Source organism: Arvicanthis niloticus, chromosome 4 (genome assembly GCF_011762505.2).
Source record: "Arvicanthis niloticus isolate mArvNil1 chromosome 4, mArvNil1.pat.X, whole genome shotgun sequence".
NCBI lineage: Eukaryota > Metazoa > Chordata > Mammalia > Rodentia > Muridae > Arvicanthis > Arvicanthis niloticus.
The window spans coordinates 93,507,583-93,651,761 of NC_047661.1; positions in this window are offsets into that span (position 1 = coordinate 93,507,583).

Genomic DNA, 144,179 nt, shown 5'->3' on the forward strand with positions numbered 1-144,179 from the left:
ATAAGGTATTCACAATAATATCCCATTAACATTTCTTTTGATACTGCAAGATGCATGGTAATATCACTTTTAATTCCCAAAGAATATGTTTCACACTTGTTCTGCTCAGTTTTGGAAGCAGAGAGAGAGGGACAAAGACTAGATTGAAACACCCATAATTTAATTTTGTCAAGAATCTAATAAACACCTGCAGCACCTGATGTTTCATGGGGTTGTTACATTCCTGTTATAAGTTCCCAGATCCTCTCATGGTTCCAGTAGTGCATACACAGCATCATGGACATAAATTTTAACACATTTAAAGCCAAGACAATACCTGGCATTGCTCCCTTTCTCTTTTTCAGGGCTCACTCACAATACAATGACTCTCCAGGAAGGAGGCGGACACCCTTGACAACTCTGTATTACCCACCAGTTAATTGACCTCTGAACTATACCTGTGATACACATGAAGCCATCAGCTGCCAATCATAGCACTAGAGAACTTGTAAATTATAGGTTAGGTGTATGTGACATGTGAATGAGAAGCCCTGCTGTAGAACACAAAGTCGGTGGTCTGAATACACTTGCTGCAATGGTTTTGTCCTGTCAAGTGGTACAAATGTTTTTCATCACTTTTGTTTACAATAAACCCTGCTGGCAGCCCTTAGCTCAAAAGAATAAAACTGAACATTTAATAAAAACTTAATTATTTCATATCTGTCTCTGAGAAACTAAATGCTTGTGCAACTAGCAAAATGACGTTTATTAACACTGTGTACTATGAAGCATGAACTGATATTACCAAACACATCACAAAGGAAAAAAAATCTATGGATGAATTCCAAATTACGTAAAAAGATTAAGAGGAAGATATAAATCCAGCAGGCAGCTTCAGACAGTGTATTTACATAAGATTCGGGAATACGTTCTGTTACTTACTCTTCTTGCTATTATGACAAACACCTGAAAGAAAAACCTTAAAAGAAAGAAAGGTTGATTTAGATCTCAGTGTCAGGGGTTGAGATTCAAATGGATTGAAATTGTAACTTAGGACCGACCGTAAAGGTAAAGCTAAAAGGGGCTGATTCTCTTGTGGCAATCAGAAAGAAGTAGGCAACAACAAAGAACAGGGTAAGTGCTAGCTTTCCAGGGTGTGGTCCAGCAACCGACTTCCCTGATAAGGCCCTGCCTTATAATTTCACCCCTCCCATACTTTCAATCTATCAATGGATGAGTCCATTCACTAGCATCCTCATGATTCAATTACTTTCCTATACTGCCCATCAGCTGGCAACCAAACGTTTAGGAGCCACTCCATATCTGCTATGATTTATGCGTACAGTGTATTCCACAGCCTTGTGCACTGAACATTCAGTGATAAGCTCCTGGCACTGCTTTGAAGGCTGTGAACCCTCTAGGTGGTGGGGATTTGCTGCAGAAATTAAGCCACTGGAGGTGAACCTTTGAAAGCCATACCTACAACAGACTGGTTCTGTCTACTTTCTGGTCACATGAACAAGCTTCAGGTCTCACAAGACCAAAAGGAACAGACCAACCACGTCTTGCCTGCTATGGCAGACTGAAGTTCCTCTGGAACCAGAAACTGAAAAGGTCTTTCCCTCTCTTCAGTTGTCTCTGTCCCACTTTTCTGTTACAGTCACACAGGACTCATTACTACAACGTGAAAAACATAACATGCATTATATCACAGGAAATGTTATTCTTCTACTGAAGGTTTACTCATTCTGGTTGCAGGCTTCCTTAGGTACTTATGACATGTGAAGCAATTAGCATAAGCATGTTGGCTTCATTAGTTGCAACAGAACTCTGCAGTGCTAAATTATGTCAGTTTTAATAAGAGCACTTGTAGCTGCTCAACCGAAAGCCCATTCATCCCAGTAATGATTTGATCCCTTCCATCCATTCAAGAAACAAGAGTGAACCTCTAGGATCAGAGCTAAATTTATCACAGAAAAAATGATCTGATATTGTTATTATTATAAGTGCAAAGAAAACTTCTGCTCCATAACTTATAATGCTCAAAGTATTTTATGGTGGTAACACCCACACAAATTGTATAGCAAAGCATCACAGTAAAAACGCTTCTTAGAAAATTAAGAAATATACAGGTATTATTTGAGGGAGCTGCTCCATAGAATCAATATCTTTTGATTTTCAGCAGTGCTTTGCCAAGTGGTGTCTGGATTTGTTTTAAATGGAAGCTCAGGGGTGTTTCTGCTGCTCCAGGCGAAGGAATCTCACCCTTAACTGTCAGGATGGATGGGTAGTGTTAGTTGCATACCTGATGAGAAGCAACTTGAGGAAGGAAAGGTTTCACCTGAGCTCACAGTTGTGACGTCCAGCTCATCTTGGTGCATAAGTTGCAGTGTTGGGAACATGACACAGCCAGTCATGGTGTGCTTGCAGCCGTGAAGCAGAGAGAGATGAATTTTGATGCTCATCTCCCTCTCTCCTTTGTCTTTTTTTTATTCAGCTGAAGAGCCCAGCCCATAGAATGATGCCGGCCACATTCAGGTTGAGTCTTCCTTGCTCAGCTACACCTTCTAGGAAACAAAAATATAGACTCAAACAGAGGTGTGTTTTCATATTGACTCTAAGTTCTAGCATATTAACAATGGAGATCAATCATATACAAACACATTTAGATAGATGATACATAGAGGGGGAGATGGATGGATAGATAGATAGATGATAGAAAAGATAGATGATAGATGATTGTTAGATATGCATACATTGATGCATAGATATATAAATATACAAATAAGTATATTATTCTATCATATTCTCAGCTCTTATGTTCCTGTACCCAGTATAATGGTATATCAATATTTTGGTTTACCATTGTTGTGCTTCACTTTCTGTTACAGGGATAAAACACCATGACCAAAAGCAACTTGGGGAGCAAAGGGTTGATTTCACATCACAGCTTACAATTCATCATGAATAAATCAAGACAGGAACTCAAGAAAGGAACTTGAAGGCGAAAACAAAAAAAAAAAAAAAAAAAAAAAGGTCATGATCATAGTCTATCATGGAGGAAGGTGAGTACCAGAACAGAAGCAGGAACCTGGAGGCAGGAACTGAAGCAGACCATAAAGGAATATTCTTACTCCTTTGCCACCCATGGCTTGCTCAGTTTGCTACTGTATACAATCAAGGACCACCTACTAAGGGTAGCACTGCCAACAGAGGGCTGGGCCCTCAAATCATCAGTTATTAAGAAAATGTCTCCATATGAAGTGGAAACTTAAGGGTTCTTTGGAGAGTCAGTTCTGTAGGATGGTGTTTTGCTGGGACAAACATGTGAAGGAGTGATTCCTAAAGTGAACACAGGTGAAAGACTAAGGCAGACTCGGGAAGGAACATTTCACTGAAGCAGATACAGGAGAGTGGATGTTCTTCTAAAGTAAGCATGTGAGAGGATTCTTAACTAATAACACACATGTATTAGTCTGCCCTGCATTGCATAGTTGAGTTCCATTTCTCAGAACTCCGGGGACTCAGGCTGATGGGATACACATGCTGAGGCAAGGCACATGAAGGACATTTGATATTTGAAGGGTATAAATAGGACTCCACAAAGTAACAGAAAGAAAGCTTGGCTTGCAGGTACAATTAGCTGTCCAATGATTCTGGGTCTCGCATCTTAGCTGATATTCACTTTCCTGAAAGAGGCACAGCTGAGAACTTCTAGTGTTCCTGATGGTTTCTCCTGATGACTTGAGCTAAGGCTGAGTGAGGCCTTGCTCTCTCTACTAGGTCGTGTCACTCTGTTGCTAACCCAACTGTACTGAACTGGACTGCTGATGTATTCAGGAAGTGTTTGTGTGTGAATTGAGCTGCCACTACCTGCTAACCTGTGAACTGAACTGCTGATTTCTAGACCACACAGACAGGAGTTGCTCAAAAGAACCTTTCTAAACAGGTTCACTTCCCCCATATCCTATCTTTTCCATAACCTCTGGTGGGTGGTGGGCTACAAGGGAGGTTAAAGTGTTTAAGAACCATCATTAAAAATAGGATGTAAGCTCTTTCTCTTCTGGTCCCAGGCTCTGTGGGAGCTACGGGTTACCATGCAAACATGGCCAAATCCAAGAACCACACCACACACAACCAGTCTCAGAAATGGCACAGAAACGGCATCAAGAAACCCTGGTCACAAAGATACGAATCTCTTAAGGGGGTCGACCCCAAGTTCCTGAGGAACATGCACTTTGCCAAAAAAGTACAACAAGAAAGGCCTGAAGAAGATGCAAGCCAACAATGCAAAGGCAGTGAGTGCATGTTCAGAGGCCCTTGTAAAGCCTCAGGCCATCAAGCCCAAGATGCCAAAGGGCCCCAGCCACAAACTCAACCATCTGGCTTTCATCACTCACCCCAAGCTTGAGAAGCAGATTCAGAGCTACATGGCCAAGGGTCGTAGGCTCTGCCAACCACAGCCCAAGGTTCAAACCAAGGCAGAGGCCAAAGCTCCAGCTAAGGCCCAGGCCAAAGCTCCAGCTCAGGCTCCCAAAGGTGCCCAGGCCCCTGTGAAGGTCCCATGAAAAAGGCTCCTGCCAATGAGAAGGCAGATGGACGGCTGTGACACACCTACCCACACACTATTTGCAGATGACCAGTGTCCTATGCTGTATTACAAATAAACTTGAGGCAAGAAAAAATATAGGATGTGAAAAAAAATTAAAATTACACCCATAGACTTACCTATAGGCCAATCTAATGGAAGTATTTTCTCAATTGAAGTTGCATCTGTTCAAACGATGCTGACTTGTGTGACAAAAAATATACAGCCAGAACAATTAGTGTCTTTGAAAATATACTTTAGAATAGGTTATAATTGTAGTTTATTATGCTTAGAGTAGTAATTATAATAAATTATAATTAAAATCTTTCTCTGAATATTCCAAGCTATTTAAATTATAATGAAATTGTTTTAACTTTTATTCTATTTTCCTGCTGAATTATAGTTTTATTTCACATTTTAACCAACTACTCAGAGCCAATTTCAACTTTTTCTCATGGATATTAGCATCTGTTTTACATGAAAACATGGAGCTCTGTATTTATTTTGTTTCTAAATATCCTCCTGAGTCATTATTTATAAGTATTTTCCTATGTAAACAATCCTTCTCAGCAAACAATATTTACAATCACTGTGGTGCCTTGTTTTTCTTCCTCAATGTGTTAGATGAAATATCCAGAATAATCATGAGCAGTCCTGTGTCCCTGTTTGCTTCTCATTTTCAGGCTAATGTTTTTAGGCTGAAACCGTGGAGATTAAAATCAAAATACAGTGTAGTATATTTGACTAAGAAAACAGGACTTATGGATCATTGAAATGCAAGTGTAAACTGGAGTCACCACTGATTGTCTGTCTTCTGATTTAAAAGAACAGATGTAACTAACTGAAGTGAAAAACACAAGGTCATCAATGCTGACATGCTTTAATACCTGTGACTTGACCAAGTGAGATATCAGACTGAGATTGTGTATGTATGATGGTGAAATTCAAAGAAAACATCAGGCTCGAAGGAAAATATCATTCAGCCATTTAAAAGATGGAACTGAAGCCATAGGTATAGATTCTAACACTTATGAAAAGGAGAAAGAGTAGAAGGACTGGTATAAGCCCAAGGCACCCCAAAACCAAGTTCTTAGCACAAAGGAGATTTATTTTCCCCAGAGGGACAAAGAGCAGAGATTAAGAGACAAAGACAAGAGATAGAGGATGAGGGAGAAGGGAAAGGTAACAAGGGAGAAGGGGGAGGTGTGTTTGTCTTGGAGGGACAATGTCAGCCTCCGGATAGTTAGAAGACCAGCATGGACAATGGGCAAATGGCAGTTTGCAGAGTAAAAGGGGAAATCCAATGTTAGGATGAGTTGGTTTGTTTTGATTGGGAATGTTAATTAGGCCAGTCAAAAGGGTCTTTTGATTGCTTGACTTCAATGGTTTAACAGCTGGACCTTAATAGTCAGCCTAAGAAGGAAGAAGTGGCCAAATAAGGGAATAGACCTTGGTGGCTAGCTTTAGGAATTTATCTAATAGTTTTTGACAAAGGAAAGGAAATGAGGGAGAAGGACAAGGCCTGCCAGTGATGGGTTTGCCATACCTGGACCTAGTAGAGTCTCTTCACAGAAGTGTTCCAGCACTGAGCCCACAGAACTCTAACTTTTTTGATGGCAGGAAGTTAATGCTGATAGTGTGCAGAAGTGTGCATGTGTGCTAAGCCCCAGATCTTTGCTTATGTATTTGATATTAAAGACTCTGTTTGACTTGCCTTTTGTTTCCTGATGATTTTTGTAACAGTCTTGTGAAGGTCACCATGGACTACTGAAAAGGTTCCTTTCCTGCCCTCATTAGCTCAGTAGGATCACTTCAGGGAACCATGCCTCTTCTAAGTAAGACACGGCAATCCCATGGCCCTCTTTTCCTTTAGCCACCTGCATTAACTTACGGTTATACTAATTTCAGCACTTCTTTAACAACTTGGGGAGTTTGAGGAATATCATGTCTACAAATGTCAGAGAATTCAAGCTTTAGCTTTAGCAGGGAAGAAATGTCTATTGTGTAACCAAGAGTAGATTTCCAGTCTTAGCTCCCATCCCACAAGATGACACCCAGGCTTTAATTACATAATTACATTTTCTCTCTTTCCAATGACATTCTTAATATTGGGGATGTGCAAATCATAGACTTATCAAGGCTGGGAATTGGGACAGACTGTCAACTTGTGAGTTCCACAAACAATTCTATCTTCCAATCATGCATAAAACCTACAGTGGAAGAGCCACATGTGGGGGCTCAGGCTGTAATCCTGACATGGAGGCAAGTCTGAGGCCAGCCTGAGCCATAAAGCAAGTTCTGGATGGCCTGAACAGGGTGAGATTTTAACTAAACAAAAGTCAAAACAAAAACAAGCAAACTAACAAAACAAAACTATCGATGGAAGACCCCATGAGGTTCAAGAACATTCAACCTCATCCAGAAAACAAATATCAGTTATCTTTCCTCCAAATTTAGGTCTCCAAAGACAGATAGAGGTATCTGTGAGTCCTCACTATAGAAGTAGAGGTCAAAGAATTAAGAGTTCAAGGTCATCTTGTATTACATAATGAGCTAGGGAAAAAAGCCTGGAAGCCATAAAAACTTTGTCTCATAAAATTAAATTAAAACAAACAAACAAATAAATAGTCACCCAAGGAAGCTGAAAGACACATTAGTTCCTCCGCCAGGACCTGCCAGCAATGCCTCAGCCTTCTCTCCTGATTTGTCCTTTCTCACTATGTAGAATCTTTATCTATTTCTATCTCAGAAAATCGCCTCTGGTACACAGCATAGTTTCTCAACTCTATGTTTTAGGCCATACATTCAGAGTCTCAGGCTCCAGGTTCTCAGAATTAATAAGGCAAAAGCTTCATTCTTAATCTCAGATCCAGCCTCCAAAGATCCTCTCCCAAGCTGATGAACACTATTGAGTAAATAAAATTTGATCAAGGAAGAGTTCAAGGTAAGGTCAGGAGAGATGAAGCAATACTTAACCCATCAGTTAATATATTTATTGGACTACATTAAGCTTATAGGTATCAGATTGTGTTCTGTAGATCGTTCTCCAATAAATAACTAGATTTTTATAAATTTGTTTTGAATTGCCACGTTGGCTACCATACTCTTAGTACACAATAAACCATACTGCACTCTGCTTCTGAGTTGTTAAATGAATTGCTTGTGATTGAACTCTGGACCTCAGTAAGCAAATCAGAGGCCTGTCAACTCTCTCTCTAAGGATCTCTGGGACTGGCTTAAGAAGGAGCATTTCTAGGGCAATCATTCAGCAGAGAAGAGAAGGTAGATCATGGACAAGTCACAAGCATGGCCACCAGACAGACCTGGGCCTCCATTTCCTCACCATAAACTGCTTGTGAAAAAAGCCAGAAAGTCATAGTACAGTATTATGGTGGGAAGCCTTTATATGAAAAAAAAAAATCTATTTTCAATACAAAATGAAAAAAAAGATTATTAGAAAACCAATGATAAAGCTTGTGCAGTCAGTACACATGGCATCAATACTAAATAAATATGCAGAGTTGAATCTCTGAGCAAGAAGTTTTCCATGACAATAATATAAAGATAAGGACTGTAATCTAGGACATGGGTACAGGCTGAGGTGGTCTCCGGATGACCAAAGAATGGCAGCAAATGATGGAGCATTACTGGGAAAGAGAAAGATGTTTAAGTTGCTTGAAAGGAACTCTCACGTGGCCATGTCTTTCTAGATCTTCCCGGCTCTGTTAGTGACTGGCAACAACTGACAGCAGAACCTCCATTTAGAGTAATGGCAGCTGCATTGTTAGACACAAGGGAAACATACATATGCAAACACCTAGCTATTCTACTGTAGGCTGTCCTGATGGGACTCTGTAGTAAACTGTGGTTTGGAAAAACAAAACCTTATGTTTTTCTAGTAAGAAGCAAACCATGCATGATAACCTTCCCTCCATTTTGCCAGGGCTGGACATACGACTCCATTTTGAATCTAGCAACTTTTATAACAGAAGGGCTCTGGACAAAAACATAGTGTTATGATTTGAATCTGAACAGTCTCCAACAGCCTCATGTGCTTAACACTTACTCTGCAGTGGATGGTACTATTCTGAGAGGCTATGGAAGTTGGAGTCAGGCAGGTAGAAGTCTAGGGTCTAGAAAGAGGCATTTGAAGGTCTATCCAGCCCTGACTTTTCTCATGCTCTCTGCTTCCTGATATGCTGGGATGAAAACAGATTCCACCATTCACATGAACTAAGCTACTCTGCCATCTTTTCCTCTTCTCCATGATCTGAAGCCTCTGAAAGTTTAAGCACAAATACACCTTCCCTCCTTTAGTTTTTTTTTTTCTTTATTTCATCACAGTGATGCAAGAGTCATTAATATGCTTCATAAGTGCTAAGTTGAATAACTAAAAGGATAGTTTAAATTTTAAACTATTTTACAAAAGTAATGTGAGTATTCTCCCAATTTGTTTTTTTTTTTTTTTCAGTCTTATAGCCTTACAGTAAATGACTAGTCCAGCTCACAGTGCATCATAGCTGCCCCAGAAGGTGCTCTATGTACATCCTCTCAGGACAAGGAAGATTTGTCCTATTTGTGCCCTTAATTGCATCCCTTTCCAGACAGCATCTCATCACCTACCCACACCTTCACTTTACAGGGTTCAAGTTGGCTCTGACCCTAAAACAACTTACTCTCACTTCCGATAATGCATAACAAGAAACATTTTTATGGAATATAATGGAGAGGCTGGCAGCAGGTTGAGAATCTCGCACAAGACTTAAAATGCAGCCATTATCTGTCAGTCACATTCTGGAGCAGGTCATGCATAATAAACAGCTGATATATTAGCTTGATGGAGGACACAGCAAATATGAAATGATAGAAAGCAGCCACAGATCAGAACCCAGAGAGTCACAGGAAGATGTAGTAGCAAAGGCCAAATTATGGGTTCCATCAACAATAAGAGCAGAGATCAATTCTGGCCACACACCTGTTCTAGCTGGGAAACCTCAGGCACATAACAAAGCACAGGAACCTACCAGCTCTGGAGGGAAGACAACCTGTGTCCACAATACATTCCTTTCCAGTTGAATATCCAATTTATTTTCATCAGCCCTGGGAGGCTGCTGAAAACACATTCAATATGAATAAATATCAACCACCAAATCACATCTTTGAAGCAGGTAACATGGTTCAATGGACAAAATGCTTCCTGTGCAAGCATGAGGATCTGAATTTGGTTCCCATCACTTCCATGTAAGCCAGGACCAATGGGGTACATCTGTAATCCTAATGTTAAGGGATACAGACAGGTAGATCCTATGAGCTTCCTGGACAGACACTCTAGCCAAATTAGTAAGCTCAAGCTTCAGTGAGAGAGCCTGTCTTACAACATAAGATGTAGATCCATGGAAAGAGACACCTGACACTGACCTCTGGCTTCAATATCCATGTACCTAGGCAAGTACTCATAAATACACACACACACACACATACATACACACACACACACATGCATGCATGTATGCATACTGCAAAATAACGTTATTTTTTATGTTGGAGTAGTAAAAATATTTGATAAGGTTATGGCTTTGATGCAGATTAATATTCCATTTCTGACCTTATCAGCTGTTAATGACACACAGGAAATGGGAACTGGTAAAGAAAAAAAAAAGCCCATGACATAAAGGAGAAGTCAAAACAAAAGCAATCAGAAGACCCAAATTTCTAAATCATCACCATGCTTCCCAGAAGATATCAAAAATGTGTTACCTCTACTACACTGAAAGTAATCTCACATTCCGTATAGAGGAAAAGGCTTTAAATTCATAGAAATTTCTTATGGTCATGGTGGTGCATGCCTTTATCCAGAACACCATGAGCAGAAGCAAGTGGATCTCTATGATTTTGAGGCCAGCCTGCTCTATATGGTGAGTTCCAGAATAGGCAGGGCAACGTGACAAAAGAAAAGGAGGGAAGGAAGGAAGGAAGGAGAGGAGAGGAGAGGAGAGGAAAGGAAAAAAGGAGTGGGAGAGACAGAGAAAACAGAGAACACTCTATTAATACCTCACCTTATCTTATTTCATCTCTCTCATGCTTTTAGATTTATTTTTATTTATCTGTGTGTATGTGTGTGCTTATGTGAGTAAGTACTATGTTCATGCAGGTGCCCACAGAGGCCATAAGAGGATCTTGGATCCTCTGAGGCTGAAGTTATAAGCCTACTGCGAGGCACTTGCTGTTGGTACTGGGAGCTAGCCTGCATCCACTGGGAGACAGCAAGGACTCTGAACAACCAAACTATTTCCCAGCTCAAATTTTCTTTTTCGGAACATAATGCTTTATATAATTACATTTTGTATTATTCTGTAATAGCTTTCTGATCCATTAAGATGCCACAGAATAAAGAATAACATGCTGTTGAAATCATCAAGGCCTATGACCACATTCAGCTAAGATAAATGTGAGCTTTCATGGAGTAGGGGAAGCCGTTACTCCGTGGCCTATGTATATCCAATCTTACATTTCTTTATTGTAGTTTTTCGGGTCAGTTTCATGTGCCCTGCACAATTCAAGGAATTGCCACAATTTCCTATTTTGCTTAGCAGATACTCGCACAGCAATGGGGATAATGCTTACTAAGAATACGCCACAACTCATCTGGCTATCTCTGCAATGAGTGAACATTACATTGTTCTTGGCCGTCCTCCAGAACTTGACAGTAAGACCCTATTATTAAAGATACCATGTTCTTGAATCATAGGACATAGAGAAATCAAGTTGTTATCAACATAGAAACTTCATCTTTATTGACTGGCTTTCATAGCTCTGGGGGGGAAAAAAGCAGTCAATAATCTTGTGCAGCTGTGAACTCTGTAAACTACAATAACTGGCCTGACAAGATAGGCCCACCAATGCAATAATGGTGCAAATATTGTAAGAGTGACAAACACTATTTGATTATATTTAAGATCCACTCCACAAGATGAAACGTGTGGCAACCACTATTACCTGGCCCAAGAACCTGTAGCTGGATAGGTCATAGGCCCAAGGAGAATTACTTACTACTGTTATTCTGGTAAATGGACATAGTGTTAAACTGTCCCTAAGTATGTACCTTTATCCTTCCAGATTAAACATCACTTAACCCTCACCAGAGAAGTTTCTTTTTGTAGCAGATGACTGACACAGAGACCTGCATCTTCTCTACATGCAGAGAATAAGAGATTGGGAGTCCACGGTGCTAAATGGAACATCAGTATGATTGATACTCTTCCTCCCAAGACTCAAGGATCATCATGGAAGAGGAAGTGGGAAAAGTATAAGAACCAGGGACAGTGGAAATCTGCAACGGTACAGTATTTTTCAAACATGACAGGTCCGTTACACTCATGAACTCATAGCAGCTTTGGCTGCAGGTGCAAATCCTATAGAAGATCAAGCCAGAGAAAAATCTCAACATGGATGGTGAAGAAGTCTCGCCTTTGCTAAGGAGCTATTTGCAGTTGAAGTTGGCTGGGAAGAAAGAATCAGTCTTCAGAGATTTGGTGCAGGAGAACCAACCAGGCTCCTGAACATAATCCTATACCATAAGCACACTGGCAACACTCAACTCGATCAATAGAGATTTTTTTAAAATGTTTTTAATTGAACTGGAATTACATAACTTTTCTCCTCCACTTCTTCACTTCAGGGCTCTCTGTACAGCTGCGCTCCCTCAAATTCCTCCTATACATCCCCAATTCTCAAGTTGATAACCTCTTTTTTTTCCTTGACTACTTTTTTTTTTACATGCATATAAGTGAGTGTGTATGCTTAAACAAAAAAGTATAGCCTACTGAGTCCAATTTGTTGTTTTAGTGTGTATGGCTGACCACTCTGCGTTGGATAAACAGTAAGGGAGCCCATCTCCAGGAGAAACTAATTGTCATTCTTCCAAAAATCATTAGTTGCCTATAGTCTAGTGGGAAGAATCCACAGAAGTTTCTACCTTCCAGATTGCCATGCCCATTGATGATGCCATTGTTCTGCTCTGGTTTATCCAGGCTTTTCTAAAAAAGACTTGTTCAGAGCAGACTTCCTAATAGTCTGGCTCTTGCTATCTTTCCACCTCTCCTCCAAAATGTTTCCTGAGGCAGAAATTCAGAAGCTCTGATATAGATGTATCCAGTGGAGGTGGACTACCCACAATTTGTTGGGTTCTGCATTGTATCCACTTGTGGTTTTCTGTGGTGGTCTCCATTTGCTGTAAGGATAGGTTTCTGTGATAAAGGATAGATATGGCTAAACTTATCTGTTGGTATAAGGATGGTTGAGAATGTAGTAAGGAATTATGCTGTGACATTAAAATCAGCCATTTCACCCAGTTTACGTGGTGCTGGGGATGGAACCCAGAGTTTCAAGGATGCTACCCTTACACTATGCAAACGGATCCATGTCTTCAACCCCATAAAATAATCTCCTTCAGGAATAACTCCTGCCTGGTGGACACAGGGCTTATTTTCTTCATTCTCACTAGGTGGTTTTGCCACTTGGGGGTGCTGTTGTAACAATGGTCCAGGCATTGGCATGGGAGGGGATGATTTTTAACAATTCGTTAATTTTTTTCTATGTTTTAATAACCCTTACAAACCTTGCACGATGTATGCACAACAGTGGAAATCAAAACAGCATCCAACAACCTTGTTAATCAATAACCAGCAGCCATAAGACCAGGCCTTCAATAAAGTTGTAGAAAGGGCCATTCATTAGATTAAGACTCCACATTAGCATAGCGTGAATTGAATAGCTGTGATCCTTCTCTCTAGCAAGCTAATTACTGAGAACTATCATTCTTATTTTTGTTGGTTACTAAAACAGCTCCAGGGATGTACCTGCTGGGGAAGTGTGGGAATTTATAGAGGGCTGGTTTGAATGGGTGCTAATCCCTAAAGAGAGAGAACAAGTACTAAAACAGACTGCATTTCCCTGCCAGAGTTTTCTCTGAGTTACAATCATAAAGCGTAGGCAAATTCTTTGACCCAAATATTTGGCTGCCTATTGACAAGATCCATGGCAATGATACCCTGACACAGGACATGGACATGAGCCTCTTAACCTTAGAGCTCCAGAGATACAGAAAAAAGATCGCACCGTGCCATATTCTCTTCTGCCAACTGAGTTCAATTACACAATATGATAATATAATCCCATCTTCAGACTTGATTTAAAACAAAGAAAAAATGTAATTAGACCTTGTTTGTCATTTCCGAAATATAAAAAAGAAAGGAAAAGGAAAGAAAGAGAGAGAGAGAGAGAGAGAGAGAGAGAAGGGAAGGAAAGAGGGAAGAAAGAGAAGGAAAGGAAAGGAAAGGAAAGGAAAGGAAAGGAAAGGAAAGGAAAGGAAAGGAAAGGAAAGGAGAGGAAGAGGAAGAGGAAGAAAAAACAGCAAAAAGAACAGGTGCTTCTCATTTCTCAGTTTTGACCTCTCATATTCAAACTGTTTTGTTCTATTTTTCTTCTCTGGTTATGGTGAGTGGAAAACAAAACACAAACTTCGCTATTGAGGGTCTAGTCAACGTCCTCCAAGTCCACGAGACACTGTACCAGGCTAGGACACTCACGTGTTTGCTCCTCATCTCCACGAGTGTCAAGACCTTAGGAGAAGTGCATCTGCTGGCTTCAGGCCAGGCTTAGCAGTGTCTGAGAGCCTGAGGCTAGTTTTCTATCCACAATCTCACCTGACTCACTAGGAATTCCCCTAGCTGGCTGCTAGCTGCAGAGATGGGAACTAGAATCCTGACAGGCCTTTTGTTTTTGTTTTTGTTTTTGTTTTTGATTTTGTTGTTGTTGTTGTTACTGTTGCTGTTTTCAGAAGCACTTATATACTATAGAGATGTGTATGGTATAGAGACACCATATTTTCAGAAGGAATCACCTCAATTAACCTGGATTTTCAGAGAAGCCAAGTCGAGAGGCACCCAGAAAATATATTTTAAGGAAAAATAAAGTATTCAAGAACTTCAGCATCTGGTGAGAACTTGTCATCATCCCCAATACACATTTTTTTTCACATAAAGTATACATTCATGTGAATGTTGGTTATAATGATTACATTTGTAAAACAGAATTACATAGTGGTATGTCTTTGAAACAATAGCAAAAACATATATTCGCCTACATTGTGATTTCCAAAACGAGTAGAGAATATACTTTCAACACAACAGCCTATCACAAAATCAACCCCATCCCTTAAAGGTACATCTGGAGAAAAAACAACAAATGTGATGTCATTGTGTCCCTTTATTTTGTCTGTAGCAACTTTATAATCTTGTTGTTATGATCACTCTGCCTTAAAGCACTTAGAAGCCAATTTGGGGCTGAAATGTGATCCAAGTGACAGTTCTTCTGAAGGAACTGTTACTCGGGACAAATGTCTTGAATGTAGAGTATTTTAATAAGCTGAGTTTCTCAGAACTATAAGTATGATTAGCTTGGGGAGCAAGTCTGAGCAATTCTTTATGAGAAAGCCTTGTCCTCTGGCCCATCCTGTGTTAAAACAACGAGTAGTCACGGGAAATAGGCAGAGAAAGCTGAAGCCCAAACCCAGTCTGTTTCACTTCCTTCTCAATAAAGAAATAATTCTGCTTGCTTTTTCCTAGTGATGAGGGCTGAGATTAAACCTTGAAACAGGTGGCCAAACCCAAGATGACTTACAGCTGTCCAGATTTGGCCCAGTGCCACATGACCAGGAAAATAAAGCATCCACTATGCAGCTCAACCCACTTATCAAGTGTCTGAAGGGTCTTGCAGCCGTTCGACACGTGTGAGTCTTCTCTTTGGCGAAAGGGAAAAGCTTGCAAAGATAGATGGTATCACCTGAAAAGTGAGAAGAGTGAAGGCCGTGGCCCACGGAGGCAGTTTAATCACTCACAAGCAGTTTATCATTGCACATAATAACACAGGGCCTTAAAACGCCGGCTCTGACACTCTCATTTGTCCTGTGATAGAGTGCTCACTGCGTGGGAATTTAATATCCCCAATGCAATCAAACTTGGAGGCATAGAGAATGTGCCTATCATCTATAAGCCAGCAGTCACCTCCCCGCACTTGCTTTACTCACCAAGAAAGGAACGCTACAAAGGAGCCAGAGTTTATAGTCCATGGAAAGATTCCCACATGAAACTGGACAATACCCAGGCCCCAGCGAAGAGTGTGTGAGGCCCAAACATAGCTATCCTTTTCAAAGCTGCACAGATAAATCTGTCTCTACACTATGTTGAGACCCATCAGGATGCTATGCCGGCCATTCAGGGTGATCGCTGGTACACGGTTTTGAAATTCAGCCCAGAGGCTGAGTATGAACAGTCTTCCACAAAACAAGGCTGCCCCACTCATCTGTGGAGGCAACATAATACTTTCCCGTCGGTGTGCAGTCCCCAGGGAATTCTCTGATGCTGTGAAAAAATCTCCTTTTCTATTGAAGCAAGCAAATCTCCTGGCTTCTTTTTTTCCTCTCAAGATTAGCCTGGAAACAAATCTCTTGTTCCAGAAAAAGTAGGTGTTATTTTCGTTTTGTAAATAAAGAAATGGGAAAATCTGAGAGGCAGAACGACTTGAGGAGTTTCAAACCATTAGCATGAACACTCTTTCTTCAAACTTGAGGATTAAGAGTTATTTTTTTCAATGTCTAAAGGTTTGCTTTTTATGAATTAAAATGTGTTTTACATTATGTTCCTATATGTATAAGATTTTAGGTGTCAGAAAGTAGGTTGTCCTCTGATAAAGGAAATTAAAACAGGTTATTCTAAAACAGCGAACCCTCTAGTGTTGCCCCTGAACTGCTTGAAAATTTGTCAGAGCACAGACTGTCAACCTCACCCAAGACTAGAGCATCATAATATCAGACTGTAGGACTGGCAACCAGCTGATTTTAATGCTCCCTAAAGTATGAGAATCACTGCCATTATACAGAGGCTAAACAATACATCTGTTTCCTAATCGTTGTTGAGCTATAACCCCATAAAAATACTTTCTTAAAATAGCTAAAAGGTCCAGTCAGGGAAAAGCAGTTTTTAGAACTTGATTTGTAACACGTTGGAGTGTGTGTGTGTGTGTGTGTGTGTGTGTGTGTGTGTGTGTGTGTATTATGAACATGCACATGTGTGTACATGCATGTGTAGGCAAGAAGTCAGACAAGATCTCTCAGTGGCCTGGAATTTGCTAATTCAGCTAGCCTGGCTGGCCAGAGGGGCCCAGGGATCCTATCCACCTGTCCATCTCTCAGCAGCACTGGGATCATGAGCACACACCACTTTGCTCAACATTTTTATACAGGTTTCAGGAGGGTAAACTCAGGTCCCCATGCTTACACATTCCTCAGTGTTCTATAGCTGTGAAAACTCCATGGCCACTGCAACTCTTATGAAGTATTTACTTGGAGCTTTCTTACATTTTCAGAGGTTTAATGTACAACATGTGACATGAACTATGGCAACATGCAGGCAGACACGGTGGTGGAGAAGAAGGCTGCAGGAAGAAATTGACACACTAGACGTGGCTTAAGCATCTGAGAGCTCAAAGCTGACATGACTACTTCCTTCAACAAGGCCACAAATACTCCAACAAAGCCAAATGTGCTAATCCCTGTTACTCCCTAATGACCAAGCATTCAAATATATGAGTCTCTGGGGTAACCATTTTTAGACAAACCATCACATACAATGAGCACTTTATGAATTGAACCCAGCCTCAGAAGTTGAATATTCTTTTTTGTATATTTTAAGTGTTTGTTTGATTGTGTGGATGTTTTTTCTTTCATGTACGTGTATGTCTGGTGTATCAGATCACCTAGAACTGGAGTTGCATATGGTTGTGGGCTATCATGTGAGTTCAGGGAATCAAGCCTATGCAAAGTCAATAATAAGTGCTGTTAACTGCTGAACCAGCTCTTCGGGCCCTGGATCTTCTTAAGTAGACAATTATCATAGGATAATCATGGGAAATGACTCCAAGTCATGGTTTTGCTTTCCCCTGATGACAGTAGTAAAGAAAAGGGGCAGAGGAAACCAAAGAAAAACACTAAAGAAAGATGATGTCCTAGAAACAAAACCATCACAGCCACACTGGGACCTAAAACTAGCAGAATAATGTTCTCCTGGAGACACCACTCTTGCTCCTCTTGGGTAGATGTCCTGCCTCTTCAGTAGTAAGGGTATTCTAATCAATAGAACAAGTTAAAGTGGCGAACACTACTTCCATCCTAGAACCACTGCTCCTGTCACTCATGAAGATGTCTTTTTCCTTTTGTCCAACAGGCTGATCTGGAAGCAGAGACTACAGTAGACGTCTCCCCACATCCAAAGGTTAGTTGAGACATAGAGGGACTCAGAGGTCATAAGCCACTCTAGGGAAACCCATTGCAATGGTAATCTTGAGTGTCAACTTGGTTAGATATGGAGCCAACTAACACACATGCTTCTGCCGGTGTCTGTGATGTCATTCCAGGAGGGATTAACTGGAGGGAGGAGATACACTTGGAGAGTGAGTGGTACCTGCCAGCTATTGACCAGAGTTGAAGAAATCTGGTACCTGCCAGCTATTGGCCAGAGATAATGGCAGTGCTTCTTTTCCTGCCTGCCTTCACTTCTTGCTAGGTAATGCATCTATTCCCTTGCCAGTGCCACTGGTGCCATGCATCACTTCTCTTAGAACCCAACTGCTTCTGACTTTCAATGTGGACCAAAAAAAAGCAGCTCTCCAAGAATTCTGCAGGCTTTCAGAGCCAGAGTAGGATTACTGAGCCATCCAGCTTCATGGACAGAGAAGGTACCAGATTCTTAGCCTCCCCATCATATAGACAACCACTGTTGGACTATCTAGCCTATATTTTATAAGCCAATCTAATCCCATGTTGTGTGTATGTATAATGTCTGCATTATATAATGGATTTAATACATACATGTATAGAATATGTATCTTGTATATTGCATATATTATCATATACATTATATGTACATATAATGCATATTTCTATTGTTTGAGTTCCTTCATAAAACTCTGACTCGAAAAACCTACCACCAAACATCTGCACAGCAATCCTATAACACTGAGACTTAAATTCCACTGAGCTAAGCCAATGAAGTTTGAACATCTTACCATGTGGTATTTCAAGGCTATGCTGAAATTACAAGAATATAAGAAAGTTTGGCTAACATTTCATAGTAAGTTCTCAGGTATATACCTTGAAATAGGTTTAGCGACATGGAATGGCTATGCAAGTCTCTGCACGTCTGTTGAGGCCCACACTCTGCCTCAACATTTTTGGGCTAAATGCTCTGGTCAAGAGAGAGAGTGGGGATGGAGGGGCAAGCCACACAAAGAATGGAGACAAGACAGGGTGTGTGGTCAGGTCTTAATTCTAGTCCTGCCTCCTCCCATCTCTCTCCCATCTCTCTTCCGTCTCTCTCTCGTCTCTCTTTATTGAAAGGAAATCTGGGGTATTTATCAACACAAGCAGGAGAACACAGGTGAAAACACTTTACCACGAGCACCATACAGCTGAGGTCACTAAACAGCAAAACAAGCTATGTGGGATAAACAAGATTTTTATCAGAGTGTGCTTCAGCTGTTATAGGCTTTTGAAAACCAAGTCTTTCATCAGGGTATATGGTTCCAGATGGCTGCAAAGTTGATCTAGCTGCTTTCTACTAAAGTTGGCTCCCAACACACTTCCAAGCAGCCAAATACATCAATACATTGTTCTTCCCATGATACACTGTAGAGGCATCTCTTACCAGGTTGTTGTTGATGGACTAGCGATCATATCCAGAGTAGCCAAGAAGAAAGAAAGGTGATGATTCCTTCATGGCTCATATTTAGTTCTAATCCTACCAATGGACCACAGACATCATAATTGGTGTAGCTGGGGTAGTTCTCCCCTTTCTTCTTAGCCATTCCTTTAATCGTAAGTTCTATTTTCCCTTAATGATGTACGCCTCCTTTGAACAGTCCCTATTTGATGCTCAATATTAATTCATTGGTTTGAAAGAATTTTTTTGCAAAGCTTGCAATAAGCAAACTCTGTTGCTTAGTCTAGATATAATACTCAGCATTGGAAGTTTATAGGAGAGGAAAGAAAACAGATACGTTACTTTTTTCTATCACTGCAAGACTCTGCCATGGTTGGGATCTATTGTTTCCCTATGATCTTCTCTCTCTTTTGTATGACACAAATATGCTTCTCTAGCCAATATTTCAATGACATGAAATGGAATCATTCCCTTAAGTCTCTTTCTAAGCCTTTCTTACCTTATCAAGCACAAAAATAGTAAAGCTGAATTAATTGTATCTAGCTCCACATCCCACCCCATACCCAGTTTTCTTCAAGTGTGTTCATTTTTAATGATACAAAAATCTCCCTTTCTTATAAGCAAGCTGATATCCAGGGATCAACCTTGACACAATCTTTTCCTGATACCTGTGCTAAAAACCACAGCTTATAGAATGAATCTCCAAGTTGTCTCTTGAATCTCTCCACTGAATTTATTTTCTTCTATAAGTCCTAATTCAAACAACCCACTTCTCTAGTGTCAATTATGGCCATAGTGTGTCCAAATAAACCACAATTTATCCATTCTCTGTTATGCAATAGTCTTGATCAGAGTGAAAATCTAGCCACTTCAACTCACTGCTGCTTCAAATTCATCAGAGACTTGCCATCAAACATAAGCCAGAAGTCCCGATGTTTAGAATTATGCACAAAATCTTTCCTTGCTCCAGATCCCACCCTTCTACCTAGCCTCATCTCAAAATCATTCTTCCATTTTTTCCCTCTTCAATATGGCTATAATGAGATTTTTTTTCTTGTATGAGTAGTCCACCACTGCACACTGAGCCTCAAGATACATAACACCTGAGTCTTGAGCAATGTTCATACCCTCTTTGCTTTGCCCTTCAGATTTTGTTCCACACTGTTACCCTTCATCATAGACCCTAGTATGATCTACATTTTATAAGTCATTGACTCTTCCTCATGTCTTTGTAAAACCATAGGTCCATACTTTCATCATCAAAACTTTGTGTTAATTTTTGAAGACTCTTTGATTAATACCTACTGTCTTAACTAAGCTACAAGTAACCCAGTGAAAGAAAGATTTAATTAAACTTTTACCATACCTTTGAATCTTCTGACTTATTTAACAAATATTTCATCTCAGAAAATAGTCTAGGTACCAAGGATACACAGAGAAGATTCTATCTACCATCAAACTTTGGCTAAAGTGACAGACAACGTCAAGTATGTGTTTTAACATAAAAGAGATAATAGTTGTCTTGCAGAGAGTTTTTAAAGGACAGTGTGATAGAATGCAATTGGGAGGATACTTCAGTTGAAAATAGCTTTTTAGAAGAAGTGAAATTGGAAGTTTTATATAATACTTGAGTGAAAAATGAAACTGGGCTTATGATCTATAAGAATATTCTAGGCAGCAGGGACAACTATATCAGAGACCATAAAAAGGAACCAATACTAGGCACTCTAGGCTCATTATGAAAGTTGATTACATGTTTATCTACCTTTGTTACTGTAAACAAATACATCACCAGTGCACACTGGAGACCCATTGATCCAGTCTTCTTAGTTGTATCTGTATGATATGAATGTTTGCACATGTGCACACTCATATGTGCATGTATGGAAGCTAAAGGTCAACACTGAGTGTTTCCCTCAATTTCTCCATCTTCTTTTTTTTAAACAGGATATCTCACTGAACCTAAAATTCATGGATTTGCTATTGACTGGCCAGTGGTTCCCCCAGTACTTGTTTGTCCCTGACTCCCAGCTCTGGAATTATACAACCATACACTGCCATACTTGACTTTTTACATAGGTTCTAAGGACCTGAACTTGAGTCCATGCTTTCTTAGCAAGCACCTTACCCACTGAGTCCTTTCTCCAGATCACATATTACTTCTTTAGGCTGGGGAGTTGAAGGAAACAAAGAAGAAATGGCATGTTGTGTGGGTGGTTTCTGCTATAGCTGTCCTTGAACAATAGCCCCTTAGCACTGCCTTCTAAGGAAGTGAAATGTGACATATTGATTTTTGTAATTCCTACTGGGAGACAGGGATGACTGGTGTTATCAACAAAAGTGATTCCAGAACTTGCACACAGTAGGATATTGGACATGCTAGAAGAAATTCAGCATCTGTTCTAACTATTTCTAGCTTTGTTTGAATTATACCTGACTCAAAACATTTCTTTATACTAGGTAGAGTAAGTTAACACTGCTTCATTGATTTAATGTTGTTCTTCCAAAGTTAAGCTGTGAAAACAACTTCATAATCTCCAAAGGATGCTTTAAGCATAAAATATGAACTGCAAGTGCAGAGTCACCTCTTCTCTTTTAGAATCATCTCCTCTCTTCTTACCAGTCCCTGAGTACTCTGACATATTCATGGCTATTCTTGGTTATTTTTCTCCTCCTCTAACTCTTGAGGAACAACATTTTACACACTGAGTGATAAATTAGAAATGCTCTTCCCAGAGCATAAAATGAGATCAAAGCAAAGTGCCTTATTCAGACCTGCAGCCTGTTTTAAAAGCAAATGTTCCTTCACTGTTGAGGCCCACACTCTGCCTCAACACTTTTCCTCAACACTTTTGGGGCTAAGTGCTCTGGTCAAGAGAGAGTGTGGCTCTTGGGGCAAGAGACGCGAAGAATGGAGACAAGACAGGGTGTGATTCAGTCTCTTCTATTTTCTCATGTCTCTCTCAAGTCTCTCCTTTGAAGGGAATTCTGAGGTATTTATATACACAAGCAGGAGAACACAGGTGAAAACACTTTACCACGTGCACCATACAGCTGAGGTCACTAAACAGCAAAACAAGCTATGTGGGATAAACAATATATTTATCAGAGTGTGCTTCAGCTGTTACAGGCTTTTGACAACCAAGTCTTTCATCAGGGTATATGGTTCCAGATGGCTGCAAAGTTGATCTAGCCGCTTTCTACTAAAGTTAGCTCCCAACACTTCACAAGATGAACAAAAGTATGTAAGATTTGGGAAAAAATACACAAACACACACACACACACACACACATAGTTTAGAAAGTCCTGGGAAAGTCTGAGTATGAATTATCCAGATGCACACATGGCTTGCTAGGAATCTGTTCATCCTTCTTTCCAAATCACAGTATCAAAAAATTACCTCCCTCCCAAATCCTAATGTTTTCCTTCCTATCCACTTTGCCATGCATTGTGTGTACGGAAATATATACAACTAATATTCTACTAAAATTTAATTCTCATGTTAAAAAGTTTCTTTAATTTTCTATTGTATTTTTGGCTCTGCCACAAGTAGCAAAGCTTAGATAATACATATTTATTAGATGAATTAATGAATGCATTAAATAAATTCATAATTGTTGTGTAAAAAAAATAAGAAAGAAAGAAAGTCCTGGGAAGTTGTTGTGCAATTCCATAATAAATTCTTCCATTAAATAGAAAAAAAATCTCTCATGTCTTAGATTTTTATAAATTGTGTGTGTGTGTGTGTGTGTGTGTGTGTGTGTGTGTGTCACTGTCTTAGTCAAGGTTTTATTGATGTGAAGAGACACCATGACCACAGCAACTTTTATAAAAGAAAGCATATAATTAGGGCCTGCTTATAGTTTAAAAGATTTGGGGAATTATCATAAAAAGCATGATGGCACAAAGCAGAACTGGTACTGGAGAAGTAGCTGAGAGTTTTACATCTGGATCCACAGGCATCAGGAAGAGAGCACAACTGGGACCTACCTTGTGCTTCTGAACCCTCAAAGCCCACCCTCCCTTCTTCCAATAAGGCCATACCTACTAAACCTTTTAAATAGTGCCACTTCTTGTTGACTGAGTATTTAAATATATGAACCTTTATGGGCTGTTGGCTGTTTTTATTCAAACCACCATACCCACTGAGCAAGATTGCCTTCTTTAGCATGAGGCTCATTACTGGAGCATACTTTTCAGTAGTGAAGAAAACAATACCATTGTCATTGCCTAATATTAATTGTCCATAGTTAGCAGTGGAACCCCATGAGCCCTTCTGTCTACCTTGCATGAGGAAACGCTGGGATCTCAGTCTTGTGCAACTCATCACAGTCACAGTGAGTTCACAGGTGTGTTGGCCCTGTCATATACAGAAAACATAGATTTGCAAAAGTCCTCCTCAACCTCTGACTGTTACAGTCTTCTCTACCTACCGTGTTGTCCCTAAGCCCTAGGAAAGGTGGTAGTGATTCAGGTGTCCTGTTTGGGGCAAATCATTGCATAGTCACTTCCTTTCCACACTTTGACCAGCTGTAAGTCTCTGTATTAATGACTATATACCGTGAAAAAAAGAAAACAAAAGCTTCTCTGATGAAAACTGAGATCTACGCTAATCTATGTCTATAAAGGTAAATATCTAGAAAGGAAGTTGATACTGTGTCCATTTAGCAAAATACAAGTTTCTCCTCTAGGGTCTATGACCTCCTCTGCCACTCATTCTTTATCATATCCATAGCACAAGGTATGAGCTCCCTCCTATGGAATAGGTCTTGAATCTGCCTAAAGTTAGTTCATTACCCCCCACACACATTCATGCCACTATTCTACAGATAGATATATCTTGTTATGCAGGTCAGTATTGTAGCTTGCAGCCCTGGCATTTGAATAAAAGTATTTAGGACTTTTCTTTCCAGACCCAGCTACCCATCTGGGAAGAAATTATCAGGTCAGTAACAGCTAGATTTCTCCAGACCCTTTGACTAGTAACAACGCAGTCTTGTTGTCAAATTCAGGTAAACAACTAAGAGTAATCACAGTTGTCTGTGCTGTTCTGTGGGTCTCTGGAAACCTCTTGATCAATAACTTACAGGGAAATATTTCACTGGGATTTTTGTTTAACAACTATATCATTATTATTATTATTATTATTATTATTATTATTATTATTAATCCTGTAGGGCACTGCCCCTATTCAAACATCATCAACAACAACATCATCATCACATCATCATCATTATTATTATTACTTTAGTAAATTTAAAAGGCTAAACATCAGGAAAACAACCCAATCTAAAAATTAGTCATGGAGCTAAATAGAGTTAGGGAAAAAATACAAATGACTAATAAATGTTTTTTAAAGTATTTGATATCATTAGCCACTAGGAAAATGCAAATCAGAACTACTTTGAGATTTCATTTTTACACCAGCCAGAGTGAGCTCAAAAAAAAGAAAAAACAAGAAGTGCTACTGAGAATGTAGGATTGCAAACTGGTGCAACCACTATAGAAGTCAGTGTACCAGTTCATCTAAAGGCCGGAATGAGGACTACACTGTAACCCAGCTGCAGCACTCCTGGGCATAACCTCCGGACTGCCTCTGTCTGCTCTTATAGAGATGCCTGCACACTCATGCTCATTGCTGCACAATTCACAGTAGCTAGGAAGTGGAAGCAGCATAGACGGTCATCAAACGATGAGTAGACAGTGACTATGTGTTACATACACACAATGGAATTTCAGTCAGCCATGAAGAAAATGAAACTATGAAAGTTGCCGGTAAATTGATGGAACTGGAAAAATATGTTGAGTGTAGTAACCCAAACCCAAAAGGACAAGCATTGCACATGTGTGGGTCCTAGCACTCAATCAGTAGATTTGCATGTAAAGCCTTCATTATGAAAACCTTCCCATGTGCTTTCTATATGGCACTTCCTGTGGCTGTCCTAATAATGATCACTGTATGAAAAAGAGAATGGAGTGTAAAGAGAAAGGATTGTTCTTTTCGTTTTTATTTTGCCACTTTTTAACTATGCAAATCACCAGATTTGTGTGATTCTCTAATTTTGCAAAAATAAATAAATCAATAAATGGAAATAGATCTAGTTATGGCTATCCTGCATGCCAGCTAGGTCCTCCGTAAATGCAAGCACTCTCAAATATGGTTATAGTTATTGAAAATGAGAAATGGAGTCATTTTTAAGAGATCTTGTTTATCATGGGTGTTTTAATAAATAATAGAACAAATAAAAATGTAGGAATCTGGGTCTAGAAAGATGGCTCAGCCTTAAGAGCACTTACTGCTCTTTCAGAGGACTAAAGTTCAATTTTCAACATTTACTTGGCAATTCACAACCATCTGCTAACTCCAGTGGGAAAAAAAAAGAGATCTGAGCCCTCTTCTGGCCTCTGTGGATACTGCAAGCATGTGGCACACAGGTGTACATCCATAAAAAATAAAATCAAATAAATCTTTAAATATTAAAGTATAGTCCTTGTGAGACTGACCAGAAGGATTACGAATTTGAGTCATTGGGGTACATGGCAGATCCTTTGCCTGAGGTATATGTAGAATGGGAGAAAGGGGGGCAAGTATTTATTATAGTAGCAGAGATATATGGAAAATAAGATTTTGGGGGCCATTCCCTTGGCAGCATTTGTTTCTGTCTTTTCTAAATCTTTCAATTGACTAAATAAATTCAGCTTAAGTGTTGTAAAAAAATATCTTCATTTTAAATCTGAACTCTGGGAGGAAATTCAGTTTGCTATAGTGAAGGACAACTTCTATGGATCCATTAGGAGATTTAGGGAAACTACTGTTGTCCTCTAACTCTGTATGCTCCACAGTGATAGAGTCTCCAAGACACACATAATCAAGAGCTACTAAGAGGTATATCCTCACTCTCCTCTGTAAAAGATCTTGAATTTTTCAGTTATTTTTAGTTTAATCGTCTCCCATTTCTGTGAGTTACCATCTAAATTATACTTTAATGTAAACTGGATCACCCATAAAAGAAAGGAAAGATTTGGCAAATCATGTGGATTTTAATGCATATGCTAAAAAACAGAAATTTCTTCTTCTATGGCCCCAGCCTAAACGTTCACTTCTCAGCCTAGATTATAAGAAAAGGGCAACTCTTATGAAAAACTAGCACAGAATTTCATCTTTAATCAGTTTATGTTCTTTTTGGTCTATGTGTATGTGTGCAATATACACATACCTGTTCACATGTGTGTGAGCAAATGAGACTGGAAGGTATGCACACGTGTCCCCAACATGCAGAGGCCAGAGGTAGACACCAGGTGTCTTCATCAATCTCCCTGTCCTTTGTGTACTGAGGTAGGATTTCTTACTTGAACCCAAAGCAGTTAATGTAGCTAGTAGTCAACCTACCCAGAGGATCTATCCTCTGTCTCTGTCCTCAGAGAGCCAGGATTACCAGTGGGCCATCAATCTGCCTAGCATTTATGTGAGTTCTGGGTACTACACTACACTACACTACACTCCTCATGCTTATTCAGCAAGTTCTTTTTCCACTCACATATCTCCCCAGCCTCTTCTACATCATCTGAAATCTAAAGCAGGGAGCACATCATATGTAACTGGGCATGGGAGGAGTTTTTGTTTTATCTAAAAAGTAGACAGGGACTACTTGATATAAAGAATAAATCCCTCTCCACTATTTTCTTGCTCTGCTCATTAAAGTGAAGAGCAAGGACATGAGAAGGACACAGCCTCAGAGGCTAAAAGTAATCCACACAGAATGAGCAAGATCGACCGGCATCTAGAAAACATTCTGGGAGCAATTGAGAGACAGTCCATTGATGAGGTACGCACTGTAAAATTAGATGCTGATGTTATAACGATGTTTGGAAGATGTTTCAGTGAGGTAGAAAACTGAAATAGGGTTGAGTTTCAGGCCAGTGAAGGGACAATAGAGAGGAGAGTTAGAAAAGAATAGTTTAGCTGCATACTTTAGCCATGTCCGAGGAATGAAATAATCTGGGCTTATTTAATTCAAATTATAGCATCCAAAAATTCCAGAGAAAAGGGAACTTTATGATACTTTATACCACCATCCAAAGTTATTTCTAAAATATACCCATTCCTTTTGCTCTAACTCCAAACTTGTGTGGTATCAGTGTACGTCATTTGACTTCTTACATGAATGCAGCCACATAGGAAATCGCAGCTATGAGGAGACAAGAATATCTCCCACTGTAAATCAGAAATGCTGTTCTGAATGTCTCAGGAGTCACCTGACAATTTGGTATATATCAACAAACAAGCCAGAGGTCAATAGAGAAGGTCATAAAAGAGTGTCATGGAGGTAATTATAACAAAGCAGTGTAAAAGGAGGCTCCAGCGCAAGACAGAGGTTTCATGAGCATGCGTGCCCCATTTCTCCTTTCTCCAGTTGCTAAGAAACATAACTTATTCACCTACATACACATGTGTGTGCAAACATACACACAGACACACACACCACAACACACATACCATACCATACCATACTGCACACACACACTATACCACACCACACACATACCTCATATCACACATACCCCATACCACACACACACATGCATACAAATACACACACCACACCCTAACACACACACCATAACTATACCCCCACATACCTCATACTACACACACAACATAACACATACACATCATAACACATACACATATCAAACACACATAGAGAGAGGGAGAGAGAGAGAGAGAGAGAGAGAGAGAGAGAGAGAGAGAGAGAGAGAGAGCGCAAACTTTTTTGGTTTAGTTTGTTTTGTTTGTTTGTTTGTTTGTTTGTTTTGTTTTGTTTTTTGTTTTTGTTTTTTTTGTTTTTTGTTTTTTGTTTTTTTTGTTTGTTTGTTTTTTTCCAGACAGGGTTTCTCTGTATAGCCCTGGCTGTCCTGGAACTCACTCTGTATACCAGGCTGGCCTCGAACTCAGAAATCTGCCTGCCTCTGCCTCCCAAGTGCTTGGGATTAAAGGCGTGTGCCAACACTGCCCAGCTTGAGAGCAAACTTAAGTATAAGAAGACTTGAACCTCAGCAAGCATCCTCTCAAATTTTATGCTACATAGTTTAACAAATCAAATTTAAATTTAAATTAAATTAGCAGTTCAATTTGCATTTCTCACAAGCAGGAGAAAGAAGATAAACATAATTATCTGTTTATAATTTGTAGAACTTCTATATATCTAAAACTGATTCTTGGCTTATCTGAAATATAATTGTGACTAGGCTTTCTGCAATTTATCTGACACTCCTGCATAAAAGCCAGATACTTCATTTCAAAAACATACTCAGATGTAAAATGTCACTTCATATTCTCTACCGGTCCCAACAATCTGAATCTAATCATAAATTTTAATAATGAAATCATATAATAGTCTTCCAATAGGAAATAAATAATGTTACAGCAAGCATCTTTTTCGAATAATTTTCCCGCTTTGTGTAGACCGTCTCTTCACTATGTTGATGGATTGGTTGGTTTGATATTGTTGTGCTGCACAAAAGCTTTCTAGTTTTCAGCAATTTCATTTGTCTATTGCTGTTGGGACTTTTTGTGTTGTAGCTTGGAAAAGATTGCCACGTTCAGTGTCAACCATTTCTCCAAAGTTTACATCTATAAGATCTGGTTTATACGTAAGATTTTAAATACACTTTTTGTTGAACTGGGGGTTTACCCAGCAGAGGGAATGGTAAAACAGAGGGTAGGCTGCTTTCTTTTGCCTGTGGATATGAAGCTTTAAAAACAAAAACAGTATTGAAGAAACAATGCTTTCCCATCATGCACCCTTCATTCCCTTGTCAAGCATTAGTGGAAGCATGATAGCACATGCCTGTAATCATAGAAGTTGAGAAGCTGAAGCAGGAAAACTAGGTGTATGAGATCAGCCTAGCCGGCAAAATCATTTCCAAACTTCCTTGGGCTACATAGCAAGACTCATCTCAAAAAGAAGCAAATAAAACAAAACTGTTAGTTCGGTATATACACATAACTTTGTTTCTAGGCATTCTAGTCTACCCCATTGGTCTATGTGTCTGTTTGTGCCAGTGGCATATTAGTTTGATAACAGTTGCTTTATAATGTAATTAAAGTCAAAAAGAATAATGCAATCAGCCTTGTTCTTCTCCCTCTCACTCTGATTGCCTTGTTTACCTGAGGTGTTTTGGTATCACATGAAACCTTGAAGACTCTAATGCAGGTAGTTCTGAAACAAGCATACTGCTAACTTGAATATTGTTTCTCATACTTGGTGTAGTACTTTAGCTACAGGAGACAACTGAGACAATAACAATCCATGTCCTTCACACCTGTATCTTCAAACACAATAGCTCTCAATTGGCCATCCCACATACAATAGAATTTGATGGAACTACCATCGAGTGGCCACCGAATCTGATCCTTTCCACTTAACTAGGATCTGATCTGACCCAGCCTAGTAATGCAGTCAGGTCTAAAAATGCTAAGCCTTGTAAGCCCCAGGAGAGAACAATTCACATCATCTTTTATTTGAATCCCTATATAAACATCTTGAGTGGAAAAGGTCCTTGACCAAGACAACAAATTCAGGTTCAGTATCAAAACTTCACGATTACATCAAATTATTAAATTCAGGCAGATGTCCTCATGACCATGCCAGCCATGAATGTATCTAATCTACCTCACTTTTATGTTAATGTCATAAATTTCAAATGAAATATGTGTTTCCTACTGTTCAATTTTTACGGCTAAGGAGATGCTATGGCTGAGCTAGAAATCATTTCATTATAAAAAGTAAATATTAAATTGAATTCTCTGAATTGAAAGTCATACTTCCTGGGGAAATCTGTGTCAGGAAATGAGAATTAAAGATAAACATAGATGAATATGTAATGATGGCCATATAAAAGCTGATCGCAGAATCTTAAAATATTCCAATTATCCTTAAAAAAAATTTAATCCTCTGTATATTCTGTAGCTGCACCAAGGAAGTGATCCATCTGATGTCTTATGTTTTCTGCTGCTGCTGTTTATTCCTGCAGCAGAGGCAGATTCCATTTGGGAAAACCACAAACAATGCTAGGTGAGCACATTCATAATTCAGAGAACTAATTCCCTGTCATCTTTTAAAAGAAATCCTTCCTTCTGATGTCTTGGAGACAATTTTTCCCAAAGTAGAGGTAATTACAGTGAGCCAGATTCATGAGTTCTGGGACACTATAATCAATAGTCCCTTCTAAAGGTATTTTATTTCATTTATCCACTCAATGAAAACTTTTTATTGCCAATATTGAAGTTAGAAATATCTTCAACATCTTTAAGCGTCAAGACCTACATCAGGTCTTCATAAAATGCATTGACTAGCTAAATGACATTATTTGATGCATGGCATAGTAATTAAGGGATAATAGGTGGTAAACAATAGAATAGATGGTAGGTAGGTGGGTAGGTAGGCAGATAAGTAGGTAAGTAAATAAAATAGATGTTAGTCATGGTAGTCATTACTCTTTACCAGTTTAATATTTTCCATGTACAAAAGCTATCAGTCAGAGCCTAAGGAGATGGCTCAGGGGTTAAGCACATGAGTTGAGCAAGTAGGAGGACTTGAGTTCAAATTCCTCACAAGACTCAAAAAGCACAAAGGTATCCATGTCTGTAACCTCAGCACTGAAGAGTACAGATAGACAGATCATGGGAGCTGGCTGTCCATGTAGCCTAACCAACACAGTGAGTTTCAGGTTCAGTGAGAAACTGTGACTCAAGAGAATAAGATGACATCTGATAGAGGAAGTCACTTGGCATCTTCTTCTGGCTCCCACATACCCATGCATAGGCACAGGCAGCTTATACACATGTGCATTCAACATACATGAATACACACAGAGTTATCAATCATATTCAAAGCATTTACATTATACTACTTTATAGATTAATTACTTTTCAATATTTTAGGTAATTAATTATACAATCAAGTGCCACATGCTTATCCATCAAACAGCTCACATGACAGTGCTCACATGATCACATGATAAACTGCTCACATGACATGGTCCCCTTAGAGGATATAGCAGAACATGTACACTCACTATGCAGTCTAGGTTTCTTTAATACACCATGATGTTCACACAAGCATAAAAAAATCTAATGATTCCTTTCTTAGAGTACATTTCATTTTTAAGTGTAACTTTAACCAGATCCAGGTATGTTGACAATAAGGCATAAGTCTCATATGCCTGGATGTATGCAATTTTTAATCTAGCATATAAAAGAAAAATAAGGGAGGCCAGCCTACCATGTGGTGCAGGCAGCTGGAAGCCACCCAGAGGCCTACCAGCTGCACAGCCACCCATACCCAGAGACATGCAAGTATATAGTGGAGAAAGGGGGAAGTAGAGTGGTTTGGGCACTGTGAAGGGAGCCAGTACTGGAGAGGACAGAGTGGAGAGGAGCAGCCCCATGGGAGTACTCTGCCCTGCCACCTGAGGTCAAGGTGAAGTCCCAGTCTGTGCTGGCCTGAAGGCTGTGTCTGGGTCCATGGCCATATAACAGCAGTCTGTGTCAATGTCCATGGCTCATGTTACCACCAAAGGCCGTTATGAGTGCTCTGGTCAGGGCTGCCACCTGGGACTTTGTTGATACCTAATGGCTGTCTACAGCTGGCCCTGACCCTTACTTCCTGCAGCACTCAGAAGAGCAAGCCCTGCATCATACCTGGTAATACAGTAGAGCTAGCCCTGGTAGTGGGAGAATGAGCACAGTCAAGCTGGCCCCACCACACATCTGCTGTGAGATGGTGTGTGTGAGAGAGAGAGAGGGAAAGAGGGGGAGGGGGGAGGGGGAGGGGGAGGGAGAGAGAGAGAGAGAGAGAGAGAGAGAGAGAGAGAGAGAGAGAGAGAGAGAGACTACCTGACCCTGACCTTTGTCACCTGCAGTAAGCAGCAGGGGAGCTGGTCCCAAGGCCATAAGAGCAGGAGAGCTGTTGCTCTTCTCTCTCTTGCCTGCCGCAGCACTTAGGAGGGTGGATCCTTCACCTTGCCTGGGCAGCACAGTACAGGTGGCCCTGGTATCGAAAACTCAGGTGAGCAGGTCCCAACGATGTGAGAGTAAGAGAACTAGCCCTGCCCCTTGCCAGTTGCAGCATTGGGTGTGCTAACCTATTCAGTGATAGAGACCTTGCCCTGGCGGTGTGTGGCAGGGAAAGCTGGCAAGCTGCCCAACTCATCTACTACACAGGCCTAAATCCAGGGCTTTGAGTTGGTCCATCCCAATATCTATTCCATTAATAAACTGCTGAAATTTGTGAAGAAGCCTGCCCTGCAGATCCAAGCTACAGTATTTCCGTAATAGCAACAACAAAATATCCAACAGGAGTCCCAGTGAAAACCCAGTATGGATAGTATAACAGGAGGCAGAGATCTTTAACCAGACCAATAGCTCATTGCAATGAATATCTTCAAGTGAAGATGTGTGGAAAAAATGGGTACACAGTGTAATATACTGCCATACACTACAGCTTCCATGATGAGATGTTTAGTTTGGTTTGGTTTGGCTTGGTTTGGTTTGGTTTGGCTTGGCTTGGCTTGGCTTGGCTTGGCTTGGCTTGGCTTGGCTTGGCTTGGCTTAGGGGTTTTGGTTTTTATTTTCTTTTGGTCAGGAGGTTGCTAGGGAGGAGGGCAGATACGAAGATCAAGGGAGATGAGTGGGATTGGGATACATGATGTGGAATTCACAAAGAATCAATAAAATGTTAAAAATAAACAAACATTTTGGTAGGAGAAAATTCTCTCTGGCTATTTCACATATCTTTCACAGAAGAGAAAACTTTCTTTCTACATATTTAGGCTCTCTGGCTGGGTCTACAAAACAAACCAGCACGTAGTTTAATGAGAGAAAGGGCTTATGAATTTATATGATGCTAAAAGGAATATCGCCAAAAAAGAGAAGACTCCAAAAGATATCTAAGGATGGGAGATTTTAGATCAGTCATAAACGATTAAAAGTAATAATAACCTAAGAAAGAGGGGAGTTGATATGGTCTGATGTTTTCACCTCCAAAAATCACACTGAAACTTCTCAGGTGCAGTGACTAAGTCATGAACTCCTCCCTGTGGGTAGGAACAGAGACTCTGTGAAAGGATTTGTGAGAGGAACTAAGTCTCTTTTGTCTTGCACCGTCTATCATGTGTGATCCCAAGGTTCCTCCCCCTCAATGACACCCTATTGAAGGCGCTTCCTGGGAGCTCAGAGCTGCCCTCATTAGACCCCAGAATGGCCACTGCCTTATCTTAGACTTTCATGTTCCAGAGCTGCAAGCATAAACTTCCATTCTCCATAAATAACTCAGTCTCCAATAATGTATTACATCAGCACAAATGGACTACGGCAAGGAACTGGTGATAGACTGGGAAGAACAACATGTTTCTTCTTCAGTGCCATCTTGTCTCTCTTCTGATGTAGAAAATGTGGGGTCTAGGCATCTTCCTAATGGCATTCCATGCCCTTGTTTTTGATTGATAGGGAGAGGGCAGAGTCATTGTGATTTTCCTGAATTTCCTTCAGTTCAAAATAATACTCATGCCAGATTGCATCTTTGGGATGACACAGTCTGATCTACTCTGTATGTATGTGAGAAAAATATACTGAGAGATTTGCCCTATGCTAAACTTTTACATATGTATACACAGAAAATAGGAAAATACAACAAAACACAGCTGTGTTTACTGAGCATTATACAACTTCCAAAATTCCTAAATCCAAGGTTCTTATTTGTAGTGGTTTAAATGAGATGCTCCCCGACATTCTCAGGCATTTAAACATTTGTTCCCCAGCTAGTGATGATGTTTGTGAAATCTTATGGGTATGGTCATGCTAGAGGAAATGAAACCTAGGGGTTGACATTGACATTTAAAAGGCTCCTACTATCTGGTGTTTGCTCTCTCTGCTTCTTTCTTGTACTTTAAGATATGAGTTCTCAGCTTACTGCTCCAGCCACCATGTCTACTTGCTGCCATGCTTCCATGACATAATGATGATAGACAGGAATTGTAAGCCTCAATAACCCTTTCCTTCTATAAGTTGTCTTGGTTATGGTATTTTATTACAGCAACAGAGAGGTAACTAATATGCCTTTTTTAAATGCAGCTTACTGTTGCTATAGGTCAGCATCCATGTCCGTCTACATCATCACTGTGGTACTTTGAGGCAAGAATGAGATTTTTCTAAAACATATCATATTTAAACTAAAAGTTATAATTAAAATAAATACCTCCAATTCTTTTTTTCATTAACTTATGTATTTATTCACTTTACATCCCAATAGCAGCACCCCTTCTCTTCCCTGTACCCCCTCACACAGCTCCTTCCCCCTATTCTCCTCTGAGAGGGGAAAACCTCAAAACTATTCTAGCACTCCCCATTACTGTTGTATCGGGCAGTCTTTATGAATCACTTGTGTATGCAAGGCACTAATTATTCCAGGTGTTAAAAAAAAAGTAACATCAACAAAACATATGAGAATTATAATCTCCATGGAGCTACTACTCCAGAACAGAAATGTTAAGCAAGATAAAAGTAAAATATGTAGTATAAAGGATTGTGGGTAGGATGATAAAATAGGAAACGTTAGAAAGACACTGAATTTTGGTTTAGTTTGGTTTTCTTCTTGTTGTTTTGTCTTATGGCAAGGGGAAGATGTTGATTGTGAACCAGTCTCATTATGTAGCCCAAGATCTTACTATATAGCCCAGGCTAGCCTCAAACTTCAGTCAGTCCCCTTGTGTCTGCTTCCTAAGTATTTGAATTAAAGGCATTCACTACCACACCTAGCCTGAGCCTTTTTAAAAGAAATTAAAAAGTGTTCACTGAGAGAAATTCATAGGTAACTAAAGATACGAAGAAAACAAAAGCTATTTCTCATGGCTGTCTGGTGACTTGACATCCCAATCAGAAGAAGTCACTAGTGCAACAACATTAAGGCAGCTATTCTGGATAATCAGTGTGGCTGAGACAGAGTTATTTAGAAGCATAGTAAGGGGCGGGTGAAGGGAGATGAGAAATATGTATGTAGAGAACAGAATGGAGTGAGGCCCTGGGTTCCATCACTGAAGTCGGAGGAGACATCTTGCCTATAAAAAGACAATATTTGAGAAAGATCACCTAAGGCCCTGAGGTCATAGAAAATATTTACCTTTACAAGGTCAAAATGGGAAGCCAAGGATGGCTTTGATGCTATGCATCTGATATCTGACATGGTTCCCCAGAAAAACAGAACCACCAAGATGTATACATGGGTTCTTCTTGGTAAACAGTGGTATTGTGTTTCAGTAAACTCACCATAAAATTGAAATGATTGTAAATCAAAAAAGGGTATTAAGTGTACCAAGTCTGTATACTTCATAGCTTAGCAACACAGTGAGGTAACGATCATCAGTTTTACAACCTCATGCGTATGTGGTTGACGGAAATCTTCAGCCTGATGTTGCGTCCCAGCATTATAAGGGAACATCCCATCACATTTCACTAGACAAGAAAAAACATTCGAAATTCAAAATTCTCCAAGTTCTAGTTCTTTTTAAAAAATATATATATCATTTTATGTGCACAAGTGTCTTGTCTGCATGCATGTCTGTACACTATCTACAGGCCTGGTGCCTGTAGAGGCCAGAAGAGAGCATTGGATCTCCTGGAGTTGGAGTTGCAGACAGTTGTAAGCTGTAAGTTGTAAGTTGTGTGCTGGGATTGAACCTGGGTCCTCTAGTGCTCTTAATGGTAAATACTCTTAACTACTGAGCCACCTCTGCAGACACCTCTGGCTCATTCTTAGTGATTTCGTTCATTTCTCCCTCTTGCTTTATGCTGCAAACATTAAGGAGATCATTGCCTCTGCCAAGCATCCAGTTTTGTTGCTCACAAGCTCCATATGACATACTGGAATGAAACTCCCCAACAGTCTTTACCTTCTTAAACCAGGGACCACTCTCCTCCTGCTCCCGATGACCAGCTCTTCTTTCTGTTCTTTGTCCTCACTACTGGCTTCCATGTCTGTACTCTATCAGAGTTGTGTCAGTGATTGCTTAGGTGAAAGCTGTCTCTCCAGCTCTTCTCTTTTACTGTCTGAGCCCACACTGGAATCACCTCTATAGTATATATTCTACCAACACTTAGGTAGTACAGTCGCAGCCTTTTCTAGGATGTGCATCAAAACTCTTATTTTCTACTGAACCCCCAGTTCTAAAATGATGTCCATGGATTTACATATTGGCTGCAGCAGCATCCCCTGTCTTGGTACTTAAATCTGGTGCAGTCGTAATGCACAGCCATAAATAAAAGTATAAGGTTGGTGCCTTAAACAACAGGAGTTTGTTTTCTCACCATTCTGTGTGCTACAATTCCCTTCCATAAAAATCAGGGCACTAGCCAATTTAGATCCTAATGATAACTCTCTTCCTGCCTTGTAGAGGGGGCCTTCTTGCTTTATCTTTGCATAGTGAGTCTTAACTCTCTCTGTCTCTCTCTTTCTCTGTCTCTCTGTCTCTCTGTCTCTGTCTGTGTGTGTGTGTGTCTGTGTGTGTGTATGTGTCTGTTTGTCTGTCTGTTTATGTCTCTGTCTCTTTCTCCATCCTTTCTTTTATGGAAACAAAAGTACTATTGAAATAGGACCAACACCTGTGACCTCAATTAGCCTTCCGTGCCTCCACATAGACCAAATCTCCAAATACTGGTTCATAGGTTGACTGAGTCTTCAACATAGAAATACTAAAAAAAGCAAAACACACACTTCACAACTCCTTGTGTAGTTTTGCAAATTGTGAACTCTTTAGAACGCATATAAATGCATTATAAAATATTTTTATGGCTAACTATATGAAGTGGGTTATTATAGTAATAACACTTCTCTATTGCTGCCTTTGCCAGTAGGAGGAACTGCAGAAACAGTGGCTTAGATCATACCTAGCTTGTCATGTCCTGTCAGTTAGCTGCAGACACAGAGCACAGTGTTGAGGCTCAGCCACGTTGTCATCATTTGTGGGTACTATTACCTATGATTGTGATCGTGTATTTACTACATGCCTGCCATGGATGTAGAAATTCTAAACGAAATGTAATATACAATTAATCATACAAAATTAAAATTATTGTATTCAATAATTATACAATTACCGTAATCTTTTCACCTACTATCATTGTTATACCAGAAAGAAAAAAAAAAAATACTGTTTAACAATTGGGAGAGGGTAAGTTACATGTACTTAATGCAGCAATGTTTGATTGTTTAAATATTATCTACAAATATTTATTATACAATACAAATGCTTATGACGGACTTATATGAAGGAGTGAACTTCAAATGGTAAAGTATAACCACAACTTTCAAGTAGGTTTCTGAGAAAGGATATAGAAAAGGGTAATACTTCTATATCTAGTCTTAAAGCAGGTCAAAAGAGCTCACTCCTTCCCACTTTGTTTTCTCTTCTATCCTTTCCTACAAGGACTTTGGGGGGTTGTTGTCTTTTATATTGTTATTCTTGGTATCATAGCAATTGTCTTGATCCATTGTGCATTGTTTATGTCTGTTTTTAAGTAGAAAACAGAGACAGACAATCTATTAGCCTGGTAAGGAATTGAATTTATGCTGTAGAAAGCACCATCTTTTAAAAAAGGATTTGTTTGCTCATAAGTATTTAATTCTAAGCAAACAATTCCTTCTAAAGAAGTCTAAGACCAAATATACACATAGAACCTTTCATAGAAGGAAAAGCAACGGAACTGATAAATTTGAAAAAAAATAGAAAAGTAAACAGTTAGGCCAATCAAGATCCATCTGAGGCAAACTCAGGACTGACACGTGAGTCAGAAGAGAAGGCAAAGGTCTGTTACTGATCATTTTCCAAACATCCTGAACATTTGGCAACTAAGTTTTCTTAGTCTTGTTCCTTTGTAACCTATGCACGTGACTTTCTTAACCTTGTAATTTCAAGATCTCACTTGAGCTAAACAAAATTCATGGGAACACTCAAAAAAGTGTGAAGGTGTGAGCATATGTATGTTCATAAAAAAGGAGTCATACATACACCAATGTATACACATATGTGTGTGTTTGTATGTGTGTGTATCTTAAGGTTTTGAGTAGTTACTCAAGAACAAGCTTATACATAGATTTTATTATTTTTGCTTATCTATATTTATACATTTGAATATATCAGAAATATATAATAGTTTGAATAATATTGTTTAACTTATCATAGTTTCAAAAGTGAAAAAAAAAAGAATCTGCAAGGGAGATCCTACCAGGAGACTAATATTCTGAATCATTTTAGAATATGTTTTGCACTTCTGAGAATTGCAGAGCTTGAAAATATCTTAGAGGTAAGACAGTTTCTAATTCTCAGCTGTTAGATGATTGAATTCAGGCCTAGAGATGCCTGGAATCTTTCCATTAAAGGCCACAGCCTCATAGCAAGAAAACATTTATTGATGCTTAATCCAGTGGTCTCGCTGCACTTCCAGGGCAGCAGCATCCTAGCAGCTTAAGCTGTCCCACGGTGCCTGCAATTAGTTCCATGCAAAACTAAACATTAGATGTGCATGAAGATTTGGAGCCAACAACAAAATGAAATCAGAACAGCTTAGAAATTGAGAGCCAATATGGAGTCGTTATTTTAAATAGGTGGCCAGTCTCTGGGCTTATGTTGTGTGAGTATGTACTGTATGCCTGCCTGTCCTTAAAATGTATGCATAGCTCTGCACTGTGTTCTTGCTCTGCAGAGTGAAGCCCACGATGCTATAGAATCACCTCTTTCTTCTCTACCCATCCCAAGTACAGGAGGCATCATTATAAAGACCTTGGGTATTTTCAGTGTTATATTTCAGAATATGACTATATCCAAATGCCAGTGGGTATTTTCCTTTTCTTCTTTCTTCAATGCAAGAGTAGAGCTTTAACAAAATTTTCACAATAATGTAACCCTGTAAATTGCCTCTGGTGAAATGTGTGCTACGTCTATAGAGAACTTTGAGCTAAGAGGCCCCGGACATCAGAAGTGGGCTGTGGGCATGCTCTAGTGGAAGGTATCTGCTAAGCCTGGCAAGACTCCAAACCCAGAAAACCACTTTCCTGCCTGCCATCTGTATCTTTCAACTAGCTATAGAAATTGAAAGTAAAAACCAGTAGCTTGGAGCAAATTGATGCTAAAATACTTTTAGCAGAAAAAGGTGAAGGTGGGGAGGGGGCGGGACAACTGAAAGCGAGGACAATTAAGATAGCCTTTGGGCACTTTGGGTTCTTCTTTTTTTTCCCATGTGGGCTGTCTCAGGCCTGTTTCCCATGGGCTGCAGATGGTACCTGCAGAGCAAGATGCTGCTAATCTCTGAAGGGCAAAACTGGAAATGAAACCCACAAGCCTCAACACCTGCAGGGTCAGCTTCATTAAGGACTTTGACTTTCATCTGTTTCTGAGCACTGCCTGAAGAAACGTCCCCGTGAACCGGGTCGCCCGGAATCTGTGGTGACAGTCTTCTTAGCCATCCAAATTCAATTCTCACCGTGTTGGTCTGTAACGCTATCAGTCAGTCTTCGCATCTTAAGTCAATCCAGAAGTCTTTGTAAAACCAAGGAAGTTTATTCCTTTACATCCTGTAGGGCAGTTAACCTATTTGCCTTCTAAAAGTCAATTTGCTGCAAAATAATTGTTCTGCCCTTCTCAGACAAAGTCTGTCACTTCGATTTCCCCAAGTTTTACCCTCGCTGCAATTAAATCATGGAAATGGCACAGTGACGAGTCCGGCAAGTGAACTCATCACACGTAAAGCATCATTTCCTTCCCACTGCATACAAAGAACAGTCTGGAAAGCTGCAAACAGCAGAATTTTAGATCAAAACCATGGTGGGTGGAGGAAATACAAAGATAGAAGCAAAAAAACAATCTCAGGAATTACTGGAAAGAAAAGGTTTATAGACAGCACCCACGTTTATTACAGAAAACACAAACAAACAAATAAACAAACAAACAAACAAAAAAACCTAGATGCAGCTGCTGGAGAGATGGCTCAGTGGTTAACAGCACTGGCTGCTCTTCCAAAAATAATCAGGTTCCATTTCCAGCTCCTACATGGCAACTCACAACCACCTCTAACTCCAGTTCCAGGGGTTAAATGCCCTTTTCTGATAGGGCATTGAACAGATATAACCACCCATGTACACAAAATAATAATTTTCAATTAAAAAAATAGACATACAGAGATTACCTGCCTAATTTATGCAAGTAAACTATAATTATTCCGACAGATGTCTGATACATGCCACACCTTCTGCTATTGAAAGCAGTTAGTAGATAGTAATCTTGCAATTTAGGAGCAAGTGCTTTAAGACATGAGCAGAATCAGTCATTTTGAGCAAGGCTCTGGCCTGATGGTAAATCCCGGTGCCAGTTTTCACTCTTCCAAACAGCTGTTCTTTGCATAGAAGAAATTTCCTATGTCACAAGACAAACTTGGATGTGGGGAGGAAATGACTGTGTTAATTACAAATCCCTAGTATGTTCTAGGACTCAGGCTGTGCCAGTATGCTGCAGAAAACCATCCATCCTTGCCGCCCTCCCCCCCTTTTTTTTTCAAGGGAATAGAAAAGTATAACAGTGTGAAGAAAGACGAAGCCTCCAAGTGTGGTTCAGTGAGAATCACTGGACAGCAGAGAGGAACTGGTCACCAAGGAGAACCTTCAGCCTTTCTCCTGAAACCACTTACATAGGGCTGGCTTCCAAAGCAAACAATGAATCACAACAGAACTGAGTAGAGGGTGAAACTGGCCCTTAGGCCACACTGGCAAGGAGCAAATCCAAGGCAGCCGGTGAAGGCGTCCTGGAGAAAGGCTGGCAATAAGAAGTAATGGGACTTGGTGTCTAACCAGAAACGAGGAAATGTGTGAACATATTTAAAAAAAACAACAAGAAATTTCTTAAAAAGAAAGAAAGTAACAAACAGACAAAAATCCCCAAACTATTTCAGAGCCTTCATAGTCAGAGCCTTCATGAGATAAAGTTGAACCATCAGAAGGACCAGTACAAAAAGCCCCAGGAAACAATGGTTTTCTGGAGATTTACTATGCACTGGATCCTGGGCTTGGTGTTAAGTCACCAAGGCAAATCAAGGACAGGTTCCACTGACAGAGGAAAATTTAGTTAGAGAGTTGTACTGACAACAGAAGAAGCCCTAGAAACGCAACATCCAGTCACGGATTCCTCAGGCTGCAGGGCCAATGCCTCCCTGCTGATCTAATGGATTTATTACTGTCTGTGAAGGGACAATCATCGTCTTCAGTTGTATACTCAATTAAAACACAAAATCTTTCCTTCACAGGTACAATATACCCTTACTGAACTGTTTTCAACTACTAAGGAACATTTTACAATTTTTCCCAGACTCCAGTGACTTGTCCCAAACCCTTGGTTACAGAGCAGGCCCTAGTTAAAGCCAGTAGGTCACCAAACCAAAGGCATGAATGTGGGGAACAGTTGGGAGAGACATGGAAGAGAATGGAAAGTGACAGTGAACAGATGATATACCCACATGAGGTTGTCAGAAAACAAGCTCAAGCCAAGAAATGCTAAAGAAGAGTTATAGGAAAGTAAGTGTTGTGACTACTTGGGCTTCGTGGGAAAGGACATGAAATTGGAAGTAGGCAGATTGGAGAGGAGCTGGACAGAGCTGGAGGGAAAGTGAAGAATAAACATGATTATGTTTCATCGTATATATGTATTAAATTCTCAAAACATCTCTTTTAAATCATGTTTTGAGGCAGAGAGAAAAATTCTAATCAGAAATCTAGAGATCCGGAGGTAAGGACAAAAGTTCCAGTCAACTGGGGAAAGAATGTAGAACACTTTGTAGTAAAAGTAAATGAAACCATTTGAGAATATATTAAGTTACTGTAATGATATCTGAACCCAACGCTCACCCTCAAACAGTGCGGTGCTTGGGTTCCAAGAGATTTCAGAACATGGAAAAAATACAACCTGGTCCTTAGAAGTTGACAGCAGTTCATTAAAAGTACACTGCTCATGTTAAGAAAATATTTTCTCATTTAAATTTACCTTCACTCTGGCTGAAAGGCAGGTAGGTCCTACTTTAAGGAGGGAGAGCGATGCCTCTAGAACAAGTGAAGGCACCATTAATTAAAAGCAGTTGTTGAAGAGTGACTTCCTGAAAAATTGTATTTGTTGTTGAATTATTCAGATATGTTGTGTGTAATAACCTTCAGAGTGCTTTATACCTTGCACAGAATGAAGAAATCATGTGTTTAGAAAATGTGAACTCAATCATTTTGTTTAATATGCGCAGAGTAAAATGACTCGGCTCATTTGGGAAGCGCTTTATTTATGCAAACATGTATTGTACTTATGTAGTAAATAATTCACTTACTTTCCAAGGCAATCAGATTTAATCATCTCCCAAATATCCTACTGTCCTCTTTGAAAAACTAAGTGTAGTTCTTGCTTTCCATTCAAAGTGTAAATAAAATACCCACCAAAACCTTCAAACCACTGATTTAACATATACATGTATTTAATTTATATTTTATATTACACACACACACACACACACACACACACACACACACACACATGAAACTTTAGCTCAGCAATCAATCAGGGCAAAGGGTGAAAATAAGCACTAATAATCTGTGGAAGACAGGGTTCTGGGTCCTTAAAGGTCTACAACCTAACTTTCTAAATCTGAAGGTGCGATTAAGTCACAATTTTCAAATGGGTCCTATGCAATTGCAATGTTCTTATAGAAAAAGTCAGTAGACCAATGTAAGAGACAAATGTCATAACGGAAACTGAAGTCAGATGATGGAAAGAAAGATCCAAAACCTAAGGAATGGCAAGGAGATAGGGGCAGGCAGGTCATGAGTTCAAGATCATCCTTGATTACCCAATCAACTGAAGACCAGGCTGGACTCTGTGTGTGTGTGTGTGTGTGTGTGTGTGTGTGTGTGTGTGTGTGCATTAGCTAATGCACATGCACACACACTGCAAGTGCACATGCATACTCTATGTGCACTATTCTTATTTCTAAATTGTAGAGTCATTACTCTAAAATTCAAGGTCCAAATTTTGATGAAAAGTTCACTCATCCTACCCTAATCCCATGTCTCTATTCCAAGAGGTTGTCCACTGTTCTCCAGTCACCCCATTTAACAAATCATCTAGTGAGAATTCAAAGTGAGCTCTCCTGGCAAGGGCATTTATACCCAAACAAGGGTAAATTCCCTTAGCTTTCCCACTGTGTATATGTACATTCTTGCAGTTTCAGTTTCTCTCCATGGTATTGACCAGGAAGACACATAAAAGAATATGCAAGAACATTATGTAATAGACACTGTGAAGAGTCAGAGCCACTTGTCAATGTCAGTGCAGGGGGAAAGAAATTTCCTTAAGTTCTTGCACATTAGAATGATAGCACAGAAAGTGCGAACTTGCAAGACTGAATAGGGAAAAAGACTGGAGATTGTACCTTCACCACAAAGAAATGTTGAAAGGTTAATAGATGCCCAAGTGGTCAATTTAGATTAAAACACAACCGTGATGACAGACATTCAATATAGAAGTCGATAGACTTGAGCTGATTGAAGTGCTTAGGGACTGGAGATTGGCAAAACCCTTTCCTACCCACACAAAGTTTTATTTATACACACACACATGGAATTATCTAGGTACAGATATATCATTTAGTTCTGATAGCTCACAGTGCCATTACTAAACCTATTTTATAGGCAAAAATATCAAGGCTCAAAGAGGTAAATTATTCTACAGTTATGCACACAAAGAATGAATCTCAGGTCTGCCTGGCCTAGAATTCATTCTGCCTTGCCCCTCCCTCTGTAAAGGGTAAGAGTCTGTCTCATTCGCCAAAGATTGGAAGAAAAAAAAAAGCAGTGCTCCTGTGCTAATTCCTTGCAGGCTTTGTTATTTACATTCTCCAGCCCTAACTTTGTATTTTAATTAAATAGTTGATTTGATGGATACATACCAAGTAAATCTTATTTCTAAGGAACTTGGAGGAAATAAAAAACAAGGTCAGCATATTTTAGTAATTCCGTTTTGAGAAATGCTAGTGACATAAGAAAAAATCAATAAAACTATGCATTAAGAAAGGAACACTGGGCTTAGAGTAAATTGCAAATTTTTTACAAAAAAAAAAAAAAAAAAAAAAAAACAGACAAAATTGAATCTACATCAGATTGTTTCCCAACAGTGCCCTGTAAAGTGATGTGTAGCATGTGACATGATCCTGTGCATGGGTATTTTGCATGTGGTGTGACATGCTTGACTGTATGTTCAATGATATGTAATATTGCAACTTATAGTTGTATACATGCATAATATACTGGACTTCCAGCTTTCATTCTTCAAAACTCCTGTGACAAAATTCAATAGGAAATAATACATATCCATTGGAGGAGAGAAAACACTGACTTAAACTATATCTTATATTTGTACATTGTACCCTAAAACTTCCATTCTTCCCATTTTACAAACAGACTTGGACCTATGAGAGTGTCATATGTCCAAAGACAGGTAAGAGCACTCAGCCTACAGCAACACCAGGAGGCAGACTCCATAGAGCTGAAACAAGGCAGATCCCCTAGTGATAGACTACTGAACTGTGTGACCATAAGAGGAATCTCATTTAAAATTGCATCACAATGACACCATGTGTTATGATGTGGTATGTATATAATGCAGTCAGTCCTACATGTGATTTTGTGTTTTGTGTTTAATTTTAGTGTGCATTTTAGAACTATATATGTAGCTATAATGTGGAGTATGTCCATGTAGGTGTGTCTGTGTAAATAGAGTGACTAGACTAAGACATGTTGAGGCCCACACTGCCTGGCTTGGGGGCCACTGTGTCCCACCCAAGCTGCTGCTCAGGTCCCTGGGTCAGGGTCTAGAAAGACAGAGAGTGGGGATGGGGGTTGGGGGAAGAGATGCGAAGAATGGAGATAAGACAGAGGTTCTAATCAAGTCTCAAGTCTCCTTTGTTGTCTCCTTCATTGAAGGGAAGTCCGGGCTATTTATATGCTTTGTCACGTGTCTTATAGGCGTGGATACCAGGTATGCCTTACAGACATGTATAGGGTGGATAACATGTGCACCTTGCAGCTGGGGGCATTAAACAGCAAAACAAGATATGTGCGATAAACAAGATATTTATCGGAGTGTGCTCAGATGTTGTAGGCTGTTGAAAAACAAGTCTCTTGTCAGGGTATATGGCTCGGAATGGCTGCAAGATGATAGCCGCTTTTTGCTACAACAAGACAGACAAGTCAGGCTTCAGCAAAGACCAACAATGCCTAGCAGTTAACTCTCTGATGAGCAAGAGGGGACTATGACAGAAAGCAGGGCAAGATCACTAAGCAAAAGACACAACCATTTCCTGCAGACCACACAGCTAGATCCCAATGCAGAAAACAAAAAAATCCTCTTTGTGCAAATTAGAGCAGCCATTAGCAGTTAGAGAAATTTAAATTTTAATAACAGCCAGGGTTGGCAAATGTACAAGTGTGGCAAAATGAGCTAAATCCAATGCAAATCATAAATATACCTTGACTCACCAATCACATACATGTTTGCAATGCTTAATGTTGTCAACTCAGAATTTCAAATCAAATAGACAAGCTTCTGGGCACATCTGTAGAGAATTATCTGGACGACATTAACTGAGGTTGGAAGAACCATGCTAAGTGAATGTTGGGGTCACTGTTCTCTGGGCTTGAGCCCTGAAATAAATAAAAGAGAGAAAGCTGCCTGTGCACCAACAGCTTTCTCTGCTTTCTAAATGCAGATGCAATGTGACTATACAACCCTGCTACCATATCCTCCTCTGCCATGGCACTCTCTACCATCAAACTGTACACCAGCAAAAACCCTGCCTCACACTGTGCTTGTTGGGTACTTTAGCACAACAATGAAAATATAACTGACACAGACAGTAGAGGAATTTTTCATAGGAAATGAGAAGCTGGGTGTAGAAGTATGTAAGTGAGCACATATTCCTGGAAGCACTGTGTACAACAAAGGCCATGCCAACAAATACAGGATTGGTTAGTTTCCTATGATCCTATAGTTTAAAAGAAAATCTATTGGTTATATTAGTCACCCCCAAGTTTGCTCAAAACATAATATTGTGGTCAAAGGTAGTCTTACAAAACAAAACTACTATATAGCTTTGTTTCAGAAGGGTAAAGGTGTACTTACTTGCTGAGCTTTATAGAGAAGATTTGGATAATTGCAACACAGGTTATATCTGAGTTGCAATGACACTATGGGCAAAAAGAATTTTTCACTTTTTACTTTAAATATAATTATTTTTCTAAATAACATATATCATTTCTATACTTGGAAGAAAATAAAAATGCAGATGTCTCCATTTAGGAAAAAGAAGCTTTTGCAAGGAGCCTATGGTACAAACACAGTGCCTCCCTGTCTCTGACCTAAGCACATACATAAATTTCCAGCCTATGTAATCAACTAAAAATTCAAATTTCTGGCTGTCCAAATCTGTTTTCTTAGGGTCCACAGCCTGGAGTTTCCTGTACACCCTGCACATTAGCAGCCATTTGGATAAAGCAGATATATTATAGAAAACAAGCAAAGATACAGACTGCCAAGAGCCCAGCTTGGTAGATAGAGAGAAAAGGGAAGCTTTGATTGTCAAGGTTCTTATGGATGGTTTAATTTTGTTCTAGAATAAAAACAAAAGAAAGATCTAAATACGGTCCTACAACAGAATCATGGAAAGGCATTAAGAACACATGCAGCCCAGAGTGCAAGCATTTAGATAACCTCCTCATACACAGCGATAATGTTTAGACTTCTGAGTGCATGCAGAATAATAAAACAGGGCCTTGCTGTGAGCCGTGCTGTGGCTCTGTCTAATCACTCAGGGCTTGTTCCGTGTCTAAGACTTGCTGAAATGGAGCCCTATATCATTCCTGTTTTCACCAAGTACAGAATCATTCCTCTCTCTGTGTGCAAAAGAAAAACTTTCATTGCAAGGAGAAAGATACCTTGTATCTTACACACCATAAAGGTTTTCATTTTGTGCCCCAGTTTTCCTAAACTTATTATGAATTTAATATGTTTTATGAATCTAACAATTTCCCAACTTTTTTCATCACTTTCCTGCTCTTCATTCTCTTCTTTCCTCCATGACCTCTTTGTTTAGAATTGATAAATAGAATCCTAAGAATATTTAACCTCATCTACTTCAAAGAATTCTAGGAGAAAAGCCCTTTGGAAATCAGGGCATCCAAAGGCAATACTATAACATGCTTGTCTTTCAAATGCCTGTTTTGAAAATAAATCCTTTTTAAATTAATGTATGTATATTTTTATTACTTTTTAACTACAGAAAACAAACAAGACAAGGCAAAAGAAATAGATGGAGACTCTCTGAAAATTATGAAAGTAGCCCCGAATCCCAGTTACAAGTAATGTATGGCCTGGACTAATCTACTGATTTTTTTCCCCTTATTTTAATTCTGAAAACAGATCTTCTTAGGAAGAGAAACACCACAAACCCAATGCTGATTTCTATGAGGTCACCTGCTTGAACTGCAGGGTTTTTTTTTCTTGGAAAATAGCAAAAAAGAAAAATAAAAAAAAATTAATCATCCCAGTATCAACACTTTGTCAGAAACCTGAAGGAAGACCCAAGAAAACAATAATGCAAGCAAAAATTACTGTGCCGTCATACACAGATTGTGGAAGGAGGGGAGTAAGAAGCACAGTCCATATGGCCATCTTGCTTCAGTCTCAGATGATAAGAGCAGAATAAGCAGAGTGCACAGACGGGTAACATGAGGGCCAGGCACAACGCCTTCATTGGATTCCGAGTCTGCTTGTGACAGTGATGACTAATGTGCCTTGAATCTGATGTGTAGCAGCTCTCAACCTCGCTTCCCTTTGGTTGTTTAGAGCCTTGATGTAAAAGATTGAAACACTACAGATATTCATGAGAAACTGGGGTTTCTTTTCCCCTCTACAATATTTTTATCTTACTTCCAGGGAGGATTTGATGGGCTTCTGTTTGTTCCTTTTCCTGCCACCACATAAGTATAACTGAGAGAAAATATTCTTGTCTTGTGAGTGGAGCTATACACTTTGGGGATGGTGGTAGGCTGCATTACCATAGCCTAGTGTTGCCTCGTGTCCTTCCCTCATGTCTTCTCTCTTGCATTTGATCTCCAACTCCTCCCAAGAGCTACTTTTGAAGTAGTGGGAGTTTGCATAGACAATTGGAACGCCCCCATTTTAATCTGAGATGTGAAAAACAATGTATGAAAATTTTGGAGTTGTCATATGAATAATGATGCTATTACCTGAATTAAAACCATGGGAAAGGGCTGGTGCTCCAACTACTATACCCATGTTAGTCCCAGGATATAGGTTTTCCACCACATTCCCCATATTCCCACTGAGTATACACCATATGTATAGTGATTTTTCCACACACACCAAACAGTCCTCCAGGAGAGGGGATATAAATATAGGAAGCTGGGCATCCTATATTTAACTCAATTCTATACCTGGAGTTGGAGTCATGTCCCAAGGTTGAAGGCTTAGTCCCACATGACTTACCCCAATAAATACACCAATTGAAAATAGTACTGTGTCACCCACATTTGTGTCTGAACAACTAATAATCAAGGACTCCCAGAACTCAGGAAAATATGTTTACTGCTTTATTATATTGATACAGGATATAGCAGCAGAGGATACAGAGTAACATCCAGATAGGAGAGATAAACGGAACAAAAGATTTGGAGCTTCTGTCCCCTGCCTGGGAATAGCACCTTTTAGGTACCACCATGTGTTCAGCCACGAGCAACTCCTCAAACTCTAATTTTTTTGTGTGTATTGATGAGTGTTTAGGCTTTAGAATTTCTCTCTCAGGAACTAGAGAGAGGTATTAAACACACACGCACACATGCACATGCACATCACAATGCCATCACCTGCACAGTAAGTTATTTAAAAAAAAAAAAAAAATTCAGTGTCTTAGACTATTTGAAAAATACAGGAAATGTCCCAAGTTTCTGTCCCTTAAAAGTGGGACTTATTGATTCACATAACTGAAAGATCCAGAATCAGATTCCCTATGAACTTGTTTAACACAGAGAACACCATCAGAGTCTTTGTGACTGTGTATTCAGAACCTAGTCTCTGTTAAAGGCAGCCCAAGACACTAGGATTTGCTTTGAAACACAAAAGAGAAGAAGGGTGGGAAAGAGAGAGGGAAACAAATAATGAGGAAAGCAGAAACAAGGACAATAAACGTGGCCAAATGTTGGTAGGTTTTGAATCTAAATGATGGCGATCGCTTATTCATGATATCCTTTTTCCTAATATTTTAGGGTCTTTTGAAATGCTTTCAATGTTTTTAATTTGACTTTTAATTGATGCAGCATTGTTCTTGAAACATAAAGAGAGGAAAATACATGATCTAAGTGGCAAGAGATTATGCACAGAACAATGTAGTGTTGCTGTGATAGATATGCCTTTGGGATAGAAACAGCGCCTGATCATCCTGGATCAAGTGGTACCAGTGTGTAATTTAACTGTTCTCTGCCTGTGCTTCCTTGAGACTCACTAGAGTTTGGGAATGAAACAGAGAAGGTTGTTTGTTCCTTTTGCTTTGCTGTTATTGATTGGAATTTTAGTTCCACTGTCTCATTATTACTTGAAAATATATTTGCTCTGGGCTCAACATGAAAACATATTAGTTATGGTAGTAACCTCAATAAGACAGGCACAGACAAGCACTGAGCTTGTCAGAAAGGTCAAAGGTAGCAGGGAATCTTGTCATTTAAATTCCAAGTGCATTTTTTACAGAGGGGAGGGAGAAGGAGGAGGAGGGAGGGAGGGAGGGAAGGAGGGGGAATGAGGGAGGATATATAATGGCTCTTGAGAAAGGCTATTTAGATCACTGGAAAAAGTCCACTTGAACAGATGAGGCCAAACATTCACTTACTCACTTGACTATAGTCCATCTTCTTGGCCTCGTGCTCCAATGACTTGGGGAAAAAATATTATCCTATCACATGTGTATGGGCAGGCAGATACAGAAAAATAAAATGAATTGGCTAACTAGTGCCAGGTTTGGAGCCTCCTTTAGAGTCTGTCCACGTTTGGTTGGACTTCACAGTCTGTTCTGAGATTAAAAGCATTTTCCTTGTTTGCCTTAACTATCACTCCTGTGAATCTGTAAGTCACCCACCTCTGATACACACTAAGTAGTGCATCAGCACTGCATGCATGTCTTTGTAGCTGTAATCTCACAGGGCATTACAGAAGGAGGCATGGCATTTTAAATAAGGACAAGAGTTATATGTAACTACATAGGTACAAGACAAGCTACAAAGCAGCCAGACTATCTACTGACAGCTTAGTCACGCTAACCAGATTACTGGTCTTCTCTACTTGCTTCTTAAGCACAGAAGGTCTTTTTCCCATCTTTTTCTACTTTTTTCTTTGGATCTATCCCTTCATTTAATTCAGGTATATCAGCATAATAAACTATTTCTGGCACGATGTGTTTTTGTAGATAAGCCAGCATCTCACTGTGGTGTTTTGTTGAGAATGCCCCGGGTAGGTTCATATATTAGGATGATTGGTCCCCAATAGGTGGCATTGTTCAGGGATATCCAGGTGTGACCTTGCTGGATGAAGTACCATGGTGAGAGGAGGTGGGGGGTGGGGGGGGAATGGAGTTTGATGTTTCAAATCCATACATCCTTCCCAATTTGTTCCCTCTGCTTCCTGCTATAGTTCCAGACGTGAGCCTTCTTATCTGTTTCTGTTGCCATGCCTGTCGCTTCCCCACCATCACAAATCCTTATCCCAGAAAAATAAACTCTTCCTTCCTAAAGTTGTCTTGGTCATGATGTTTTATCCCAGCAACAGAAAGGTAGCTAATATACTCAGCCTGCTAGGAAAACAAGATTGTGAGAAAAATCTAGAAGAGCCATGTTTGTAAACAGTTTACTAAGGATACAATATTAAGTGATTCTTGCATATAGTCGTCTATTTATGTCATCTGCATTAAGAAATGGAAGCACCAATGGTTACACAGCTTTACTCAAGGTCGATCAATAAAACGAGGCACACATGGGACGTGAGTGCTTCCCTATCAGCCTCTGAAATTGCCAATGTTTAATTCTGTGCCAATCATGGTCCCAGTGAAGGATGACATGTCTCTGTAACAACCTGCTAATTACAGAATACGCAGAGGGAGGTGACAGCTTACAAGAAGTTCACACAATTTAGCGAAAAGACCCCAGCCATGGCAGGCTCATCTACAGAACTTGTTAGAAAATATGTCTGCAGGTTCTTCTCCACAGCTGCCAACACACACCTCTGGGAAAGACGTTTTACAAACCAACATTTTTAACTCTCTCGATTACTGAATCTCAGCAAGTAGCCACACTACTACACACTGAAACACACCAATGTAACAGTTTTTGACAGGCTTTCCTCATAACTATTGGTTCCCCACCCAAATGCCCTAGACCAGCAGCCCAAAAAGCATAAGGAAACTTGTTAGAAACATGAATTCTTGGACTATTGAGAGGGCTCTGTGGCTAAAGGAGTTTCTGCTAAGCCTAATGAGTGAATTTGGTCCCTGGGACCCACATAGTAGGAGAGAAATGACTCCTGAAAATTGTTCTCAGACCTCCATACATGTATTGTTATGTATACATTCCTACACACACACACACACACACACAAAGTAAATCAATAAATAAGTTTAATTAAAAACTTTAAAATATAAAGTTTTTTTAATACTACTCTGATAAAACAGGTGATCAATTATTTAGCAAGCCCTCCATGAAAATTTGGAAGGATGATAATTTATTTATTGTTAGATTTATTGTTAGATATGTATGCATGGGTATGTATGTATGTGTATGTGGAGTCTAGAGAATAGGTTTGGTATCTTCCTTAGTCATTCTCCATCTTATTTTTTGAGACAGGATCTCTCACTGAACCCGGAATTTTCCAATCTGGGTAGCCCAGCTTCATAGAGAGTACTAAAGATTCTATTGTTTTGTCCACCCAAGTCCTGGAATTATACACATGCCACCTCAGTTAACATTTTACTTTTGGTTCTAGGAACTGAGCTGATGTCCTTATACTAATATTGCAGGCACTTCACACACTAAACCTCAGCCTTCTTCAAGCTGCTTTGAGGCAAAAAATCAGTAATCTAATCCATTCTGATTTTGACATTTTTATGGGCTAGTTTTAGGTCCACTTGACACAATCTAAGTCATCAGACAGGGGAGATCCTCAATTGACAAAATGCCTCTATAAGACTGAGTTTCAGGCAAGCATTTAGAGGATTTTTGTAAATTAATGATTGATGGGGGCAGCTCATTGTGGGTGGGGATACCTCTGGGAAGGTGGTTCTGGGTTCTTTATGAAACCAGGCTAAGAAAGTCATGGGGATAAAGCTAGTAAGCAGCACCCCTCCATAGCTTCTACATTAGATTCTGCTCCAGGTTCCTGCCCCGTTTGAGTTCCTGTCCTGACTTTCTTCAGTGATGGACTACAGTATGGAAGTATAAGCCAAATAAACCCTCTCCTCCACAACTCGTTTTTAGTCATAGAGTTTCATCACAGCAATGAAAATCCTAACTAGGACAACATTGTTCAGCCTGGCTTGCCTTTTCAGCACTGTGTGGAAAGCAAGCTGTCAACATTTTCATGGTTTTATCATGAACACTCAGTCCCACCACAGACTCTGCCCTGTTTCTTGCCCCCCCCCCCCCACTCCGCATTGTGTTTCCAGGCTTATGGTTTATCTTCTACTTCTGCTTGCCTGACACTCAGACTTTCTGGTTTCATTTCTGTTTTTATTGTTTTTAGAGCCTTCTCGTCATGTTGTGGCTCTCATGTGTCTCAAACACACCATGATGTGACCTCTACTGGCTGTCTCTTTAAATGGTGTATCATTACCCCATTGCACTTGACTGCTTGAGAACTCTTGAAGTCTATACCAGAAACCTCAATACTTCAGCTCTGGATTCTGAGGTCAGTGTTCTTGGTGGCTTACCCCACATCTATTCTTTCCTCCCTTCTGAGCAGAACTCCACTTCTATTCAGAGACCCACTCCACTTACAGAGACTATTACAAGTTATGCAATGTGCAAAGTCATGCATTGCCCACACATGGTTTGGGGGCATAGATGAACATGACATCTATCTTCCCAATTCAGTTAAGAAAAAAATAATGTTCCTGCTTCAGGAAAAAGGTTTCTTCTTTCTCTGTGTTGATATCAACAAGGGGGAGAGCAGCACTGATGAAACCAATGCCCATCTTATTAGCCCAAGAAGATTCTTTGAAGAACATTGTTCACACTCAGAAGCAGGCCAGGGTGACAGAAGGATGCCAGATGTTCCACAATGTCAGTACACTCCCAGTCACACTGCAGTGTGACCTGTTCCATCTTCCACATCCCACCTTCTGTATTACTACAAATTATATTTTTCTCCAAACTGTTTTTGCTCAAGCTAATATTATTCATAACCAAAACAATACACCTGTCCTATAAGAAACTCTAAAGCCTCTCTCAGCCTTTCTAATGCTGAGACCCTTTGTTTGTTTGTTTGTTTATTATTTTATTTGTTTACATCCCAAATGTTGCTCTATTCCCCATCCCCCCTTGAAGAGTTCTTCCCTTCTTTTCTCTTCCCCTTTTCCTCTGAGAGGGTGGCTTGCTGGAAATCTCCTACCCTGGGGCATCAAGTCTCTACAGGATTAGGTGCATCTTCTACCACTGAGGCCAGACAAGGCAACCCTCTGCTACATAAATGCCAGGGTCTGGAACCAGCCCGTGTATACTCTTTGGTTGGGGGCTTAGACTCTGGGAGGTCTAAGGAATCCAAGTTAGCTGATACTATTGGTCTTCCTATGGGTTTGATATCCTCTTCAGTTCCTTTGATCCTTTCCCTAACTCTTCCATAGTGGTCCCTGACCTCAGTCCAATGTTTGGCTATGAGTGTCTGTATCAGTCTCAATCAGCTACTGGTAGACTCTCTCAGAGGACAGCCATGCTAGGCTCCTGTCTATAAGCATAACAGCGTCAGTAATAGTGTCTGAGATTGGTACCCACCAATGAGATGGATCCCAATTTGGGTCAGTCACTTTTCTGCCTTTCCTTAAGTCTCTGTTCCATTTCTGTCCCTGCATTTCTTTTAGGCAGAAGCAATTTTGGGTTGAAGGTTTTGTACGTGGGTTGTTGTTCCCATCCCTCCACTGGGATCCTGGAGGTGGTCTTTACAGGTTCCATATCCCCACTGTTGGGAATTTCAGCTAAGGTCACCCACATTGAGTCCTGAGAGTCTCCCCATCCCAGGTCTCTGGGATTTTCTAGAAGTTCCCCCACACCGCAGACCTGGTGGCTGCATATATGGAAATATGCTGTGACCCTTTAATACAGCTCCTCATGGTATGGTCACCCACAACTATACAATTATTTTTATTGCTACATTGTAATTATAAGTTTGGTATTGTTACGAGTCATAGAGTAAATATTTGTGTTTAGAATGATCTTAGACCACCCCTGAAAAAGGGTCGTTTAACTCCCCAAAGGCATTACAACCCACATATTGAGAACCACTGCTCTAAAAATCTTTCATTCTGGTTCATTCTTTCTGGAGTATGCTTAGCATCTCTGTCCATAGCATTCTGACACCTGAATCTTTCTGGACTAAATTTTTCTGTGATGGTTGCTTTTGTATCTGTCTTATCTAAAAAGTTACTATGAATCTCTCTCTCTCCCTCTCTCTCTCTCTCTCTCTCTCTCTCTCTCTCTCTCTTTCTGTGTGTGTGTGTGTTGCTTAAACTTCATTGTTTTTCTCAAAGTTCTTTTATACATTGTACATTATTCTTTCATCTGTTGCCTGATTAATTGGTGTTATCAATGCAGAAATCAGGGTCATGTTTTTATTTCACACTTCATCATTGGGAAAAGCAAAAAAATCTCAGAGAAAAAAAAAAAGCTGTGTTGAGCTATCAATGGAGATGATATGAGACCAGTGTTCAGTTTTCAATTTGTCCTTCTATAAGCACACATTAAAAACTTAGAGCTGGGCACGGTGGTGAATGCCTTTAAACCAGCACTTGGGAGGCAGAGACAGATGTGCTATGAGTTCGTGGCCAGCCTGGGCTGTACAGTGGGTCCCAGGACAGCCAGGACTACACAAAAAAATCCTGTCAAAAAATAAAACAAGAAAGAAAGAAAGAAAGAAAGAAAGAAAGAAAGAAAGAGGAAAGAAAAATAAAAGAAAGAAAGAAAGAAAGAAAGAAAGAAAGAAAGAAAGAAAGAAAAGAAAAGAAAAATAAACAACCTTAAGTCCAAAACTTATATGTTAATGATAATTGTAGCCTTGTCAGACCCTTACAGCTAGGTAAGGTCATCAAATCAAAGCACCTATGAGAATCTTGTAAGAAGAGAGAAAGCAAAGTTAGAACACCCATTCTAACTCACCATGGATGCCCTCCTGGCAGACTGTGATGCTGCAAGAAAAGTCACATCAGAGGCTGAGAAAATGCCAGCAGAATGGTGAGCTAAACAAACTTCTACTCTTTATAAATTACCAGCTCTGTGTCATTGTGCTACAGCTCCAGAAAATTGAATGCAACAGAAGACCTATAAGCTTCACTGGAAGATAAATTAGACTCTTGAAAGGTCGTTTCTTTACAACTAATTTCCTAATAGAAAAATCCTTTCACTTGGAGAGCTTTAATTTCTAGTTGGAAGCCAGAAATGAATAATTATAATTTATTCTAATTTGGGACATCTTTCTAGTTTTAGTATCTCACTGCTTAGGAAACTTTGCCACTCATCCTTAAATATAGATAAATGATAGATAGATAGATAGATAGATAGATAGATAGATAGATAGATAGACAGACAGACAGAGGTAAAGGTAGATAGGTATAGACAGATATAGATACATAGATAGCACAAATTTAGGAGATCAAAATCAAAAGACTTGGAACATCAGTTGACATGTCTATCCAAAGTAGAGTGAACAAGAAAATTTTCATTATAACTTCCCCCCAAAAGTGTCTCCAAAACCTGACTTCAGTGGAGCCAAAGGAAGGAGAAGTAAGAGAACATAGAGGAAATTCCCAACAGGTTAGAGTCAGATTTCCCTAGACTTCTGCCCCAGGGTTATGGGCATAGCTAACACTCTGTCTCTTCTCCCCTGGTTCCTCTTGCATGTATTAATTTGAGGAATATGGTAAAAATAACAACCTCAATTTAAGGCCAAATTTGAAATTTTCCTGAATATCTTGTCTATGAACAGCATTTTAGAATCATTTTAAAGCACAAATATACCAATATCAGGTCTATACTAACATAGTGGCAAGCTATCTAAAGATACACTGAAAAATTCCACTAACTTGGAATTAAGCAGCAGAGAGCAACTGATGTTTAATGATGCCCCTAGTCACTACGAGATCATATTTTTTTTACAAAAATTAAGAGCGCTGAGGTTAGTTTGAGGAAATAGATAGTGTACACATACTAAAACATCTCCAGATTTAAGTACAGGCTCTTCAGTTAACTCTGTGGTCACACCTCTCTGAGCACTGGCATGCTTGTTCCCACATCCCAGGTTTTTTGAGGAATTTAATTATATAATGACTATAAAGAATATAGTCTACTGCAAAGCACATAGAACATCTGAATTAAACACTGGCTGCTTGTCACCCTTTACCCTTATCAAATTGAAAACATACCCACTGATCTTGATTATCTTAAGAATTTATCAAATAGATTGCTATACATTGCTTAAGATCACTGTGAAAGGTGGTATTCAGGCTCGTTTATTAAAACTTTGATACATTACTTCAATTAGAATATCCTTTTATAGAGAAATACTCATTGACATTGGAATTTTGTCTAATTTTTTTAAAATGGAGGACATGGAAATGGTTCAATGGATAAAGCTCTCACCATTTTAAGTATGAGGACCACAGCTCAGATCCGAGAATATTCAGAAAAGCCAAGCAGACAGATGTGGCTTAGAATCACGAATTTGTAACAGATGCCTGTAATCCCAGCACTCAGGAGACAAAAGACAATATCCTTGGGACAAGCTAGCTAACAAGACTGGCTAGAATTGCTGACAATCTCCAGGTTCAGCAAAAGATTCTATGTCAATAAACAAATTGGAAAGAAATCAAGGAAGACACAGTAAATCACTTCTAGGCCCTCACATGTACCCATGTATGCAGACAAAACAAAGAAGTAATATCTTTGCCACCCTTTCCTCACCTATTCTACTCTTCACAATAAAGTACAGTTTTGTAGACAAAGATGGATCCTGTACTGCATGACAGAAAGTTAATCATAGTCACTTAACAAACAAACATGCTAAGAATCAAGGGATATAAGTAAGCTAATTATAATATACCCAATCTAGGAGCCTACATGAAGAGAAGATAAAGGAATGTCTAATGGTAACTTGAATGCAGAGTGATACATATGCTGATAACCCAAGAAAAGGAAAAAGTGATAGTGGGCTAATAAGACTCCATGAAAGAAGAAAAAAAAAAAAAAAAAAACAGTGTCCAAGACCCAAGCAGAAATATCTGGAGAATCCTGAAGTCAAAGGAACATGGTACTTTCAAGGCATTGTTAAACATTCAGAAAAGCTGGGCAGGAAACTGTGTTAGGGGAGATTTGAAAGACATTCATATCATAAAAGCCATGGAAGTCACATCTAAAAATATAAATTAAGATATTACAAACTCATGATTCTAAGCCAAGAGCTGAATCAATAACATTTTCATTCAGCAAAATCAGAGTAGAAAATAGAAATCAATCTATGCATAAGTGATCAATTCATTGCTGACAAAAATATGAAGGTAAACAATTTGAGGAGATAGACTTTTCAGTATGGATACTGATGAAAACAGTGCAAAACAATCAAATGAGTTACAACCGTTATGTCAACACTATCCATAAAATCAAGTTGAAGCATGTTACAAATCTAACCTAAGTATAATAGCTAAATGTATAAAATTCCACAAGAAAAAAAATTATCCTGAGAAAAAGAGCAGAAGAGAAAAAAAGAGAAAGAGGGAAGTTTGGTTAACCATTCTGCTTCATCCCTTGGGATGTTCATGCACCGCTGCACAATAGCTGAAAGGAATGAAGTAGATCCTAGAATGGGTGGGGTCTACAGGATCCTGGTCAGGCTAGGAGCTGAGGGGTGAGACTTCTCTGAGGATTTTAGTGTTATAGATCTTCTAGACAATATTCAGTGAAAACATCTTTCTTAAAAGATATTCAGTGAAACATCGTGTACATGCACACTTTACTTGGGGTGAAGAAGGGCTATATATGAACCTTGGAGAGTGGGAAGGGGATTTCAGGGTGAATGTAAGTCATTGGCTGGAGCGTCACATACTAGGAATGCCTCATTTGTATGGAGGGGCATTTCAGGAATCCCTCTGAAATGAGCAGGTTCTTAACTGGAGAGAGGAAGCCGAACCTATAATTTTGCCAAGAACTACATGACATTCCTCAAGTTGAAGTTGTGCTAGTTGGGCTTCCCACATCAGACAGAGAAGTGGGCAACCCACTAAGAAAAGGGAGTCCTCCATTTTGTGTAAAGCTCAAGAAAGCTGGCCAGACATGGTAGACTACAGCCTTAATAGCAAGTATAAAACGATGGAGGGATGAAGTTAAATGCTCAGAGGGGATGAATACTGACCCCTAAAGTGACCAAGTGACCATGTCCTGCTCTTTCAGATCTGTAAATGAGCTACTGTAGAGGTGGGGAGAGTGGGGAGAGACTACCCTGGCTTCACTGAGAATTCCGTTTTAATGACAAGTGACCAACCGTTTACAATGGCTGAAGGAACGACCAAGTTAAAGAGGGAAGCAGGAGTCAGAGAGATGTGGCACCAAGGGATGAGAGTTATGGACCGGACACCTTCAAATGGTGGCAAAACCAAGGAAATGGAGCCTGGGATAGAATGCAGCCTGACCAGCCTAACCTAGTCTTTTGGTCTCCAGAAGGTTGAATGTGTCCCTTAATATGTGTTAACTGATTGCAATAGCACGAAGAATAGAAATAACAAACTACACATCGTCAAAATCAAAGTTAAAAACATAAGCAAAGACTGGGATAAAACACTTAAATTTTTATATCTATTAAAAGAAACAAACCTACAAGTAAACGCAGACGAATCATGCAACTCAATACAATGAAATAATAAAACTAAGCTAAAAATAGTCATCCAGGTTTTATAACACAAAATACTTATGTGTCCATAAACACAGCTATTAAAAGCCCAATGGAGCCTTACAGCCCAACCATTGGAGTAGTTCAAATTACAAAGAGGCTGCAGGTGAAGCTCAGTGGTAATTTTCCTAGTGTGCATGATTCAGTATCCAGAATAGTGAAAAGTAAGAAGGAGGATGGAGTTCAGTTGGTAGAATATTTGCTTAGTGTACATGAAACCGTGGGTTCAATCTCCAGAACTTCATACACTGAGTGTGGCAGCCCACATCTGGAACTGTAGCACTGAAGAGACACAAGCAAGAGAATCAAAACTTAAAGTCAACTTCAGTATGAGGCCAACCTGGGCTACATGACATACTACTTCAAAGAAAAAAAATCTGGCAAGCAGTAGAACAAAGGAGACACTTAGGTGATGCTCATAGCACTGTGAAATGGTACAGCCATGAAAAACAGTTTAGTATGATTTTAAAATCATCCTTACATGTAGCCTAGAAGCATTACTTTATTATTTACTTATTGTATATCTTGTTTATTTTTTAAAAAATGTAAGGGTTGCGGATGGATGATAACAGCTCAGTGGTCCAGCACTTCCCTAGTGTGTGCAATAACCTGGGTTCAATCCCCAGCACTGCATACAATCAATAAAGAAGTAAATCAAAGAAATGAAACCGTGCCTGCATAGTCATGGAGACAAATGTTCACACTTCACTCGTTAAGACCTCCCAACTAGAAATACTTTAAAGTATCCATCAGGGTGAGCAGATGCAAATGGTGTTTAGCCACACTATTCAATATTTCTCAGCAAAGGGGGTGGGGAAGAAAACAGTCTACTGACATATCCAATAGCATGAGTGAATTTCAAAAAAAAAAAAAAAAAAAGTGCCAAGTTTTAAGATTCAGACATGAACAACTGTATAAAGCATGACCCTAATTCAACGGATTCCAGAAAAGATGAATAGACCCACAACAACCGAAAGAAGAGGGAAAGTGGCTCAAGCTGCAGGGTGGTGGAGAATTGATGCAGATGATGAAGAGGATATTTCTTGGCAGAAATAGAAAAGTATTTTCTGTCTTAGCTGTGATGATCGTTACAGTAACGATCATCTGCATTTGTATGCATACAATAACAATCATGCATTTGTATGCACAGAATAAAGAGTACAGTGCCATTTGTAGACTTAGTTATTTTATTTTATATGCATGTGTGCACTTGAGTGTATGTACATGCATGCAGGTGGCCACAGAGGCCAGGAGAGGGCATCAGATCCTCTGGGATGAAAGTTACAGGAGGTTGTAAGTCACTTGACATGGGTGCTGAGAACAGAAACTCTATTTTTTTTAAAGATACAGTGACTAATAAACTATGAAGGGCTGGTAATGCAGTTAATTGGCAAAGTACTTCTCTAGCATAAGACAGTTGTGGGTTCAATGCCCTGCACAAACAAATTTAAGTTAACAATTAAAATAAAATGTTAGATATTGGAATAAATGAGTTTAACATCCATCAGACTGGGATGAGGTCCCAGCCATAGCCACAAGAGTATCTCACCCAACTGTATGCCCAGTAGCTCACTGTCTCTACGAGAAATTACCTCAAAGAACAAGTTACAGGGACTGGAGAGATGGCTCAATGGTTAAGTGAATTAGCTGTTCTTGAAGAAGACCCAGGTTTAGTTCCTAGTAACTACCCAGTGATTCCAAACACCTGTGCCACCAGTTCCAGGAAATTTGGGGCCCTCTTCTGGAGTCCATGGGCACCATTTATGCACATGCATATATGCATAAACATACATGCAGGCCAAACACTCAGACACATAAATTAAAATAATTTTTTTTTAAGAATCAGTAACAGTAGTTGATTGGATGTGACTCTATCAATGGAACCAATGGTATGGCTATTCTATTTTGATGACAAATTTTTGTAACGCAAAAGAACCTAATGAGAAAGCCAATACTACACATTTGAGAAAAGAAATCGATTGTAGATGGGACAATCACATACCTTATACCCCCGAAGACTGATATGATTGAAGATAATGAGGATGCCATCTAGAGACATTGTTGACATGAAAGAGCTTTCTAGAATGGCTTAAATAGTCCTGATTCTACAGCAAAAATAAACAAAAGAATCCAGTCTTGTCATAGCCATGAGGATTCTCCACCTACTGCAGGATTACCCTTTTGAGAATAGACAGTTTGGGTTGAAAAAAACTGACTGATTTGGCAGTAAGTAAATGCAGAAATAAATTACTTCTTATTGGTGTTTATCTGTATTGGCCCAAGGCACTGACAGCAGAAGAATTTCTACATAAGCTACACAGTGGGATGTGTATTAAAATTAGTCAGACCAGGCGCAGTGACTCCTGTCTATAATCCTAGTTCTGGAGAAGCTAAGGCAGAGAGACTACCAAGATTTTGAGTCCAGCCTGAGCTACAGAGTAAGATCTTCTCTCAAAATTAAAAGGGAAAATAGATAATAGAAAATAAAATAATTATTGAGTTGTCCCTTAGTGGTAGAGATATGTCTGGGGTCCATATGGCTCTTCTAGTTAAGGGTTAACCAAGCCACTCTTCTCATGGAGTTTGATCAAGATGCACTGTATGTCCAGGAGTGGTGATGCATGCCTTTAAGGTGATCCTATTCTTAGGGGGCTGATACAGGAGGATTGTGAGGCAAGCCAGCCTGGATGTAGAAGCAATATCCCTCAAAATGATGCTCAAGATAATATCTAATATTATTCCAATATGATGACATTCCACCCTACCCCATTCTACAAAGGCTTCTTAATGTGACCTCTCCTACCCCACCAGTGGAGAGGATTTAAAAAAAAACATGGATTTATGACTGGTTTTTTGGCTTAACTGGCTTTATCTGCTCAGTCATCTTCTTGGTTAATTGAAAAAAAAAAAAAAGAACCAAATAATGTTTAAATTTTAAAAAGTAACTTGGAAGGTGCCCGAAATGGATCAATGACATATGTGAGACTAAATTCTCCCAAAGATGTCATAAACTATCCTGCAGGACCTGCAGATGCAGTGTTCTCAATAGTGGACTTTGTAGCAGATATTGAGGTAAGGATAATACAATGTACAGAGAATACTGGATTATGTGGGTAAGGTCAGACAAGATGTCTATGTAAGAGCAGGAGAGAAAGAATGGGAGGCTGGGTCTCGTGGCTCACGCCTGTAATGGCAGCACATTGGGAACTAAGCAAGAAGTATCATGGGTTCAAAGCTGGCCCAAACTACCTATGGAATGGTCTGTCTGACAGGAGGAAGGAAGGAAGTGAAGATGAAAGTAATCTTTTTTGAAGATGAAGCTTCCAAGGAACACAGCTCTGTTAAAGGTTTGCTTGTAGTCTACAACCTGGATAGGAATTCTGGCTACAAGAAGTATGGGGGACACAAGTTTGTTTCATTTTAAGCCATTAAATGTGTTACAGCAGGACAAATAGCAGAGGAATCCTGGATTCTACAAGGACTAGACAATCACAGGAGCATTTATGACTCTAAATGCTAAGTGTAAACTGATAATATATTAAAATCACACACAAAATGTATGCCTCTCCTGCTCTTTCCAAACCCAATCTGCCACTCCTTCTCAATTTCTGCACTTGACATTTGTGGAAGGTGGCTGGGGAAAAAAGGAGTTCAATAAACACACAATCCACTCTGTTTGTAAACTGATAAGGTGAAGATGCAGACTGGAATGGTCTGCATGAGGTCTTACCCACAAGCCCCACCTAGTGATGTGTTGGAGGGCGTTGGCACCTTGCAGAGTAAAGGCTAGTGAGAGGTGATTGATTCATGGAGACATCCTTGGGAAGATTAAATAGACCTTCTTCTTATGGAATCCCAGTGAGTTGCTACAAATAGCAAGCTTGGCACTTGTGAACTCTGACCTCTGGTGTCACCCTGCAGTCTCTCCCTCTCCCGTGTGGCCTCCTGTTTTACCATGTAAGCTCCTCCTCTCATGTAGGTTCATGTGATGTGGTAAGATCCACTCAAGAAAGGAGAGGTCTCACCAGGGGCCAAATTGATAGAAATGTTCATTCTTGGACTTTCAACCTCCCAGATTCTCAGTCTTTTTGTAATAAAAAGTGCCCAGTCTCAGATTTTTTGTTAGTATTCTCTAAATAAAAACTTTCTGTCACCTCCTCTCAAATGTCCTCCTAAGTCCTTGCCTCGCTCTACTTCAACCATTGAAAAGTATTATTCATTTATCTTAGTGGATCTATTATTGCGTGTATCCTAATGTCTTTTTTAAGTTCTCACTCTCTACAAACAACCCTAAAGTGACTCCCCTTTCCCCAAAACCTACTACCTTCCATCTATTTCCAGGAAGCTGATCCCTTTCCAGGAAGTTTATCTATTTCCAGGAAGTTGACCATTTGGCCAACAAACAAGCTAACTTGTCTTGTAAAGTCTGGAGCAACTGTTTTGGGAGCCCCTTCTAAGTGGGGGGCAAAGTGGACTACTGGGGTACCAGTCTGTGGTCATTAGGCAGAGGGAAAGGATGGAAACATTAAGAAAGCCTTGTTCCACACCAGAAGCATTATTCACCAATCACTTTATTTTTACATGGCCCCTTGGAGAACTGTTTTCTCTTTGTAGATAAAGAAGCCTAGCAATGAGGGTTAAATAACTTGCCCAAGACTGTTTAATAAAATATAGCACTCAGACCTGAACTTAGATTCTTCCCAACTTTATTTATAGCTAAGTAACAATGAAATGAAAATCTTCCACAACCCTGTTTTCTTGTGTGTCTTAGGTCCCTATACCCCAGGTTGGACCTCTGTGCTTTGATGCGGTCCTGGTCTGCAACATCATTTCAACCCTTAAGGCAAATCTTGCCAATTATTCTTAGAGAGTAGAAAATAGAAGCATTACTTGGCACTTAGAGATTTAGTATTTTGTAACAAATGCAAACTCTGATGGTTTTCCTTGGGACACCTGTTCTATGTAAGTGCTCCAGGATGCACTGACTACAAGAAGAAGGAAGGAAAAAAGGAAGGAAGGAAGGAAGGAAGGAAGGAAGGAAGGAAGGAAGGAAGGAAGGAAGGAAGGAAGGAAGGAAGGAGAGAAGGAGGGAAGGAGGGAAGGAAGGAAGAAAGAGAGAAGGAAGGAAAAAAAAAAGAAAGGAAAAGAATCACTTCTCTGTGGGGAGCTTCTGGCCAAGTGCTCCAGAATCATTTCTATGGCCCCCTCACAGCAGAAACCTCTTTCCCTGAATTAGAAGTGACTTAGAAATGAAGGCAGGCTATTTGTTCCTTTCTCATTTTGTGGTCTCCAGGCCAAGTGTAAGCCCTGGAGGGGTGCGGCAAAATGATTCAGGATGCATTATAGAGACCTGGAGGCCAACGAGAAAGTGGCCTCTTATCTTCTTGTTTATCCCAGAGAGACACCAGAAGAAATATTCTGCTCTTCCTAACCCAAAATTCCCAGTGGAGGTGAGAAGAATTGTAAGTAAACACTGTCTGAAAATCAATTTTGAAAAGGTGGCTCCACAAAATATTGAACACAGTGTTTTGTGTGTTCTTTCATAAGCTGGGGTCAGACAGCTTTGTTATAATTGGCATTTTGTATTCACATTCTGGGAGTCTGAATTTATGAGGATGGGACAGCAGCAATTAACTGCTCTGTGTTCTGGAGAGTGGCTTGCTTGCAGCTCATTTACATCCTCTGACCAGCTGAGATGCCAGACCCACCCACATATACAAGCAATGCTTTGCTATGCCTAGCTAATACCTCCCAACCTGTTACTGACTGGGGTCTAAAATTACTCACTATGGGATGGAGAATTCACCAGTCTCTGAAGGTTCTGAAATAATGAAGTGCTGTGGATAAAGACACACCATTTATTTTATTCTTCTCTCCAACAGAGGACGGAGAAGAAGAAGAAAAAGAAACAGTTATTCAAAGGCAAAGATAAGAAACGGGCTCTTTTTAATACAATTACAATTTCAAAGGGCTTGCCAAGAAAATACTTTCAACTGCCAACTCAGCAATTTTCCAAAGATTTCCTAACACAGTGGGGGAAAAAAGGATTAATGGGAAAAAAATTATCAGGCGAAACTTGACTGTAGCTTACATAAGAGCAGTGAGTATATAACACATTATTGCTTTCTATTCTTTGCTTGTCTTGGAGGCCCCCAAAAATCTGACCAGGCTGCCCAGTGCTGTGACATTATGAATACCAAATTTGTTCCATTATAATACACAAGGCCCTTCTGGGCTTTGCTCACCACAGCCATTACCATGGTTTTGAAAGCATATACTGGGTCCAGGTTTACACATAATAAAATCTGTAGAGGCTGAGAAAAAGAAAGAAAGAAAGAAAGAAAGAAAGAAAGAAAGAAAGAAAGAAAGAAAGCCTCCTCAGAATGCAGAAAGGCACAGGGTGAGAAACAGCTTTAGTGTGACTTCCTCACCCCACCAGCAGCTCTGGTTCCTCCTAGATCCCTGTTTATACACAGACATGGAAAGAGGTGACCCAGCTTGAGCCATTGTTTTAATGTGACTGCTGATTTTTCCTTGGAGATTTTAATTTCAGGGGTTAAGAAGATTTATGGAGGAGTGGTTGGTGGGCATTTTTCATTGTGAAATGCACATGAATTTTTGGGAAATAGACATGGGAAAAATAAGAGTTCTGTTCCCGAGCTTATATCAACTTTCAATTTATTTCTGAGCCATTTATCCAGTTTGGGAATTATTTATATTTTTAATTCTCCTCTCTTTTGCTCATTACCTATTTGGCCATTTCATGCTCTCAGAACATCCACAAGAGTACACAGAGGAATGCATCTATGTTCTTAGAAGATGCGCAGAACTTAAAATTAAGTTCTTCTTTACATCAGCTAAAAATCATATGTGATGGCTAGTTTTATGTCAACCTGACACAAGCTAAAGTCATCGGGAAAAAAATGGGAAACTTCAATTAAGAAAATGCCTTCATCAGATAAGGCTGTAGGCAAGCTTTTAGGGAACTTTCTTTTTTTTAATTATTATTATTTTTTATTGGATATTTTATTTACATTTCAGATGCCATCCCCTTTCCCCATCCCCCGCCCCCAGAAAAGCCCTATCCCATGCCCCCTTTTTCTTTTTGCTTTTCTACACTTTTTAAAAATGTTAATCAAAGGCTTTATAAGTTTGGTAATGCTCAATCAGAAGTGTTACCTAATACCCAGCCTAGATATATCAACTGTCTTTGACTGGTGAAGACACGTGAACAACTGCCTCCATATCCCCCCTCTCTTTCTCTCGCTTTCTCTCTCTCATCACCTAGACAGTGATTGATGGGGCGAGCCCAGTCCATTGGAGATGGTGCTATCCCTAGGCTGGTGGTGCTGATTCTATAAAAAACCGACCGAACAAACTATGAGAAGAAAGTCAGTAAGCAGCACTCCTCCCTGGCCTCTGCATCAGCTCCTGTCTCAAAGTTCTTACCTTGTTTGGGTTCCTGTTCTGACATTCTTTGCTGATGAATAATATGTGGAAGGGTTAGGCAAATAAACTCTTTCCTCCACAAATTGCTGTGGTCATGGTGTTTCACCACAGCAATACCCTATGGCAGAAACTGGTACCAAGATTGTGAGGTATTGTTATGACAGGCTAGACTATGTTGTTTTAAGGGAGGATTGTAGAAGACTTTGGAATTTTTAGCTAGAGAAGCCACTGAGTCTTAAGATTAAGAGCTTAGAAGCTGTTTTGTGGAATCTTGAAAAATAAAAATGTTAAGAAAAATGCAGAAAGTGGAGGCCTGGCTCATCAAGTTCCAGAGGGAAGCTTGAAAGTCACTCAAAGACTTTATTTGGCCATTGCCTGTTTTAAGTTAAGAATCTGTAATTCTGATTAGCTGGGGCTAAAGACTTGGCTCTGATTTAAAAGACACCAAAACCATTAAAGTGAAACCTTTTGACTTGCTGGGATAATCAGTTTGAGTCACCTGGAGTGGTGATTAGGGAAAAAAACAGGAAGAGACCCACCCACCACTATGAGGAAGAAGTATGAGGTGGAGAGACAAGAGTGAAAGAAAACCAGAACAGTTGGTACACTATGAAAAGAGACAGAACTGGAGACAGAAGAGTGAGAAAAAACAGCCTGATGAGGCCATGATCATGTCCACCAAAGACCATGTCTAGGTCCATGGCCCTGGAGCAGCAGAGGTCTGTGTCAATGTCCGCGTTACCAGCAGAGGTCTGTGTCAATGTCCGCGTTACCAACATGTCCATGTTACCAACAAAGGCCGTGCAGATAACCCTGGTCTGGGCTGCAGCCTGGAGATATGTTGATGTCCAAGGACTGGTCCCGACTGGCCCTTTCCCTCACTAGCTCTACCGCTCAGTAGAGCTGGCCTCGCCCCTTGCCATCTGCAGCACTTGAAAAAGTGGCTCTGCACCTCACCTGGCCAGCACAATAGAGTTGGTCCTGGTGATATGGGCATGTGTGATCCAGCTCCAAGGACAAGAGCAAGGGAGATATGGTCCTTTGTGTAGGGAAAAAAAAAAAAAAAAAAAACCCTCGCGGGGGGAGGGAGTCCGGCGGTGGGGTCCCATGGCAGTCTGGCAGCGAGGTTTCCAGGCAGGTTTCCCACACTGCCGGTGGAGGGTCCCACATTCACGCAGCTGCCACAGGCTGGCTGGCGGCTGCATGGGGAGGTTCCAGGGTTCCAAAAGCTGGGAACCTGGCGGCAGGCGCAGGAAGGCCCAGGCGACAAGTGGAGTCCAGTTTTCCAACGCTTTTATTGTTCATGGCATGGTAAGTGGGTACAGATGGAGTGTACTCCCCACAAAAGTCAGGGGGCCTGTTTTTTTATAGGGAAAGGGAAAGGGAAAGGGGGCGGAAATAACTTAATTAGCTACACCCCCGGCCTTTAAATAACTCATTAATATTTTAATCTCTGGAGGTGGAGACTTGCTAATCACGCCCTCTACCTGTGTGCTACGTGACTGAAGATCGAAGGTTAAATGGAGTTACCTCATCCAAGGCCCAACACCTTTGTTCCTTGATGGCTGTGGCAATCGGATGAGCTAGCCCTGCCCCTCTCCTGGGCAAAGCAGGAGAGCAGGCACTAGTGACACGGATGGTCTAAACAACTCAACTACTACCCAGGCCCAGATCCAGAGCTTTGAGTTGATCTACCCCATCTATGAACTGCTAGAGCGTGTGAAGGGATCCATAGCAGCAGAATCGCCACAACACAAGACAACAATAGGATATCCTAGAGGAGTTCCCATGAGGATCCACTATTGATAGTGTAGCAGAAGCCAGCGTCCTCATATTATGTGGGGGAAGTTGCAAGGGCAGGGGATGGATATAGAGGGATAGGGAAATGAGGGGAATGGAAGTGCATTATGTAAAATTCACAAAAAAATCAATAAAAAGATTTTGTAAGGAAAAAAATAGCATAATTGAGGTGAAATCATCCAGGAAGTATTTTCTCAGAGTCAGCACATGCAAGCTCTGTCCATAGGTGGCCAAGGTTGTACCTTATGCTGGCAGCCAAACTTGGTCATGTGTAAGTCTCACTGGTAGTTCTGGTTTTAAAAGCATAAAGGGGTCAAGAAGAACAACTGAGGCTTGGCATTGTGAGAGGCCATTGTTGAAGGTGCAGCAAGAAGAGCAGTAGAATCCCCAGAATTGAAGAGGTTGTCTAGAAAGCTGAGGCTCTCCACCATGAGGAGCATCCGAGAGAGCCTATTGGTGAAAGTACAGCCCAGTTGTAGCAGAAGACCCCAGCATTTTGGAGATGTCAGTACCATGGCATGACCATCACGAAGAGCAGTAGCTGTGGAGTGGAGCCAGCCTGTGCTTAGAAGACAAGCTGCATGTGCTACATAGGCAGGGCCAGAGAAGTGACTCAGCCCTTTGAAGAGTCCCAGAAGATTGTGAATGAATCCCAGACATTGAATACTGAGTTACTCAGTTTGGCTTGCTTTGATTGGCTTGTGAGTGGGTCCTGATTCTTCCCTCTTAAAGTAAGAAAGTAATTTAATCTTGATCTTATAGGATCCTACAATTGAGAGACTTTAAAGAGATGTTGGATTTTTTTTCTTTTTTCTTTTTTATTGGATATTTTATTTACATTTCAGATGCCATCCCCTTTCCCCATTTCCCCTCCCTAGAAAACCCCTATTCCATCCCTCCTTCTCCTTTTTGCTTTTATACAATTTTTTACATTTAATCAATGGCTTTATAAGTTTGGTAATGCTCAATATCAATCAGAAGTGTAACCCAATACCCAACCTATATCAGCTATCTTTGACTGTCGGAGACATGTGAACATCTGCCTTCATGAATGCCCCCCCCATCACCTAGCTCCTCCTCTCCTTTTCCTCTTCTTCCTCTCCTTACTCCTCCCTCTTTAGCTCCTCCTACATATCACCCTTCTTGTTAAAATAAAACTTTTCTCTCAAAATACAATTAGAGTATAACTATACCAATTTGTGTCAGTAAGGTACAAGATAGACCTAATACCCAGTCCATCATTTTGTTGACTAACCAGAACCTCTGTCATCTCTCCTAACTAAAAGACTTAGTTTTGAACCTGGCTTTTTTCTTGACTTTAGAAGAGATGTTGGATTTTTAAAGAGACTGAACTTGTAATGTGCTTGAATTTGTAAAGACTGGGACTTTTAAAGTTATTTATATTGTAAATTGTGTTTTTAATATTACATGTCATCTTTGGGATAAATGAGAAAGGAAAGGTTCTAATTGAAAAGCAATGTGTTTGCATGGCAGATTGACAAGGGGTCAGTAGTGCTAGCTGGTCTTATGTCAACTTGACACAAACTAAAGTCATCAAAGAGGAGCATGTAAGCCCACAGAGGCACCAGTTGCCAGACTCCCATCCCTAGACTCAAGACACAGGCAACCAAGCTCCAACAGACAGGCAAAAAGCCCAAGATCAGGCCAAAAATTTTCACCAATCCCTGAGCTTGACCCATAATCAGGCCACAAAATTCCACCAATCCTAGGCCACCCTGGAAAGTCCCACTTACTACCTATTCCAAAGGGTGGGTTTCCTCCGGGTTTCAAATGTACATCTTTAAAAAAAAAAAAAAATTCTCCCAAATGTGCTTAATCTTATTCCCTACCTATAATAACGTGTTTTAACATCTTGTCAAATCCTGGCTCTTACTACATCCAGGACAGCTCCAAAAAAAGCAACCTCCAAATCTCCTGTCACAGACACAGATGCTTCTACTGGACCTGTTCCTTCTGACCTATCCTCAGATGGCTCCACAGACCAGAAGGAAACAGCCAACTCTCTTAAGAATGGACAAACACCCCTCCATACCAATTTTTACTGGGTTCCCTAGAAATGCATCATTCCCAATGCCAGCAAGAAGTAACCAGATATTATGACAACCCTATTCCTGCTTTACCATCACCTCTTTCTAATGTTTTCTTTTTTAATTAAACCAAAATGGGGAAATGTTAGCATTCTATCTAAACTCTACTCCACAGTTACCTGGCAACAGCCAGGTATGCCCCTCCCCACAGCTACCTGGTAACAGCCAAGTAGGCCTGTCCCACTATAAAGGGGGCTGCTTGCCCCCTCCTCTCTCCTCTTGCACTCTTGCCTCTTGCTCTCTTGCTTCTCTCTTGCCCTCTTGAGCACATTCGGGTGGTGCTATCCCTGGGCTGATACTCCTGATTCTGTAATAAAGCATACTGAGCAGGTCATGAGGAGCAAGCCAGTAAGCAGCACATTTCCATGGCTTCTGCATCAGCTCCTGCCTTCAGGATCCTCCCCTGTTTGAGTTCCTGTCCTGAAATTTTTTGATGATGAATGATGACTTAGAAGAATAAGCTAAATAACCCTTTCTTTTCCAAGTTGCTACGATCTTTTGGTTTCATTTTGCAGCAATAGCAACCCTGACTAAGATACCATATGTGGTGGGAAAGAGTCAGTACTACAGTTAAAAACTGAGGATAGTCTATGTGTTTCATTTACTTGGTCAAGCATCTACTATACATATTTATCCAATATTTTTAATCATGTTTTCCATTCCCCATAACTCCTCCCAGGTCCTCCTCACTACCCTACACACCCAAGGCTATACAAATGAACCTTCTAACACATTGAAAGACATAGATCTACTGACCAACATCACAGGACTGACCACCTGAATATCTAATAATCCTATGTGCATTGAGAGCAGATCCTTTGCCATGAAAGAACACAGTAAGTGGGTCCCTCAGGTTTACTGTCTGTCACTGGATGATGGTTTATCAGTGAGGTAGGGTGTGGATGACCAGCAGAGCTTTGCTGTAGGAGAACATGGGCGTGCAGAGAAATTGAATGATTTTCTTCAGCTCTTGAAAGCTTAGCACATCCAAACCTTAGAAGGCATCCAAAGGTGACCCAGAAAATTAAATATTTAGGATGATTGAATGATTCAAGAAAGTTTTTTAAGGTTATGCAGCATCCTCGACTGCTAGTCAGAAACACGTGGACAATCCTTATTTGCACAGGTTAGTAAAAAATAAAAAATAAAAATAAATCAAGTTCTTTGGAAAAAATTCACAAGCACTATTTGTAGCCTTTGACCTTAGATATATATCATAGCAAAACAGGAGACATAATTTGGAAGTACAGTCTAAGAGGGAAACGTCAGACAGCATGTTAAAATACTGCTTAATATACAAAGCACTGTGGGAAACAGCTGATGCAGAAGAAATGACTATTGATTCAATCTGGTGCTCCAAATCCCCACTAATACCATAAAATGTAATGGATTGCAAAGGGAACACACAAACCGCAAAGAACACTATGGGAAGCCCTGCCTTGGTGACGCTCATAATTAAAGGAAGTTAAGAAGACATACATGGAGTTTTACTTTTAACTAAATTCTTCATCTAAACCGCCAGCTATTCTTCCTGAAAATTTTTTTAGTAAGCACATGGGAACTGTCCCAGAGACTTTAAGATATTTCAGCGACTTCAGGGCTATCCCAGAGACTGCAGGACTATCGCAGAATCTACAGGACTGCTGTGGCTTCTCTTATACAGCCAGAGAAATCTGAGAAACTTTAAAATGATCAAACCAATTGCCTCCATACTCCTGTCAAACACCTGACCCGCGTCATCAAGAAGCATAACAGCAGAGATGCGAGTCCAGCTGGAGTCACCTCTAGCCCACAGTCATCCTTTGTGTCTTCTGAGACAGACATCAGTGGAGGACCTTGTTCTCTTCTTGCTCTGCTCTTCGTGGAAGTTGATTGTGAGGGTTCCCAAGAGCTCCTGTCAGAACATGACAGGATGGTTCTGTCCCAGGACAGCAGTTATGTTTCCTCACATCCCTGTTTTTCACCCTTGACACAGCTTTCAAGTACCAAACAAAACAGACCCATGCTATAACCTCACTTCACAAACAGAAGCTGTCGACTGCACAGCATGGACACAAACCACCCAAAAAGAGAAGGAATAAAGAATCTGGAAGAATCACAGAGAGGTTAGAGAGTCATCTTGCCACCTGGAGGACCACACTCAGAACACAAACATATACCAAGAAAGGCAGAATACAGAGCCAGAAATGATGGTCTGCTTAGAGCTCCACTCCAGGCACTAACCCTACTAGACTCTCCCTTTCTACTCTCAGGATTAAAAGTCCCCATGCTGCAGTGCCTACTCTAAGAGCCTGGATCTCACGTGTTTGGTTGTGTCAGATGGAACTGACCCCTAAGTGAGAGGACCATTACCTCTAGCTTCCAGGAGGAATGTGAGGCTAAGAGGCCATTAGTACAGACCTCTTCAGTAAATCTGTATTGCCCTCAATGAAGCTCAGTCTGTGGTTCTCTCAGATGCATTCGTATCTGTTTTCCTCATCTCTAGTGAGACTTCTTTCATTCTTAAAAAATGTTTATATTGGAGGGCGGGGGATAATACTGTCACCCATCCTACTCAAATTTATTCATTGTTAACGCCTGGGTCATTTTGTTCCCTAGAAGAAGTGTTGTAGTCTACTACATACAAAGCACTCATATTTGCTCTCTGGTCTTCTTTAGATGATATGTGTTCCTTCTTTCCATACCCAAAAGTTTCTCTTATGTTATATTGGTGACTATATTAAGTACCCCACCTCACTGATTAATCTCCAATTCATACATATGTCTACCCTTGTTCTTAATAGATTATATCTTAACTAACTTTGATTCTAACGGCTTTCTCAGACAGAGTTGCTCTGACTTGCTAATCATTGATCCATCAAGATCTAAATAATCACTGATCTATCAAGATCTAGCATACAATTCTTGAAAAATAAGTGATAGATAAATGGTTAATGTTTAAAATAAGTGTTTATTGGGGGAAAAGATCAGAGGTAGAAAATGACTGTAAAGGAAAAAGAGACAGGAAGCACACAAATGAATAGGAAACAAACGACAGAATTCTCCAATGGAAGTAAAGATGGAAGGCAGTCCAAATCACAGCCTCAGAATCAGTCCACTCAGCAAACTCCATCCCATGTGGTAGAGAATGGCCTTTAGATTTTAGAGGAAGTCAAAACAAGAATTTGAAAGTACAGCAGATAGGCCTAGACCCTCTGGATAAGGAGTGTCAAGCCCCAGTCTGTAGGACTGTGAAGGGATGATTTGGTCTCCCCAGTAGAGCACTGGGTTTGAGATAGCAGGAGACCCAACAGGTGACCATGGCCTGTGAGGGATATGGCCTGCAAGGGACAGCACGTATCTCCCCAGGCCCCCGGATTCTGGACTCCTCCCTGTGGCCTACATCCCCATTAACCTGCACCTTGCAGACATGTTTGGCTCAGAATAGCTCCTCCCAGAGAGGTTTTGCTCACCATCTACAGCTACAGGTAGAAGATGTGACTAACAGGCTTTTGCCTCAAGAGATTTCCATATTTATGAGTTATCTAAAATCCAAGGGGCATAGCTCAATTAAGTTATTCCTTCCCAGTTCCTCCTCTTTCCCCCTCCCTATTTAAGCCAGCTCCCCCTGGCTTTTATGGGGGGAGAGGGGAGGAGTGCACATCCAGACCCAACTACACCATGAACAATAAACTTCTGGAAAATCCACGGACTCTTCATATCATTGGGACCTGCTGTCGCCAAAGCTTCCAGCCTTTGAAACTTCAGACTTTCTCCAGTATGTGGGACCTGCCGGTGTGGAAGGCCTCTGGGACTCCTCCCCCACCCCACCGCTCACCCCTGTGGGCCGCCCCCCCCCCCCAAGCCACGTTTTTTTTTTTCTTTTCCTATACCAGTCAAGACATGGAAACAAGCCACATACTTGGTCAGAGAGAGTAAAGAATCAAGACACTTGGGCATAGGCTATCATAATGAGATTTCTGCCAATCCACATTCTTCCCCACCTACCATGATGAGATCTGAACCCAGAAACTGCAGGTGAATGAGCCTCAGTACAGAAGGAAAGTAGAGCCTGACATGAGCAATTAACAGCAGGCACAAACAAGGCTTTAGACAGACAAGATCCATTTGGAGGGCGTGGGGAGCATCCACATGCTACCCTCTGAAGAATCCAATACATAAGTTTTGGTCTATTAAACTGCATGTTTATATTCCTTCAAGGCAAAAAGGAACATCTGTTGCCATGCCCTCGTATTTAATTTCCATTGTGAATTCTCAGTTTCAACAGATGCCCACGTCAAGGCAGAGAAAACAGAAAGCTAAAAACCAAGACAGCAAGGAAACCAACAGAACTTCCCCTTCCAAATTCAAGAAGAGTTGTCCGTTGGCCAGGAAAGTGTGCCCTCTGTCCAGCATTTCTTCATCTGACTTGCCTTCTCTGTTCCTTTTGCTCTGTGTTCCGGTTTCTCTAACAATAAATTAACACCTTCCTGTCTCTTCTAACATTGTATCTTCTTAGAAAGGGTAAGATACAGAAATGGCTAGGATACTGCAATTGGGTTTCTGGAAATTTCTACTGCTCCTGACTTGTGCAATGATGGATTTTGGACTTGGTAGATCTACTTTTCCCTGGCTGGGTAATTTTTGAATAAGCTACATGCCGGAGACTTTACGTAACTGACTTTATATTAACACACCTCATAGCACACACTAAATATTAAATGTTAACTAAGTAAATAGTAACACTAAATTAATAGCTCATATAGTAGCTTTGAAGCGTGTGTTTGATTTTGTCACCAATATTTCCAAACTCCAGCTGGAAACCCTAAACTCTAGTAATTCAAGCTATTGAAATAAGGCCAGAGTACCTGACCTCACCAGTCATGTAGGGTTCTGTACCTCTGACACATAACAGTCTCTTGATTTTCTATATCTCTTGTTTATTTTAAGAATCTAACCAAAGGAAAAGAGCATCCATGAATACCACTCTAACTCTTAAAGGCCTCTTGTGGGAAAATCATAAACTCATTCAAAAGACATGATGTCTGGTTGGGCAGAACCAAGCTGTCTCATTGGCAAAATTCTATTTGCCCCGAATCATTTTTTCCACATGCAAAAGTTACAGTTGAATACCTTGCTCTCTGATAAATGCCCACTAAACTTTAAAGGTGATAGATGCAATGATAGATAATGTAATTACCATAGTCATCTTCATACAAGATACACAACAGAAATATACCGTGTATCAGGCTTAATTTCCCCAACAAAACTGACAATAGGTCTATTCAAAACGAGCCAGATTTCAGCAAAAGCATCCTTCTGTACCTGATGTGTCAACTCTCTGAAGCCTATCTTCCTACACTGACTGCCCCCTCTGACTCTCCATTCAGAGTCATCACAAACTGGTACATTACACAAGTCACTGGCACATTTATGAAATCAAACACAAGTCACTGGCACATTTATGAAATCAAGGTGCTCTCCTGGCTCAGGACGGCAGAGCTTGCTAGGAGTCCCACCCAATTCTCTGTCTCCTATTCTCTGACCTTTTAAAAGTCAAATAATTTTCTGTGCTCCTGTCCACTGCAAGCTCAAATGGGTTGAACAAATTTGACCCTTAGAAAAAATGGATTGTAGTAGAGAGACCTCCCACGTGACCTGCCTCTCTTGTGTCTTGCTGATACTAAGCAAATTTAAGCTTCATAGAAATATGCTCCTGAAATCCCATTACATAATTATCCACACACAAAAAAACTTTAAATTAACACTTCAACCCCTAATGTTCTGACCCACCAAGAGCTCTGAGTTCCTCGCTCCTTCAGACATGAACCATTAAGTCCAATTGCTTCCATTTATTGAGACTGAATGCTGGGCAGTGCTGACAAAGCACAAGTCTTAGTCATTGCGGAATATAAAACATGTCTACTGGGCCTGGCAGTGCATGCTTCTAACTCTGAAAACTCAGCATCTGGGACAAGAGAATTGTGAGTGTGTGTGTGTGTGTGTGTGTGAGTGTGTGTGTGTGTGTGTGTGTGTGTGTGTGTGTGTGTGTATGTGTGTGTGTGTGTGTTTGTGTTGAAATGGCTCTATGGGTAAAAGCTGCGGCTGCCAAGCCTCATGACTTGAGTTCAGTCCCCTGTACACACAGCAAAAAAAGAACTACCTCCCAAGAGTTGGCTTCTGACCTGTGCACATGCCCATGACTCAGATGTATTGGCACACACACAACCACAGAACCCCTGACACACGCACACACACACACACACACACACGCACACGCACACGCACACGCACACACGAAGCATATTTAAAGTATGTGTATCAGGACTAAAACGATGTCACTGTATCAGGACTAATAATTGTATCACTTTGAGCGTTATAAGATAATACAAGTGGGTTTACTCAAGTTTAATTCAAATCAGCCAGGACTCCTACTGTTAGTGATGGTTAATGTTGATCACCAACCTGACTAATCTAGGATCACTTATGAGAGCAGCTTCTGGAAAATCTGTGTAAGATATTATCTAGGTGGGGCTGACTGCTAGGCATGCCTGTGAGAGATTAGCTTGTCAAGGTTAATTAAGGTGCGATGAACTCTAATTGTGGGTGACACCATTTCACTGTTGTGATTGAGTCATGGACTGCATAGAAAGAAGAAATCTAACGAAGAGGGCATCAATCCACCTCAGTTTTCTGACTGGAGATTCAATATGACCAGTTGCCTCAAGCACCAGACCCGTGACCTCCCTCCACCATAGACTGTACCCACAACTGTGAGTCAAATAAAATTCTTCCTTCCTCAAATTGCTTCTGTCTTGTTATCACAGCAGTGGAAAGGTCACTAATGTAGTATTAGTCTGTTTGTGTTACTGTTACAAAATACCTGACACTAGATGATACATAAACAATAAAAAACTATTTCTCAAAACATGGAGGGCTAAGGAGTCCATCTGCAGGTTGTGTATCTGAAGACTGCTTGCTGCATCCAAGATGGCATCCTGCCATGGTGTCCTCATACACTAGAGTAAGGACAAGAGAAAGATTGCTTCCATGCAAGTAAACCTTAACACACTACGCTATCGGTAAGAAAAGAGCCCTGGAAACTTCTTTATAGCTCAAAGGGCTACATTCCTAACATCAGCACCATGCAGATTGAGTTTGACAATGAACTTCGGGAAGATTATAGCCTTCAAACCTTAACACACAGAAAGCCACATTACTCAACCTTCCAATAACTCAAATAACCATAGCATTTATACCATTTACATAGAAGTCACCCGTTGGCCTCTGTCTTGTTTATTTTTCTCCTTAGCACAGCAGAAAGTGAGTATGTCTCAGAGGGGAGCAAAGGAAAACCTAAAGGGTTTCCCGCCAGAGTCCACACTTGGGACTAATGCTTTTTGTTTACCTTGCTAGACTCCTATCTCCTAAACCTAACATGCAAGTTCTGGCTTGTGTGTTCTGGCATCTCCTCCATGCTCTGCTTTTGGATTGTCCTCCCTTCTCTGACATTGCCACTTGCCTCTGCCCTGTCTCCTGTGAAGCCAACTTCCTTTCAGCCTCTCACAGCATCTGGACCCAGGCAAGCAGAACTCCTAAACGCAGAAGGACCAAGATCCCTGTCCTGCTTGCCTGACTCTTCCCATTCCTCTTAGATGCTTGTCCTCTTGGAAACCCTGAGTTCTGCCAGCTTTTCGATGTAAGCAGACAGACTGCAGGATAGTCAGTGAGGATCAAACGAGGGTGGAGACTGTGACTAGGACAGACCTTTGGAGAGAGGGTCGGTGGGACATTCTTTCCTTATTCCTTCTCTCTTCTTGCCTTGCCTCTGATCCCACCAGAACTTGGGCAGCTTCTCATCGTGACTGCACGGTTTCACCACCAAGCATCTTTGTTTCCTTTTGTTTAGAAGAAACTCAGGAAACGCTGTGCTTCCACAGTCCCCACTCAGGCAAGTGGGGACTAAAATCCCAGGATTTCGGTGTTCTAGCTTGGCACAAGATCAAGGAGTACCTGCAGGGATGGGCACATAGCTCAGTGGTAGAACATTTGCCTGGGATATGCAAAGCCCCAGTGCCTCACATTGGAAGTATATGTATGTATTGTCCCAGAGACAACTTGATATTCGGAAGCAGGGCCTTACTTTGTAGCCAGTGCTAGCATTGAATTCACAGCAGCCCTCCTTTCTCAGCTTTTTGAACTCTGCTGTTACATGTGTGCATCACCCTGGCTGACAGAAATTCTAAATACATCGAATAAACTGTGACGTATTCTTGTTGTACTACACTCAGTTACATAGAGCCATTTTCATGCAAGTTGTACAATGTAGCTTGAGCTTGCTCACCCCCATCCCTCACTACCCTTCCTCACCTTTGCCTTCTAATCTCTCTCAGAACCCTTTGGAGTTTTCTTAGGGTTGATATGTTGCAGGGCAACTTGTGGGTACCACCACAATGTAACTGCCACTTCTGAGCGAGCGTAGTCCTCCGCAGGGGATGCTCCTCACATTCACCTGCAGATCTTTAAGAAACAGTCTCAGATCCACCCCAAGTTTACTAAATGATAGTCTCAAAGGTTGGGGGAAAGGCACATACCAGAACTACTATAGGTGGTTCTGATTAATAACCCCCAAACAAAAAGCAGTTTTCTAATGGCTGTTAATGAGCAGAAGTCAGACAACTGCAGATGGGGTACTTATATCCAAGATATATCCCCACCGATTGCCATAATATGTTTCAGTGTAACCATTAAGCCCTTAGAACAACTCTCATATGAGTTACAAGGAAACCTAGCAATGTCTGTTCTACTTCCTCTATAATTTTTATTCAGCAGATGATAGACAAGAACCACCCACAGCCTCCAGAGCTCTGCAGCTCTGGCCAGGTGTAAACATGACCTTCCAAGGGACCTGGCTCTTACAGCAAGGACTTAGGAGACTTCTTGATCACGCATCTCAGGGACTCCTGTCCTACCCTCTGTTTCTGTTTGACCTCAACTCTTCAATTACAAGGAAGAAATGCCTCCAGTTACCTTAGGAAGCAAGGGTGTTTTAAGACACAGATGTGGAGTATAGAACTGAGTCTGTGATCAGGAGACATATGCCTAAGTCTTAAGTTTTATCTCAGTTTATAGTCAGAGCCAAGCCGTAAACATTTGGGTAGGCACCGAGTCACTTCATCTCCTTAATGTGCTGCCTGCAGCCCGGATCTCTATTGCTGACCCATTCTTTACTGCTTCCGCCCTCTCTCCTAAACCCAAAGTAGATTTCTTTTTCCTAAGCTTTCTGAGACATCCGAGATTGTTGGTGATGGCTGAGAGAATCACTCAAGGAAAATCAATCAGGTCAGCTTTTACTGCCTGTCTGCTTGTGCAAATGACTTTCTTTTTGTTGGGCTTGGGAATAGCTAAGAGAGCTCAAGTGGCTATGTCACTATAATACTCCTTTGTTCCCAAGCCGCATTGAGCCCTCATTTGTATTGTGCTGGTAAGCAAGCATTCTCCACATGACTTGAATTCCTAGAGCATCTCTCTTTACTGGGGTCACCGGGAGTTTTCTTAAGAAAGGCTGCGGTCCCTCGAGTGAGGTCTGTTCCCAGGTGTTGCAGTTGCTGTTCCTTTCTCTACCACGTGGTGGCACTGTTCTCCGGCCGCTTCTCGCATGCACCTGGATGTAGAAATGAATCTTCCATCTTCGACTTTAATCTCGTGATGAATCCACCCTATAGCATACTTCTAATGGTAGCCTTTTCTCTGATTATCTCCCTCTTCTAGGATTCTGTATCTGAATAAGACACTGTTTAAGAATTTTTAGACTCATCCACCTGCATTAAAAAGAGCCTCCTCCACAAGGATCATAAACCAGGACCAAGAACAAGGCCAGCTCTTTCCCTTGCTATAGTTCTTCGAAGACTCATTTCCTGGGGACAACCTTAGTCTGTGGTCATGCTCGCATCTCCTCCCTGCCCAGATAAATCACATGGAACCAGTGATGTCTCCATTCCAGCAGGTGTCCGTGTGGGTTTCAGCACCACCTTCCTAGGCAGAAGACCAGGCTGTGGGAAGAGACCTGCGGCTGAATTTGTATGCCATGCCTACTAGGTACAGATCAGTTTCTTTCAGCACGTTTCAGTGTTCTCAACTACAGAATGGGGATAACAATACTTAACTGTAAAGCTGACTGGGAGGTTTAGACAAAGCTTCTTACATCACACTTGATGCACAAAGCAAGGTCCAAAATTGCTAGCTCTTTCTGGAAGTGAGTCCTGAGAATTGGGATCTCTGCAGGAATGCCATCCTTGGGAGGCAAATAGCCTTCTCAGAGTTCTGGCAGTGGAAAAAAGACTGCTCTCCCAGGAAAAAGACAACTTTCCTCTTCTGATAATGGGCACACAGCAGATGCCACATATATATGTTTCCTGGGCCATGGGGGTGGTAAGTATGTATCTGTGTGTCCATGTTAGGGGGGGGGGGGCGTCGCTGTGTGTGTGTGTGTGTGTGTGTGTGTGTGTGTGTGTGTGTGTGTGTGTGTGGTGTGGTGTGTGTATGTCTCTGTGTGTGTCTGTCTGTGTATGTGGTATGTGTATGTCTCTGTGTGTATTTGTCTGTGTGTATGTCTGTGTGTGTGTGTGTGTGGTCTGTGTGTCTTTGTGTCTCTGTGTGTGGTGTGTGTATGTCTGTGTGTGGTGTGTGTATGTCTCTGTGTGTGTCTATGTGTCTGTGTGTGTGGTGTGTGTATGTCTGTGTGTGTGTCTATGTGTCTGTGTGTGTGGTGTGTGTATGTCTGTGTGTGTCTATGTGTCTGTGTGTGTGGTGTGTGTATGTCTGTGTGTGTGTCTATGTGTCTGTGTGTGTGTCTATGTGTCTGTGTGTGTGGTGTGTGTATGTCTGTGTGTGTGTCTGTGTGTATGTCTGTGTGTGTGTCTGTGTGTATGTCTGTGTGTGTGTCTGTGTGTATGTCTGTGTGTGTGTCTGTGTGTATGTCTGTGTGTGTGTCTGTGTGTATGTCTGTGTGTGTGTCTGTGTGTATGTCTGTGTGTGTGGTTTGTGTATGTCTGTGTGTGTGTCTGTGTGTATGTCTGTGTGTGTGTCTGTGTGTATGTCTGTGTGTGTGTCTGTGTGTATGTCTGTGTGTGTGTCTGTGTGTATGTCTCTCTGTGTGTCTGTGTGTATGTCTCTGTGTGTGTCTGTGTGTGTGGTGTGTGTATGTCTGTGTCTGTGTCTGTGTCTGTGTGTATGTCTGTGTGTGTGGTGTGTGTATGTCTGTGTGTGTGTCTATGTGTCTGTGTGTGTGGTGTGTGTATGTCTGTGTGTGTGTCTATGTGTCTGTGTGTGTGGTGTGTGTATGTCTGTGTGTGTGTGTCTATGTGTCTGTGTGTGTGGTTTGTGTATGTCTGTGTGTGTGTCTGTGTGTATGTCTGTGTGTGTGTCTGTGTGTATGTCTGTGTGTGTGTCTGTGTGTATGTCTGTGTGTGTGGTTTGTGTATGTCTGTGTGTGTGTCTGTGTGTATGTCTGTGTGTGTGTCTGTGTGTATGTCTCTGTGTGTGTCTGTGTGTATGTCTCTGTGTGTGTCTGTGTGTGTTGTATGTGTATGTCTCTGTGTGTGTCTGTGTGTATGTCTGTGTGTGTTATATGTGTATGTCTGTGTGTGTTGTATGTGTGTGGTATGTGTGTGGTATGTGTGTGGTATGTGTGTGGTATGTGTATGTCTGTGTGTGTGTCTGTGTGTATGTCTCTGTGTGTGTCTGTGTGTATGTCTCTGTGTGTGTCTGTGTGTGTTGTATGTGTATGTCTCTGTGTGTGTCTGTGTGTATGTCTGTGTGTGTTGTATGTGTGTGGTATGTGTGTGTCTGTGTGTGGTATGTGTGTGGTGTGTGTGCATGTGTGCTTCTGTGTATAGGTCTGTGTGTGTCTATGTGTGTGCATGTGTGTGTGGATGTGTGTGTGTGTTTCCTATAAATTGTAACACTGCTATAAATAAAACAGAGATTATTTTTTACTCCATGGTTTTGACCAAAACTAATTGTTTATTTTCCATTTACATATTTATTACATTTTTCCTTAAGGTGGGTAAGTGTTCAGACCCACAGCTAAGCCTTAAGTCTGAAGGCTCACATAACACTGTCTTATCTCTTGCCAACACCCTCAGTCCTTTGTTCTAAAACCTGTAATTACCAAGGCTCCAGGACCCTCTGTTGGATACACTTTCTTATATAACTATTTGCCTATTAAAACTGTGATTGCCAACATAATACATAGAAGGTAAGTTCTTTCCTGCAAGATAATAAGGGTGGAGGTAAAATCTATTGAATATTTTTAAATACAAATTTAAGTATCAAGACCTAGTGTCAGTGAGACTAATAGATTAAGTAAGGGAAGAATGTCTTATGTAGAGACCCAAGATCCTTCAAGGCTGTCATTCATCCATCCCTAGACTCTTCAAGTTAAGTTTATAGTCCAGTTGTCTCCCACTGTATTTGCCCTGAACATAGTTTCCTCATAGTAACTCAATAGCAGCCAGATCCAAAGATGCTAGGTAGTCAGGGAAGCTACTGGGTGTCCAGCTAGAAATATTACTTGTTTGAAGGAAAGGGAGGGCAGTGTTGTTGGGAAGTGACAGTTCTAGCCATGTCGCTAATCAGGTTTTCAGCCAACACAAATATCTAAGCTGATAATCCATGTAAACTGAAAACCACTGAAGCTGCAAATAGCAAGCCACTTTTTTCAAACAAATCCATAAATAAAATAAACATCAGCCCACATGCATATGTAAATCATAAAGAGCTTCCGCTAAATCAAGAGATTATAGCCATCTATGAAAACATTAAATTTTTTATTCAACAAAATCACCAGTTTTTAAAGCTGGTAGGAATCTTCAAGGTGATATGAGTTCCTGTTATTCCAAGAATTCCCTCTGCAGTCATCTTAAGTAAAACTATTGCATCTCTGCCCAGATGTATTGAAGTTATGGTGTCTGTGGCTTGAGGATCTGGAGCCGATGGGGGCTGTGGAACTTAAGAACAGTATCCAAGGTTCAGTGCCCGCCTTCCCGAAACAAGGCCATGAGCAAGTCCAAGGTTCAAAAGCCCCAGTTCCAGAGCATTCTAAAGTCAAGTTGTGGTCAAGGGGGTAGTGATGTCATTGATTCGGGCTTAGATGTACTTCTACTAAGAGGACATGTTCTTTCTGCAATGAATATTAGTTCAGCCAATATACTAGTGCATAGTATATTAGTATCAAAAGCCTCAGAACACGCAATGTCTCAGATACCTGAACCCGGAAAAGGTAGCTCCAGATAAGACTGATTGAAAGAACTCCTGTGACAGACATTTGGGTGACGTGAGTGAACATCCATCAGTGAATATCTAGAGAAGGTCAAAACTGTACATATTTAATCAGCTTCACAGAGTTGCATTTGAAATCGTGAGTTAGGAGAAATAACGATAAGAGAAGCTAGGAAAGAATCTTGGTTTTACAGATTAAAGACAGAACTGCCAGCAAGGGAGGCAATGAGGATCAGCTTTATAAATGACTAAATAAGGACCGAAAATGAGGAGGAAAGGGGGGAGCAGAATAGAAAGAGGTAAATAAAAGGAAATGCAAGTGTTTGGAATACAAGAGGTCCATGTGCATTACTGTATCAAAACACCTGAGACAATCAACTTTTTACATATATGATGAGCAGGTATATAAAAAGTGGTAGCTCCCTGCTTAGCGAGGACAACGATGCATGGTTCAATTACAGGTACTACAATAATTTAGAAGGTGAACTTTTACTTGGGGATTAACACGTTAGAGGCTCCATTCCATAGTCTCTTGGCCCTGTTGCTTTTGAGCTCTGGTGAGACAGTACACGACAGCAGTGGTGCCTAATAGAACAAGCTGTTCAGTTTGTAACAGCTAGGGGGCCAGAGAAAGTAATAGGGTCCTTTATTCCCTCCCCTCCAGGGCATGGCCACAATGACCCAAGACTTCTTTGTAGATCCTACCTCCTAAAGCTTCCACCACCTCTCAATAACACCACACTGGAGGTCAGAATTTTAACACATTGAGAACTTTCAAGAACCCTCAAGATCTAAAATCTACAGCAAAATCAGTGGAAACACGGTCACTTTAAACCTTCCGTTCGGTTGGAACCCAAGACAATATCACTGAAATCCTACAACTAGAACAGAGATGGCTCCCCTTCATTCTCTGTGTTCTAAGGATGTGGCCCTGGAATGTCTAATGCACTACCTACACATGAGCCCATTAAGCTAGATGGAAAACACATAAAAGTAGAGACAAAAGCTAATAAAGCCCAAAGTAGGAAATGAAACCAACATTGGTGAAAGTATGAATTCCCAAGGGAGCCCTCTTTGTGGGGCAAAGTTGTCCCTGAGGACTACCTGCAAGGTATTCTCTGAGAGCCAGGCTAGACTAAAGTCTGTATTTGACCCACAAGAGAAGTCACTGCGGTAATTACTGAAGAATGCTTTGAATTTGAGAGGAGCTGTTTAAGACAAGGAATGACACCCCCCCCCCAAGACAGTACAAGAATAAACAACAGTCATCAGCAGAAGACATCAGTACCCAAGAAAATAGGATGTCATCAAGGCTGCTGAAAGTGAAGATGATGCCTGCATGACTATAAAAGATGGCAATAGAGTATCAATAATAGAAGCAAGAAAAGACATGCTGAAAGATGACACCTCAGTGGCATGCTGTTTGAACAGCTAATGTGACTCACACAGCAACTAGAATAATATCTGTGCAACATTAAAGCATTCCCTGAAAATTCTTCCATTCCCCCAAAAGTTTGAGGAAGAAAACTCAGCAAAACTGGGGTTTCTATATAAAAGCCACCTGTGGCAGATATAAAAAGTTACTCTTCTGATCACACCAAGCAGGAGTTGAGATATACAAATAATACAGATGTGCAAATGGTGTCCCAAGATTTAGGCAAAATGGAAAGAGTGAAGACCTTGACCATGTCATTAGAAAGCATAGCTGCTTTCGTGGGTGACCTTTACGATTGGCACTGGAGAAATAACAGGGCAGAAACCACTTAAGGGAGTTAAGGGATGAGTTAACGTTAAAGAGGTGTTGGCAACAAGAGCTGGGCGTGCTCTCTAGGGAATCTCCATTAAGAGGCTAAGGAGCTAGCGTCGGTAGAATAAGTAAACTGAAGCGATTGCCATCAGCATAGAGAATGGGCATAGAGAATGGGCCAGGGGTTAGCAATGAGATGCAATCAATGATCCAATAGAGAAGGTTAGGCTCAGCCTCTTCAATCAGGTCCAAAATTTAGTCCTGACTCTGTCCCCTAGAAACTGTATCCCCAAGCCTCCAGATGTCTTATGATACATCTTATGACGAGAAGCACATGAGACTGCTTCTCGTAATAACAGAGATAAAGAGTTACAGGCGTGAAGGCAGGGGCATGGAAAAGGAGGTGATAGGAATAAAAATGAGAGATGCACAGCACACAGTAGGCTCTTTAACCTGGGTGTCAAGGGGGAAAGGGAGAAGACTGAAATCGGTGTATCCTACATAGGACACGGGACCTTAACAAAAGTACCTTCCCACTGCTTGGCACCATGTACACTGAGCAACAGAACAGATGGAGTTAGTATGTCCCTGGCTCTCTCTGCTGAGTGAGCAAGTCGACACAGAACTCTCCGAAAGTGTCCGCTGGCTGTTCTTCAGAGGTCCTAGTAATACAATATTAAATGTGAGGTGATTAAAGGTTGGGTAAAGATCAACAGATGAGTGGAAAAAAACAAATATATGGCATATCATTCAGCCTTGAAAAGGAGGTTAGCTTTGGTGTGTGTCACCACATTGGGGACCCTTAGAGATATGCTGGATAAGAAAGACCAAACACAAAAAGAAAAATTCCTCCTTATTTCACGCATATGAAGAACCTGTAACATAAATTTGTAGGTGCTTAAAGAGGATTTGAGTTTCTGGAAGCTGGAGGAAGATTAGGGACTTATATTTAATAGTTGTGGGTTACTGCTGAATAATGAAAATATTTTGGAAATAATGATGATAGCTCATAACACTGTAATTATAATCAGTTCTGCTAAAATATACACTTAAATGTCTTAATTTAAAGATTTTAATAATAGAAGCATAAAGTATTCTTGTCCTCTTATATTAAATCATGATAAAATTGTCTTTTTTCTTAATGGGTGGAACTGAAAAATATTCAACCAAATGAGGTAACTTGGGCTCTAAAAGACAATTGCCACATGTTCTCTCTGATATGAGGACTCTCACCTTGAGTTCTTAGATTTGCCTGTTTGATTTGGAATGCCTGTAGAGGCCAGAAATTGAGAACAGCACATGGGGATGCGGGAGAGGAAGAGGCTATAAGGAGTGTGAGGGGATAGTAAAACATACATGATGTGAAAGAAGATGTGATTACTGAGGGTGGAATGGTTAAAGCAGAGATTAGAGTAGACAGGTAGAAGAGAAGAAAGGGAGGGGAGAGGGTTAACCAAAGTTAAACACACACTTTAAAAGCCATGTGAAAACACACTTCTTTGTAAGCTAATTAAAGGCATATTTCAAATACATTACTTTAAGAGTCCCACACGAGTGTTGTATCTACATCAAGCGTACATCCCCTCTTTCCACAACTTCCCCTGTGTCCCCCAGCTCCCTCTCAAACTCAGGATCTCTTCTTTAGTTATCATTGTTACACATATAATGCCACTCCCAGGATTCATGAGGTATTAAATGAAAAATCTCAATATTAGGCATATGTATCTCCCTATGAATTGTTAGCCAGGTAGGCTCCAAGACCACAAAACAATACAGACTATTGCCAGTGCCCTCAGTTGCTCACCAGAACTAAATGATGACACCCTATTGCTGAAGTCACAGCACATTTTGATTGAAGGACATAAACAAATAAAGCTAGAATTGATCTATAAACTTGCTCCCTGCTGGCTAGTTTTCACGGTGCCAGGAGATGCTATGCACGCTACTGTGGAAGATAAGTCCTCAATGCTTGTAGGTAAGATATGCCAATTAATGTAATAGTGTCATGGATATCATGAGAATAACTACTTTCAAATTTGATCTGAGAACTCATCCATAAAAAATAATTCATGTATGATATTGAAACTCTAGACAAAAGCCCATAACTGGAGAGGCCATAGGCCCTGGGAAGAAACAACTGCTGTTGTTTTGCTAAATGAACCTGTGGTCAAAGTGCTGTCTAAATGTTTGAGTTTATTCCCATGTATAAGTGCTACAAAGAAGCTTCTTTTTTCAGTTTGTGTGTATTGTATATTATACATATGATTATATATTATATCATACATAACATATTTGATACATGTATAACACAGAGAACAAACAACATACAAACCTACATTCCAAAATCAAATAGGATGACACAAGATGAAAGTAAAAGCACCAGAGGTGACTGTAAAATGGAAGTGAGATCCTTTTATGCTGAGTTGAAACAATGTCGCAGAAGACAGATAATGATTAAGAAACATATTGAGTCTGAAATGAAGTAACCAGAGAGCCAGGTGTGGTGGGGCACACCTGTGGTCTCAGCACTCAGGAGGCTGAGGCAAGATGGGTTAGAATTAGAAAGTAGGGGGCTGGAGAGATGGCTCAGTGGTTAAGAGCACTGACTGCTCTTCCAGAGGTTTTGAGTTCAAGTCCCAGCAACCACATGGTGGCTCACAACCATCTGTAATGGGATCTGATGCCCTCTTCTGGTGTGTCTGAAGACAATGACAGTGTATTCACATGAAACAAATAAGTCTTAAAAAACAAGAATTAGAGAGTAGCCTGGGTTATATATCTCAAATAAAAATGGAAAAGGTGGGGGTGAGAGGAGAGGAGGAAGAAGAGAGGAAGTTACATGGTTTCCGTCATCAATTAAGTATCACTGTTCAGGTAAGAATTTAAGTTTCTTTATCTTGCAGGGGAAAAAGATGCTTCTTTTCTGTGTTGATTTTTAATAATGATTGGGCAATGGACAATACATATTCAATGTCTTAGAGCAACTCTGATAGCTGTGAACACCGAAGAGACAGGAAGACTCTACTTCAGCCAAGAGCACAGATCTCTAACACTGAGTGCAAGGCAAACCCTCATCGCAACATTACCACAGTAGTCTGGAGGCAAAGAAAGTGAAAGCACCAAGGTTTACAGCAAAGACTATCAGGAGACTGGCAAGCAGGTCTCTTCACTAAATCACAAAGAGAAAAATCTTCTGCAGGAGAGGGGAGTTTACAAAAAGCAGTGATTTTGCCTACAGTGGGTCAGGCATCCTATGTTGGGGGAATGAAATACTCAGTAGGCAGTTGAATGGGTATTATTAGGCAAAGACACCTTAATAAATCCAAGGTAAATGATGTCTCAGATGCTATGCTCATCCCCCAGTTGGTAACTTTTCCAAAACAAGGATGAGCATGGTTTGTTATGAATCACTTTTAGTGATGTGGAAGTCATGAAAACGGACGCAGCAGCAGGTGGTGACAATGGATGTCAATGAATGACCAACACTTCATTTTCTCAGTGTGTGTAAGCCATCTGCTTAACAATCTGTTTAATAATAACAAACTGCAGGCTCAATAGTATGTAATTCTTATGAAGCCTCTTTCAGCCTTTTGGAACACCAATGCAAGGCTGTGTATCTTTAACCATCTTCAATTTGTTATTTCCACTTTTCTCCAAAAGCTGACAGTCTGCTTTCCTGTTTACATTAGCCTTTCACAGTGCAGAGGTATCCTCCAGGGACTGAGATTTGAGCATTTTAAAAACAACTGGAACAACAACAAAACATAAACAGAGAGAGAGAGAGAGAGAGAGAGAGAGAGAGAGAGAGAGAGAGAGAACCTGATAAGGATCGCAATGTTGCTAGTTTCCAACTTCAAAATGATGGGGGGGGGGGGAATGCAAGCAGAACAGGACCGAAATGCTTTGCATTCTTTTTATTGTCCACAGTCAGCACTGTACCATCTGTTTTAAGAGACAGGCTGCAGGGAGGTCAAAAGCGGCCCTTGTGTTTTGTCTCAAACACATTCAATCAAAATCGAAGCTTGCTCTCTGACCCTTGGCATTTGGGAGAGTCTCGGGCATTCTTGCCTACTGCTTGGCCAGCATGTTACTTATTGATTTATACTGCTGTTCTATTCATCTGTGGCTGTTTGTCCCTCCCTCCATGTCTGTGAATATGTTGCCTGCAATCCTTCCTGTGAGTTTCTCTTTACACCCTTTTAGGAGTCAGCTGTTATTGCATGTCTCTCCCAGGTAGAGGGTTTTGTTTTGTTTTGTTTTGTTTTTTGTTTTTTGTTTTTTATGATTGCATTCACATCTATTTTCTCTTCCCAATCTTCAATCTGAGCTCCCCAACTCTAGTGAAGATTCCCCAACTCAATGGGCATTCTTGACTACCCCAAACTCTGCAATGACAGTGATTTTTCTTTAAACACCGCATCACTGTTACTTTCCTTTTTTGTCTCCTCTTAGTTCATCATCATGAACTCCAAAGTTGCAAGGTGTTGCATCTTCAGACTTCCACAAGGTGAAATTATTGCAAGACACAAGGTTTTAATTCTATTGTTGAACTAAACCCCTTAGTGGCTATGCAGGAATTTCTCACACCAAATCAATATGTTATTTCCATGCCTTCTTCAAAGTTTCCATTAAGAATTTATCAGTAAATATCCATTATCTGTTATCCTTACAAAATGTCACATAGTATTTACTCACTAATTTAACATATGTAGTAGATGCTTTGAGCAACAGTAATTTAAGACTGGCAAAAACACGAACACATGGTCTTTCTCAAGAGAGAGAGAGAGAGAGAGAGAGAGAGAGAGAGAGAGATTTTTTGAGAAAGACCATGTATGTGTGTGTTTGCCAGTCATCTGAAATGTAAATAAAATATTCAATAAAAAACCTTCACATATAAAAAATTACTGTTGCTTAAAGCACACACATATATACATATATATAGATAGATAGTTAGATAGATAAATAGATAGATAGATAGATAGATAGATAGATAGATAGATAGAGATAGGGAGAGAAATTTTTCTCTCTCAATGATAATAATAAGACAAAATTAACTTAAAATAATTTTTAACAGAAATTAACTTCCCTACAGTTCTGGAGACTGGAGATCTTTTATCAAAGATTTAGATTTGGTTTCTTCTGGGGGGGGGGGTGGTATGGGAAGTTCTGGTCCAGGCCTCGCTCCTTGACATTGATGACCATCTTTCCACATGTCTTCATGTGGCCTACTTCTGTATGTATCTGTGAATATGCTTTCTCTTTCTATTAGGATTCCAGACTGGATCAAACCCCCACCTGAATGGCCTAACTTTAATTTAACTGCCTATATAGAAAAATTCTATCCCCAGTTTGTCTCTGGTCAATTTCTGGGCTTAGAAAATTTGAGAAAAGACACAATTTAGACTAAAGGCTGCTAAGTGCATAGATGCTATAAATTAAGCACTGCTTTTGGCCCTGAAACTATCAGTGAATAAGATGAAGCTGTTGACCACACGGAGTTTACTTATACCCTGATGTACAGCATGGTCACAAGTCTAAAGGACTAAACAGTAAATATGTATCATGACACCAGTTGAAATCTCAGTAGAAAGAAGTCAAGGATAGGAAATATGGCATAGGGCTGTAGTTATACAAACTGTCACATCCACATCGAAACAGATGTAGGAACAAAGACAGGGAAAAGCCATTACTAAGGGGGCTTATGAGAGGTTATTGGTGAAAGTGAAGCCTAGTTACAGCAGAAGATCCCATCATATTGAAGATACCAGTACCATGGGATGACCACTGAGAACAGCAGAAATAGTAGAGTGGAGTCAGCCAGAGCCTAGAGTGCTGAGGGCAGAGCTGGAGAAATGACACAGGCCCCTTGGAGGATCCCAGAAGATCATGTGTTATCCCAGACATTGGAGCAAGGACCAGTGAAGTCAAAGTTGCTTTGGATACAGCAAGATGTTAGAGCTACCAGAGCCATGGGAAACATGGCAATGAAAGCTGCTAACAGGGATTAGAATGAGCCTAAGGGGGAAAAAATGGAGTTACAATCAACAAAACTGAAAGAAGCTGGACATCAGACATGGGAATGCAGAGTTTGGAGTTTCCCTAGCTGGTTTTTGGTCTTACTTTTTGGTCTGGTATTTCCTCACTATAACATTTTGAAATCGTAATCTATATTCCATGATATTGGAAATATGTGACCTGCTTTCTTATTTTTATTTTATAAAGGATCACAGTTAAGAGATTGCATTAATCTCCGAACAGACTTTGAACTTTGAACTTTTAAACATTATTGAGACTGGGATAGGCTATGTGGACTTTTAAAGTCAGGCTAAATGCATTTTGTGTTATGTTATGGCTACAAGAATATGGAGACTACAGGAATATAGTGTTTTCAATAGGTGTGGCCCCCATAGATTCATGTTTTAGTGCTTGGCCATAAGAAGTGGCACAAATAGGAGGTGTGGTGTGGCCTCATTAAAGTGGGTGTGGCCTTGTTGGAGAAAGTATGTCACTGTATATGTGGGCATTGAGGTCTTCTATGCTCAACCTCCACCCAGTGTAAAATCAGAGTCTTCTCCTGGCTGACTGCAGAAAACAGTTTCCTCCTCTCTGCCTTCAGATCAACATGTAGAATTCTCACCTCCTTTTTTAGCACCATGTCTGCCTGCAGGCTGTTATGCTTTCTGCCATAATAATAATGCACTGGACCTTTGACATTGTAAGCCAGCCCCAATTAAATGGTTTGATATATATATATATATATATATATATATATATATATATATATATATATATATATATATCTCCTTAGTTATGGTGTCTCTTCACAGTAATAAAACCCTAACTAAGAAACTCCCTAAGAAGATATTCTGATAAAGCTGAGAACATGAACAGACACACAAATTGTAACAGAGAAAAATATGAAAAAGAAACAGGGCAATATGATTCCTCCCAGAGATCATAACTTCTCAATTACTGAGCTCAAAGATAGCAGAATGAATACAATGCCAGATTCAGAATTCAAGAAGTTAGTTTATGAAAATGATCAATGATTCCAAATAAGACACAGAAAAGCAGATGAATGAAAGAGGAAAATTCACGTAAGACTTAGAACAGAAAACCAACAATGTACATCATGCTGCCAGAAAAGAATAAGCAAAGAATATGAAAATTTGGAAAATGTTGGAAATAAAAAACTCAATTAATCAAGTTTTAAAAACACAGCAGAAAGCATCAACAGTGAACCAGACTAAGCAGGTGAAGTCAAATCAGAGATGAAGAACAAGAGAATATTATATTAGTTATCAATAAAGAAAAGGGTTGAACTATCATGCCCACAAGTTCCAAGAACTGTGGGAAATGATCAAAGACTCAACCTAAGACACCATGGAACAAAAGGAGACGCTAAGAGTAAAGTCATAAAAAAACATATGGAATGCAATCATAGCAGGGAATTTCCCAAATCTAAGAAGAGAAACGGTCATCCAAGCACAGGTGACAGAATCTCAGGCAGACATGACAAGAGAAAAGTCTCTCCACAGTGTACCATGGTCAAAGGGCTAGAACATCAGCCGGGCATTATCAGATTAAAAACCTGCCTACAGTGTACCATGGTCAAAATGCTAGATCCCAGCCAGACATGATTAAAGATAAACATGTCCACAGTGTATCGTGGTCAGGATGCTAAAAACCTCAGCCAGACGTGATAAAGAAAAATACTTGTCCATGGTGTACCATGGTCAAAGAGCTAGACCAGCAGCTAGACATGATCAGAGAAAAACCTCCTCAAGGAATTATTTTCTTTAAGGTAAATGATATGAACATATTTCAAGTTTTAAATTATTAGTGCCACATTAAACAACTAGGAAATTAGAGTCTTGACTGAAAGGCAGCACATATACTAGAAATTGGAACTTGAGACTTAGAAATTAATGTCACAGATGTAGTGAACTCTCTTCTAAATGAATTGTATCATTTCTGCGTAAGGACTTAATTATGCAGCATGCTATATTATTGTCAGTCTTTGTTAATCTGTGCTAAATAGTCCTAATATGAGTTATACAATACACTGAGTCTCTGCTAGTAAATTATCAAGTAAAGAAAATTCCTTCACATCTTGACTGATTTTTAATTCAGTGACAGTAAATGTTTCACAAAGTCACCTTTGATACAGCCTATATTGTTAAGGTAACAATTTCATTTCTGTCCTCAGTGCTCAGTTAAAATTCTACAAATGAAGGCTGGAGAGACAGCTCACAGGCTAAGACCACTTGCAGCACATTAATGAAGGCCTGGATTTGGATCCTACTATTCACATAACAAGCTGGGAGTGGTCTTGTGCACACTTCTAACCCCAGGCCTTTAGGAGTCAAAGATAGGAAGGTGGCTGGGTATTGTTGGCTTCCCAGCCAGGCAAAGCCACAACTCCAGGCTCAACTTCTTCAAAGAAGTAAGGAAAAGAGTAATAGAGAAGGACATCAAAGCCATCCTCTGGCCTCCATGCTCACAGGCAAATGCACTCACTCTCACATGTGTATAACACACACACACACACACACACACACACACACACACACACACACTCTCTCTCTCTCTCTCTATAAATCACTGTTAGCAGTCCCTGAGAAGGATTTAGATTTTACATATACCATTCTTTCCAGAGTACAAACAAATGTGTGAAAGCTGTTACTATGGCTTCTAGTATCCATTGCGTCCACAAAGCAATGGACACTAGATACTCACAAAGGCCTCTGTGTGAACCCATGCCGTAACCTTATCCTGGCTAGGGCTGGAGTTAAGTTAGGTTAGAGGTAAATAAAAGGTCGTCTATATATGGAATGAACACAGAGCCAAACAAATACATGTGAGATAGCTTGCCAGTGGAATTCAAGCAGCCTCTCAATTCACAGATTTCAGATATCAGGAAAATTGAAAAGAACCATTTGAATTGAAAAAATAAAAATCCAACCTACAGTGCATGATCTCAGGAAAACAATTTCTACTTAATTTGGGCTGGATATAGGCACATGAAAGGTTAACTAAAAATATGAAGGAAAACGTCAAAATAATACCATCAGGTCTAGCCCTGCTTAAATGCTGAGGATTTGATACACACACACATACACACACACACACACACACACACACACATATATATTAGTAACTAATTACCCATTTTCACATTTGAAAGTAATTGCAAAGTAGAGATACTGAAAATAATTGCTTTCTTCATATCCTGTCAGTCACCTGTGATTGTCAGCTTCAACCGCCATGGTTCCATGCCAAATCGGGATGCCAGCTCATTTATGTGTGAACACTCATTTACTTCCCCTATGCTATGCTGTAGATAGCTTGGTGGTAGACTGGGTGAACTCAAATAGCTTTGATAAACACTACCAAACCCATTTTAAAAATCAATAGAATTCCAGCAGGCATTTGTACCGGACATTCAATTGAAAATTTACATGTAACCCAGGGGTTCTTGTTTTAGTCGTGCTTATTGTTTAAATGTTGTATTGATAGCTTGACTGGGGTTACCTGATTTCTGGCTCTAGCAGTTGTCAGGCAACCGACAGCCCCGAGTCTTCACATTGGAAAACTCTTTTAATTTACAAGGAACAACTGCACAGTATGTATGTACACAATTTAAGCATCAAATTTAAACAGCGAAAAACTACTGTACCAGTTTGGTATCCTTATGCATCTCTTAAATCAAACATAATATGAAAATAAGTGCATAATAATTTAATAATTCTTCCTAATGGGATACCGTCATTCTCAACCAACCAAAGACACACTAATGCCTCCCCAAAAGAAGAGGTAATGTCCATGCATGATACTTTTTATTCTTACATAATATATTATAAATGTTAAAAACTGATATAAAGTCATAACATCGTATGTTATATGAGAAGAATATAAGAAAAAACTATTGGTGACCGTTAAACTTCAGCACTAACTTGGTTCATTGTAAAGTCACCTGGAAACACATCTCTGAGTATAGCTATAAGGTTATCCACAGAGAGCTTTAAGTGACTAAGAAAAACCCACCGTGAGCAGAGGTGGCACCGTTTTATGGACCAAGGTCCCCAAAAGAGTAAAAGAGGGAGCAAGCTGAGTACCAGCAGTCCTCTCTTCTTGCTAACAGCACGAGCGAGGTGAGCAATCACCACATGCTCCTGCTGTCATGCTTCCCCACCAAGACAGACATATCCTCAAGCAAAACTAAAACAGACCTTTCTTCCCTTAAAATGGTTTTTGTAAGAGAAAAATAAATCCTACGGAAAGTGCAACAGCTGCATAAAATACATGAACCTTAACAAAATCAGGGAGAAAATATTCATGAAAGCTAATGGTCTTCATTTCTTTAACTTGGCATGTGGATGTGTCTACTATTATAGGTACTTTATCTTGATGTCTATTCTATATTCTCTCTGTTGTCAGCAAGGGGCTTGGATGATAATAATTCTTTCTTTGCCTGCTGTTATAATGCAAGCCTTCATTCATGAAGAGTCTGAACAGTTCTCTGTTGGAGCTGGATTGGATTGTTGTGTGTTTCCATGGATCTTGGTGACAAAGCAGAGTGACAGTTAGAGGTAAGGGATATGCTATACACCAGACGCCCTCATCATTACCTCCATTGTGAAGCAGCAGTCCAATTTCCCCTTGATAATCAGAAGCAATCACCCAGCTCAGGATGATAATGCTCTATTGACTTGGAAGCTTCAGGAGTTCAAGGTGTGTGACAGTCATAACTTCTAGTTAAGTGAGATCATTGCTGTTCTTCCTAGCTGGAATTAAGTTCTCTGGGCTTAGAGAGAAAAGCTACAGGAACAAGAAGTAAAGCATGTTGGCAGTAGATCAGCTGGGATAATGGCTAACTGTACCACTCTCCTTTCCAGCCCTTGATTTTTAGGCCCAAGTGAACTGGTTATCAGAGAAGTAATACTGTATATGAACTGCTAATTCAGAATATATATGGTTTTCATGAAAAATCCACCATATCCCTGCAATATATCACTACCTAGCTACTGCAACTACAACTGTGTTTCCAAAAGGCCATTCCCTCATTCTGTTATCCCACTTGCTCAAACATGGTAGAGAGCATAGTAAGGCCAGTGAGTTTCTTGTACATAGACCCATTGCCATACCTCATTGGCTATGACATCAGAAGCAGTACCAGGTAGAATATTATAATTGTTGGATATTATAATTCTATGACTTTAGAGATGACCTTTTTCTCAGAAGCATGGTGAACGAAGAAGGCAAATCCCTGTCTAAAGTATCGATTCTAGTAAGAACAAAATACTATCACTTCTCCCAATGAAAACAATAAACTCGTTGCCGTTGCCAGAAAGCTGGATGTTCACCCTTGGGAATGGTGCCATACCAGAGATTCCGTATTGATCACTGTTCCTGGCAGATGGAGCTCTCAGTGGGAGTCATAAACAGGCTGGCCTTGGCAAGCAGAAGTCCATGCCATTGAATCTGAGCATAGCCTCCATTCCTGATGATATCTTTGTTTTGAGCCTTGGCTCGTCAAACAGAATCAATGACTGGAGCAGGGAGGGAATAAAGCTGGCTTGGATCTATAGAACAGTGCATCTTACCCACTTGATTATATCAATTCTTTTTGACTGAGGCAGTCTTTGTGTGACTATTCACATGGTATGACAAATATCAACACGTTTTGCCCAATCAGAAAAGTCTTATTCATGTATCCAATCACAGGAAGAATGAAAAAAATAATTAATTAATTAAGATTTTAAAAGCTGACATGAAAGTAGAAAAAGGAATAATTGGGAAATTGAATATGAGAAAGTTGTGAGAACCAGAGCATGACTCAATGTTCACTTCAGGCCCCGCTTCAGAGTTTGATAGCCAAGAGGCAACACTACTCCATGTAGATTAGATTCTACATGTGATTAGATTCTTGTGATTAGATTCCAGCTGGAATAGCACCTGTTTTCTATACTTAAAAGTTTCAATTTCCCAAAGCTCCCCCAAGCCAACACTATTGATAGCATTCCTGCATGTCCAATTTAACCATTAGCACTACCCAGCCAAACAGTACCTCAGGATTGGGCCAGCCTCCCACCCAAACATCATAAAAGCTCCAGCCTACAAGACAAGGGTGCTCTCTTGTGAAATTATCCTCCCTCCTCCAGGGAGCTGCCTCCTCCTTTTTCTTTCCTTCTCTCAGAAGGTGGGTTAAGAAAGGATAATGAATAAAATATAATAAAAATACAATATGAATGTTGGCAAGATAACTCAATGAATAAAGATATTTGCCCATAATCCTGATCACCTGAGTTCAATACCAAGGACCCACATTGTGCAGGTGAGCACCAACTCCTACATACTCATATTTGACCTTCACATGAGTGACATGGCTTGTATATGCATGCATATAGAGACATGCACATGAAATAAATAAAGTATTTGAAACCACAAATTAGAATATGCCTGTATGGAACTGTAACAATGAGACTTATTTTACCCAAGTAATATTTGATTATTTTTAAGAAATCCTTCCCTTGCTAGTTCTGCCATCGCCAGACTATTATGTCACAATTCTTACCTAATGCCAATAAAACTGAAAATAGCTTCCTATATTCAAATAATTGCCTTAAACTGAAATCACATATTAAAGTTGTTGTCTTAAACCAGAATTACAATTCTGACTATAGTCTGCCGTTGCCTTTCCCTTTCACGAGAATTCCAATATTCTGTGTTGGTAGTGGACGGTGAACTACCTTTAATCTTTTGAAAACTTTGTGCTGGTGATGTTGAGTTCATCTGAGATGCGCACGCAAACATTCAGCTCTGCTGAGACCACAAAAGTTTCCAGAAGGATGTCCCAGATGATAATTTGGGTTTTCTCAAATGTTTATATCTCTCATTTTGTTTGACCTTCTTCTGGCTCTCTTTCTAGGGTAAACTTGAATCAAACCTCATCCATGAAGACTTTTCGGTGAAGTTTACCTGGTGATGGCCTGTCCTATCTGTAAACTCTGGAGGCATTTCAAGTTGAAGTCATCTTTACGGTGATTCATCCTTCTCCAAATGGACATGCTCCTGTGCCCTGGTGCACACTTTCCTTAAACTTTGAATCTCTTCCTCTTGTTTCTCTACTTGTAATTCTGGCTTGCCCTTCCAATTGAAGGCTTAATGTCATATCCTCTGCTCTTTGAAAATCTGATGAGTCTCTCTTTTTTCTCCAGTTTGGTATTCTCTTTCTCAGTCCCTAAAGCATCCTGTGGTCCAAAGCATTGCAGCAATTATCACACTGTCATATGACTGTCTAATTGTCTTTCTTTCTCAGGAGGCAGTGAATCTCTTGAGGGCTGAGGCTTGAATCTAAAACACCCACCACAGTAGCAGGTGTAGGATTAGCCTCAGAAGATGTTTTCAGTGTTAAAATAAAATGGGCATGAGTATACTTACCTCAACCTTGAAAACTAGCTCAGCCTTTACAGAAAAAGTCAATTTCACAAATCTGTATTCTTTCTAAAGAGCATAATTCATTAATATCCAATTGTGATTTCACTTATTCCAGCAAGACTGTTTTTACCATAAATTCATAGGTTGGTAAAAACAAAAAAAGTGCTCTAGTCAGATTCCCCATCTTTATCTTAGTGCATACATTGGTCCTGCATGCCACAAAGCTGTATTGCTACCAAGTGAGCTATCCTAGACTACTGGGAGCTGCACTGCTCTTCACTGTCCCAAAGAACTTCTCGAGTGTTGTGTGATGTACACATTGTCAATGGAGAGCAATAGAAGAGGCAGGCTAGGGGGCTATAGCCAAACTCTAGAAGCCGAGTCAGGAGGACCTCAAGTTTGAGGCCAGCATGGGAAAGAGGAAACACAGTGACAATGTAATGCAATAACTAATCAGGAACAGTCTCTCATATCAGTGTAACAGGACACAGACAAGCTTTGAAGGACCCATCCCTTCACTTACTGCACAATGTAGGATGCCTGAGAGAATCTTCAAGAAAAAACCAACTACAAACTGATGAACTCTTTGGAAATACATTGCATGGTCTGTCAAGAGCAGAACGGAGATGAAATCAGGTGTTTCCTTGAGTAATCGGTTTTTTGCAGTTGGGTAATTTTTTTAAAAAAAAAAAAAAAAAAAAGGAAACTGTACAGAAATTGTTAAAAAGTACTTGAGACATAGAACATTTCAGCTCCCTGAGGCCTATTTCTCAGACTGCTTTTCAGATTCTGAAATTCAGAAAGGAAATTACACTGGAATTAAAATGTTTTCTATGTAAATTCAGTCTCCTAGGTTGGAAAAGCTTAGCAATTGCATACAGCCTCTCCTGGAACAAGACCAAATAGTATCCGTCATCATCTCTCAATCTACTTTCACCATTACAGTAGCCAAACCAACTGGATCAATGATTTTAAAGGTCAATAGTGTCAAACTGCCTTCAAAATGTTTGTGTTTACACCCAGAGATCAGTGCTGCTCTCAGCCTTTCTCAGGGAAACCTGTGTTTGCTTTGCACAGGTCAGTGTTAGTGCAGACACAGTAAGTCAGAGCGCTAAGACTAAGTGCCCAACCCTAAATGACAGATCTGTGTCACTCCCTCCAGGATGCAGGGAATGTTGCAGAAAAGGGACATAGTCAAAGGATAAGGAGAGCTGTCAAATGATGTCTTCTGGAAATGACATAGCTGTTAAAGTCCAATTCTGTGTTGTCTTAGAAACAGAATGGCTGACCCTTGAATAGAATTTACTAATTGCTCAGCATTCAAACTGAAAATCATAATTTGACTAGATGGTAATTTGTGGCAGTTTACAGATCCTAATGTTATTAGAAATTCTAGGCAGGGTCTCCGATGACCAAAAATTAAGGAGACTTCACCAATACAAAAAAAATCAAGGTGTCATGCATTTCAAATTACTCAATTTTCGAGCTCCTGTGTCTTGTTCCCATATACACAATTGTTTTTAATAAAGTTGTGTGGTTTGTTGATTTTGAGAGGTAACCTACAAGACTGTATCATAATGTAGGAACCAATGTTAATAATTTTAAATGTATTTTAATCATCTATCACACACACACAATTCTCAAATTTTAAGCACATCTCTGTACTTTCTCCGTACTCTCTTTGAAAATGTATAAATGTTTTGTTAGAAAGGTTAATTCTGGGGTGCTATGCAAATAGCTCAGCTCCATGCAAAAGGTTATGATGGAGAATATTCAACTAAAGGAAACTGTTAATGAAGCTGTTGGGATCAAAATGAAATGTGAGGATGTTGTGATGTTGTAAGTGAACTTCAGAAGATGAAGGAGCAAGAAGAAAATAAAAAGAACTGAGAAATAACATTTTCTTCCCTAATGCCCAAGATTGAAGAATTATACCAAATAATTAAAAAAATGGAATAAGCAATGAATTAGCACATTGGCATACCATCATTTGTATTATTCTTCCAAGTAAGCCTCTCCCTGGACCAGCTTTTGTACCTCTTAAGGAGCATTATATTATTATACCTTTCTGTTTTATTTGTCCTGTGAATAGTTATACAAGCTGAAGACTATCTCTCACCTTACAAAAAAAAAAATCTGTCACTTGACAACTCTCAATTTTTCTACTGCCCTGTACAGCAATTCTTTTAAAAATAGCTTCCTAAACCCAGAGTTTCCACTTCTCACCCTACATTCAGTAAGTCACACCTTTGTGGCCTCTGTGACCAATAGGACTTTCAGCCTCTGAATTACATGTCAATAAATCCAAAGAATATATTCTAGGGTTCTGCCTGCCTGATCCAGGACTTTCCAAGCAGCTGTCTCCGTCCACTCACACAGCTACAGAAAAATACCTTAGACAAGGTGCTGTTGGTGTTAACGTCATTGCTGCCTTGTTTCTATTTTCCGTTTTGTCTTTGGGGATTGGCTTTCTGAGACAGGGTAGCATGTGGTCCAGGCTGGCCTTAGCATCCCTGTGTAGGTGACAATGACTGACAACTCCCCATCCTCTTGCCTCCACCTCTCAAGAGTTAGAATTGTTATGCCACCATGTCTGGTCATTGACTATATCATGAGTCAAACTTTCTTTCGCCTCCAAGTCATTAACAAATATGATGATATGTGACAAAATCTTGCCCTTGGCTTGTAAGATGATGTCTTCCATGTGCTACAGAATAGTTGAGTATAGAATCCTCCCATGGGGAAGGGATGAGGAAAGCTAGCTAGTTTTCTCAAGCCCTTCTATAAAGACACTGATCCCATCCATGATCATCTGCCCAACACTTCCAGAGAGATCCAACTCTTACTACCACTGGAACAAAGAACCAATTGATGAATTTTGGAAGACCACTGTACTGAATCTAGAGAAGATTTCTTAACATCTCACTACCCTACTTTTCTCCATTCTCATTCTCTCTCCCTCTCCCTCTCCCTCTCCCTCTCCCTCTCCCTCTCCCTCTCCCTCTCCCTCTCCCTCTCCCTCTCCCTCTCCCTCTCCCTCTCCCTCGCCCTCGCCCTCTCCCTCTCCCTCTCCCTCTCCCTCTCCCTCTCCCTCTCCCTCTCCCTCTCCCTCTCCCTCTCCCTCTCCCTCTCCCTCTCCCTCTCCCTCCCCAGTCTTGGACTTACATACTGTAGATAAGCCTGAAACTCATTAAAAGTCCAATAGATAAAATGATGAAAATGAAGGACTAATGTAGATAATAAAAGGACCACCAAAATATCCCTTGAATCTGTCTATTTCTGCAGTCATTCTCTCTGCTTCAGTTAAGCCTATCACCTCACAGAAGACCACTTCATGGGGTCTCCATCTTCAGCTGCTTTCATCCTCCATCATTTGTACAACATTTGTCAGTATCATCACTGAAAACTACAATGGTGCCCAATAGCCCTGGCAGAGACTTAAATTCTAATTTTAAATTAAAATGAAACCAAACAATAGAATTACCAAGATAGTCGATAAGGAAGCTCTATCCCAGATATTTGGACACTTCTCACTTTTGATGGAGCCATCATTTTTTTCCAATTTCCGGGTGACATTAATGTGCAACCAAAGTGGAAACAAATCTCTTGTCTGCCAAGTAAACATGAATCACTTAAAGATTATATTTAAATCCCTTTACACTCAGGCAACAAACTTCCTCCTGTCTCATATTTTGACTTTTACCAATACAAGACTACTTATTATAGCCATGTCTAAAAGTATTTCTTATCCTTGTTAGACCTGGAAGCCTATTAAAGGTAAAACTCAGCCATTCATCTCTGTACCCATAACTGTCAAGTGCAGTGCTTAAGAAATAGCAGATGCTGGAGGGATATTGGCTCAAAGGGAAGATAGATAACTGCATGGAGAGAGAAATGAGAGAACGGCCTGGAGGTCGAGCCTGTGGGTAGATTCTGAATCAATCTGAGTTCCTCATGGCTAAACCATCAGAGAAAAAAAAAAAAAAAAAAAAAAACAGCTCTTACATTAATATGTTGCAGAAAGTCCCTGCCTAGGAGGATATGAATGGCGCACATAGTCAACAAACTAAAGCTATTTCTGGATCTCAGTTAGGATCTCCCTGCTACCCCACTACACATGGAAAGTCCACTTACTTTCAATCAGATCTCCAACATTCATAACATCTGCCCCTAGTCTATCTTTCTGGTCACTATTAAAGAAATATGCTCTCTATTTCAGCAATAAACTCAGCTTTGCTTGGTTAACATGATAGTGAGTAGTCTTCAAAGAGTGTTAAGAATCAATACTTTAATCGCCTTATAACAGCAGTTCTCAGCCTGTGGGTCTCAACCCTCCTTCAGCGGGGTGTCAAACAACCCTTTCACAGGGGTCACATTCAGATATCCTGCATATTAGATATTTACATCACAGTTCAATTCATAACAGTAGCAAAATTACTGTTATAAAGTACCAACGAAGTGCTTTTATGGTTGGGGGGTCCCCACAACATGAGGAACTGTATTAAAGGGTAGCCGCATTAGGAAGGTTGAGAACCACGGCCTTATAGCGTAGCTTTGACACCAGTTATCTTGCCAAAGGTCTCGCAACATAAACCAAGTGTAGGGATATCTGTGTCACAAGTTTTCCTCGCAGTCTCTACAGCTCATTCTTTCCAAGGATCCCAGTGCGTTTTATTTCTGCCAAGAGCATGTACATTACATGATTAACAACACCACTTCTGGAACTGGCAGAAGAAAGGATTTCATCACTCCAAGCACTGCCGTCAAACTGAGCTCTACACACTCTGAGTTTATCACAGCGTTACACAAGAGCAGTGTTCTGGGAAGGCTCCGATGACAATTACGACCATTAAATGTGCTGCTAGTTTCCTAATTAAGAACTGAAAAATGTCTCCCAACTGCTGATTTCTTTATTTAACTTCATTAGAAAAATCACACATGGATGGATTCATAATTACTCTTAAATTAAAAGCACTTGTTTATTAATGTTACCAAACTGGGGAGCCATGCACGTCTATGGTATGTCAGTTTTGGAGACTGAGGGAAGTTCATCTCTGTTAATTACATAGAACCTTTCACATTTTGAATTCTAAATGATACTAATACTTTTATGAGTTTATAAGGTTCTATTCTGTCTTTCACAGGGAGAGAAAATACTGTCTATTGTTCCCTACTTAACAAGTGGAAAGATCAAAACCAGAAAGAGGAGCAGGACACATGCTAGCTCTTGCCTTGTCATCTCAGAACTCAGAGGGCTGAGGCAACAGGATAGCTGAGAGTTCAAGTCCAGCCTTGGCTATCCTGTCTCATAAATAAAAATCCAGAAATTATTTCATAATATTTTGAAAAACTATAAACCAAACTGTATTAGACTTTAATAAAATTGTGTTAGAAAACAGATCTACATTTGAATTTCTGTCCAAGAAAGAAATTCTGATATTGTTTTTAAAAGTGTTCCTTTGCCAGTTCATGTTGTCTGGATGTTCAAGATCTGTAGGAAAGGTACAGAGTTACATGGTTCTCTTTAGAGACTGCACTTCTGCATTTCTGAAACTACCCAGGCATATTGTGTAATTCACCAGGCAATTTTGGTTGTCATTTTAAGAGTTAGAAATCAAAATTTGGACATTATGGATCCATAGCTGGCCTTGAACTCCTTCCTTCTCTTGCTTTCACATTCCAAGTGCTGGGATAATAGATATCTGATTGCTTATACCAGGTGATAGTTTCTAAATGAGCAAAGCGTGGGGAGTGAGATGGCTTAGGGTAAAGGTACTTGCCGCCAAGACTGACAGCTCAGTTCAATCCCACACTCCCGCAGGCTGTACTCTGACCTCCACATCAACGTCCTGACACACACAAACAAATAACAATGTGAAATGATGTGAAAATAAATGTGAACGGGAGAGGAAAATGTGAGTCTTTCTGTGATCTCTTCATAACTGTTCATTGCTGTTAAGATTTCCTGATACCGAAGCATGGTAGCTCATACCTGTCGTCTCAGCACTAAGGAGGCAGAAACAGAAGGATGGGGAACTCAGGGAAAGCCTGGGCTACACAGCAAGATCACATCTAAAAACAGCACAGAACAAAAGCGAACAAAGGGATTTGCAATTACTGAAGCGCATCCTGTAAAAACAATTCTGAAACCAGAACTTTCTAATCTGTACCTGACTGAAATACCAGGAATAGATTTAAAAGTTTAGAGACTTGGAGAAAGCAGCTTTGTGATTATTAAGGCCATGAGGAGATGAATCAGGCAAGTACCTTCATTGTATGAAGAACAATGCACCTCAGCAGTGACCATAGGTATCCTAGCAACATAACAGTGTTTCACCAATGACAGAGAGCACATAGTAGTTAAAGGAAATAACTGTTCTCCCATTTTCTTTTTCTATTCTTGTCTTTGCTACTAATTTGTAGCCCTGATAAATCACTGTACACCTTCCTGTCTCCAGCTCTCTTTCCACAGCATTAAAGGGAATGTCGGATGTTAGCAAGAAGATCTAAGGGTCAGACTATGTTGGGAAATAGGAAATACACCCAATCCTTCGAAGAAAGGCCAATGTCAAAAGGGCTCTGACGGCCCTTAGTTACCAACACATCATGTCTCAAAACACTGCTTGTCTTTGGGCAGACTCCAGAGATCATTATAAAATGATCGTTATCAGACTTTGGTGGCTCATGCCCAATAAACCTAACACTCAGGAGGTAGAAGAATGGGAGTCAGGAACTCAGGGTTATCTTGGCCTAAAAAGTGAGTGGAAAGAAAAGAAGGGGAAGGGAGGGAGGGAGGGAGGGAGGGAGGGAGGGAGGGAGGGAGGGAAGGGAGGGGAGAAAAATTACCAAAGGCTAGCCTCACAAAGCAATAGTTATTTTTTTCTCCACTCATTAGCTTTGTTTTCCTTTACTTTCTTACACTTTTGCATTCATGGTGAGATAATTTCAGAAGAAAGTAAGGGGTAATGAAGAAGATTCGTGTGCCACGTCTTCTGCAAGCTCTCTCCTAGAAAAATGTCATTGAGCATGCGTCTTCTTCCCACACCCCTTAACTGACAGAAAGCAGAGCATTTAGAATCTGTTCGTGGGAACTCGCTGGAGTGTAGCTCATGAGGCCTGTCAGCAACAAGCAGAGTCAGAAACTGAATCTGTAAGTTGCATTATAAAGACAGCCAGTGATCTGAGAAAGCAGCAGACTGGCATTATTTTTTAAAGGCAAGATTGCCCAATGGGCAATGCAGTTGGTGTGCAACCTGAAGACCTGAGTTCAATCCCTGGAATTCATATAAAGGTAGAAGGGAAGAACAAACTGCATAAAATTGTCCCCTGACCTCCACATGCACACACACACACACACACTTATTTATTTGAGACAAGGTCTCACTATGTAGGCTTGGCTGACCTAGAACTCACTATGTAGACCATAAAACTCATAAAATCCTGCCTACCTCTCCATCCTGAGTCTTGAGATCAAAAGTGTGTTCCATCATGCCTGACATAAATCAGTTTTTAAAAAAGTACACTGCCTTCCTGCTCATCTCCAACCAGCAGGCTCTACAGGAGAGAAGAGTCGAATACAGTCAGTAAATCTAGAGTTCAGGCTTGCTTCTTTGATCAAGCGATCATCCACACTTTTCTCTGAGACTTGTGCTGTCTGTGTGTCCCTTATTGTCGTCCCTTGCACTCCACCCTCTGTCCCTGCATGTCTGGGCTCAGATACTTCTGCAAAGACTTGGTCTAGTCAGTATCTGCCACTATCACCCTTTTACTCCAGCAGGGCCATCTGGGATGAGGATGAGGTTAACTCCGAGTGAACAGGCTAATCTATTAACAACATGTGTGTTCGGATTTCTTTCTGCAACATGGATACTAATGTATAATTATAATACAGGGTAGGGGAACACCCCTAACTCTCTCTTCTGGCCTCTTTGCAAATGGCCTACCAGTAAACTTTAAGAGCAGAGACCTAAGGGAAAGAGAAGGTTGCAGAGGAAGCAAGCTGGGAGGAGTGGAGAAGGGGAAACTGTGGCAGGGATGTACTGTATGAGAGAAAAATCTATTTTCAATTTAAAATTTTTCAAAAAAAAAAAAAACCTAAACTTTCAGAAAATACTCAATGAATTTTTCAATACTTTTAAAGGACAATTTTTAAAAAGAAATAACTCTGTTCACATCCTAGGTGGGTTTTTTGTTTGTTTGTTTTGTTTTTTCACTACTGTTGAAGAACCTAAGCCCAGGGCTTCAGTCATAAAGCATCTGTCTAATATTCACAATGCCCTGAGTTTGATCCTCAGCACAAGGGAGGAAAATCCAAGTCCAAACATTGCAATGGGCCCGAGAACTCAGCTGTTGTGAGCTACTCTCACATCTGACCAAAGGTGTCTCAACAGTGGCTATTCTCAACACTCCTTTCAGCAAATGAGAACCTGTCCCTGGGAGAAGCAAAACATTCATTTACAAATTAGTCCCCTTGCAGTTAATACATTGTTGCTGGAATTTAATGTTCTCATTATCCTTCATTATTTACAGCCTATGTATTAATATCCCATGAAATGTTTCTTCCAAAATGATTTTAATCGTCTTATTTAGCTTGTTCTAAACTCAACCACTTTGCAGTAATGAAACCTGCTCCTCATAATTAACTGTTCGTGGGGAGCCCACACTACCCTACAAGGAAATTATAACTAATAGTAACTGTTCATGGGGAGCCCACACTACCCTACAAGGAAGTTATAACTAATAGGAAGTGTTTGGATGGTCCCAGTGGGGGGCCCGGATGCCAGCAGGCTTCATATTCACCATCTCATCAACTTCTTAAATGTAAGCTTGTATGCTGAGCAGTCATCCCTCCTAATGAGCACTTTAAAACCTGTCAAATAAAATGTTTACATGGTACAAACAGATCCCCTTCTGTAGTCTGGCTAGGACTACAGCAGTCAGCTCTAGAAATATGTTTATTAAATCAAACGGCTTTGATTGATAGGCCTCCGAAGAAGCCATCCATCACTAGCAAGGGCTGTGAAGATTAAAGAATATGTAAGCCTCAGTCGCAAGTTTCCAAATCTCACAGGCAAGCAGCAGAAACTCCACGGGAAAGTGATTTCTAACAAAAGATATCATTAAAAGTTCCATGCACACACACACACACACACACACACAAAAGACTATAAGCTACTACAAGATTAATTGCCGCATAAGTAGATTCGACAGTTCAGAACAGTAAGAGATCACTTTAGGCTAGACTGAGCTGAGCAGGCTTCCCAATTTTAAAGATACTTAAGTAAAATCTTGATGAAAGAGAGGAGATTGTGCGGTTACCGATACAAGAAGATGTCCTCAACAATTACAAGCCACCAAATACTGAGTAGCAATTATGGAAATACCAATCAATCCAGGCTGTTAGATCTGCTACCTTGTTTAACATCTAGTCTGTAACAGGTGGGTTTTATACCTCTGTCTTCCCAGGGGGAAAATGTATAAGTATAAATAGAGAAACCACAAAGCTACGAGGTGACAGAGCCATACTTCAGCTATTCTCTAACACCAAAGTCACTTACTGTTCTGCTTTTAATATGTCCAGTTGAGCATAAGATGCAGGTAAGTAAGTAAGAAAAGACTAGACACTTTCAGAAACTCAGTTCAACCACATGAAGGGCTTGAGGAATGGAACCAAGAGGCACAAGGATTCATGGATACTTTGGAGGTTCTGCACACTATGGTGCATGTAGTGACCAAGTGTGTTAGAGAATATACATTGGCTAGTGGGTCCAATTCACTAGAGAAGTATGTACATGTGATGGAGTTCTAATTCAGCCATGAAGAAGAGTGCAGTTATGTAGTTACAAGAAGATGGGTGCAACCAGAGATCATCATGGGAAGTACAATAAGCCAGATGCAGAAAAACAAACATCTCGTTTTCTCTCTTGTATCTAGAGTTGGAAACATCTCGAAGGGTTAGAGAGAAGGTGGAAGAAAGCAGCAGTGAGTAAGAATGATGTATAATGTTCTGTGTATTAGAAAATATCATGATGAAAACCATTTCAACAGCTTTTCCTGCTTTGAAAAACTTCACACATTTGTATAAAGTGCTTGAATTATGTCTTCCTCCCACTACGTCCTGCCAGCTCTCCCCAGTGTCCTCTCCCTGGCTCCCTCATAATTTTATTTTTTTTTTGGTTGTAAAACCCATTTGTTTATATGCAAACCAAAAAAAATTTTGAATAAGTGGATGCACAGAGAGAGAAAGAGAGAGAGAGAGAGAGAGAGAGAGAGAGAGAGAGAGAGAATAAAAGTACAAGCGACAATTTGGAGAGAGGAAGGTAAGGGGAAGAGTAATACTGGGAGAAAAGAGACTAGCATGCATGCTCTGTCATGTACAGATGATAGATCTGCCAGTACACATATACAGGAGACATGAAAGCAGAGGTTATACTAGAAATTGTCAGCAAGGACAAGAAAGGATAATGAAAGGGTCAGGATGGAGCAAAGAACAAAAATACACATGTGTGAACTTGTCACAACTGAACCCACTGTTCCACACAAACATAATAAAATCAGGGCTGGAGAAATGGCTTTATAGTTAAGAGATCAAACTGCACTTGCAAAGGATCCAAGTTTTATTCCTAGTACCCGCATCAGTTGGCTCACCACTGTCTATAACTCCAGTTCTAAGTGGATCTAACATCACTGGCCTCTGAGACCACCACAAATATACCTACACAGAGACACAGACATAGACATGTAATTACAGATAAAACCTAAAATATAATGATGATGATGTATTAGAGAAAGGATGCCTGAAACTAAGAAGTTACATTGAGACAAATAATTCAATACACAGTTCAGTGATCTGTACTTATTGGGACAGTAGCTTACACTAAGGCAGTAAAAAATGGCAAAATAAATTAACATAAGAAACAATACCAAAGAAAGCCATCAGTGGAATGAGGTAGATAGCTAATAATGGCCACCTTTTGTGCATTTACTCCTTCCTAGACCACCCAGCCACCCTTTCAGTTACACTGCTCAGGTAACAGAGTTGGAGCCAATGAAGACTAAGATTAAGCAAGAATCCTGACATCACTTCCAGATAAAACCAGAAATGTCCACCACCTCATCCACTTCGTATTCTTCCCCTCCATCCCATCCATTTCATATTTTATTTTATTATGTTCTGTCCCTCAGAATCTTTACCTATGCTTTGCAGAATCTACTTTATGTTCTTGGAGCTGAGGATTGTCTCAAGTCCTGAGCCTTCAAACAATACTTGATACAGTTATGAATACAAAGGAGAGAAAGATGGCTCTTGGACATTTCCTGACACATTGTTCATATTGTTATGAATGACTCCCCCCCCACTCCCCTCACCCCCCCCACCCCACCCCCACCCCCGTTGGCTCTCAAGACATACATTTTCTAGTCAGGGACAAAGGCTGTTTAGCTTGGAAACGTTTGCCATTGTTCCTGCTGCAACAAAGGAAAAAACTGGTATCGTTTTCTCCATCTTCACAAGGTTGGAGGCCCTAACAAATGAGACATAACAAAAGGAACATGTATCAGACTTATATAATTAAAATTTAATGTGACATGGAATGCTTCAAAAATTAAGACTTCAGAAACAAGGAAACTGAAATATTTATAGGCAGTGAGTAGCAAGGTGATTAGAGGCAAAGGCTGTAACCGAACGGTGATGATGGGCTGGGGACTCGGCAAGCTCTGCTTGTCAGTTATAATAAACCCTGTGTGGAAGTAAGGTTGGGACCCTCATGGAACAGGAGTGCTCCAGTTTCCTTTTGGGGAAGGTGAGCTTGTAACTTTGGGCTTTTTCACCCACACACCAGTTCCCCAGATAACAACTTAATTATCTATGAAGAGATGTCTAGACCATAAGCTTGGGCGTGTTCCTTAACTAGCTCGTAACTTAATTAACCCATTTATTCTACTCTATGAGTGCCACATGGCTGGTTACCTCTTCTCAGTTTCATGTGTCTGTCTCCTCAGAGACTGGAGTGAATCTCTTCCTGCACCTGACTCTATCCCAGAGTTCCTCTCTCCTTACCAGAACTCCTACCCTCTATTTCCTGACTCAGCTCATTGGCCAACAGCTTTTTATTGACAGGTGATGCTTCCATACACTACACAAGGGATTCTTTCTACACAAGTCAGGCAGTCTTTTGAAACTCATGCTGGGGAAGAAACACAGAAAGGTTGGATCGCCTTCCTTCCATACAGTGAGTGCTGGTGACAAGCCAGCACTCACTGTATGGTGATAAGCCAGCACTCACTGTATGGTGACAAGCTTGAAAGCTCAAACTCTGAGCAATCCTCTAAAGCCAGCTCTGTCAACACTGGCTTTTCTCTCCTTCACACCAACTTCTACATCACCCAGAAAGAAGCAAGATGTGAATGCAAGAAGGGTCCCTATGCTGCCCTCTTCAGCTCATGTGACCTTGAACCCAGAATTTGACCTTGATGTGCCTAAATTTCTGTTAGATAGCCAGTTCGTTCGGTCTCTAGTGTCCCTTCAGTATCTGTCAGCCCAGCACCCAAAATGCTCCCAGAACTTCTCTGCATAATGGGGGAGAGCATACAGAGTATTTTCCAAAGCATTTCTCCCAAGAACCCTCAGATAACACTTCAAAGCCCTCAGGGACAGGTATAGTGCACACACCTAGAACCTCAGCAGCCTTGAGGCTGAGAAAGGACTGAGAGTTCAAGACTAGCCCTGGCTACAGATAGGGGCCCTATCTCAAAAACAAACAAACAAAAAAACAAACCAAAAACATTGAGACTCCATCCTAATTATGGCAGATGTTTGTTTAGTATCTGTTGTGTGAAAGATATACACAAAAGCTGCCACTAGTTTAGGTAGCCATAGTGAGTACCTGCGTGCATGAGTGTGTGTGTGCGTGTGTACATACACGAATACTTGCATTATACAAATAATTGGGGATAGGGGTTCTGCATGTGCCTGCATACTTGCATTATACAAATAATTGGGGATAGGGGTTCTGCATGTGCAGAAGCCAGAAATCCACATGGAGCCTCTTCCTCCATTGCTCACCACCTCAGTTTTTGAAACAAAACCTCTCACTGAACCTGGAGCTCGGTGTTTCAGCTAGACTGACCACTGAGGCTCTATGACCTGCTTGTCTCCACTCCCCACCCTGCACTGTGGTTAAAGACATGCACATCACATTTTTACTTGGGTACCGGAGATCTGAACTCAGGTCCTCATTGCTTGTATGACACTTTACTCACTGAGACATCTCTTCAGACCCAAATTTAGCTACTTTTTTGACGGCAGGGCTTCCCTTCGCTATCAAAAGCAGCATCTTTACACAGATGAAAATAAAAAAGCTATTCTGTTCATTTTGACTGTGGACAGACTTAGCATGCCCTGCCTTCACATTAAGGTTATTTTAAAGATAGTCAGTCCCCAAACCAGGAACCACTGACCAGAAAGGTATTTAATTAACTGAGTAATTATTAGCCTCAGAAAGTTAATTCATCCAATAGTTTTCTCAGCTAATGGAAGGGAATATTAAGCAGTGGATCTGCTAAGGAAACCACCCAGTCTGACTTGATTGCCAATGGTGCCGTGCATTGATTGCAGCACAGACATCTTTAAATGGGTGTTCATTGTACAACTGTATTCTGATGAAGAACTTAGAAAGCAATTCCTTAAAGGGCAGAACTCGTGCTTTGTGTGTTTGCTGGTTTTGCTTTTGGAAAAGCCTCATTAAGCACGAAAAGCTGAACAGCAGTTTAAAAAGTAAGGGAAGGGGTCAAAAGCATCCTTCCCCAGGCCCAGAGTTCAAATGAGATTGCGCACAAACGGCCGAAGTCTTTCTACTCTCAGCCTAGCTACTATTATTCCAGCTTCTGTGTGACTTGCATGGCAAATAAAGGAACAAAACACCGAGACAAAGAGCCATGGCTGCTGAAGACAATAAAATCACTCTGTTGGTTTGCATGGGTAATCTAGTAGCTAGCTACAGCTTCACACATTTCCCTCACACTGTGCTGTCTGTCCATCACACGGGCAGCTCTTAGGAAATGTAAACCAACAAGAAAAAGAAGAAAAAAAATAGCAATGTGGGGCACCTTTGTGCAAGCAGATAGGAGAGGTTCTTGCTGCTGTTAGGCCTTTATCCAAAGACCAAGACTGAGAAATGTCAGCTTAAGAAGGGACCTCCAAGTTTTGGCCATGCATGCAAGTCTGCACCCTTCGAGTGTGATGTCAAATACTTGCATGGAATTGGAGGCTAATTAAAATACAGTCTCAGATGGGGAACCACTTTGAGAAAGACAGGTTACTCAACCCAAAGTTCCCCTCTCTGAGGTCTAATGAGGCATCTGTAGCCTTTGTAGATGGGGGTCATCCCATGAGGAGTAACAGGGTGCAGGAGGCTAAACCCTTGGCCTGATGGGATCTGATCTCATCAGAGAAAGCCATAATCATCTGTAAGAAACGACAATTAAGCTGGTGATTAAGGTTAACACTGGAAAATGAACATATCCCAAGGGGGAGACTGAGCTGCCGGGAACCATGCTGATGGAGCAGAAGGCCAGGCGGCTGTGGCTTTCCCTCAACTGTTGGCCTCTTTATGACTACGTCAAAAATGTTTTCTCTCACAAATCAGTAAGCGCCATCTTTCAGCAGTAGGTTCTCAGGGCCATGCAGTCCCTGGTGGATCACTGAGAGCAGAACTTATCTGCCTGAGAGATGGTACCTTAAATCTCTTAAACCCAGATCCTACAGCTCCCACACATGCTTCCCTTAGCTGATTTCCCAGGGTTCTCAACCTCCTCAGTGCGGTTTCTTCTCATAGGCACTGCAAATAAGAGCATCCGGAGATTCAAGGCACAGATCAGCAAGCCAGGATTAGAGACTTAGGCTTTGGTAATAAAGCCACAGATGGTACAAGTTAGGAAGCGGGTCTGATGCTATTGAAATGCATCAAATCCAAATGAAGGGTAAAAGAAACTAAAGAGTCTAGAAAAGGGTCAAAAATCCCAGAAGAGGAAGAGAGGCGAGAAAGGTACACGAAGGCTAGGACGAGGTTTGTGTAGACTTGAAGTCAACAGAGGCTAGAACTAGCAGGGCTGTTGAACTGAGGCTGGGTTCTGAGACATGGTCTAAATTCATCTCGAGGCATCTCTTGTGCTCCTGCAAGGGCAAGAACAAATTGCACATAGACCAGCTAGACTCGGTTGAGATGCATGAGACAGAAAATTGAAAAAGATCCCTGGCAAAGGCCAAGGCTGCTGTAGATGCTTTATGGTCTAACCCTAACCCTCTCTCTGCTTTTCGTTCTATTCTAGGTAGAAAGCCTTGACCCCATGATCTATCATGGCTGTGATACCTGCAGCCGTCACAACACACTCCAAAGAGCAAAAGAGAGAAATCAGGGTGCATGTTTCTCTATTTATGAAAATTGTCCCCATGTACCAATTAAGGCTTTCATGTGGCATCATTTCACAGAATCTATTGATATGGACAAAGCCAGCTGCCAGATTGACAGAACATGAAGCCTTTAGATTGCATTCAGTGCTGCTCTGTAGAAATTGCTGTTAATAACTAGAAGAGTAAGACAGGAATAACCAGAAATTTCTTTGGTCAATTTTTCTAATATTTGACTTCTTCAACCTGATTTCTTCTTGGAGTTCTTCTGAGAACATGTCACTCATGGTCACGCATATGGCTGCACAAAGACATTTGAATTGGATGATGAAATAGCTCTGTGGGAGAAGGCACTTGCTGACAAACCTGACAACCTGAGTTTGATCCCACAAACCCACATGATGGATGGAGAGAATTGCACCCCCCAAGCTGTCCTCTGACCTCCACACTCACTATGGCACACATCCACACACATCCACAGAATAGGTGAGTGTAATAATCTTTTGCAATCTTTCCGTGTGTGGAGATAAAGCACCTTCTCCCTGAGTTCTGCAAGGCAGTGCTAGCCTAGTGCATCCAATGGGAGGGAGGTAAGCAGTCTGAGGGTGTCTTACTCTTGCTGTTGTGACAAAATACCTGAAAAAGACAACTTAGGGTTTATTTTATATCACAGCTTAATGATTAGTTTAGTCCACAATGGCTAGAAAGTCATGCCCTGGGGACAGTAGACAGCTGGTCACAGTACATCGATAGTCAGGAAAAAGAAAGATGAACTCTGATGCTCACCTCATTTCTCCTTAGAATAGTCAAAAATTCCAGGCCGTGGGATGCTGCTGTCCACACATAGAGTGAATGGATCTTCCCACTTTGACCCATTTCAAAAGTTCCCACAGACACAGAGGTTTTTCTCCTAGTCAATTTATCAAGGTAACCATCAATAGAGAGATGTAAAGAGATCTCCAACATTTCAGATGAGGCTTTAAGAAGTACTGCCCTGATAATGCTTCATCACAACATGGGGTCGGGGTCTGGGTCACAGTGACTGGTGGTTGAATCAGTTGAGACTGACAGGACAGGATGGCCAAACTTGGCTTCTGGGGTTGCCGAGGAGGGTAAAGTCTTGGTCACTTTTCAAAGAGTGAAACCCATTTCTGGCTTTTTACTTTCTGCAACGGCCATTCTGCTGCCTAGAGATGCAAAGTCTGGGGAGCCTGTGCTTCCTCTGATGAGGGCCCCATGATATAAAAGTAACAATGTGAGAACTACAGATTAGAAGAATGTGTGATAGAGGAGTCACCCAAATCACCAGAGAAAGAGGTCTTCCTCCCAAGAAGAAGTCCTGCTAAGTTTGGAGAGACAGATAGAACTCAGGCTGGCTTCAGGCACAAGAAAAGTATCTCCTGCTTGGGGAATAACCCGGGCACAGATGTAAATATAACAACAACCAAAAAAATGCTCCAGGGGGGGACATTGGTAGTGCAGTTTGAATAGAATATGTGGTAACTTCTGTGTCTCAAGCTTGAAACTAATAACATGCAACATTTACATGATGACTACTATGTGCCAAATCATGTCCTAAATGTGTTAGGCACGTTAGCTTATTTAATCCGTGCTGTAACTCTGAGTAAAAATGACCTTTCCACAGACAAGGAAATTGAAGCCCAGAAAGTGAGGCCCCACAACTAGTCTACAACAGAGCCACCACTGAGCTTTTTGACCCATTGTGTGGAACTTCTCTCTCCTACAGGGTGGTGAAGGACAGTTGCAACTAGACATTGAATTTTACACCAAGGACCTAGGACACAACATTTCAATTAAAATCCAGAAGTAATCTAAGTGAGCTGACTGGCAAGTTAGAGTGTCTGAGCCCAAGGACCTTGAATTGGAGTTTCCCAAAGAATCAGAAGCAAGCTCAGACATGTTCTCCTGAAGAACATCAAGGGCATCAAGAAGGGTTTGAAGGGTTTTAAGCTGAATAATGATAAGAACACATTTGTCCTTACATCGTTTCTCTTGAGGTATGTGAATATAAAGACTGCTGGTCCCTGATAGCACACAGGCCTCTGGCTGGAGTCCCCACTAGGAGCAGATACTTGGGAAAGTCAATGTGACAAAGTCCAGCTACTCCCAATAGAGCTGCTGGGCAGCTGGAGCACTGCCAGGGAGCACAGAGAGTAAGCAGAGTGACAATTTGCATAGAGAGAATGTGGGAAATCAGAGCAGTGTCCAGTATTCTGCAGCAAACTCTAATCCCAGGATAACTATGAGATAAGTAAGAAGAGAGTATCGGGAAATTCCTGAAGGACTCGGGCCCTACAGGAAACAAAGGACTCAATCACCAAGACAGAAGGTATGACCCAGAGTGAAGGACAACCCAGTCCCCCAGCTAGACTAATCCAGCAGGATTAGACAATGCCTACCTCCACTGAAAGGGATGTTTTCCTCACTCTGTGAGCTGAATACTTGTCTCCTTTGGAAATACCCTTCCTAGCACAACCAGAAATAATGATTGTCAGATTTTAGGGTACCCAGTCAAGTTGATGCATCATACTGACATGCCAAGTAACCATTCTTTGTGCCTGCTCTGTCACAGGAAGCAGTTTCTTCTGGCTTTCCTGGTCAGGACCAGGAAGCCACTGTGAGACATGCCTTCCTCCATTCAACATGAACATAGAAATCCCTGACATCCAGCCTATAAGATGTCAAGCAGGGAAAGAAATCCAAAGTAGAATGTCCTAAAGAGATTATGACAGTTAGAAGGTATGACCCAAGCCTGTAAGAACAACATAGTCAAACCATCATGAGCAAACAGCATGGTGTCCTAATTACCAAGAGGACAATGACTGAGAGACTAGTGAGGGACAGATCTCACTCCTACTCAGAAAGACAAGCAATGAAAAGCTAAAGCCACTGACACAGCAGAAGGATCACGAGCTTTGGGCTTGTATTTTCATCAAGTATTTCTTAGCCTGCTTCTACTGTAACTGTACAATTGGGATTGCATCACCGAGCATGCAAGCCAACAAGCACAACCTGAAGATAAAAGAGTGGAAAGAGATTTATTACTTACAACAAGTAAGGTGCACTATAGTTCTTTACTGACTTCAAATTTTATTATCAAGACTGCGTATTCATAAAGAAAAGCACATGTCGGGGTAAGCATCGTCTTTCTGTGAGTCTGAAAGGTCTGCCCCTGAGCTCATATTTTTAACACTACTGCTGCAGCTAGAGACACTGCTTTGACATTCTGTGAAGCTTTAAAGAAGTAGAGCCAGGCTGGTAGAAGTAGATCACTAGGGGAGAGTCTTTGAAGGTTAATAGCCTAGCCCCCAGTTCGGTACACTGTCTACTTCCCAGTCCACCATGATGTGAACAAGGCTACCATGAACTCCACTATGCCTTCCCTGCTGTGAGAGAATGAGCCCCTCTGAAGCTGTGAGTAAATTCAGGCTCATGTCTGAAAAGAAAAATAACAGACAGGAGCACTTCTCTAAAGAGAATTTACTGTGATAATGAGCAAAGAGTGAATGGGTTTTCTCCAAATCCTGGCTGGTTCATCATGAAGTTTTTATTCCTGTCTTCCTTGTTTTCTTGTTTCCTTCTTTCTTTCCTTCCTTCTTTTCTTCCTTTCTTTCTTTTCCTTCCTTTGACGGTGTCTTTGGTCCAAGCTGAACTCCTTGTACAGTCAAGGATGCTCTTGAGCTTCTGATATTCCTAAGTCTACTTGCTGGATTGTGGGATTACCAATGTGTGCCCTCACACAAGGGTTATCGTTCCAGGGCTTCCTGCTTCTGAGGCAAGAAGCCTACCAACGGAGCCACATTCCCAACCCTTCACTGCAATATCCTCCAAGGAATCTTAACTAAAACAACAGAAACAAGGTATTAATAGGTACATGGCAATGTTTTAAATAGTTCCCTCAACAGACACATACAATTGTAGAATCCTGAAAGTTCCCACCTCCCTTAGCTATAACTAGGCAGCATTTAATTTTGTACATACTATGGATGATGTTATTTTATTGGCTTGAAATGGAAGGAAAATATCTTGACCCTCAATACTTAAAAGTGAGGGTGAAATGGCCTACAAGATATATAGGTCCTTAGGCTCACTTGAAAGCACCTTGGGAGCCAGAAATATTAAACACACAGGGTGTCTCTTCAAAGAAAAAAAATGTACAAGCTGTTTCCCACCTAGAAGGCTCGAAGCACACATGATTGATATCCTGGTGACCTTTGTACTACCTCAACTTATTTCATAACATGACTAGCCCTGAAATTATTTATCCTCAAAGCTACATACCAAGTCTGGCTTCAGTTGAGACCAGGCCACACAAGATCCTTTTCCCCAGACCCGTATCTTGATCTTGTTTGTCTTAGTCAATCTATGGCACTACCCTCCTCTCAGACTTGTAACTTGAGCATGTTCTCTCAGTTAATCTGCACAACTATCTTTATAGACAATGTCACTTGTACTTTACAAAGAGTTTCAATGTAGTCATGTCTAATGCTTTGTTATGTAAATGTGATTGAGTTAATTATCACCAGAAAACTTTTTTCCAAAGTGTGCTATACTAAAACATGCCTAAAATAAATCACTTGAGGTCAGACTCCTGACATTTGAACCAACACAGACTACTGAGTCCCATTGAACTGAACTGCCTTCTTGCCTCTCAGAGATGGACGCTGCTGGCCATGGTGTTTCCAGAAACCCTGGCAAAATAAAAGTAAAATGATATAATTCTTTGTTACTTAAGAGAGAAAGAGACAACAGTGAGGGGGGAGAGACATCTCTCCACACTGCTCCCATCAGCAGATTGAAAAGTTCTCCCAAGTCTTGAGGATCTCAACTCAAGCCAGACCTGGTTTTGTAGGTGTGAGGATGAAAATACTTTCAGGGCTAGTCAGGTTATGAAATAAGTTAAGGATTTTGTTAGAGATATTTTAATTCGGGGTTATACAGGAGGATTCAGCAAAAGAGGGGCTCTTGGAATAAAGTTTGACATACAAACTGGGGTTACATGCTTCCCAAGGGAGCATAGAGTGAAGTAAGCAACACCAAGTATGGGAATGGGCTTCTCAGGGAAGAGGAGGCCATTAGTTGTCTTAGCATTAGCTGTGTAGACCATGTTGGTGGTTCTCAAGTTACATTTCATATTGGTGTAAAGATATCCCCACCCTTCTCCCTTTGGTAAGAGTGATTGATACAAGAGGAAGCTCCAAAGGTGCTTCCAAAGGATATATAATCTGATGAAATCAGAAACAAATAAGGTTGCCCAAGAAGGTTACCACAGGTCCTTTCCCTGTAAGTAGATGGGTTTCTTGTGTGTTTACTAGGCTTTTTCAGCTGTGTGCCTAGGAAAGGTGAACAGTCTTAAGCTGGAATTCTTGCTCAGATCCTGGTGAAAGGCTTCAACCAAGTGCCTCCTTATATAAGGGGCTCCCCTCTCTCTTTTCTTATGCCTCCTAATTTTCCCTGAATCTTCATCTTGCCTCCAGACAGTCTCAGAATTCTAGACCATTGCACAGGAACAGCAGAAATGAAACAAAGCGTAGCAGTAGACAAGCCACCGGAAAGAAAGCGCCTGATTGTCTCATAATGACAAATCAGGACAGCTATGGAGGGACATCCTTGCATGCGCCATCAATATTACCTGCTTTCTTATTCCAAAGTCAAGATAACCACTCAGCACTTGCAAACTCTCATTTTAATATGCACCCCTACAACCTGGAAGCAGCCTGGCCCTGAAAGGTAAAGCTGCCTGTGTGCTTATTGCCTGGAATCTGTTGGCATAGAGCCAGGCTTAAATTATTGTATTCTTCCTTTTCCTCTTTCCTCCGGTGGCTGGGAGCCGTGGAGCATTTCCATTTGAACTTGCATTTAGAATAGATGTGTGAAGATCTCACTATAAATTGAGAAGGAATCTCATACAGCCTTTAAGCTATAAAATATGTCTTCTTATTCTTCTTATATCGACAGGCAAAACCCTTCCCCACTGTGGCATCTCCAGACCAGAAAATGCTCTGAAAGTCTAAATTGAAAATGATAATGAAACACATTACTTTATATGCTAATGTTAAAAATGAATGAAAAAGCAGGTTCCCAGGAAGTATAAGGCCAGCCTGGTCTAAAAGGCAATTCCAAGCCAGGCTACATAGTTAAACGAAGTCTTGAAAAAGAAAAAACACCCAATTATATATATATATATAGATATAGATAGATAGATAGATAGATAGATATAGATATATGTGTGTATGTGTGTGTGTGTATAATCAATTTTAAGTTTTTAAATTGATTTTTATTAGCACACAAAGAAATGGTTTTCATCGTGAGATTTTCACATATGTGTGTATATTTGTGTATGTGCATATGTTTGTGTACATGCATATTTTTCACCCCCATTGACCTCCTTCATCTTCCCCCTTCCTCTTGGCTGCTTATAAATGCCCTGTAGGTTGACTCATTCCGTCCCTCGTGGAAGGTTCACCATTCCATGGTTCACCAAACTTTGCTTTGTCTTTCATTCCCTATGTGGGTTGTATAGCTATTCAGATCTCTATCACCCCTGCCCCCCCCACACACACACACAAAGCCCATCACTCTTTTGTCAGTCTCCTTCCACCCCCAAATATTCCTCCCATTGTCTTCTTTCTCCCCACCTTTCTATTCTCTGAATCTGTTTCCTGGCAGTTTCATACGTGTACACAGTTCATTTGATTACTTGCATCCCCTCCTTAACCTCGCTCATCCCTCCTCCTCCTCCTCCTCCTCCTCCTCCTCCTCCTCCTCCTCCTCCTCCTCCTCCTCCTCCCTCCAAGTCTCTGACCAGCTCATGGTGTATTGTTTTGTTTTGTGAGCCACTGATTTTAACCAGGACTATCTGTGTGTCTGCAGGACTATTCCCTGAAGCCTAGCTGGCTCACCTTGGGTACACAACTGAAGACAATGACTATCCCTTCCCCAGAATCCACCAGTAGCTAGGAACTGGCAGAGACATCAGGTCACCGGGAACCTGTTCCTGTCCATGGCTGGCTGTTGATAAGAGTGGTGTTGTGCAGATCCGGTGCTTGCAGCCTCCTCTGCTGAGATAACACCTTTGCAATGGCATTCCTGTACCCTGAAGATAGCGTTTCCCAGCCCCTCCCCCCACCTTCCTGCCCCGAATGCTTTCTGTTTCTTCTTCCTCGATGTTCCCTGAACCTCAGAGAAAATGATATAAATGTCCTGTCAAAAAACTTAATTAAAATTTTTTAAACAAATTTAAACAAATGAAGCCTCACTGCTGTTGCTGTTGTTGTTTTAATTACACTTTTCAGAAGGGAGAATCTTTTAACTTGTGTTGGCCTGAAGTGTGCGGTATATAATTGCTTAGGATTCCCTAAACTGCATTTCGTGAACATCCACTGTAAGACGCCTGGTGCAGCTCATTTTTTTTTGAGGAGTTTCACATTTTGTTCCGGGGACAGGTAAGACAAATACAAACCTTCATGACATCTGTACCCTTACCCGGGCCCCTATTTCCTGACCTTGGTGTGCCTCCTTATAAAGACCGGATATGCAGGCCAAGCAGAGAGAAGACAGGGAGGTCTCCTTCAGCCTTCCTCGCACCCACTGCCCCATCATGACTTATCAAGATATGGTCTCACTGTGACTCTGACTCGGCTCTCGTAAAAAGTCCCCTGGTGCAGGAACTGGGCCTGAAACAATGACAGCTCCAGAGTAGAGGAGAAAGGAACAGGGCACACAGGCCACGCCAGAGACCAAAATGTTTTCCGTTCAGAAGGTCCTGTGGAAGAAGCGGGTGGAGGGACATTCCGTGCTTGCACTCGGCGGTGAACCCGGTTAAGGCTGCAGAGCATTGCAGATCCAAATCCGCAGCTGCTGGTGCTGCGGATCTAATGTCTTTTCAGGGGGGAAGCTCATCAACTCGAAAAACTTTATGAAAACCTGACGCGTGGAAAAAGAACAAAGGAAAGTCGAGAGGCTCATGTATATCAAAGGAAAGGGACGAAATACTAGGGGGAAAAAAGAAAAGAAAAAATTCATCCCTAAATGCTTCCGAATCCTAGATGCTGAAGCAGCCTCCGTCGATGCAGCTGTGACTTTGGATGTCTCCTTCTCTTTAACTGCTGCTTTGATACCACTGCCTTTTGAAGTCTCTTTTTATATATTTGTGATTTACTTGGGCGACGGGTAGAACTTGCTGTGGCTGCCGTTTACCATCACATTGGACTCTGCAGTTTGGGAAGGCAAAAGGCAGGTCCGCGGCCGCCCTCTCCTGGTGATTTCTCGGAACTTTGGAGAGGAGATCTGAGAAGATTAATTTTGTTTGGTTCAGCAGTATTTTTTATTAAAGTTTACCCCCTTAAATATACTCATCAAACTTTAACATTAGCCAGAGTCTCTTGGAGGACTCCTTAAAGCTAGAAGCCTGGGTTCCACCCACGGAGTTTCCACTGGGTCTTGGGTGGGGCCCAATAATTTGCATTTCTAGCGCGTTCCCAGGCTAGCTAGCAAAAGGTGCTACTCTCAGAACCGCTTCCTTGTACACAAGTGACTGGGCAGGATGAGAGAGCATTTTACTAAATCGATCGTCCTTACTCTATAGTAAAAGGACTCTGGGAGACGAGCAAAATGCAAAACGTTGCTCCTGCTGCTCCTCTAAAACAACAATATACTCTTAACCCCTGGATCATCTCTCCAGACCCTAAAACCAAGGTACTTTACTGTATTGGTGTGAAGAAGAGGGGACAATGGTGGAGATCAGGATGGGACAAGAGCTCTGACCTAAAGATAATAAAGTAGGGGAAACACTGTCCTGTTGAGACTCCTGTGTCTTCAGCTTCTTTGTTTCCAGTAAAGATTGACAATCTATCCCATAATCAGTCTAGGAGAAAAGCCAGAAAACTCTTTGTAAGTTCTAAGATCTTAATCAAAGGAGGTGAGAAAGAAAGAGGACATCCATGTCCTGGTATGCTGTCCCCAGCATTTTATCACATTCCCCGGTGCCCATATTTAGGGAGTGTGTTCTGAACTCCATCAGTGTCATGAACTCGGGTCTCTTACCCAGAAGCCAGTGCACCATCCATTAAAGCACAATGTATTGAGCTTTAACCCTGATAAGAGTTGGATTGTCAATCACTCCTGTCCTGCCGCCTAAGAAAACGCAAGTGTGCCTCCAAACATTGCTAAGATGGCTGATTCAGCAAGCAGCGACCCCACCCCCACCCCTTTGCTGCCTTCTGATCTCATCCTCTCAGCAACACCCAACTCCCCCCATATGAACAACTGCACACAACTGCCCAGTGATCAAAACATGGCCTATGAGACTTCAGTCGTTGGAAGGACTGTGCAGTGGGCAGGGGCGACTGCAAGAAAGCTAAGCTTTAAACCATCTGCTGGCTTCTCATTGCCCTGGGGAAGGCTCTTTGGGCTTGGCACTGCAGCCACACCCCTTAACTTCCTCTTTCTTCTCATTTTATGCTCTGCCTGATCTAATTATAACTTCCCTCTCTCCCTTTGACCCTTTGCACCTGCGTGTCATCTACCTGAGCCTCTGATACTTCTCACCAATGCACTTATTTGAACAACTTGGTCTCGTCTGTCGGGATTCAGCTTAGATTTTTGGGAAAAGACTTCCTTTTCTTCACTATCGTGAATTTCATGACTAAGAACCCTACATCAAAAGATAGACTAATTAGAGAAATGAGTACATAGTTATTTTAAGTTTGATGTGGCTCAGGAGCTTTCAGAAACTAAGTCTCCAATAGGGCATTAAATACCCACTACTTGGGAAACAGAGGCAGGGGGATTAGGAGTTCATGGTCTTCCAGGTCATCCACATCTACATAGAGGATTCAAGGCCAGCCTAGGCTATATGTGACCTGGGAGAGAGATGTGGGAGAGAAATAGTGGAAGGAGCGAGGGAGAAAGGGAAGAAGGAAGAGAGGAAGAAGAAATGGAGGGAGAGAAAAGGAGAAAAATTAAGACTCAGAGGGCTTTCTCCCTCTCTCCTCCTTCCTCAACCCCTCTCCCTATGCCCTAAATAAACTCTATTACTCTATTCTATACTAAAAAAAAAAAAAAAAAAAAAAAAAAAAAAAAAGACTCAGAGGAAAACCTGTGTGTTCTTATGAACAATTGTGCAGAAGTATGATTGGGGATGGGGGGAGGGGCGGGGTATGAGCTGATAGTAAACTGCAGGGAGCCTAGCCAGGCCTGTTTGCTCAGACTTTCTGAGTTTTTGTGTTTCTGAAAATAACACTATTACATCCCTCTGGCATGAGGGTTTTATGAACTATCTTAAGGCCAAGCCAGTTAGACTTTATAGAGTACTCGGGAGCTGGGGGCAAAAAAGAGAATTCCTTCTTAAGTGTATGACCTGTTTTTTCTGAAATGCTCAGATATTGTATTCCAGAGTGGTATGCCCAGGCTCAACCAACTTTCAAAACTATTGAGTTTATGGCAACTCATTATAGCACTGCCTAGTTCATGGTGGTGCTTCCTCCAGACTCCCCAGTCCTCTAGATGCTTGACCCCAGGGATCTGTGACGTTTTTCACCTTTGTCCTTTTGCTTTCAGTACACCATTCATGAGTTAATAGACCCTCAACATGAAGTGAGTTGGGAAAAAAAACTTGAAAATCTTCCAAATATCTCCACAGTCTGTCCTCTAGCAAGTCACACACAGTGCTAACGACACAAGATATTAGATGTGCTCCTTGTTTTTCCCCAACATCAACCTCACAAGCTAAAGTTCTTTTAAGATTCTCATGATAGCCCAGAAGTGGTAGCTTATGTCTGTAGTCGAAAGATTTGGGACATGGAATTAGGAGGATTGCTGTGAGTTCAAAGCCAGCCTGGGCTACACAGTGAATTTCATATTAAACCAAGCTACAAAGATTCTGTCCGAAAAAACAACCAAACAACTATACATACCACAACTACACATATATCATACAAAACAATTCTCAGGAGAGGAGGGAAAATAGCTCATCTCAGTCGAGAACAGAGTAGTTCACGTCACTCAAAAGGGCTCTTTGGTATTAACCAAGGAATCCACCACTCAAACCCACCATATATTATATGTTCCTGATGGCCCAAATCCACCTTACAGTATTAGAATCCAACTTGTTTCAGACTTAATTTGGATATTCTTGAGGCAGAGTCTGTCCCTGGAAACCACTATGAAGCCCAAGAATACCGTCTACCACCTGACAATCATCCTGCCTCAACCTCACATGTGCTGGGAGATTATAGTCATGGGCCGCCATGCCTACTTGAAATCCAATTTGTTGAACCAACCCAGACAGCAGAGGGATATCTGTCTCCTATGGCTTTCAAAACATCTCAAATAGGGAAACCCAAGTCCTCATTTATTTTGAGTGAGGATTCCTCTATGAGGTCCAGATTGCCTCTGTTTCCTTCCTTATAGGGTTTTAGACTTGTCCCATCATGCACAAGTGTTGCTCCATCTGGCTCTGTAAGCAAAAGGTTTTAGTCTGAGCAGACCAAGGGGCATATATTGAAGTAGGCAGTAACTCTGATTTAGCCTCCTGTCAGAGACAGCTTAGAGTGAGGTCCATTTTTTATGCCCCTAGGCTTCTATAGAACTCTGGGACTCCAGGGACAGCTAACAGAGCATGGAGTTCATAGGCCATCTTTAATCAGAGCCATGTGCAGTCTTCCCAATGGAGGAGAAACTATATTTAAAAACAAGTTTCAAGATCCTGAGTGAATAGAAAAGGTCGTTTCATTATTTAGTGAGTAATGGCCGTTCGGCTGTGCTGCCTGCAGCAAATGCAGGTTGCACAGGAGAGCTATGAGTAGGTGTCTGATCTCATCCGGGACACATTATCAAGAGACATGTGCCTAACGGGGCAGAAACTATGGAACATTTCCCAGCTTGAGAAATGAATCAAATTGACTTTCCAAAGTCCTCCAGGAACACACATGGAAACATGGGCAGGGAGATACTCCTCTCTGGGCAGCTATGATCCACTCCCAAAGTATTTCCTGGGAAGTCCCAGCCAGCCAGGACACTCTCTGACCTTGAAATTATGCATGTCATACAATTAAGTCAAAAACAGACACTCATTTCCAGGAAATGTACTAAGCTTGAATCACAGTCATGATAATAAGTTTAAAAGAGAAGGGCGTGAGACTCTAGAGATAAGATGTATTTTGCCTGGTTCTGGAGATCATTGCCAGGCATCAACCTGGAAGAGTTGTCTCCCTTTCTTTATAAGTTGACAAAAGAGGCCAGCAGTTTGCTGTTGACACCACTACCATTGGGAATGAACTGAATCATGTGTTGTTCCAATGGTAATTGATAGCATTGAGCTGGAATTCCAGACTGATCGATTTAATGCATGGGCATGTCTGGAAAAACTAACGTTTTATTCTTTTTTTTTTTCTTATTTATCATTTTGTCATTTGGTTGGGGGTGGCACTCATGGAGGTCTGAGAACAACTTTGGGGATTCAGTTCTCTCCTCCCGTTGAGACAGATTCTCTCTTCAGTTCAATCCCCCCACCTTGTTGAAACAGGCTCTCTTGTTTCTGCTGATCTGTGCTCTCCAGGCTGGCTGCCCCTCAAGGCAATTCTCCCATCTTGCTGTAGGAGTGTTGAGAATACCGACACATGTGTTCTACCATATCTAGTTTTCCATGTGGGTTCTGAAGACAGAGCTGAGGTTATCAGGTTTAGACAGCCTACTCTTAGACCTGCTGAGCCGTCTCATCAGCTCTGTTTAATATGTTAGAGACTTAGTTTTCTCGTCGTAAATGAAGACAGTGTCATCTACCTCCCTGACAGTTACTAAGATTAATCTGTTCAGAATCTCTTCTACTACCCATAAGATTTTTGGATGGGTTAGTCAGCTTCTTCCCTATACCAAATTTCCCCCATAATAATTACCTCTAGAGACTAGAGGTGTAGCTCAGTGATTGGAGTACTTCCTGGAATGCAGGAAGCCCTGGGCTCCATCCACCACTCCACATTAACTACACATGGGCCTGTATTCCAGAACTCAGGAGATTGAGACAGGAGGATCAGAAGTGCAAAGTCAGAGATGGGAAGATAGCTCAGTGAATGGGGAGCTTGCTACACAAGTTTTAGAATTGGGTTTTGGATCCCACCAGCTACTGGGGCAGTCTCTTGGGATCCCAATCCTCAGGAGGCAGAGACAGACCCCCAAAGAAAACTGACTATCTAGGCTAGCCAGAATTGTCAAGTCCGAGGGTTCAGTAAGAGATCCTGCCTCAATAAATAAGGTGGAGAGCTATCAAGGAATGTACACACATACATCCATACACATGAGAACATATGCACATACATGCACAGTACAAACATACATACATGAAAACAAAAAAGGCCTTTGAGATCATTTTTAGCTACAGAAAGAGTCTGAGGCTAGCCTGTGCTATATGAACTCGTGTCTCTAAAACAAAACCAAGTAATCCATCTACCTACAGTGTCCCTCATGAAAATGAAATCAGTGAACATGTACAGAATACAGGCCTAGAATATACATGTATTTTAAAAACAAGTCGCAAGTATGTATATTAAAAGCTCCAAGTGTTGATTTTTACTGTTATGTTTAGAACTATGCAAATTTAACAGTCTAGACATGTCCTAAGCTGGATACACACACCCTCTCTCTTTTTTTTTTCTCCACTATTCTTTTGGCAGACTCCGGGAAAATGTTAGACAATAATATTATTTAGTACCTCTTATTTGCCAGTCTCCCTCATAAATCAGGATTACTACAAAAGATCTTTCTGTTATCTCCATAGATACTGACACACTTGTGTTTGATTTCCCAGTGGAATTGTTTCAGATGGACTGACCCTAAACCTAATAGAAGTAATTTCTAAAGCCTTCCTGACAAAATATATACACAGTCTTCTAACTAATGCTCCCCAACTGAGAACTACAGCCTACTCCCCAGCACCCCCCCCCCACCAGTGGACTATCAGATCTTTTCAATACTCGTTTCGGAATCTGGAAAGCAGTCTATCTCAACCTAGCATATATGAAGCCATAAGAGACTGGAAAGAAAAACGTGAGGTCCTGGATTTTGCTTCTAGGACCTAATATAACAAATGAGGATGAGAAGGAAAGAAAGCAGTGATGGGCACCAGGAGAGACCAAGTGCACATGCTGAAATACAGTCCACTGGGCAGGGCAGGATAGAGTAGGGGAGAGAAAGAAATTTGGACCTCAACTCAATTGATGAGTAGAAGTTCAGAAGGTAGGAATGTGGAAGGGGAATTCTAGAAGGAAGGATATGTGGGAGCAAAGAGTTAGCTGCTAGAAAGCACCAAGCATATGCCAGGAAATGTGACATCATCCCAAGCAGAAGCTTAGGACAAACAAAAGTGAGTACAGAGGCTGGGGGTGTGGTTAGTGCAGCTGTTGAGCTCCTGTGAGACACATATAAAGCTCTGAATGTCACACACACACACACACACACACACACACACACACACAGAGACACACACACACATAATATACCACACCACACACACACACACACACACACACACACACACACACACGTGGGTTGGGGAAGGAAGTGAAAGGAGTGGATGAGGGTGAGAGAGGGGAGGTGAAGAGTTGAAGAGAGCTGGGAGAGGAACAGAATAAATAAAGGGGAAAAACAGTAAAAATTAGTGAAAAGTGAGAAGATGGCATAAGTGATGCTTTTCTTGGCTAGGAAACCTGACAGTATGTGGAGGCTAAGGTTGAAACAAAGGAGCTAGAAGGGTTTCCTAATAGGGTAGATGAGAAACTGGGCTTCTTATATGGATAGACTAGGAAAGTAAGACATTGGGTGTAGACTCTACAGGTCTTGACCAGTGAGCGAATGGATATGAAGGTGAAAGGAAAGAAATCAAGAGCCTGCGACCTTGTGCCAAGCTGCTTGCAAAGTTCTTGACTCTGCAAAGAAATTATCAAAACTGGATGTGATGATACAATCCTGTAATCCCAGCTCTTTGGCGTGGATGAAGGAGGACCAAATAATCGTTCTTTGCTACATAAGGAGTTCAAGACCAGCCTGGGCTACATGAGACCCTGTCTTAGAGGTTGAGGGAAGAAAGGAGAAGAGGAGAGAGGAAAAAGAGAAAGAAAACGATGTCTTAGGTGTATCCTCCTGAACAAGCTATAATTGTTTGTCATTTCTAAGGACATGTTTAAGATTGCAAAAGGTAGGAGTCACGTGCTTTCTTCTTCTCATGCAGTATCTCTATCTAGATAAATTACGGGCTTTGGACAGTTGAGGAAAGAGGAAATGGTGGTCAGTGGGGGCATAGGAGGGCATACATTTCTGCCTTCCTCAGGTTTGTCTGACAGTCTGTCTTTTGTTCATAAAGGAGTCAGAAATGGATTCAGGAGGCACTTCCCACCTACAGTACGTGATCCAGGGCAACAGGGATGCTTTTATTATTAGTTTTCACTGACATATCTCTAGAATCAAAAGGAGTCCCTGACAATGCATCCAATAAATGTTCGTTGGATGAACAGATAATAATTGTCTCTCCCTAAATGAGGCAAAAGGCATAGAGGCTCCTGACAGTTAGCTCAGGTCCACATGCGTTCCTACTCCAGTCATCTAGATCATTCATTCTTCCAGTCCCTCCCAGCTTTGCCCCAAAACACTTGGAAATAACCCTCAAAGAGTTCACTGTGTTTTGCCACACTCATGCAAAGCTGTTGGGGTGGTGAATTCCAGAAGAACTGACTAAAGAGATAGCAGCTATCTAGAACAACTTATTTATGATGCCAAACAAATTGGTCACACCCTGGGAAGAGAGGCTAAGTTAAGTTACATGTGTAACTATTTGGCTTCTTTTCTCCATCCTGTTTTGTATTTATAGACTCACAGGATTATAGACACCCCTCAGTGTTCATAAAGGAGTGCATCAGAACTCACTGTGGGTATCAAAATGTGTGGATGCTCAAATCCCTTTTATGAAAATGACCATATTTGCATATAACCTACATACTTGTTTCCTGTAGCTTAAATTACCTCTATGTTGCTGATAATATTTAATCCTATACAAATACCATCTAATTATTACACCATAGTGTTCAGGGAGTGATGACAGGTATTTTTCTGACTTATTTTCAACTCATAGCTACTTTAATGCATAAACACAAAACCCCTGGATACAGTAAGCCAAACATGTATTCATCTACAACTTTAAAATATGAATAATGCCTTAGAGAGTGACTGTCTGTAAAGTACTTGCCACTCAAGTATCAGAAGCTGAGTTTGATCCTTAGAATCCATGTAAAATGTCTAGACATGGTTACATGAGTTTATAATCTGGGAGCACAACTGGTAAGTCAGTAGCCAGTCAGTCTAACTCACTTGACAAGTTCTAGTTCATGTGAAAGACCCTGTCTCAAAAACATAAGGTGGGGGTAGCATTTGAAAAACAACATCCATAGTTAATCTCTGGCTTGCCTACTCATATTCACACACATGCAACACACACACAAATTCATACACACAAAAAATCATAAAATATTAATGGTATAAAACTGCCCCTTAGAGATTAAAACATCTTTCAGAATCATATACATCTATTTAAGTAATGTAAAAGGCCACTGCACAACCATTTTTGAAGAATCTGAGGAATACATTCTTCTAGAAACCCTTTTTAAAAATCGCAATGTCTAGGAGTTTGGGTGGACAGAGGACATCAAGGTAGATTATTTGGACAAACACTAGGCAATAATAGGATATATTCCATGCATAGTTTATGAGTCAGGTTGGTGTTGACATTAGAAGCCTTTAACATCAGGACCACCCATCCGGACTCTTCAAATGAAATTGTGTTTTATCTTCCTTTTCTGTTTCCTGAGACTTAATCATGGCTTCCTCAGGCTGCTATCATCAGTTTGCCTAAAACTTTGTATGATAAAAAGGCTGTTTCCTTTTCTGAAGTCTCCTCCTAAAGGACGAATGTGACTTCCAAGTCTATAGTTTCAAACTAGATAATATTTGACAGGGATACCTCATCCAACTCTATTTGGTACTGTGTGCTAAGGTCAACCATTATGTGCCTACTGCATGCATAAAGGAAATAAGGCTACAGGGTAACTAAAGCTGCCTATTTCTTCCCAGAGTAAAAGCACTATTTGTATGTATAAAAAGAGACACAGGCAGCTATTCTGTAAAGGCCAAGGCAGACTGGGCAGCTGCAGGTTTGTGAACAGGTTAGTGTTCATTCAAACTAGGCATTTGTGGATGCTTCACAGCATCTCTATCATGGTTAACCCCATCCCATCTAAGGAAAGGCAAGAGAGAGACAGATTGACATGTTCATTAAACATGTTTTTACTGTTGAATCCAGGCCAGACAATAGTTAGTTCCCCATTTTGGGGTAAATCCTGGAGAAGGCTCTGCATACTGAAGAGCAGAGTGGTAGAGCTGGAGATGAAGCTTGGAAATGACCACAGTCAAGTTCCAGTGGGAACAAAATATCAGTGAGGAGCCAGGAAGACATGAGAATCAGGAAGGCATGTGGCAGATAGTACCTAGACCATCTAATTCTAAAAATCAAGACACTTCCAAATGTGTGTGTACCAGAGATGGTGCATATGGTATTGAATGCACTAAGAAGTAGTCAGATGCAAATTCAATCCTTATTCTTATGGATTACATGTTCTCTTTGGAAATCCAGTGTGGGCTACTCTTCCCTGCACAGATGTTTTGTGTCTTTCAAATCTCACGGGTGGCTACCCACGGGACCTCACGGCTGTGTGAACATCTACCTCTGTTCTGACTGTAGATAAATTCCTGGGGGTAGCCTAAGAGGCTTGGAAAATAGCAAGAAGTTAGAACTCCATGTGCTTTGTCTTTCTAGTCCCAAATACTCAGGAGGCTAAAACTAAGGTATCTCTTTGGCCTAGCAGTTTGATGCCATCCTGGGTATTATAATAAGAACCATTTATCTTAAAACTAATTGTGATTGTAATTATCTCAAAACTCATTTATCTCAAGGCTAATTGTGGTGACACATGCCTGAAACCCAAGTATTTGGAGCACATAGGCAGACGAATCTTTGTGAGTTTAAGGCCAGCTTGGTAACTTACTTAGTAAGTTCAGGTCAGCCAGAGCTACGAAATGAGACACTATCTCAAAGTAATTCTTTTGAGTTAATTCTGATTCCTCTCTTTCATTTAAACTCTACATATGATATGGCAGGTACTATAGATTCTACCAGAAGGCAAGTCAAGAAATCCATGGCTTCTCAAAGTCTTCTCTAGTATGGCGATATCCAAGCCTGGGCTGACAACACAAGGTTCCTGGCTGATCTCCATAAGCTTCTTAGCTTCTTCTACTCATGCCACCAGTGTAGCCACAACAGAACCGCCAGTATCATCCTTTTAAACACTAGTCAGATTGTGTCATCTCATCTGTCTGCTCCAAAATCTCTAGAAAATTTCCATATCTCTCAGGAAAAATAACGAAGTCCTTACAGTGCACATAAGACCTTAGATGACATGTCTTTCTACTTCTTATTTTACCACTCTGTTGGTGTCAGATATACTTGGCCTCTTGGAAATTTCTGGAACAGAGGATACCCTGTATCAAATAGATAGATAGAGAAGAGGTAGATAATAGACAGATAGGTAGATGATAGATAGATAGATAGATAGATAGATAGATAGATAGATAGATAGATGATAACCAGATAGATTGGAAAATACATGTATAAAATAATCTCCCCAGCATTCTTCACCACATCTTGTCCATGAGGTATTTTATAACATGTCAGAGTTAACTTATTTACTCTCTAAGTAAGAGAGAGAGAGAGAGAGAGAGAGAGAGAGAGAGAGAGAGACTATTCCAAAGGAGGTGTGAACAAATACTCAAATACTTATCAAACCCAGAGAGGGAACTAAGGACATCAACGAAGTCTAACTTGGCAAACCAATGACTTTATTGAGGTTCTTTACAGGAACATGGACAACTCAAAGGAGGCTATATCACTTAAAGCCCACCCCAGGAAGGATGATAACTCATGAAAGCTGGAACCCTGGAGCTCTCTGCGAAAATATAGGAAGTAGACGTGTCAGGGAATCTCCTCTTCTCAGCAGTCTTTACTTTTTATATAACTTTAAGGAAGGGTGGGACCTTGTAAATCTAGTAAGTGTCATGGGCTTCCTGAGACTTCTGAGTTGTTTCATCTTGAGGCTACCTTTAGAACTTTCTAAGTCGCCAGGCGGTGGTGGCGCACGCCTTTAATCCCAGCACTTGGGAGGCAGAGGCAGGCGGATTTCTGAGTTCGAGGCCAGCCTGGTCTACAGAGTGAGTTCCAGGACAGCCAGGACTACACAGAGAAACCCTGTCTCAAAAAAAAAAAAAGAACTTTCTAAGTCTTCAGGTTATTTGCTTCAGCATGTTACCACTCATTTCAAATAAAATTATACACACACACACATATATAGTGTGTATGTGTGTGTGTATGTATGTGTGTGTATATGTGCATGTGTGTATGTATGTGTTTGTATGTGTGTATGTGTGTGTGTATGTATTTGTTGCTCTGTGTGTTTGTTTTATTTTTGTCTCCCCTGATAGAATGAAAGCTACGCTGGAAAACCCACACCAATCTCTTCAACTTGTAGAAGCTCAGTAAATATTTGTTGGTAGACTGTCAGAAAACGGAAGCAGTGAGTATCCTGAACTGACGAATTTGAAGTAGATAAATATTGTGAAAATTCATCTGCAAAGTAAGGTTTGTGGTTATGGGTTGAAAAAGACCTGATTACAGTCTCTCATCTAACCATGAATCTGTTCTGATGGTTGTACCCACACATAGTGCTTTCTTAATACTTGCCACGAATAGATGAAAATCTGGGCATCAGTCCTTCAGCGTAATAGACAGATTACTGTGGGGCAGCTGAAGAAAAGTGCAGTTGTTATCTCAAGAAATTTACATGAGGTATGCATTATTTACTCCACTGTACTCAAGTGAAAGAAATGTCATATTGCTGCTTTTCTTTGTTTTGGGTTTTGCTCTATGATTCTGTTGTTTGGTTGTTTGGCTCCTGTCTCTCAACCAAGTTCAATCTATTTTTACCCACTCTGGAACTAAGCAGGAACTGAGGTTTTCTGAGCTGAGTCTCAAGGTCAAAATTCATAGTATATCTCCACTCTGACCCCATTTGGCTATCCTATCAATCCTTGAGTATTAGGGGGAAATGTGACACAAGTGCATGACACCTAGACATGTCTACCACATTTAGATGCACTGACACATGACTGCCACCCCAACACTCAGGAGACTTCAAATAATCAGAGGGACTCAAGGCCAGCCTGGGTTTCATAATTTTTCCTACAACCAATTAATCCTGTTCTGTGTATGGAAATCTCGGGCTCTATGGGGTCACTCTTTTTTCAAACAAAGACAACCTATAATTCCACCTTCTCAGTGCTTCTGAACCCTGAAAAATTGTAAATTCAGTGTGACTGGGGTGTGTGTATGTGTAAGGGAGGGGGGAGAGAGAGCATGTTCTGTATGACAGTAAATATCTAATAGATTCTATTTTTTATATGAAACAAAATATGTAAGGTAAAAATATAGCTTCAAGAATGATTATAATATTGCTGGGCACGACAGTGCATATCTTTAATCTCAGCATGTGGAAGGCCTCAGGGGCAGGTCAATCTCTAAGAGTTCAAGGCAGAGCTATACAGAGCTACCCTGTCTAATAAACAAATAAATATTATAATAAAAAGAAAATCAATTGGTGCATAATGGCTTATACCTGTGATCCCAGCACAAGGGAAGAAGGGGCAAGAAGATCACGAGTTCGAGGCCAGCCTGGCCTTTATAGCAATACCTTGTCTCAAAAAAAAATGTATAATAAAATTTCTAAACTTAATGTACAAATTAAAAGACAATGAAAATTCAGAACTGCTTCAACAGGGTGGAATTTTTCAGAGAAGAGTTCCTTGAAGAAGGAGATTTTGGGCCATGCCTACATCCACTGGGGAAAGATTAAAAACGTTGCAATAAAGAAGGACCAACTTCCTCTGTGGTATATCACAGGGAAAATAAACAGGGCAGAAAATCAGGAAGCAGTGAGTCATATATTGGGAAGAGGAGCTGGATGGTCATGATGTGGGAAGGTCATGATGTGGGATACCACAGTCAGGGTGCTCTTCAGCATGGCAGAAAGACAAATCTATGGTGTGGGATTCTTCTGGAAACCAGAGCACATCACAAATGAGTCAAGACCAGCTTAGATTCTGGGAAAAGAAATCAGGAATTAAAATGCTGTCATGAAGTATCTGTAAATGATCCCCCAAGGGAAATGAAGACCAAAGACCACAATGAGCCATTCTAAATGCTGTCACTTGGTTCTCCATTCCGATTGAAACAGAAGATTTCCAGCCCATCACTCACCCAGAGCTACTTCAATCACTGCATTTGCCAAATCCAGTTTCTCCTTCAGCTGAGCTGTAGATATGTACACAGAGAGTCAGTGACAAAAAAACAAAAACAACAAATGAACAAACAAGCCATCAATCCCAGTTTTCTGCTAAGATACTAGATTTGGTAATACTTCTTTACCTGGGGGGTTAAAACCCTTAAGATGAATAAGATTGCCCACTGGTTAGAGCACTGGCCGTGCTTCCAGAGAACAGAGTTTGATTCCCAGTATCCACATGACTGCTCACAACCACGTCACTCCGATCCAGGGATTGCACAGACGCTGCAGACACGTGGTGCACAGACAATCATGCAGGCAAAACACCTATACACATAAAATAATTTAAAGCACAAAATAAATACACAGCATTAATGTCACCAGTGGTGAACCTCACTGAAGGATCTGGTGCTTAGTTCCAGTTGCTAGGACCCAGATATGCATCTTCTTATTCCTGAGATACACTGAAGCTTTACCTCTGAGGTAGATGATTACAGTTGCAAACTCTTCAGCTGTAGCCCATTTGATTAAGAGATGTTCTCAAACTGAGTATCATGCCCTTTATTATAATAAGCTAAATTCATTCATTTTTCCCAGGGCACCTCTTCACAAAAGGCTATTGATCTCTGATTCTTTGTTAGGTGTTCAGATGGAATGGATCTTTCCACACTCCCTCCTGACCTGTGAGCGAGACATTCGCTTAAGCAAACATGTTTAATGCCAGCCAAACAAAACACCATGACATATGAGGAGAGAGAAAGCCAAGATTGTGATTTTAGAAAAGACCTTACAGGATATCATTTTAGCCAGCAATTTAAGGTCCATTGAATTTTAAGAGGCAATGAAAGGCATAACGAGAATGTTCCGAATTAAGTCAGACTAAAAAAGAACTGAAATGTGAACGTGCATGGTTAAATTGAAGAACTAGCTCATCGTTCTGTGGTTGGAGCAGTGGGCACTGGAAAGATGGTGGTGGAAGATGAAACCAGACTACGGAGCAGCATGAATCTAAGACTCAGAATGGTGGCCAACCCAGAAGAGCATTCCTGACCAATGACAGCCTCATTGGAATAAGTAGGTGACTTTCTGAGACAACTAGGTTGAAGGATAGCATCCGCTGGGATGCTCAAGTTCCTGGACTACTTAAAACCAAATCAGTTCGAATTCCTTGATAATCACAGTTGATAATCATTGTATCACTGTTGAGAAAAACTCAGTGGCAATTAGGCAAGAAATCAGGCTTCAGACTGCAAAATGAGTTATCAGCATACCAGCAGGGGAGGAGGTTCAGTGATGTTGGGCAGTCAGTCAAATGGCATTGCTAATTAGAAAGATAAACACTTTCAAGAAAGCACACTGTGAAACTCTGTTTTTGGCTTATGTGGTTGAAACCTTCTCCTGAAGGCTTCAAAAGAATGTGGGCCAGGGTGGCAGTGTGTGGTCTGAGTGCAGGAAGAGCCCAATACAATGAAGAGTGTGGCTACAAGGCAGAGAAATCAAAACGGAAGGCCCCGTTCACTCTCCAGCACTGACCTAGGTTTGAAACTACGGCAGTCTTATAGGAGATTGTAACCGCTCAGCCTATGGGTGTTCAGCCTGCAGGCTGAGGATTCAGAATTGAAAATCTGAGGGGCATCTGCTGATAGCCCAATATAATCCTGTCTCCTGGATTAGCCTCCTAACAGTGACATTTAAATTTAGGGTACACCAGAATGATGGGGCAGGTTTATCAAACCTGATTGCCTGGCTCCACATACAATGTCTCTGATTCAGTGGGTTTGCAATGTGGAAAGAAATTGGTTTGTTTCCTTCTCCTCCTCTTCCTCTTCTTCCTCCTCCTCTTCCTCCTCCTCTTCCTCCTCCTCTTCCTCATCTTCTTCCTCTTCCTCTTCCTCCTTCTCTCCTCCCCTTCTCCCCCACCTCCTCCTCCTTCTCTTCCTCCTCCACCTTCCCTCCCCTCCCCCTCCCTTCTCTCTCCCCCCACCCCTCTCCCTCCTCCTTCTTTCTCCGTGTCCTCTTCTCCTTCTCCCCACCTCTCATTTCTTGTTTCAGTTTGGTTTGGTTTGGGGGTGGGGTTTTGAGGGGTGTGTGTGTGTGTGTGTGTGTGTGTGTGTTTTGTTTGAGAATCTCACACAGACCAGGCTGGCTTTGAACTTTCTCTGTACCTAAGGAAGACCTTAAACTTCTGATTCTTGGGTCACCATCTCCCAAGTAACAGGATTGGGGGCATGAACACAGGGGTGACACTGATACTCCTGAGTCAAGGTATCTGAGGCTCGTGGATCACAGGGCTCCATCACCATCTGCAGAGCTCTGAAGCACACAAAGATGAAAATCGTAGGAACTGATAAACTCCATATGACCAGAAGGCGCTGATGTTTCTAAAAGAGGGCTGATAAACATCAAAACAAGCACCAACCCAGACCCTAAAACAAGGGAGGAAAGGTCAGACAGCCAGAAGGAAGGAGGCCAAGAAGCAGTCCTTCCTCAAGTATGGAGGTGAAAGCCTATGATAACAGCACTCTGGAAACAGCCACCCTTTGGAGGAGGAAAGAATGACATTAACCCTTCACCCAGAATCCACAGCTCCGTTGTCACCTGGTTCCTGCTGAAGTCTTCCAGAAAGCTAACTAAAAATCCCAGAAGTAGAGTCCCACCCACAGCATAAGTCAGAATCTCTGCAGCTGAGCCCTGACATTGGGGATTCTCTTTTTTAAGGATCTTCTGTGATTTGCATGCTCAATAAGAGCTGAAATTTACAGGTCTTAAGAAAGCCTGTTTGTTAGAAAGAAAAATGCCGTAAAAGGCAATCTGTTGGAGGAGGGGCCCTTCCATCTTATAATTTAATAAACGACTGCTCCTCACCTCCTTGCTGTCCATCAAGTGTATTTGTTGCTGTAGACCTATCAATTCAGAGTTGAGCATGCACACTCCCTTGCTGTCCTCTTGTGTGATTTGCTAACTGTGGACCATGATTATGGGCTTCTGTCAATCTGAGCTCAGCAAGACTTCCCCACTAGAGAACCAGACCAGCTTCTTCTGGGGTCGTCTCCCTTTGTCTTTCAGAGGTCTCATGCTAAGAGGAAGCCCAAAGGGCCTTTGTTTCTGCATAGCTGCCAAATCTGTGTGTCGCTTATTTTGTGTGATATCAAAATGTGGGTTTAGATCCAGGTATGGCCTGCACTTCGTGCCTATAATCTCAGCAGGCAAAGACAAGAAAAGCAGCAAGCCACAGTTTCAGGTCAGCCTGGACTATAGAATGAGAACCAACAAAGAGAATATTGAAGGGGAGGAGGAAGAGGAGGCGAAGAAAAGGAAGAGGAGAATAATGGCATTGGCATAAAAACACATAATGGTGATCCAGGGGGATTTGAACCTATGAAAGAGAAGATAGACATAGTCATAACACAGTGAACACATGTATAAAACTCTCAACGAATGATTTTGGAAATCTCCTGAACAGCACTCATGATATGGAAGCAAGAGGATAAGAAGTTCTCAGCCATTTATTACTACATGGGCAGTTTAAGACTACCCTGGTTGTATAAAAAATATCAAAAATATGCTGGAGAGATGGCTCAGCACTGTAGAGCACTGGCTGCTCTTCTGGAAAGCCCAGGTTCAGTTCCCAGCATCCACACGGCAGCTCACAACGATCTGTAACTCCACTGCCAGAGGGCCTGGAACTCTCACGCTGACATGCATGCAGACAAGACACCACTGCACATAGGAAGAAATGAATCTTTAGAAAATCTAAGATAAATGAATAAACAAACAAAACCACAAATACAACGAAATGCCCTTGCATAGAGATTTGTAGCTCATCTAACCAAATAATACATACGTATTTCTTGACCTGGCAGAGTAAAGTGTAAGTAAACATTTACATGAACCTCCAGAATACAAACAGGTAAAGAAAGGCATGGGAGCACCGCACACGTATGCTACCTTTTCTGTTCATACAGGGATCAGTACAATACAAAAAAAAATCTCCAGATAGTCTTACCTTTACCCCTAACCCATAAATCTCACACCCAGGCAAACATCCTTTGCAATTTCCAATTCCACAAAATTTCTTAGGGTAACCCCCATCAACAAAAATTTTAGTGGAAAAATATCAATCCTGCTTGCCTTTTTTTTTTCTACATTACATAGTCCAGCCTAGGGTTTTTTGTTTTGTGGATCACCAAAGCCCACTCCAGCGTGGGTGACAGCTCACAAAAGCTGGAAGCATGGAATACACTGCACAGCCAGTAGGCAGCTCAAGGTGGAGTATGTCTCTTTTGGTCAACTGAGTAGTCTAAGCCACCTCCAGGTAGCTTGGCTGGTATAAACTTCTTTTTTTTTTATTGGATATTTTATTTACATTTCAGATGTTATCTCCTTACCCCATTTCCCCCCTGCCCAGGAACTCCCTATCCTATCCCCGCTCATCCTGCTTCTATGAGGATGTGCACCCACCCACTCTCCCACTCCCACCTTGCCACCCTCAAATTCCCCCACACTCGTCGTCCAGCCTTCATAGGACCAAAGATCTCCTCTCCCACCTATGCCCGACAAGGCCATCCTCCCTTACATATACATATGTATACATATGGAGCCATAGTCCCTCCCTATGTGCTCCCACCAGCCTAGATGTGGTTCTTCCACATCTGTCTACTGAGTGCATATTTCACATATGACCCCAACCTGCAGATTTAACAACCATAAATGAGGTCACTAAACCTACAAAATCTTCCGTGAGTTTTCCCTACTTCTTGATCCCTCAAACATTTCATCTCTCCTACATAGCACCTCAGACCCTAGCTGAATTTCTGCAGCCATGCCCAATGAGACACTACAACTAAAGGCTCCCATTGGTGGCACAGAAAACCCACTAATTAAACAAGCCCAAGGCTGACACTCATAGTAAGGCGGGAGTAATAAAACAATATCAATCCCCACTCTTTGTAAAAGACAGGGTTACTAACAAGCTCACTATACAAAGGCTTCTGTAGCTTATTCATCTAAATTGTTTTCAGCATGAGTCAGGAGACAATGAAAGCTCCCATGGGTAGAGGTAACTCGCAATTCCGTCTTCATGCTGGCACAGGCCTGGTGGCCACTAGGTGGCAATAGTGACCTAAAAACAAACCCAATGCTTCTAGAGCCCGAACTGATGGCGAGAACTACCATATAACTGTCCAGCCTGGCTCACAGCCAAAGCACAGGCTCCAGTTAATTCCCTTTTTTGATTGGCTATATCCTCACTGCAATAGTAGTGAATTGAGGGAGGGGTGCTATGCTATGCTTTGATTGCGGGTAGGGTTCATAATGTACAGCCCAGGCTGTCAAGAAAATTATCAAATAGCCCAAGGTGACCTCAAATTCAACATAACCTTCCCTACATCAGTCTACCAAGTACTGGGATTACATGAGTAATCATATTTTAAAGACTACTACATATTTGCCTGGCTCACGAAGGCACTGAAAGCTAGGAATCCATTTCTTAAATGTACACACACAGTCCATATACTTCTGTAAATAATATCCTAACACTTTCTCATGTCATTTCCTTTTCCTGTCCATTCTTTATTCCTGAAGGCCTGAAAGCAAGAAGAGCAATGTCGCCTTATTCCTTCGTTACACCAAGCAACAATGCTGTTCTGTCCAGTGACCACTCACAGTACAAACAGCCCCCACCACATTCTTGCTTCTTCTCTTCCTATTCCGTGTCAGAGCTACTTTCTTATGCACTGGCTTCTTTTAAGTTCTGTCGAGGAAAGCAAGGAGGCTCCCTACTTGCTTGAGTGTACACAGAGGTACCTAATACAGTGTCTTCTTCATGCTTTTATTTCTTCCAACTCAAAAAAACTATACCATTGCCATTTCAATGTGAGCAAATGATGGTTTGGAGGGGCAAACATCTTACAGGCAATTACTAAAAGAACATAATTTATTAGTATAAATATGAAAAGATGTAGAAGTTAGCTAACAATACCATTGTCTCATAGAAATGCCAGGGGGTAGATTACTTAGTCTTATATAAGCTTCACAGTCTGACAGCATTAAGAACGTATTTCCCCATCCTTGACAAGCTGGGTTGTCCTAAGTGTTAGGTTCAAAACAAGCCCCAAAATGATAGTGTACTGACAGTGTCCTAAAAAAACAGTGGCTCAAGCCCAACTTGGGCCAGCTTGTTATCGGGTAAACAGAAACTTAAACTCAGCATTCCTTGGAAACCTCATAATGTGGGTTTCTGAGCAGCAGGACAGTCACCACTTTCTCTCTTCATTCGGGCAACTGCGGTGGGCAAACTGCCAGTTAACCCAAACACCCAACCATCACGAACATCTCTGATCCCTACATCAGCTCAAAGACCCCCGCCCTTCTGACTAGCATATACAATTTGCTCGTTTCCCCACCAGGCTGCTGCTCCCTCCTCTCAGAGCTTCTTGGCAGTTTGCTCCCAACAAACTGGTTTTTTTGTTTTGTTTTGTTTTGTTTTGTTTTGTTTAATTCAGAGAGTGGTCTCCATCCGTGATTTTGCAGTGCTCACTTACACTGAACTTGTCAATTCACTTTAAAAATAAGCAAATATTAATAATGTCACCTAACTCGGGGAGATTTGCATTTGCCTTTTTAATTGTAAAAGAATAGACTATAATATCTGTTCCCTTGCAAACATTCTAAATTCAGTGTTGGGACTCAGAACACGATACCCCAAAGCATGGTGCTTTGACATGCTGAGGGCTTTCAACTGAAGGATGCTGAAAGTGCCCCAAAAGCAAGGTTTCCCTGACTTTCTCCTGTCTCCTGGTCTTTGCCGGACTTTCTTCTTCCTAAGCAATTTGTGGACATCAGAAGTAAGGGGCTGGGGATCTAGTTCACATGGTAGAGTGTTTGTCCAGAATGCATGAAGCCTGTCACTTGAGTACAAGTGAGGTAGAGACAGGGATTCAACATTATAAGCAACTACGTAGTTCCAAGGACAGCCAAGCTTGGGAGGGGGAGAAAGAGACAGAGACACAGAGAGATAGATGACAGAAACAGACAGACAGACAGACAGACAGACAGACACAGAGAAACAGAGAGAGATGGAGTGACAGGGAAGAGAGAGAGAGAGGAAACACAGAGGGAAACACAGAGAGGAGAGAGAGGGAGGGAGAGAAAGAGAGAGAGAGAGAGAGAGAGAGAGAGAGAGAGAGAGAGAGAGAAACACAGACAGAGAGACAGGGAGATAGAAACAGTGTAAAACCCAGAAACCCATATTTCTTGAACTATGTCATTCTAGAGAGCCTTGCCCCATAGTAGAAAGAAGGGAACCTGACCAACTGAGCTTCACCCCTTAGTCTTTTATCATAAAATTACATTTTTATTAAGTCAAATTTGTACATAGCTCTCCATTCTTTGTCAAATCTGAGCACACACATACTTTCCCATGGGTCTTCATCTCGGAAGGCCCCCATGTCATGTAAAATGTGGATTAAATTGTTGTTTCTCCTGTTAACCTATCTTTTGTTATCAGGGTATCCATTGTCACCTTGATAATGAGTGAGGAACAGTGCACTACCTTTCTGCTCTTACAATAATAATTTGTTAGCTACAGCATCCCTCTTTTCCCAGTAATATCATTTATGAAGGAGTTACTCATAGTTGACAATAAATAGAAAAATCTAGAAATAGAAAATGAATGTTTCAAATTGTACACCAATCTGAGTAACATAGTAAAATCTTGTGCCATCTCCATTCAAGCTTATCATGATAAGGATCACCTCTCTGACCAGCAAACCCACACTGTATATCTTATCTACCCATTAGCAGCTCAGTGGCCACCTTGATTTTCAGACTGGCCATCTGGTAT